Genomic DNA, 144,179 nt, shown 5'->3' on the forward strand with positions numbered 1-144,179 from the left:
AAAACATGAGAGTTAGCCTGTCTTTCATAGGCTTGTGTCCTAGGAGTGCCTTTTCCTCCTGAGTAATGTAGGTCTTGTTTGGCATTTTCTTCCAAAACAGGCCTGTTTCGTCACAATTGAACACTTGTTGGGGTTGGAATTTTTCAGCTTCGCCATGCCTTATCACACTGTGTATGTCACTACGATTCTTAAATCTCTCAAACCAACCTTTGCTGGCCTTCAATTCACCAATTTGAGCACTAGTTCCAGGCATTTTTTCCTGTTCATCTGGGTGTAAGTCGATTGGTGTGGGTTGCATCCTGGGGGACAAGATTAAGGACCCCAATGGAAATAAGTTAGACAGTCCTCGATGACGCACTGACTTTCTTGGGTTATCCTGGGTGGCTAACCCTCTAGGGTTAATTGTTTCTTGGTAATTATTTCTTGTTAAGCCACACCAACATCTCTCTCTCCACATCTTCGAGCAGTACAGATGACGGTGGTGCAGCAGCAGCAGCAACTGACGGTGGTACAGCAGCAGCTGACGGTGGTACAGCAGCAGCTGACGGTGGTGCAGCAACAGCTGACGGTGGTGCAGTAGCAGCTGACAGTGGTGCAGCAACAGCTGACAGTGGTGCAGCAGCAGCTGACCGTGGTACAGCAGCAGCTGACAGTGGTGCAGCAGCAGCTGACAGTGGTGCAGCAGCAGCTGATGGTGGTGCAGCAACAGCTGATGGTGGTGCAGCAGCAGCAGCAGCAGCTGATGCCAAGCCCATGATGACACTCTTCAGGTTGCTTGTTCTATCTAGGCTGGAATATTGCTGCACACTAACAGCACCTTTCAAGGCAGGTGAAATTGCTGACCTAAAAAATGTACAGAGAACCTTCACGGCGCACATAATGGAAATAAAACACCTCAATTACTGGGAGCGCTTGAAGTTCCTGAACCTGTACTCCCTGGAACGCAGGCAGGAGAGCTACATGATTATATACACCTAGAAAATCCTAGAGGGGCTAGTATTGAACTTGCACACGAAAATCACTCACAACGAAAGCAAAAGGCTCGGCAGACGATGCAACATCCCCCCAATGAAAAGCAGGGGTGTCACTAGCACGTTAAGGAACAACACAATAAGTGTCAGGAGCCCGAGACTGTTCAACTGCCTCCCAGCATACATAATGGGGATTACCAATAAACCCCTGGCTGTCTTCAAGCAGGCACTGGACAGGCACCTAAAGTCAGTACCTGACCAGCTGGGCTGTGGCTTGTATGTTGGATTGCGTGCAGCCAGCAGTAACAGCCTGGTTGATCAGGCTCTGATCCACCATAAGGCCTGGTCACAGACTGGGCCGCGGGGGCGTTGAGCCCCGGAACTCTCTCCAGGTCAAGGTCACAGCAGCAGGTGACGGTGGTACAATAGTACAGTGGACCCCCGGTTAACGATATTTTTTCACTCCAGAAGTATATTCAGGTGCCAGTACTGACCGAATTTGTTCCCATAAGGAATATTGTGAAGTAGATTAGTCCATTTCAGACCCCCAAACATACACGTACAAACGCACTTACATAAATACACTTACATAATTGGTCGCATTCGGAGGTAATCGTTATGCGGGGGTCCACTGTATTTTGATAGTATTTCTCACCCTTTTTACAAGGTTGGCACTAGAAGCTTTCTTTGGGCCCTTGGTGGCTTATGTAGCAGTTACAAGCACTAAAAACAATGGAATAATACAAAACGTATCGCATATATGCATGGAACCTTCCACCCTGGCTTGTAAACAATGGCACACTAGCTGAAGGCAGGGCAGCTGAGGTGCTCAGGCTGGACGGACAGGCCGACGCGTTCAGGACGAATGTTGTTACCTGAGTTTTTCACTGTTGGTCGAGCCAATATTTTTACGCAGAAACGCATCGTTAGGCGATTTTATCGTTAGACAATGCCAGCATTGGTCGAGGGTCCACTGTATATGTAGAGCAGTATACAAGAATTTTTCTTACCTTTTGTGGTTTATAGATGCTCTTAATTCAAGTTTTTAACAGCAAAGGTCTCATAGAGGAACATTGTAAATCCAAGAAAATTGGAGACGAAATAATGATGTTATGCGAGCATGCACATAGACACTAACAAACCGGTTGGGGCTGCCAGTTATTGTCAGGTCTTGCTGCCCAGGATGAAGTCCAAACCGGTCAAACTTGCAATTAAGTGGAGTTGGTCCATTTTATCAAGGGTATAACTGGACCAACAGCCGTATGATACAGCGGATTTGGTCCACTTCATAGCTATTTTAATCAAACACCCCATTAAATGGACATACTCTGTTTGTCTGGCCACTTTTTTCATTTGATAAAAGTCTGTTTGATGACAATAATTTTTTTAACACATAGGCTGCTTCCCACTGAGGCAGAGTGACCCAAAAAGAAAGAAAAATCTTTCATCATGATTCAACACTTTCACCATCACTCATACATATCACTGACTTTGCAGAGGCACTCAAATACGACAGCTTAGACGTCCCTCCAAACTGCCAATATCCCAAACCCCTCTTTCAAAGTGCGGCATTGTGCTTCCCATTTCCAGGACTCAAGTCCGGCTAACCGGTTTCCCTGAATCACTTCACAAAATATTACCCTGCTCACACTCCAACAGCTCATCAGGTCCCAAAAACCATTCATCTCCATTCACTTCTAACACGCTCATGCATGCTTGCTGGAAGTTCAAGCCCCTAATCCACAAAACCTCCTTTACCCCTTCCCTCCAACCTTTTCAGGGACGACCCCTACCCCGCCTTCCTTCCCCCTACTTTGTTCCATTCTTTCTAAATGACCAAACCACCTCAACAGCCCTCCGACTAATACTTTCAGTAACACCACAGCTCCTAATTTCCACACTACGAGTTCTCTGCATAACATTTACACCACACTTTGCCCTTAGACACGGCATTACTGTCTCCAACCACCTCCTCGCTGCAGCATTTACAACCCATGCTTCACACCCATACTCTCATACACACCTATACTTTCATACATTCCTTTCTTTACATCCATGAATAATGTTCTTTGTCTCCACAGATACTTCAATGTACCACTCACCTTTTTGCCTTCATCAATTCTATGGTTTACCTCATCCTTCATAAACCCATCCGCTGAAAAGTCAACTCCCAAATATCTGAAAACATTCACTTCTTCCTTATTCCCTCCCTCCAATGTGATATCCAATTTTTCTTTATCTAAATTGTTTGATACCCTCATCACCTTACTCTTATCTATGTTCATTTTCAACTTTCTACCTTTACACACCCTCTCAAACTCGTCCACTAACCTTTGCAACTTTTCTTTAGAATCCCCCAAGAGAATAGTATTATCAGCAAAAAGTAACTGTGTCAACTCCCATTTTGTATTTAATCCTACCCCTCTCCCCAGCACCCTAGCATTTACTTCTTTTACAACTCCATCTATAAATATGTTAAACAACCATGGTGACATTACACATCCCTGTCTAAGACCTACATTTACTGGAAAGTAATCTCTCTCTCTCTCTTACACATCCTAACTTGAGCCTCGTTATCCTCATAAAAACTCTTTACAGCATTCAGCAACTTACTACCTATTCCATACACTTGCAACATCTGCCACACTGCTTCCCTATCCACTCTATCATATGCCTTTTCTAAATCCATAAATGCAAACAAAACTTCCTTACCTTTATCTAAATACTGTTCACATATATGTTTCAATGTAAACACCTGATCTACACCTTCCCTACCCATCCCAAAGCCTTCTTGCTCATCTACAATCCTGCTCTGTCTTACCTAAAATTTTTTCGATAATAACCCTACCATACACTTTACCTGGTATACTCAGTAAGCTTCTTTCAACTAGTCAGCCGTATCCCACCAAGGCAGGGTGGCCCAAAAAGAAAAACAAAAGTTTCTTTTTAAATTTAGTAATATATACAGGAGAAGGTGTTACTAGCACCTTGCACCCGGCATTTTAGTAGCCTCTTATGACACGCACGGTTTACGGGGGAAGAATTCTGTTCCACTTCCCCATGAAGACTCAGTAAGCTTATTCCCCCATAATTTTTTACAATTATAGGGGAATAAGCTTACTCAGTAAGCTTATTTCTCTATAATTTTACAATCTCTTTTGTCCTCCTTTCCTTTATAGAAAGACATTATACACGCAGAGAGCGTGTATAATAAAATTTATCAAGGGTAATATTTCAGCATCATGTGAGCGAGGGGCTAGTAACCCCGTCTCCTATGTACATTACTAAAGTTACAAAGAGAAACCTTTGGTTTTTTTTTTTTTTTGGGGGGGGGGGGGCCCCCTGCTTCCGTGGGATATATCCAGTTTGTTGAAAGAAGAAGATTTCAGCATCATCTCCTTGAGGAAGTGGAAAAGAATTCTTCCTCTGTAAGCCATGCATATCATAAGAGGCAACTAAAATGTCAGGAGCAAGGGGCTAGTAACCTCTTCTGTATAAATTACTAAATTTAAAAAGAAAAGCTTTCGTTGTAAGTTACCCTGCCTCGGTGGGCGACAGCCGGTGCATTGAAAAACAAAAAATCAGCATCAGAGTGCTTTTCATATTTTTACATGGATTTGGAAAAATAGTTGATATCATTTAAATTAAATTATCATCTCATTTCTGGTAATGACACACAATTTTAACCCTGCAAGGGTGGTCCCTCGCAACTACTAACACACAGCAACATCCTAGGCATGCAAGAATGCTGTTTATGTATAATTAACACACAAATTTTTCTTTATTAACACACAAAAATTAATAATAAAGGTTCTCATGAAAATCCAGAAAATGTAGAAAAGTTTAATCAATCATATTTCCATTTAACATTTTAAAACAAACCCATGCAAGTTTAACTAGGAGGGCTGATATGAGCAATATAAAACTTAATATTATGTATCGTTCCTGCTTAGCTAGATCTTCCTTCATCTGATTTCTCTTGTTGGAATCTGAAATATCTTGAGTGCTTAAAAAGCCAGAAATTTCACCTTTGGGAAGATATTCAGTCATAGCTGGGGAAATGGGCTTGGAGGTTTCAATGGGTCGTCCACGCATGTAGTGCTTCCCAGTTTCGATGATTTCCACTTCAACCAACTTTCCCAAAAAATCTTCATTTTTTGGAACTAATACCTAAAACAAAGAAAAGTCATTTTAGTGAACCACACAATGTAACTCATATTAGAAAAGAAAATGTCACAATACACAAATAAAATCCACTTAAGAGGCAAACTTATGATGTTTTGGTCCAATTTGGACCATCAACAAGCCACACTGAAGTGAAACGGGAAGGCCACAGAATGTATAAGAGAGGGGCAGGGAAAGAGTGGTAGAATGGGAGGTAGTATTAGTAATTTTCCTTATTTTTAAGATCTGTGTACATACAATGTAGAGTTATGTACACCAAGAGGCATGGATCTGTGTATATACTTAATGTCTCTAAAAAAATACTACTTCACATTCTATCTGCTCAGAAATATTTTATATTGTATTCTTCATAGATTTCAGTATCTTGATTGATTCTGAATGTATGTAAAAAAATGGGGTGCTTTTAATGATACTACTATCCTAATAATTTCACAATAAAGAATTAAACAACTACAGTATTAACAAATCCTCAGACAGAGTATCATTATACTATATCACATGGCTTCTTCAGCTAGACTGAACAAACAAACAAAACATCTCCATGTTGTGGCTTAACCTAATGTTCCATTCAGACCCTTACAAGGATTTTGAAGAAATTTAAGTAAATATGGGTGTAAATTAAATTGACTTTCAGACAAGCTGAGGTTTGAAACTCGGTCAGTGAGGTTTGAATCAATATTCACTTCGACCTACAATCATCAATATTATTGGTTCCTGGGCTATTAGACCCCATCATAAATACTCTATACCTCTTCCTTCTTTGCCTCATTCAACTTATTTTTGTTTATCACATCTCTCTCTCCCACCAAGATAGGATGACCCAAAAAAATGAAACATCCAACATCATTTATTAAATAGCTGTCATATGCGTATTGAAATTTCTATCTGTTTCATCTATAAAGTATACCATCTGTTTTTCCAAACACTGCTCCCCATGGAGAATACACACTTTCATCAACATTGTTCTTGAGTTTAGGTTTTACTTCTAATATTTTGATGTTATATATCTTTCTTCTTTCAATAAACTGGCCATATCCCACTGAGGCAGGGTGACCTAAAAAGAAAGCTTTTCTTTCTAAATTTAGTAATTTATATAGGAAAAGGGGTTACTAGGCCCTTGCTCCTGGGATTTTAGTCGCCTTCTACAACACACATGGCTTAGAGGAAGAATTCTGTTCCACTTTACCATGGAGATAAGAGGAAAAAGAAGAACTATTAAGAATACAGAAGAAAACCCAGATGGGTAAGTATATATATATATATATATATGGGTGTGCATGCATGTGTAGTGTGACCTAAGTGTAAGTAGAAGTAGCAAGATATACCTAATATCCTATGTGTTTCTGAGACAGGAAAAAAAAGACACCAGCAATCCTACCATCATGTAAAACAATTACAGGTTTCCATTTCACACTCACTTGGCAGGATGGTAGTACCTCCCTGGGTGGTTGCTGTCTACCAATCCTACTACCTAGGACAGTTTATATATATGGCCTTCAATACAAGAGCAATACCTGTTCATAATATTTATTGTGGCCAACCCAATGCTCCTTATCATGAGCCTCTTCTGTTACAAGAACTGTTTGCTTTTCTCCCAGTTTATGGTCATATGGACGGTAGGACTGAAACACTTCTGTCAAACGTCTAGTGCGATTCTTCACCTGGAAAAGTAAAAAATGTCTGCATTAATTGTGGAAGTTTCACATATTATTGTACACAGAAAAGCTTTACAAGGAAAAACTGTGAAGAATACCAGTTTGTGTAATTTGTAGGCAATATTTACCCATGTTGAGTCCTTTGTCAGTAATCCATGTGTGTCATAAGAGGCGACTACAATGCCGGAAGCAAGGGGCTAGTAACCTCTTTTCCTGTATAAATTACAAAATTAAAAAAAAAAAAAAAAAAAAAAAAATTGTTTCTTCTTTTTCGGGCACCCTACCTCAGTAGGAGATGGCCAGTGTTAAAAAAAATTACCCATGTTTGCTGAAGAGCTGAAACAATGGACACTTACCTGGACTTAGCTCATTCAGAATTTCAGTTTACTGACCAACATCAACTAAAATATAATGATTCATATTTCACTCATTAATTAAAAATGTTGTTTAAAACTGAAGTACAGTGGACCCCCGCTTAACAATCACCTCCAAATGCGACCAATTATGTAAGTGTATTTATGTAAGTGCGTTTGTACGTGTATGTTTGGGGGTCTGAAATGGACTAATCTACTTCACAATATTCCTTATGGGAAAAAATTCGGTCAGTACTGGCACCTGAACATACTACTGGAATGAAAAAAGTTCGTTAACCGGGGGTCCACTGTATACACTTGCCAAAATAATTTTTTTTTTTTTTTCAACAAGTCGGCCTTCTCCCACCGATTGATTTTGTGTATCTCCTCATATTAGTACATGTATATGCCACAAGGCATATACATTTACAACTTATAAATACAGAAACAGCCATGGTTATCAAGCAAGTAGGTTGTGAAACAGAATTCAATGATCATTAAAACCGTGGATGTGGACCTTGCAGATCATGACGGAGTATATGTGAATTTGCTAAACTCAAAAAGACAGTCAGACACTCGCTCCTGCAACACACTGTTGAGTGAACCACCTGTGAAGTGCATCAACAAAATTTTGGTATTAGAGTGGTTTTAATGCTTTCACAGTATTGCATATTACAAATACTTCTTGACGTTCTGGTATCTTCAGTAGCCAAAAATATTATGTTATCTTTGTGCTTCTTTGTATTACAGTCTACACAGCACTCTTGCCAATACCATATCCATTACTTTTTCATATAGCATTCAGTTTTTCAACTGTATATGGGAAACCCATCCAAGGATATGGAAAATGAGAAGGTAACTCAAGCAGGGCACTGGAAAATGACAGGGAAACCCATCCAGGGTGATGGAAAATGACAAAAATCAGCCCAGGGCAACACAGTATGACAGGAGAAATCATCCAGAGCAATGGAGTTTAAGGTTCCTCTACCATACACCACCTACAGATTTATCTAGGCTGCTCCAAAATACATTTTTAATACAAAAGAAGATAGCAATCAAGTAAGAACAGTACTTTTGAATGAACATGACAGGGTAATAACACAATATAATATTACAGTGTAAATATGAGTAAAACAATGGGCCATTCCAGTAAGCATTGGATAATCAAACTTTTAACTTACCTCTTTCGTTGGAATTCTTTGCATTTTTGCTGCAGGAGTCCCCGGGCGAGGATAAAACTGGTTTATAAAGAGGGATGGGAACTTGTATTTGCTACAAAGTTTGACTGTTTCCTGAAAATCTTCTTCAGTTTCTGTTGGAAAGCCACAGATGATATCTGTTGCTATTGTAATACCAGGCACCCTGGAAAAAAGTAAACAAAAATAAATTTACCTTATTATACATAATGAAAAGAAAAACCAAAGAAAGAAGAGACTTCTTGTTAGACAAAATTCTGCTCAAGACAATTGTTACTGAGCCTATTAAAAGAAACAACATAAGTCTATGCTGTATATCTCACTGCAATGTGAATGAGCAGATGTATATGAATTCGGTGGGGCAAGGAAAATGTTGGTTTTGAGATAAGGGGAGTCAAGGGATGAATTGCATCTTGGTGCATCATGTTAATTAATTTGGCTACCCAATAGCAGTTTAGCAAGAGATGAAACAATGCAACATGGTTCAAGCCATTCCTTATCTATCTACATCAGTCCACATTAACTCTTCCACACCAAAACTACTATCTCCTCTCACATCATTCCAGGAGTGGTTGGACATATAAGCTCATCCTGAGCAAAAAATTTCACAACAAAGCCATGTTTTTGTACACTGTTTCTCATCACTTCAAAGAAAATAGAACTGAAAGTAAGCCATTTGTTTGACAAATATTATTAGGAAAAAAAATGCTGAAGTGAGGAGGAGGTTGTGTTGCTGTCAAATGAGTGGTGTGGATATTATGCAGAGAATTAGGAGCATGAAAATTAGAAGACAGTGTGGAGTTAAAAAAAAAAAATACAATTCAGAGGGCAGATTAAGGGGCAACTGAGGTGGTTTAGCCATTTAGAAAGGATGGAGCAAAATATTATTACAAAGGTGTATAAATCTGGGGTGGAAAGAAAGAGGGGATGGGGAAGAGTGGGAGGAAGAGGAAAGAAGTGAAGGAGGTTTTAGGTGAGGATACACCAGGCATGTGTGAGCATGTTTGATTGAAGTGCATGGAAACAAGTGGGTTTTTGGCATAATAATGGAATGTGAGCAAGGTAATATTTATGAAGGGATTCAGGGAAACTGATTAACAAGACTTGAGCTCTGGAGGTGGAAAATACAGTGCCTGCACCCCAAAGGAGGGGTGTGAATGTCACAGTTTGGAGGGTCATCTAAAATATGATCTCCATAAACTTCTGGCAAGACAGCTTTTAAATGAATGAGAGTGAATATTTCCTTTTTTTTTTGTGTCATCAAGATAAGTGGAAGATGGCTGATATGTTAAGATATACTACTGAATCACTAAAAACCACACTCAGTATATTGTAGTTAATATCATTATAACTACATGTACCTGCATAATTTTAGCATAACTGCATGGATTTCTTACTATACATGTTTTAGAGGATTTTATTGTTATATGCTGTACAATGTAATCATCAGTACTTTTATTAACCTCATTTGCTTACAAGTGCCAATACAGTATCCACCCACACACACACATACTTCCATATTTCAGTATATTTGCATCTTATAATGTATTTCTATATAAAAAGCACTGCATTTCTAAATGATTTAAAAAGCACTAAAACTCTTTGCTTATTCATAGCCTTGTACAAAAGATATTTCTGAAACCATTATCACTTTGGTGGTAGCATTAACAGCTTGCTGTTATATCGTAACCAATTTGCTGTAGATTATTTTGTGCTAGCAACATACAATCCAGTGTAAGCGCTACAGCCCAGATGATCACTAATGAGGACTCCTTCTTTCTTTCAACGCACCAGCCATATCCCACTGAGGTGGGGTGGCCCAAAAGGAAAAACGAACGTTTCTGTTTTTAACTTTAGTAATATTTACAGGAGAAAGGGCTACTAGCTTCTTGCTCCCGGAATTTTAGTCGCCTCTTATGACACGCATGGCTTACGGAGGGATAATTCTGTTCCATTTCCTCATGGAGATATGAGGAAATAAACAACAACAAGAACTAGAAAGAAAATAGAAGAAAACCCAGAGGGGTATGTATATATATGCTTGTACATGTATGTGTAGTGTGACCCAAGTGTAAGTAGAAGTAGCAAGACGTACCTGAAATCTTGCATGTTTATGAGACAGAAAAGACAGAAGGAGGGGTGTTAATGTTGCAGTTTAAAAACTGTAGCGTAAAGCACCCTTCTGGCAAGACAGTGATGGAGTGAATGATGGTGAAAGTTTTTCTTTTTCGGGCCACCCTGCCATGGTGGGAATCGGCCAGTGTGATAATAAAAAAAAAAAAAAAAAAGGACACCAGCAATCCTACCATCATGTACAACAATTACAGGTTTCCGTTTTACACTCACTTGGCAGGACGGTAGTACCTCCCTGGGTAGTTGCTGTCTACCAACCTACTACCTAGAACTAATGAGGACTATAATAATAAAAAAATTATTAGTTTGTCTAAATGCACATTTAAAAAGTAACATTTAAGAAACGTATATAATGTTGAAGTTTTATGCTCTAGAGATTAAAAAATGCACCTTTGCACAAAAATGCCATACCTGCTCTTCAAAAAGTCGACCACTCTACAAAACTCATTAACTGTATACTCTCTTTTCATTTCCCCCAACACACCATCACTCCCAGATTGGACGGGTACATGCAGAAAGGCATAAACACGAGGGTGCTGCATAATCTTGGACATTTCCTGTAAAATGTAGAAATTTTGATATAGTACATCACAAAATCTATAGATGCCTTACTGATTTGAAAAATTTCACGTATTGAAAAACTATATAAGCTGAGTGTGAAATGTGTTGTGATACAATACTTTTTTTTTTCAGATGATGTTATTTGATTATTTTAGGCTGACAAAATTAGAGGAAGTAGAAGATAATAGAATGGGTTGAAGAAAATCTTGGCATTATTTATCTGTTACAGCTTTGGATGTTGATGTGGTTAGGTATTTCTGAGGAGTCTGAGGTCACCTCTCTCACATTTTCACTCTCCTATTCCCTCTCTCACACTATATCTAACACAATACTATGGGTCCACATTCCTTTATCCGAAACCCTTGGGGCCAGTAGTGTTTTGAATTTCAGAATGAAGGTGGTTTTCTAGGGCAGCACCCCATAATCAAACATTAACACTGCAGCAAAAATGTATGAATACTCACACTAAGTGGGATAAAAGACTACAAATACTACTACGGTTTATTTATAGAGTAATATATTGATAAATGAAATAACGGGATAATTATAGACCAGGAACATGACTCTCAAGACAACTGACAGACGGTGTTTTTAGACTCCTTCAAGTGTCAACTGTTTTATTAACATAGGTTTCTGTCTAAGTAATCTCTCTTTAACTGAGTAAATTGCTATAATCTTGCTCACTGATAAATGCACATTGTTCAAGGTCAGCAATTAACTGATCACACATTTTCACCATATCATCTATGGGAACTTTTTCACCTGTGTTCACAATACCATCATCATCACTACTATTCTCATGATTATTTGTATTTAACATCATTTCAGCAATTTTACCATCACTCAAGGAATGCACAACAGGTGCATCATTGTCAAGTTCAGCATTTCTTCGATGTCAGCTTTCTGCAACTCCATTACCACACAGACAAGATCTTCATTTTTTGCCCTATGCAGTGTTTTCCTATTTTTTATTAGTTATTGGCCATCACTCTCACTATAATACTTCAGTAACTTGTCTTTCTGTTTCTTGAAATCATAAACAGTGGTAGTTATAACACCATATTCTTCAGTAAGACGCTGCACTGACACACCACGGTCAGGCTTCTGCAGTAACTCTGCTTTCTGCGTTATTGATAACATCAGATGCTTCCTTTTCTTTTTCTCACTGTTACCCATAGGGGTATCTGCAGCTCTTTTTTGACATTTCACAGTGAAATTAAACACAATCACAAAATAAAAAGCAAAAACAAAATATCAGCGAATAGCAGATGCACCTGTGAACACTACAAGCGCTGAGACACAACTGGCAGTGTTGGAGTTATGTAGAGATGACTGACGCTCCACACTCCATGAAAAAACTTTGGTTTTTGGAACTTTTGAATTTCAGAATTTTGGATAAAGGAATGTGGATCCGTATTTACATATGCTCACCACTTCCTCACTGCTATTCACTTCCTCCTTCTCTTGCATTGTATCTAACTCCTAGCATATGCTCACTACTTCCTCACTGTTATGGTGAGGGTATTAGGTGTCTTAAGTATATATAGAGTGGGAACGTAGTGGAGAGGATAATTGTGTGCAAGGGTGCTGATGTGTCCGGTGTGTGGGCAGCAGGGGTAGCTACCACAGCCCAACACAACGTAATTATTGACTCTACAGTTCTTAACCAATCTCTACACAAAAAATATATATATATATATATAAATTCTCCACACATGAATTAAAAGAACATACACAAAATTCTAATGCAATGTACTTGGTTAAAAACTGAGTTTTTTCTATAATTCTGCTCAAATGAAATAATAAATATTAAATTTATAATTCTTGACCAATCACTACCAAAGAAATTTAGCTCTTCATGAATACATAAAATGAACATACACAAAATATGAATGCATTTGGGAAAACTGAGAAAAATTATTTAAAATAAGTGACTCAATATTTGCAATAATCATAAATGCAGATCAGCATTCATAAGTAATTAACCAATTACAAAGTACTAAAATAATAATTGCAGAACAACATAAGTTGTGGACCTACCATACAAAATTTGCATTATTTGCCCCCCCCCCAAAAAAAAAAAAAAATAAATAAATAAATAAATGCACAAAATTTTGGATATGAAGTACAGGCAAGCCCCACTTTACAGCACTTCACTTTACAGTTTCATTAATACAGCAGTTTTCAATTATACCCATTCTTCATTTATTCAGATTTCCTACAATATATATATTCACCACTCACTATAAGCTAAGTATGAAAATATTTGAAGGTAAGTAATGTGTGTGTACTGTATATGCATTTTTTAGAACTAGCTATATTGCTTACTTAATATATGATACTATAAGCTTGTTATCAGGCTTTTATATGCATTTGAAAATGAAAAAAAGGCTATGATTCACTTTACAACAGTAACCCATAGCTGTATAAACGAGGCCCTCCTGTAAATAGATTACATAGCTGTAACATCATCTGCCATATAAAAAATTGATATAGAAATACTGATAGTTAAGCACTAGAGCTGCGGACAACAACATATACAGATATAGACAGACATGCTTATGTAAATGAACAACAATTACAGTACCTCTAAATGATCCAAAATGTAAGGTGGGTTTGTCATTCCCAGTCTTAATCTACAACCTTCTGGTATGACCTCAACAAGCTGCCAGAGCAGCTCTGGCAAGGAAACACCAATGTCTCGTCCGTAAGCTCCAGTGTCCTCAGAAGTGAGCCACACTTCACAAACACCTTCACTGAATGACTGCTTTGCCCGAGCCACTATTTCTTCTGTCAATGGTAAAATGTCTGATTTTTTATAATTTACATATTTATTTTATTACCATATTGGAAGTGGTGAGTGGTGCGCTGAGGTATATGTGGAGACAAAAAAACATTATCTATGGAGGCAAAGAAGGGAATGTATGAAAGTATAGTGGTACCAACACTCTTATATAGGTGTGAAGCTTGGATTGTAAGTGCCGCAGCGAGGAGACGGTTGGAGGCAGTGGAGATGTCCTGTCTAAGGGCAATGTGTGGTGTAAATATTATGCAGAAAATTCGGAGTGTGGAAATTAGGAGAAGGTGTGGAGTTAATAAAAGTATTAGTCAAGAGGGCTGAAGAGGGGTTGTTGAGGTGGTTTGGTCATTTAGAGAGAATGGATCAAAGTAAATTGACATGGAGAGCGTATAAATCTGTAGGGGAAGGAAGGCGGGGTAGGGGTCATCCTCGAGAAGGTTGGAGGGAAGGGGTAAAGGAGGCTTTGTGGGCGAGGGGCTTGGGCTTCCAGCAAGCATGCATGAGTGTGTTAGATAGGAGTAAATGGAGATGAATGGTATTTGGGACCTGACGATCTGTTGGAGTGCGAGCAGGGTAATATTTAGTGAAGGGATTCAGGAAAACCGGTTATTTTTATATAGCCGGACTTTAGTCCTGGAAATGGGAAGTACAATGCCTGCACTTTAAAGGAGGGGTTTGGGATATTAGCAGTTTGGAGGGATATGTTGTGTATCTTTATACGTATATGCTTCTAAACTGTTGTATTCTGAGCACCTCTGCAAAAACAGTGATTATGTATGAGTGAGGTGAAAGTGTTGAATGATGATGAAAGTATTTTTTTGGGGGGGGAGGGATTTTCTTTCTTTTTGGGTCACCCTGCCTTGGTGGGAGACAGCCGACTTGTTACAAAAAAAAAAAGAAAAAATTGGTAGCTTCCCACCAAGGCAAGGAAGGAAAAAGACACTCACATTCATTCAATAGCTGTCTGCAAAAACATTATTTTATTGCAAATTTTGATGACTCCGAGTGGTTTGAAGGATTTTCTGACATTTTTCAATTTTTAGCTAAAATATGTTTAAAAATCTGTTGGAGAGTGAGCAGGGTAATATTTAGTGAAGGGATTCAGGGAAACCGGTTATTTTTATATAGCTGAACTTGAGTCCTGGAAATGGGAAGTACAATGCCTGCATTCTAAAGGAGGGGTTCGGGATATTGGCAGTTTGGAGGATGTGTTGTGTATCTTTATACGTATATGCTTCTAAACTGTTGTTCTGAGCACCTCTGCAAAAACAGTGATTATGTGTGAGTGAGGTGAAAGTGTTGAATGATGATGAAAGTATTTTCTTTTTGGGGATTTTCTTTCTTTTTGGGTCACCCTGCTTCGGTGGGAGACGGCTGACTTGTTGAAAAAAAAAAAGCTTAAAAATCATTGTAAGCTTTAAGGTTGGCAAACATATGCACCACAACAAATGATTCTCTGAACTGCAACATCCCCAACCATTTATCTGAGCACAGGCATTGTCCTTCCCACCTTCAGAACTAAAGTTCTGTTTATATCCATACCAGAAAAATATCATATGGTACTTCTTTTCATATACAGTAGATTTCAAACCTGAAATGCTATCTCAAATAGTCTGATAAAGGTGTTATCATTCTAAGTGTTTTATCATTAGTATAAAAACTGAAGTGCAAATTACTGACTTGTTTTTATTAACTCAATGGCTGTCTCCAGCAAAGGTAGGGTGACCCAAATAAGAAAAGCCATTTACAATCATTCATTATATTGCTATTTTTACAGAAGTGTACTGTCATCACACTGATTTCCTTTTGAATGCAACCTCCCCACCCCTTCAGAGTGCAGGCACTGCCCTTCCCACTCCAGAATTCAAATCCGGCTAACCAGATTCATGGAGTCCTTCCATGAAAGTTACCTTGCTGATGCAAAAGACAGCAGAATACTGGACTGTAATGCTAAAAGAAATAACGAAGACTGCTAAGCAGAGCCTTTTGTGTTGCCAATATTTTTATTTTCAATATGAAATTATATAAATACACAATATTTATTCTTCTTTTTATTAAGACATCTTAATAGAATGGCTACCAATGATTCAGAATTTTTTTAAATAAAATTGCTGAAAAAAAATATTTATACAAAAAAACTCTAGTTGATATGCTAAATAGTAACAGCACTGCTTGATCTAGAAAGTATATTATACAGTACTGTATTATTTTCTAGAGTCATAAGTTAAATATGCTATAATTAAAAAAAAATAGAGTAAATAAAGCAGTAAGAGAAATTTATGATAATGAAAAAAAAGGCAGGATGGCAGCAGTACAATGTTTAGTAGTATGATGCACACTATAGTGCTCCCTTGAATTTAAGAGAAAACAGTTCAATGGTCAAAAAAATTCAGATAATCACAGTAATTTGAGAGTATGAAAATTTACAAAATTAATATATGTACTCTTAGTTGCTTACTTTGTTTAGCAATTATATAATCCAAGACAACTTACCTATGGAGTACGATCCCAACTCTCCACGTGCATGTTTAGTTTTACAATATGAGCACTGATTTAAGCACCCGGTGTTGACGGATATAATTTCAATAAGAGGATTTCTTCTTACTTTGGGCAAGAGAAGTGAGGCTCCACCTTGTTTCTTGCCTGCCTGCTTCTTCTGACCCAGCATTCGCACGGAATTTCCTTCATTGCGAAAAAAAATAATTTGTATGGAAATGTCAGTACCCACTGATTCTTGAAGACAATGAGAATAAATTTGATAAAAAAAAAAAAAAAAAAGATATTACAATACTAAAACACTAAGCAAATATTACAATGTTCAGAAAAATCTCCATGTACTGTTACAAGAGAAATAAGAATGCAATATAGAAAGTGAAGATTTTTTATTATTATAAAAAATCTTCACTTTCTATATTGAGGAATTTATTGAACATACAATATCAATCATGCTAAAAAGATGAATGATCATAATGAATAATGAATAGGCATTCAAATAAGATGAAAAATCTACATTTACTGTTTTATTCAGGATCAGGTGAATAACTTTACTGTAGTAGTTTCTAATAAGGTATCACTCATCTACAAAATACATACGTATGTTATACACACACACACAAATCTGGCGAGAAAACACACATTTTTTATTATGATTAAACCCACACACTGTGCTCGTGAAATCATGTGGGAATCAACTTGCTGTTCATGTGTTGTATAATCATCGATGCAGCAGCAGTTTCTCTGCCTTACACCCTTGACATCTGCAGGCCAATGTTAATGCACTCATTTGGGCGTTAAATTTTTGTTTATACATTTGTATGGGCACGGAAAGCATTACATGACACTTACAAGGCAAGTTACCACGGCAAGTCAAAACTTAAAAGGCAAAACCACTGAATACTATTAATGATCATAATAAATAGAGAAAGCCTGCAAAAACCTTTAAAATCATTATTTTGTTTTTAAAACTTGTTTATTGTTAAATACTCTTATTATATACAGTGAATTATGAAGCTCATACTGATATTCAATTTTCAGGTATTACCATGTACAGTATTGAAGCAGGATGCTGAACATCCTTACAAAGTAGTCAACATACAAGTTTATTCTCATCAAAATATATAATACATACTATGGTATCTCAATGCAAATTATTATTATTATTATTAATTTTTTTTTTTTTTTTTTATTATCACACTGGCCGATTCCCACCAAGGCAGGGTGGCCCGAAAAAGAAAAACTTTCACCATCATTCACTCCATCACTGTCTTGCCAGAAGGGTGCTTTACACTACAGTTTTTAAACTGCAACATTAACACCCCTCCTTCAGAGTGCAGGCACTGTACTTCCCATCTCCAGGACTCAAGTCCAGCCTGCCGGTTTCCCTGAACCCCTTCATAAATGTTACCTTGCTCACACTCCAACAGCACGTCAATTATTATTATTAATAAATTCATGAAGAAACCATAGGGGTCATACAGTGTGTAGGAACCAGGAGTAATCATATCCAATCCAAGGAAGGAGCAGATAAGTATGATTTCTTAAATCAAGAGCCATTAACCAACATCATGACACCTCCTTCCCAGAGTCATAAAAATTACTGAATATAACCTAAATCAATAAAATATTAGCCTTGTACATTATTCAAAGGTACAAGGCTAGGATTACCCTAATATAAAAACTTCAACAAAAATCAGTTTTTGGGTAGAGAGAATACAATAAGAGCAGGACTCACCCTTCAGGGTCTCCTCCACCACTTCCACAACACGGTCAATTTGTTGCACTCCTATGATGCTCAAACCTTCAAGAAATTCTGAACGTGGAGCCGCTGACAAATATAAAAATGAAATAAGTACAATATACATTATTGTTTCAATTCATGAAGCTGACATTTTAGTCATAGACATGACTGTCTATGACTAATACATTTACCAGCTATCTCTTATCTATAAGATATATCACAATAGTTCCCTATTTAGCAACAGATCCCTTAACGTAAATTTCTTTAGCAAAAGGTCATTTCATTTTTCTCAGCAACAAATAATAAATCAGAGAACGATACTGCATTATGAGCAACATCACCAAAACAATACGAGTCCTTGCACGTACACCAAAGTACCTCATACACATAGAAATATGCAATTAATACAAACAACTTTGAAAATCTATAAGCTCTGTCTCGTGTAGCTCCCTCCTTCCCTTCACCACTATGCTCTATGATAACACCAAACACCAGTACACCTCTTCTCTTGCCAAAAGAGAAGACAAGCAGCACAACAGGCCAGTGTTCTTTTAACTTCACTATTTTGGGAGGATGACATATATAAACCATGCTCTTCATTTACTTGATACCTAGGTATCTAATATAGGAATATGTTGTTCTTTTACATGATGCTACACTGAACTCTGAGGATCAGTCTTCAGTCTAGTAACTAATTTTTTTCAAGAAAGCATGTCTACTTAATGTGGCACACATTACAATAAATGTTAAATGCATATGAAAGTGGAGGAACTAACTGTTCTCTTATGAAATACTAGAAAAAAAATTCTAATAACACACACACACACACACACACAAAACACTACACATAAATGAAAAAAAACAAGGGAGAGTAAACTGAACTGTTTTGTGTGGTAGGGACTTTAGTATAAAGCAGGTGTGTGTGTGTGTGTGTGTGTGTGTGTGTGTGTGTGTGTGTGTGTGTGTGTGTGTGTGTGTGTGTGTGTGTGTGTGTGTGTGTGTGTGTGTGTGTGTGTGTGTGTGTGTGTGTGTGTGTTTGTTTGTTTGTTTTACATGGGAATAGAGGCAGGTGGTTTTTGAAACTTGTGCTGCTGAAGAGAGAGCCAGGTAACATTTATATAAGGATTCACTGATAATGGTTCTTCTTCTTTCAACAAACCGGCTGTATCCCACTGAGTAATTTATACAGGAAAAGGGGTTACTAGCCCCTTGCTCCTGGCATTTTAGTTGTCTCTTATGGCATGCATGGCTTACAGAGGAAGAATTCTGTTCCCCTTCCCCATAGAGATAAGTGGAAATAAACAAGAAGAACTAGTAAGAAACAGAAGAAAACTCAGAGGGGTGTGTATATATATGCTTGTACATCTATGTGTAGTGTCACATAAATGTAAGTAGAAGTAGTAAGACGTACCTGAAATCTTGCATGTTTATGAGACAGAGAAAAGACGCCAGCAAGCCTACCATCATGTAAAACAATTACAGGCTTCAGTTTTACACTCACTTAGCAGGACGGTAGTACCTCCCTGGGTGGTTGCTGTCTACCAGCCTAGTAATTGACAATGGTTATCTAGACTTAAGTTCTGGAGTTGGAAAGTACAGTGCCAGCACTCTGAATAGTTGGTACAAATGTTGCTGTTTGGATGGTCACATTGTGATCTATGCACACTTTTGGCAAGACAGCTATTGAATGAGTGATGATAAAGGTATTTCTTAACTTAGGTTCCCTTATTTTGGTAGAAACAGTCAATGTGGTGAAAGAAAATATTTTACATATTGCACAGTTCTGATTCAAAAGGCAAAATCCTGTTTAATACATCAAATCTACTTAGTCATGAAAATTATACAAGAAATGGTTAAACAGATTTCATTTATTTGGATAACAAGAAAGCATTCCAAAAGCTTTGAAAGAGAAAAGGTCCTCCTGGAAAAATGTCACCCATGGAGTCCCACACAGCAAAGTAGTGTGGTTTCCATAATGTGTGGTGTGAATATAATGCAGAGAATTCGTAGTTTGGAAGTTAGGAGGAGGTGCGGGATTACCAAAACTGTTGTCCAGAGGGCTGAGGAAGGGTTGTTGAGGTGGTTCGGACATGTAGAGAGAATGGAGCGAAACAGAATGACTTCAAGAGTGTATCAGTCTGTAGTGGAAGGAAGGCGGGGTAGGGGTCGGCCTAGGAAAGGTTGGAGGGAGGGGGTAAAGGAGGTTTTGTGTGCGAGGGGCTTGGACTTCCAGCGGGCATGCGTGAGCATGTTTGATAGGAGTGAATGGAGACAAATGGTTTTTAATACTTGACGTGCTGTTGGAGTGTGAGCAAAGTAACATTTATGAAGGGATTCAGGGAAACCGGCAGGCCGGACTTGAGTCCTGGAGATGGGAAGTACAGTGCCTGCACTATGAAGGAGGAGTGTTAATGTTGCAGTTTAAAAACTGTAGTGTAAAGCACCCTTCTGGCAAGACAGTGATGGAGTGAATGATGGTGAAAGTTTTTCTTTTTCGGGCCACCCTGCCTTGATGGGAATCGGCCAGTGTGTTAATAAAAAAAAAAAAAAATATTTATCACAAGGAATAGAAAAAGCCTCAACATACGTATGGAAAAAACTGGAATTTGTAGTGTTAGTGGCGTTTTGACCAAACACTTTCTTATAAGTTATAATCAGTTCAGAGAGACAGTACAAAATAACGCCAAAGATGAAAAATACTGTGTAGCTGCATAATTTGTACTTACCTTGAGAGACACATCCAGCTACCACCACCTTCTTACCAGCTTCTCTCCCAGCTTTGATCTCATTTCGAAAATGGTCCTCGGCTGGATTCTTCACTGTACAGCTGTTCAGTACCCATACATCAGCATCAAACTTTTCATCTACAGAAAAAAATGAAATTTCATGCACTTTTTTTATAATTTATATACCCAATATTTACTACCATCATTAATGATTTCTTTTTTATTTTATTTTTGGATAAACTTAGGTCCACCCTTAGTGTACAGCTACCCTATTTTATATGATAGCTATTTTGTGGGAACAAAAGCTAGCTGTTTCCATCTTATATTCAGTCACAGGATGGATTATATACATAAGTAATAAAAATCTGTCAGTCTGAAATGATAAAGTCTCACCTTTCCTACTGATGTGTATTCATCTAAAGTAGAAGAGTCTATACAAATATGTACATATATAATGGCAGTGGACTAAAACTACTGCAATTCTATACAATCTACCTTCATGGAAGATGACCAATGTGGTAAAAAATATATCCCCAACCTTTAACATCATTTTTTTATGAATGAAGACAAGTTATGATTGCTATCATACACTAATAATAAAACAAAGCTGATGTTCTATTTGTTTCCAACGCTAATTATGTAAATCCTACAATAACAGGAATCCATGATTCAGGTAAATTAATGTCTGCTAACTAATTAATACACAAAATGATGAAAAATACAGTGTGCAAGTACTACTATACTGTATATGTCATTGAGAAATTACTTCCATAACATGACATTTGTATACAGTACTTGCATTACAGTCTGTTCCACAAAGCTACAGAAAACAAAAAACAATTTTTTTACATTTTACAGCTCACTTAAAATGGTAACCTCAATTCTGAGTTTTCAAACTACAATACAAGAAAAATTAAATAACAGAAAATAAGATAAATCAATAAATGACTAACCAACAATTTTGTATCCATATGCTGCCAGCTGGCCAGCCATGTATTCACTGTCGGAGCTGTTGTGTGCACATCCCCATGTTTTAAGGTATACCTTCTGGGTGCCTGGGATGATACTTGTACACTGACTCTCACACTCAGGCTCTTCTATAGCCTGATAATAATAAAAAGATGGCGATGGGAAGTACAGTTTCTGCACTCTGAAGGAAAGGTGTTAATGTTACAGTTTTATAACTGTAGTGTAAGCGCGCCTCTGGCAAGACAGTGATAGAGTGAATGATGATAAAAGTTTTTCTTTGTTGGGCCACCCTGCCGTGGTGGGAGACGACTGATGTGTTAATAATAAAAAAATATATACATACTATATACATATCTTCAGCAAATATAATGTGTTTTTACATGCATTATACAGTATTGTATATGCAGTATACAGTATATACCATGTACAGTATCTCAATATACAATGTATATCCCATTGAAAAACTGAAAACCAAGCATCTCAATAACCTTCCATAAACATACTTAAATATTATACTCTCCTTAAATTCACATAAATTATTTTAATGTAATCTACAGAACCAAATACAATGAAATAATTACTCAAAGAATTCACATACAGAATGTTAAGCAAGTCAAATATCCTACCAACCTCTTCAGAAGGGAGTACCTTTCTGCGCCTCACTCTTGGCATCACAGAGTTACGTGACCGTGGAGCTATCAAGTCTGCCCCTTCACGTACTAAATCTTCTATGTCTTCCATTTTTGCTTATATATTTCCTGAGAACAAATCAGTAAAGACAATCTTTAGGTAGACAAGATATAAAATACCTAAGTACAACAAAGGTTTAGTAATTTATTCTAAAAACTATGTATGTTTAAAAAAATCCAAAACTGAATAACTGAAATAAAATACATCTGTTCTTCCATTTAAGGACTCAAGTCCGGCTAACCTGTTTCCCTGAACCCCTTCACAAAATATTACCTTGCTCACATTCCAACAACTCCCATAGTACAGTCTTTGACCATGGCTCAGAAATTGGAAAGGAAATATTACAGGAATAAGAACTACTGTACTAAGACACACAAACAGGAAACTAAAGTGTACACTGAAAAAAAATCTGCAGGATTTACTTTATTTATTATTAACACATCAGCCGTCTCCCACCAAGATGGGGTGGCCCAAAAAAGAAAAACTTTCATCATCATTCACTCTATCACTCCAATACTGAAACTATGTACTGTGCCAAAACAAAAGCATTCACATTGCTAAACTCACAAACTAGTATTTAGTCACTTAGCCATAATACCAACTTACCTCATAATTTGTAATATTTTAAAATTAAGAATTAAACTAAGTATGCCCGAAATGTCTAGCCATGCTAGGTGTTCTAGTGGTACACTCTGTAATCATTATTTTACTACATGTAAACCACACAATAACCAAATTCTGTAAACTCAGTATTGTAATCCTTATAGAGAATAAACTTTGAATTGAATTGAATCACTGTCTTGCCAGAGGCACACTTACACTACAGTTATAAAACTGCAACATTAGCAGGATTTATCTGCCATCTTATATATTCATGAGAGAAAGAAATATCCAGCAATCCTGCTGGAGTACAAGAATAGCAGGCTTCCATTTCAAACTTACCAAATATGGTTCACTATACATGGGTTTCTAAACCATTATAGTTATACTATAGTTACAATCAAAACATAATAGATATATTTTTTTATATATTTAAATCAGGAGAAGCAATAAACCCATAGGGGTCATAGAGGAGAATGAGGGGCATTCAGGTTCAATCCAAGGAAGGAAAGCTGATAAGTTCAGTTCACTTAATCAAGAGCTACCTCACTGGCATCCTCCCTGATGGATATACAGTGTAATAGGTATGCTGTGGTAGAAAATTATGTTATGTGTACAGGTACACATGAATAGTTACATAAATTATCATATATAGCAGCATATGTGTAGATTACCTAGGATAACCCAAAAAAGTCAAAGTGACTTATTTTCATTGGGGTTCTCTAGGTTTAATCAGTGCACAAGTCAAAACGTTGAGCAAGTTTCCCAACACCTGCTGCCCCTGTTCACCTAGCAGTAAGTAGGTACCTGGATGATAGCCCGGTGTTGTGGGTCGCATTTTAAGGAAGAGGATCAAATGAGTTCTATGGAAATAAGCCAGACATAGTAGCTTTATCGGGTTATCCCGAGTTAAAATGAGTTAGTCATCCGAATTAAATCTACCTTTTTTAAGATGGGTAGAGGTGCATAAGAAGGTTATTTAAGAAATGATGCATGCCCGTAGGGGTCATAAAGTAATGTCATATAAATGTATTACTCACTCTAAAATCTATAAACTTGAATGTAAAAATAGTGATGTGAGGCAGGAAGGTTGTCCAGCTTCTTGTTGGGTTTGTAAGGACCACTGACAACTTGCCTCATATTGAATCCTGCTTCAGATAAACGGAGGCAGACACTTGAGTGACTTTTAACAACCCCAACAAAAAAAAAAAAAAGACTCTTTGGTTGCTCTTACTAACCTCAGTAACAAAAACAGCTCAGCTGGTTGTGTATTAAAGTATTTGTGGCTGCAGCACCAGCTTTCGTTGAGTGAAGATGTCTCACTTTTGCCTGAGCATTAGTAACAAATTATACCTGGGTTATCTACATATATGCTGCTATGTATGGTAATCTATGTAACTGTATTTGTGTATGCCTGAATGAGGACGCTTGTCCTCAACTATTCTGCCGGTACGTTATATGATGCCTTAGTGAGAGACCCGCCTGGCCTACTTGAGAACTTTGTTTCTATTTTTGTTTGTAAAGAGAACTCTTTATTCCTTGTCTCAAATCGCCCAGGCTTGAGCTATATCTTTCCTGCGTACATTGAAAAGTAAGGATCGATACACAAATAACCCGCACATAGAAGAGAGGAGCCTACGACGACGTTTCGGTCCGACTTGGACCATTTATAAAGTCACTGTAATTTTGTAAATGGTCCAAGTCGGCCCGAAACGTCATTGTAAGCTCCTCTCTTCTATGTGCGGGTTATTTGTGTATCGTTCCAGTCACGGTATTGTGCTTTTATTTCTTTTTTGTTATTTAATGATCGATACGGTGTTAGCTCTCAGTAGCCATTACAAATCCAACACGAGCCGGGTACTGAAATCAGGTGAAATGTGAGCGCCTCGCTCTGGTGGGGCTTGGCAAGTGGTCCACCTGATCTAATTGGGAACTTCTCGTTTCTGCTTCTGTTTACAAGGGAACTCCCGGTCCCTTTTCTTTCATCGCTCAGCTTTGGGCAATATCTCTTCCCGGTACACCGGGAGTAGAGCTCGATACCGTGTAAGCTGTCAGTGGCTCTTATAAACAACAACAACACGAGCCGGAGAAAGAAAGGGAATAAACAAAAAAAAGATAAGAGATAAGATTTCGCTCGGATTTTTAACCCCGCAGGGTTAGCCACCCAGGATAACCCAAGAAAGGCAGTGCGTCATCGAGGACTGTCTGTCTTATTTCCACTGGGGTCCTCAATCTTGTCCCCCCAGGATGCGACCCACACCAGTCCCCCCAGGATGCGACCCACACCAGTCGACTAACACCCAGGTACCTACTTGCTGCTAGGTGAACAGGACAACAGGTGTAAGGAAACGCGTTGAAATGTTTCTACCCCACTGGGAATCGAACCCGAGCCCTCCGTGTGTGAAGCAAGAGCTTTGCCAGCCAGGCCACGGGGTCACCTATATATTATAAATTCAGGGATGTCACTCAGAAATGTTAAAGTGGCATATTACCAACCATTCTGAAAAAAATACCCTGACTTGCCCACTGTAAATAATGCTTATCCACTCAAACCTTTCCTTTTACATGCATACCGTGCTAAAATATAAGGTAATATTTTTTTGTAATATTTTTGTGCCTAACTCATGTATGAAAATAATTTGTTACGTTACAGATGTAAATATGTAAATAGCTCATTACCACTGTAAGTTCTGCAGCATGTTTAATCATCAAAACTGTGGCCTAGTCCCAGGACTCATTATGTGCCTCTAATCTTCTGACTATGGTCCACAGGATTGGTATGGAGCTCATAATAAAGATATTAAACTGTCGTAAACCAGCTTGATGGTCTCTTAATAAAGGTTTCACCCCAAACAGTTTCCAATTATTAGATGTATCCAGGAAAGGAACTAAAACCCAACTAAAAGCAACAGACTAGATAACTAATTTACACATACATGTATGCTACTATATATAATAATTGTAATACCTAAGTTCGTGTAACTGTATGTATGTATACCTGTACCTAAATAAACTTGCTTAATACAGAGGTGTATTAGAATTAATAACTGGGTTCCCAGTTTGCAAATTGAGTTATTTCCCACACTTGCTCTCAGGCTTGTAAGCCCAGGCTTTAAATATTTCTGGTAGTAGTAGGATTTTTCAAGGTGCAGTGTGGACAGAGACAGGGCCATACATGGATTCACTATATCTTAGTGTCCAAACATCCAACCTTTCAGAGACACCTCCATGCAAACTTAGCAGGATATGGCAAAACATTTCATTGTTAATACTAAGATATTTGAAATCTTGAGATTGTATCCACAGTTTGCATCACCAAAATGAATGAACTGTTATTATAGAGATTGCGACCCAGCTATGACTAATTTTTTTCTTTTTTTCGGTGGTAATAAAATATCAATGTTTTTAGGATTGTATCTCATACTGTATTATTTACATCCACTGTATGATGTAATCGTAAAATATAAAATGATTAATATTTCTTTCTAGTGATGTAATAATGTTCAGTGGGGTCTGATATAGACCCATTGTGACCTCTGTAATCTTGTTTTTTGTGCTACCACTCATAGGATGGGCATGGAAGGCACAGTAAACTTGCCACTCAGGCAGTACAACAAAAAACTAACAACTTGGCAATATCTAAATACCATTAATAACACAGAACATTATTTTCATCTGGCAGAGACAGGAGCACTAGGACGCTGATTCCCACAAACAACTGCAGTGACAACAGACATCTCTGAACGAATACAACTAATCATTCCACATCACAACTCATGCAGTCATTGGGAGAAGAAACCTCTAAGCAAGCCATACATATACTGAAGAAGGAGAAGAGAAAATGAAAATTCAGTACTGATAATCAAAGCAGGTACTGTATGACATCTATGGGTTTAGCACTTCCCCATGATTATAATATTAATGATAATTTTGAGGTGATATTGAGTAACTATTCATAACAACTGTAAGGATTTACATTGTGAAGTCCCTCACACTTCTGACAAAATGTAAAATAAAATAGTTGGGTATTCTAGGTTCAATTTTAATAATTAATCACCACTGCATAGCTGAGAGTTATTTCTCTAGATTGTCACACCTAAGAGGACTTAAGATTGAATCTTCACTACAAGGCAGGACATATGGCCAAGTCTACCACCTACTGCCCCTGCTCACTTAACATTAAATAGGATATAGGAAAGTACTGGTTTGGTAATAGAGTTGTGGATAAGTGGAACAAACTCCCGAGTACCATCATAGAAGTTAAGAGGTTGTGTAGTTTTAAAAATAGGTTAGATAAATGAGTGGGTGTGAGTTAGACCTGGCTAGCTTGTGCTACTAGGTCAGGTGTCGTGCTCCTTCCTTAAGTGAATGTGACCTGACCTGACTAGGTTAAGGCATTGGCTTAAGCTGGTGGGAGAGTTGGACCTGACTTGCATGGGCCAGTAAGCCTGATGCAGTGTTCCTTCTTTCTTATGTTCTTGCTTATGTTCTTATGATACTGAAATTTACTTGACTGTTGTGGGTTGCATCCAGGGGGAGAACCTAAAAGGAACCAGTGCTTGGCTTTTTTGGGTTATCTTAGTTTATTAGCCTTCAGGGCTAATAGCCTGAATAACACCTTCTTCAGTATATATGTATAAGTAATTTCTATTAAGAACTGAAAAAAATTCAGTATTGTAAATGCTAAGTACACTATATAAATACAGTGGACCCCCGGTTAACGATATTTTTTCATTCCAGAAGTATGTTCAGGTGCCAGTACTGACCGAATTTGTTCCCATAAGGAATATTGTGAAGTAGATTAGTCCATTTCAGACCCCCAAACATACACGTACAAATGCACTTACATAAATACACTTACATAATTGGTCGCATTGGGAGGTGATCGTTAAGCGGGGGTCCACTGTACTACTGTATATACATACAAGGGTGACATTTTATATTGACTTAACCTTGGATATTCCTACAATTACTCTAAAGGATTTAAATCCATCAAGGTCTCTTATTTTATTTATACTTTTCATGAGTTTTCTAATATTGAGTTTTATTTGGCAGGAAGAGATGGGTGCCTTCCCACTTTAGTCTTCAACAAGATGTTTATCTCTGATTTTGATGTCACAAAAGAGAGATTCTACGTAGCCCATCAGAATAAAGACTTGACTTCCATCGTTATCGTCAAAAATCATGTTTCCTAAATCATGGATGCCTAAAGGGAATGAGTAATAATGTCAAGATACTTTGTTAAAAATATTTAAAAGGCTTCAATGATGATGACATTGACTAGGTTAGTCACCCTAGTAGCTGAAACCAGTAGATGTTCATTTGTTAAAATTATTAGATATAAAGACAATTGGAAATCAAGACTGGCTTGGTGTACTAGGAGTATTTATAATGAATCAAAAGCCAAAAAGAGCTTCTTCATTACAACCCCAATATTTTATGTGAATGCACAGCCGCACATTGGTCATCTTTACTCAGCACTTTTAGCTGATGCTGCATGCAGGTTTCAGCATCTGCAAGGAATTCCTGCACACTCAACAATCTTCTCTACAGGTACAGATGAACATGGTTTAAAAATTCAGCAGGCTGCTGCTCTAAGTGGATGCAACCCATTAAAATTTTGTACAAGTGTTTCTGATAAATTTAAAACTGTCTTTGACCTGGGGGATATCAAGTATACACATTACATTCGTACAGTAGAAGAGAGGCATAAATATGCAGTGGCACATTTTTTTAATACGTTAATGGAGAGGGGCCACATATATCGTGGTAACTACAGTGGATGGTATTGTGTTGCAGATGAGGCATTTCTCACAGAAGCACAAGTGCAAGAAGTAACTTTGTCATCTGGTGAGAAAAAGCTTGTGAGTGCTGAGAGTGGTCACTTGGTTGAGTGGAACAGTGAGGAGAATTACATGTTTAGGTTATCAAAGTTCCAGAGTGATTTAAATCACTGGCTGAAAGATGACAAGAGGGTGCAACCAAAGCGATTTCATGAACAGTTAAAGAGATGGCTAAATGAAGACCTTAAAGATCTCTCGATATCTCGACCAGGTGCCCGCGTTTCCTGGGGTATTCCAGTTCCGGGTGATAACCTGCAAACAATTTATGTTTGGGTGGATGCCTTGATCAACTACCTCACAGTATCAGGCTACCCTGAATTACGTTTATGGCCACCTGATATTCAGGTACTCGGCAAAGACATATTACGCTTCCATGGTGTCTACTGGCCTGCACTTTTACTTGGCATAGGATTGGAACCCCCTCGTTCTCTCATTTGTCATTCCCACTGGACAGTTGAAGGAGAAAAAATGAGCAAGTCACTTGGGAATGTAGTGTGTCCTCAGGACCTCATTAAGCGTTTTTCAGCTGATGGACTTCGGTATATGTTGCTGAGATTGGGAACACCACATTCTGACAACAATTGGAGTGAATCAAATGCAGTAAATCTTTTAAATATAGAACTAGCAGACACACTGGGAAATCTTCTGAATCGTTGCACAGCTCCATCTCTCAATCCAAATCAGCAAGTCCCCCCTCTAAACTTTCAGTATCTTAAAGAAATGCCTTTAGCAGGACAGAAACTGGTAGAACAGCTAGTTGATCTGCCTAGTGCTGTAGAAAAACACTACTATAATTTCAACTTCTATCATGGTTTAGAAATTGTAATGGCAGTGGTTCGTCAAGCTAATGTATTTATTCAAGAAGAAAAGCCATGGGAGTTGAAAGACCTTCCTGATCGCACTAAATTAGACTCAATATTGAGAGTTGCTCTGGAGACTGTGCGTATTGCTGGTGTGGCTTTACAGCCAATTGTGCCAACATTAGCATCTCAGGTTCTAGATACTTTAGGAGTTCCATTGAATAAGAGATCTTGGAACAGTGTACAAGAAGGATTTAATGATTCCCAGCATAGTCACTTGATGAGTTCTTTGAACTTGGGACCCCGAAAAAAACTATTCACTAAAATACAACAGTAAATAGTTGAATTATTCTGTTGCTTTTAATAAATCAAATACTATATAGTACAGTACAATATTTAATTTTTCCTTTATGGATATCTGTTAAACTACATTGTATAATGTATGTACTATATTTTTTTTACCTCTACTTGTTTATAATTGCAGGAATGGAGCTTATGCTCATGGTATAATATTTATAATAATTTTGTTGTGTATTTATTAAAGTTTCTAGTAGTTGCAACATTTGTCGTTTGATTCTATTCCTATTTCCTCTCTCCATCTGAAAAGAAATGTTTTTAAATGTCCCTTCTGCAGTTTTTAATAACTCATTGAGTATTTCCCACCAAGGTATGGTGAATCATATATGGAAACCCATTTATTATTGCTCTAAAGATTCCCTAATTGTTGTTCTAGAAGTTTCATGGCCCCCTAACTCAGTGGGGTCTGTAGTCTGTGCCTAGGGGTATGGGCCTCTTCTCTGGTAAGGGTGCCAATCTTCCCACAGGATGCTTGCCTGAATAAGAACCCAGCATCTCTTTTGGTGTAAATGGTGGAAATATTTCCCCTTTTGTTTAAATCTGACCACATTCCTGGCCAGTGACATGGAATGTCTTATGGACATGGATTGTGGAATGTAAAAAATAAATTTTGAATAGTTTTTCTTCCACTGTGATTATGATTTTTATGTAATGTGAGAGTGAACTGGTCACAACAGTAGTAGGTTAAGTGAAAATTTGTTATTTAATGTTAGAAACAGAATATGTTAAAAGCGCTGAATAACCAAAAGGGTCTAGTACTTTGTAAATACAAAAGAACAAAAAACCCTTGCTAGTATACTATCATTGGTTATTTTTTATTAAAGTAATAAAAAATTGGTTGGCGTGTCTCCATGCATGGCACAAGGATGCAGAGTTCTGTTAGTGCCTGGGCCATGCTGGTGTCCTGTGAAATAATGGGTGGATGCCAAGCCAAAGGCTGTGTAGCATGCTATGAGTATGTTACATTTTATTCGGAGTATGTCACACTCCAATATAGGCTGCCTCCCAACCAGTGAACCAGGTGCTAAGGATACTACAGGGATCATTGGGGCCCTGTCGTTATATCAGTACCTTGGTTCATCGGTCAATCACAGACAAACTCGCCAAAGTTGCAAAGCAATGTGGTTCACTTGTGAAGCAAGCACTGGCAGACTTGACTGGGCTGCTGGTCGAACACAATGCATTCTCTGGCTCTTGCATTTTTGCCTCCTTTGTTCACTGTTTTGTACACTTACTCTTATATTACTGCATATAGTGTACATACTGTAAACACCAGCTTGTCTATTTGGTGAAGGAAATACAAGTCATATACTGTTGTTGAGTTTTGAGTGCTCCACTTTGATCCCATTACAACCAGGTGCACAAGCCATACTACACCTGTGTTTGTAATAGGCTGTAAGAACAAACCCACTCTACAGTAGACCTTTGCCTTACAGTGACTTTATGAGCTATATCGACAGATATGTCCTTGAAAAGTGGTAGGCCCGGTGGGTCCTACAGACTGGAGTTTACCTGGAGAGAGTTCCGGGGGTCAACGGTCTGTGACCAGGCCTCCTGGTGGATCAGAGCCTGATCAACCAGGCTGTTGCTGCTGGCTGCACGCAAACCAACGAACGAGCCACAGCCCAGCTGGTCAGGAACCGACTTCAGGTGCTTGTCCAGTGCCAGCTTGAAGACTGCCAGGGGTCTGTTGGTAATCCCCCTTATGTATGCTGGGAGGCAGTTGAACAGCCTCGGGCCCCTGACACTTATTGTATGGTCTCTTAACGTGCTAGTGACACCCCTGCTTTTCATTGGGGGGATGTTGCATCGTCTGCCAAGTCTTTTGCTTTCGTAGTGAGTGATTTTCGTGTGCAAGTTCGGTACTAGTCCCTCTAGGATTTTCCAGGTGTATATAATCGTGTATCTCTCCCGCCTGCGTTCCAGGGAATACAGTTTTAGGAACCTCAAGCGCTCCCAGTAATTGAGGTGTTTTATCTCCGTTATGCGCGCCGTGAAGGTTCTCTGTACATTTTCTAGGTCAGCAATTTCACCTGCCTTGAAAGGTGCTGCTAGTGTGCAGCAATATTCCAGCCTAGATAGAACAAGTTCTATGAGGTTTGGCAGGATGTGGGTGTTTGGCCCTCCTTCAAGAGGAATTGTTATTTTGAGGTGAATCTCTGTCAACTGAGGATCCTTGCTAAATTTCACAACCTAGTTTTTTCAGGGAAATCTCAGCTCTATGAGCAGTCATGTGACGACTTTCCTGCAGCAGCTGACCTCTCTAACCAGAGATATGGGGTAATGATCGTCAAAAACTAATTACTATATCAGAAGCATTTGGGACTGAGGGAAGCTCATCAAATTTCATTTTCAATAATGAATTTGTTTTCAAATCAATAAGTTCCATTTGTATGTTACTAGGCATTTTCAGGATTTTTTTGTTCACCGAGTGAAAATGGTTTTATAAATGCGAGTATGCAGTCTTCTTTTAGCAAAATCACTAAAACAACTTTCAAATGACTCTTGCAATAATCTGATTTATTAATATAGTATTCTATAAAATTTCCATTATCTTCAGCACATACACTGTTTTTTTTTTTCAAATGTAGAAACTGGCTCAAATCCTCATTTTTCTAATTGAGAGGTAAACAGTTTTATCTTCATTTGTTCTTGCCCTGCAGTTTCAAATTTAGATCATTGAGATGGCTAATAACATCAACTAAAAATGTTAAATCAAATAGCTATAATGCTATTTGTTATCACATAAAAGGTCTCTTTCCTCAGGCAGCTCATTCTTCTCTTCCAGAAAATTATGAACACTCAGTTTCCAGAATCTACTGAGAACCTGTCCTTTAGAAAGCCAGTGCACCTCACAATGAAGGATGAGATCACCATATTCAAAATCTAACAATTCATAAAATCTGCTTTTTTTTATTTTTTTTTATTCGCGGGTATTCTCCCGGCCCGGGTCTTTTCCAAGTAGTGGTGACCCGGCCTTGGCTCCCTATCTGGGGAGTGTCTCGAGACCTAAGTCTCCCATGGGAGGAGATACAAGTACCCCCTCATCTTTGGGACCAACTGTCCCCAGGCCTAGCCACAGTCCCCGCCCTCACGGGGCTCGTAGGGAGAAGCTAGGCCTCTGGTCTGCCATCTGCCCCGCCCCAAAGGGGCTCGTGGGGATGGCAGTCTTATATATAAAATCTGCTGATATATGTGATGCAGCCCAGTTAATAAAAATTTTATGTTGCAAACTTGCAATTGTTAATAAAACACACCAAAACAATTTTTTAAATTTAATATACAAACAGACAATATAAAAAACATAAATGGAACTTGTATCAAAACATTTTTTAATTGTTACAAAAATATAAAAAGGAAGCAAATATCAACAATGCCAAATTGCAAAGTGATGCAAGTTTCAATCCCTATATTCCTGAGATTCATTTGGAAGACCAATGATTCTATATTGCTAAATGGAAAGATGGAAGTCTGAGAAACAATTTCTATCAGTCTTTATGCACAGATTTACTTTGCATACACTACACACGAATGACGATGTTACCGTTTTCTTCGTGTTGCTGCAATACTTGCAAGTAAACGGCCTTTGCCCTGCCATTGGGAAGTGCATTAGACTAAGGTCTTTCCTAACACTGTCATCAGGCATTTCTGTACGTTTTCCCCTCCCAGGTTTCACTATGCCAACACCATTGGAAGTACATGGTGAATTAGTTGGTGAAGGTCTTGGAGTTGTTCTTAGGATGCTGCCTCTAAGGTTTTGTCCTTTAGACCTTGCAATTTCAGAGATACAATTCCTGAAATACTTCAGTTGCATACACTTTTGCTTTATTGCTCGAGAATCACGGCAATAAAGCAGCCATGCATTCACAACAGCAAGATCAAGAATATAGGCAAATAGCCGCATGTACCAACGTTTTGATTTCATTGGTGTTTTGTAGAGATGCACCAACATGTTGCTTTTGTCAATACCTCCCATGTTTGCATTATAGTTCTTGATGACTGCAGGGCACAATATTTGGTCTTTCCTCTTTGTAACCCTGTTATATCTGTCAACAAGACTCAGAGGCTCGACCCCAATATCAGTTGTCACTAAAGTCACAACTTTGGTGTCCTTCCATCTTACAACAAGGACACCATCATTGTTGTTGAAGCAAAAATTGCCCCTGACCACAGTGTTCCTTTCCATTTGTTTGATAGGCGCCAGATCTGGCTTACCACATCTATTGTCACGTACTGTTCCAGTGTATCTGCAGTTATACTTATCTCTTAGTAGCTTGACCAAAGGTATACTTGAAAAGAAATTGTCAGCATAGATTGCTGATGTGTTGGTCTTGTTCATAGTTTGTGCAAGTACCAGAACAATCTTTGTACTTATTGGAAGTTTAGATTCTTCCTGTGGAAGCTGTATGGGATGTGTGTCAAAAGTTGTTGTGCCTTGATACATGAGTATATCATGTATGAGTCCATCTTGACTTGCACGACAAAAAAGTTTGAAACCCCACTTATCTGGTTTTGTTTTGATGTACTGCCTTAGGTTTCCAGCAGTTTCACCCTTGAAACCAACCATGACTTCATCAATAGATTGCTTGGGTGTAGCTGGAATTTTCAAGCAAGCATTAGTTAGTTCAGTGTAAAGAGGCCTTACTTTGTAGAATCTGTCATTATCCTTTTTTGTGTTGTCATTGAAATGAATATGACTTCTAAGGTACCTAAACCTCTTAGACGCCATGCTATCTACAACCTGTGGGATCCTAAAAGCAGCTTTCCAATAGTCTTCGAGGGATGGTAGTGAAGCAATACCCATGAACAACAAAATACCTATGAACCTCAAGATCTCTTCAGAATCTGTTGAAAAAGTACTATTTACGTCTTTTTGCCTTGCATACAAATTTGTTTGATATGCTATGTTATCTATCATGGCTGGAGTAACGAACATACGAAAATACTCATATGGAGACCTAATTGCAAGAGGCTTTTCATGTTCATATGCCGGCAAAGGATCATTTTGAATGTCATCTACGGTCCACTGAGATGAAACTTGAAGAGCAATATTCTCATGGATCTCTTCCTCATCCGGGTATTCCTCAATCCTAAAAGTTTTCTTTTTCCTCATTACTTTCTGCTTTTTGGCTGGCCTTTCTTCCCTTTCTTCCTCCTCATCATCACTTGACATCTCTGCATCCTGTGCATCCGGTGGCAAGTATTCATCACCACTATCCAGCAATTCTGGTTCGTCTACCTCTGGTTCCGAGTCACTGTCTTCAGAAACGCAGACATACCTCGACCTGCTGGTCGACTGCTCCCCATAAAACAGCCTCTCATGGAACTGGAAGGACAATAGAAACCTCCTGTATAAATCCAGACCACTACAGAGTTCATATATGAAATTGAAAATTTTTTATAAATATTTATTTGACTAAAATTGGACATTCCCGGAAACTCGTGCAAGACCGAAATAATTCGGACTAAAATGCTTGCACTTTTTTCAACTGCATGCTACACTCATATTATGCTTCACACGGACTTTAGGTATATATCAAAATATGCCTAAACTATTCATGTAAGCACTAAACACAACAATCAGTACTTACCGACATTGTAGAATGTATAATCCAAGAGTAGATTAGTAAGGGTGGAGGGAAAAATGCGTGTGGGCGAAGCCAAGCCACCAGTGTTTATATTTTGATCTCTCAACCAATGGGAAGGCGGCAGAAGCGAACTGTACTTAGCTGAAGAGACTCAGGGAAGGCTTGTGATTGGTTGGAACTAAAGAACGGGAAGCTGGCCGCGCGGGGCGCGGAGTATGATACGCGCCAAAAACACGTAATTAAGACCGAATTTTTTCTGCCTCGCTCGACAAAGGGGCATTTTTATGAGGAATCGATGATAATTTTAACATCTTTGAAGTACTTATCAGTCTTGAGTCACTTCATGAAAAACAAAGAGGAGCATAACATGGTGCAAATTGAAAGCTTTTCCAGTGACTCTTGGTGTATAATGCAGCTATAGTACTAGAAGACGACCTAAAATGATTTCCATCAAATTTGCAGTACCAAATGCTTTACCTATCATTGACGGTGCTCTGTCAGTACAAACACCGATGAGTTTACTAGAATCTAGTTGCAAATTTCCTAGGCATGACTACTGTCAAATATGACTGATCCTCTTGTTTTTTCATGAAGTGACTCAAGACTGATAAGTACTTCAATGATATTAAAATTATCATCGATTCCTCTTATAAAAATGCTTAATTAGGCTGCATCACATATGTCAGCAGATTCACCCAAAGCTAAAGAAAAGAAAGTACGTACAAGAATGGTCAAGATCTTTCAGTTGCTCAGATACATCATGGGTGTGGAAAATTTTGGATTTTCCTAAATTTAGCATGTGTAAATTTGAATAATCAAATAACTGTACAATAAAATGTGATGCTGATTTGACCCTTTCGAGAAATTTCGAGTGAGGGGGGTGTAGAACAGCTGCTAAGTGATGCCATTTGCAATGTGTGAACACTGGTTGTGGCAGGAAATTCTACTGATAATCCAGCATCTTCTGCGACAAATTGTTTTTTTTGGCATAAATTTATAATTAGGAACCCGTGTTAATGTCACCTGCTGAAGAATTGGGACAGGAAATTTACAGGACCTCAAGAATTGTGCGTTTACGCGGCCCGGTCTGTGACCAGGCCTCCTGGTGGATCAGAGCCTGATCAACCAGGCTGTTACTGCTGGTTGCACACAATCCAACGTACGAGCCACAGTCCAGCTGGTCAGGTACCGACTTTAGGTGCTTGTCCAGTGCTTGCTTGAAGACAGCCAGGGGTCTGTTGGTAATCCCCCTTATGTATGCTGGGAGGCAGTTGAACAATCTCGGGCCCCTGACACTTATTGTATTGTCTCAACGTGCTAGTGACACCTCTGCTTTTCATTGGGGGGATGTTGCATCGTCTGCCGAGTCTTTTGCTTTCGTAGTGAGTGATTTTCGTGTGCAAGTTCGGTACTAGTCCCTCTAGGATTTTCCAGGTGTATATAATCATGTATCTCTCCCGCCTGCTTTCCAGGGAGTACAGGTTCAGGAACTTCAAGCGCTCCCAGTAATTGAGGTGTGTGAAGGATGGAAAAATAAAGGACTTCAATGAATCCTTCACAACAACACCCCTTAGCCAAGTGCCGCTTACCTGTAATGTACAGTAGTTTTTGTGTTGACCATCGTAAATCCTATCTGCTAGCGTAGTTAGGATGTGTTCCATCAGCATTGTCTTCCGGTAATTAAATGGTAAGTGTTAATACCAATTATATTTTGTGTACCCAGCAAGCCTAATCCTATACAGTCCACATAACTTTAATTACCAGAGAAGCTGGTTTAATATTATAATTAATAATTTTATGTCAGGTCTAGCATTTTGTGAGTGGTGAGGAAGTGGGTGGTCGAGGGAGTTAGTTCAGTGACCTACTGTGACTAAGTCACACTTACCTCACCCAAATTACTTGCAGGTAATAATTCAGGTAATACCTTGTACGTCTCCTGCAGGTGATTTGCTCACATAATATTTTTATCACCAAGACATCTTGCAAATAGTATTTGGAGACAAGGTTTAATAATTTCTTCTCTATCAGAGAAAGGTTTCTGTTATTTAACCAGTGCAAAGTCAATTTCGTAGGATTCTTCCGTCATCCCCAAACTTAAAATATATTTTGTCTTCTTTTTATTTCATTCTTTTTCTTATTCACATACTCTTTCTGTAACTCAGACCCAAGCACTAACTTCAGTTTTTCTTCTATTTCTGCCTGATATTTTTTAACAGAGTTTATTAAGATCATGTCATCTTTTATCTGAGTATTTTCACAATGCACAATGGTTTTCCTGACGGACCTGCCATAAATAACTAATTTTCCCACTGTTTATCAAATTGATGCTCACTATCACTTTCTGCTTTTCTTTTGCACTGTGATGGGTAACTGTAAAAATAGTTTAAGTTTCACAAAGTACAAAACTTCATTTGTTCACGTAGAGCGAAGTACAACTCTATTACACGAATGTCAGTTGTAAACTGACTGGTTAGGTTAGGTAAAGTTCGTCAGGAAACAGGACAAGTTTCCTGACGCGGGTCTTAGTCAGATGGTTCAGCTTTTGGAGCTTTTGGTCATATGACCGAGGCCTCCCGCTGGCTTACCGGTCCACCCCTTTAAAAATTATGGTCATTTATATATTCTAACTGACTAGTAAAAATGTGCAATGTACAGCAGCCGTGCTGTAAGATTAAGAGATCTTAGAGTTTTGTTGATATCTTAGGCAAGCTGAAACTACATAGTATATAGTATCGACGTTACCCTAGTTAAGAGCATGGCAGCATCAGTACCAGAGGTTAGAGCCTCATACTCTTAGCCTCAGAGAATTAGGCCTCCTCAAGATCAAACAAGTATCAAACTTGTACACTTACATTATTATTATTATTATTATAATCAAGGGGAAGCGCTAAACCCGTAAGATTATACAGCGCCTGGGGGGGGGATGTGGAAGGCATTCAGGCTTAATTCGGGGAACTGGAGCACAGATCCAATTCCCTAAATCAAGAGCCCCTCACCAACATCAAGGAACCTTCCCTGAGGGGTTGTACACTTACAGAATGACTCCTGTACAAATGTCCCTCTTTGTGCAGTGTGGGTGTTCACTGTAATTCGTTCCAAGTCTTACTGAATATTTTTTAACTGAAAACAGATTAATGTGAAAGAAGATGACATTTGCTAGATGTGCACAAAATAATAAAAATCACTAAAAATTATTGCTAAGTTTTAGATTCATTCTCAGTCAAATTCATTTCTAGCTATGAGTTACTTGAATTTCTGTTATATTTTTTCTACAAATCAGTTATTGGTTAATACTTTCCCCTCACGGGAGGTTCCTTGACGCTGGTGAGAGGCTCTTGATCACTGGACAGGCACCTAAAGTCAGTATCTGACCAACCGGGTTGTGGTTCGAACGTCAGTTTGCGTGCGGCCAGCAGTAACAGCCTGGTTGATCAGATCCACTACAAGGCTTGGTCTCAGACCGAGCCGCGGGGGCGTTGATCCCCGAAACCCTTTCCAGGTAGGAAATTGGACCTGTGCTCCAGTTCCCCGTACTGAGCCTGAACATCTTCCCCTCCCCACAGACTCTGTATAATCCCTCCGGGTTTAGCGCTCCCCATGATTATAATAATAATACTGGTTAATATTTTTTGTATGAGTAGGCTTGCTTTTTTTATTATCATCACTGGGGTGCAATGCACCACTTCTAGTCATGCAATGCGCCACTATTGGCACAAGCGCCATAGGTTGGCCATCCGACATAGCTCTATCCAGTTTCAGGAGACGAGTTGAACAAATTGAATAGTATCACTAAAGTACTGTGAATACTTTGTGTAGCTTTAAAAATAGGTTAGATAGCTATATGAGTGAAACAGGTTGGATTAAGTAGGCAGTGAATAGCATGAACTAGTAGGACTTGCAGTTCTCCTTTTAGGTTCTTACTTGTTATTAAATTTTTTTCAGCATTTTGTATCCTATATTTTTAATAGTTACTGTACCGTACTTTAAAGTTTGCCCGAACACTTGAACCCTCAAATTTCCAAGCTTCGTAATTCCATTTCTTCACATACCCAGTCTTTGTACAGAACAGCATCACACCTAATCTCGTTTTTTTTTTCTGTACTTCCTTTTTCTTTTGGCTAGCTGCACATTCCCTCAATGGAAAATTAACCATAGGTTTGCTTTCAAAATGTGCTGGTAAGAAGTTATGCAGATAAGCAATTTTATATTATTTGTGAATTAAAAATTTTTGAGGCCTTTAGTACTCAAAATATGAACATAAATTTTAAAAAGTGAAGGGGACACTTACGTGAAACAACGCTTTAATGATGATGGAACACCCTAGTGATGAAACCTTGCCTGAATGATGAGGTACTTACACTACAGAACCATGCCTGCAAGATGAGAGGGAACCCACACTACAGAACCATGCCTGCAAGATGAGAGGGAACCCACACTACAGAACCATGCCTGCAAGATGAGAGGGAACCCACACTACAGAACCATGCCTGCAAGATGAGAGGGAACCCACACTACAGAACCATGCCTGCAAGATGAGAGGGAACCCACACTACAGAACCATGCCTGCAAGATGAGAGGGAACCCACACTACAGAACCATGCCTGCAAGATGAGAGGGAACCCACACTACAGAACCATGCCTGCAAGATGAGAGGGAACCCACACTACAGAACCATGCCTGCAAGATGAGAGGGAACCCACACTACAGAACCATGCCTGCAAGATGAGAGGGAACCCACACTACAGAACCATGCCTGCAAGATGAGAGGGAACCCACACTACAGAGCCATGCCTGCAAGATGAGGGAACCCACACCACAGTACCAGTATAATAACCTATGTGACATGTCAAGATATCTTATTAATGAAAATAAGATACCAGATATACTAAGCAAATTTCCTAAATTTGCTTGTAACAGATAAGTGAACTATAGATATGTAGATATAAATCCATATGTATTCCTGTTAACCCTTTGGGGCCTAGTTCCTAGGCCTTTTGTGTATCCATATGCTCTCGCGCTATCGTCCACAGGATGGATATGGGGTGCACAATAAACTAGCCACTTCGGTGGCAAAATCTAATCAGAACCATGCCTGCAAGATGAGGGAACCCACACCACAGAACCATGCCTGTAAGATGAGAGGGAACCCACACCACAGAACCATGCCTGCAAGATGAGGGAACCCACACCACAGAACCATGCCTGCAAGATGAGGGAACCCACGCCACAGAACCATGCCTGCAAGATGAGGGAACACACACCACAGAACCATGCCTGCAAGATGAGAGGGAACCCACGCCACAGAACCATGCCTGCAAGATGAGGGAACCCACACCACAGAACCATGCCTGCAAGATGAGAGGAAATCCACACCACAGAACCATGCCTGCAAGATGAGGGAACCCACACTACAGAACCATGCCTGCAAGATGAGAGGAAACCCACACCATAGGACCATGCCTGCAAGATGAGAGAGAACCCACACCACAGAACCATGTCTGCAAGATGAGGGAACCCACACCACAGAGCCATGCCTGCAAGATGAGGGAACCCACACCACAGAACCATGCCTGCAAGATGAGAGGGAACCCACATCACAGAACCATGCCTGCAAGATGAGAGGGAACCCACACCACAGAACCATGCCTGCAAGATGAGAGGGAACCCACACATTACTATGCTTGAACTATAATTTCTCACACTGAAAGATGAGACGGCACCCTAAGGGGTAATCTGATTGTGAGCTCAGCACATTTCTGGAAAGACGGCGACTAAATTAATGATGGGCTATGCTGGGTTACAAAGCCAAGGAAAGTCTTATAATGATCTCTCTTCTAAAGTCTGACGAACCATTTTAAAGACGAGGCTGAAACGGTCATAAATGTCGTACATGATGCAACATCTCTCAGGGTGCTAATGAGTCTGCTGCTGTGTTCATTTTCTTGTGTTCTTAAGCATTAGTATCTGACTTGTTTGCATATACAAGGATTTCTTTCCTATTGTTAAATTTTTCATCTATTATTGTTATTATTATTAAATATTCGCCGGTATTCTCCCGGCCCGGGCCTTTTCAAAGTGGTGGCCCAGCCTTGGCGCCCTCTTTAGGGAGTGTCTGAGACCTAAGTCTCCCATGGGAGGAGGCACAAGTACCACCTCATCTTTGGGACCAACTGTCCCCAGGCCTAGCCACATAGGCCTCTCTGGTCTGTCATCCCCGCCCCAAGGGAGCTAATGGGAATGACAGTCTTGTGAGCTGAAAGCTCCGGCTCAGGCACCTACCCTACCCTAGAAGGGTTAGGCATGGTGTCGATGTTTTCCATCTAAAGAGGATCTCCAGCTTGACTAAAAATATTTTCACTGTAATAAATATTTCTTGCATTTAATGTGAATTTAATTTATACATACAGTATATACAATACTGTGCGGTACCTGTATATGTAAAAGTGTTATATGTTTAATTCTGTGAAATAAAAGACAGAGCACCATACAGATATCTTTATTAAAGACAAAACTGCAGTGGTGAAATAAAAAATTAATACAGTATACTGTACTTCTACTTATGCTATGAAATCAAATGACAGTAATTATAAATAAAATGTAAATTATTTGGGAGACAAGAAACAATTACAGTACTGGCATGTAACGCTGACTAGAAGACGCCTAGTAAGGGCAAAAGAGACCGGTAATTATTTTAGTGCTTAAGAGGTAATATACTGTACTGTACCTAGACACTTAAAATTCAACTGGTAGAGCATAAAATTATATTTGGCTTATAAAAAACATGAGCCATAATCTGTGACCATTTTAGTGGCTTTACCCTTAAATTTTAAGCTGGAATTAATGCGGATATTTATAATTTATCTGAGGTCCCAGCATTCCTTTAGAAAACCGGAACAAATGTTAAACTATTTTTAAATGATTGCATACAGAGGTATCAAGCCTAATTGTCAATACCAAGAGATCACACTTAAAACTGACATGAACCACATGTTACAAATTGACACAAGTATAGAGCCCTTACTAGTAAAGTTCCTTACACTTTGCTTGACATTTCTTTGAGACTGGGTTGAGAACAAAGACTAAAGGGACACAGCCAAATGAAGATAGTGTCATAGTATAGAGGAGTACTTGAAATGGCTTTGTTCTTAACCAAGTTAGTCTGTGAGTGAAGCAAGTGAAAGACACCATTAGTCACTTGTCAATTGGCAGTGTATTAGCACGTTGTGTCATGGAATGATCTTCCACTTGGCTCCTCTCAAAGTATACATTAAATCAGATACATTACATTACTAATATTCACAGCTAATTTTATTAACTGTGAAACTTAAATGCCGTTGTCTGAAACACAATGATATAAACCATGAGAAAATTGTTTTGAAATAAAAGCAAGTAGTAGCAAGTAGTTATGTCTCCATGGATTAAGAGATCTTAGAGTTTTGTTGATATCTTAGGCAAGCTGAAACTACATATATAGTATCAACGTTATCCTAGTTAAGAGCATGGCAGCATCAGTACCAGCGGTTAGAGCCTCATACTGTTAGCCTCAGATAATTAGGCCTCCTCAGCATGTTCCTCTTCATCTTCATATTCCTCTTCAGCTGTAGCATCCTGGTACTGCTGGTACTCAGAAACAAGATCATTCATGTTAGATTCAGCCTCTGTGAACTCCATCTCATCCATGCCCTCACCAGTATACCAGTGGAGGAAAGCCTTTCGCCGGAACATAGCGGTGAACTGTTCAGAGATACGACGGAAGAGTTCCTGAATGGCAGTAGAGTTGCCGATGAAGGTCGAGGCCATCTTGATTCCTCTTGGAGGGATGTCACAAACAGCAGTCTTCACATTATTGGGAATCCATTCAACAAAGTATGAGGAATTCTTATTTTGAATATTAAGCATCTGTTCGTCCACTTCCTTCATTGACATACGACCACGGAACACGGCAGCAACAGTCAGGTAACGTCCATGGCGGGGATCACAGGCAGCCATCATGTTCTTGGCATCAAACATCTGCTGGGTCAGCTCAGGTACAGTAAGAGCACGATACATCTGGGAACCACGTGAGGTGAGTGGAGCAAATCCAGGCATGAAAAAGTGGAGTCGAGGGAATGGAACCATATTCACCGCTAACTTTCGGAGATCTGCATTCAGTTGGCCAGGGAATCGTAAGCAAGTGGTCACACCAGACATAGTGAGAGATACAAGATGGTTAAGGTCACCATATGTAGGAGTGGACAGTTTCAGTGTCCTAAAGCAAATGTCATAAAGGGCTTCATTGTCAATACAGTAGGTTTCATCTGTGTTTTCTACAAGTTGATGGACTGATAAAGTGGCATTGTAAGGCTCAACCACAGTGTCTGATACCTGAAGTGAAGAAAGGGTAATATTAAAAATACAGTACTGACAGTATATGTGATTGCACACAATTTGACTGGCAAACGAGTAAAGTGAAAATTTAGTTCAAAATAGACTACAGTTTCATAATGCAAAACGCCAACAACTTACTTTTGGACTAGGCACAACAGAGAATGTGTTCATGATACGATCAGGATATTCTTCACGAATCTTTGAGATAAGAAGAGTACCCATTCCTGAGCCAGTACCACCACCAAGAGAATGTGTGAGCTGGAAGCCCTGCAGACAGTCACAGCCTTCAGACTCTTTACGGACTACATCAAGAACAGAATCTACAAGTTCAGCGCCTTCTGTGTAGTGACCCTTAGCCCAGTTGTTTCCAGCACCACTCTGACCTGCAAACACAAAATATTTATTAATTTAAATAAAAACAATTTAAGCTCTTCATAAAGATAACTTTGCTCATAAATATTAATTATTCAGTCTTTATATATAATTGCCATTATTTTGGAAATTAAAAGAAAACCGACACAAGAAATAAATGTTAATGTGGAACATTACTGTGGTAAATGTTTAGTTGATGAATGATACAGTAGAGCTAAATAGGTGTATTCAAGTCATGGAAATTTCAGACATACAAAGCATATGGGAAACTGAAATATAGAGAATGTACAGATGTACCGTACATGATTATCTTACGGCATTCTCATCACATGCTTATGCCATGTTTAGTAGGCCCATCATATTATGGCCTTTTAAATAACAAATAACCCACACACACAGGAGAGAGAGAGAAAAAAAAGCTGATGACGACGTTTTGGTCCGATTTGGATCATTTACAAGTCGGACCATAAATCGTCATGAGCTTCTCTCTACTATTCGCGGGTGATTTGTGTGTGACATTTTAAAGACGAATTAGCTTATGGCATGTTTAATAGATCCATTAGCTTATGAGAGGTTTAATATGCCCATCAGCTTTAGTGAGATGAAGTAGGTGCTTGGAAACTCAGGAGTGACTTACCAAAAACGAAGTTGTCTGGCCGGAAGAGTTGACCAAAGGGTCCAGATCGGACAGAGTCCATTGTGCCTGGTTCCAAATCGACAAGAATAGCCCGAGGAACATATCTGGTGTGATGAAGACCAATTATTAGCTTTACTTCAATACTCTAAATACCAGATGCCTTACTGCGTTAGGGAAATAATGATACAATATTAATTACTCTTTACTGTGTTAGTGAAATTATGGTACAGAAAAAGAAACCGAACTTTTATAATTCAAAAACTTGTAAAATACAAAACTTGCATATTAAATTCAATGACTGTTGACAAATATATTGGCAGATTCTTATTGTTGGTGTTTATGTAGGAACGAGGATGTAGAAACCAGGGTTTGTTGTTTGCCAGTAAGTCATTTAAAAGCCAAATTTATGTAATTTCTAATGCAAATATATACACTTTACATCCAGTATGGTAATCAAATATTTTATTTTGTAACATTTCCAAATTCGTAGGGACATCATTTATCTATCCCACGTGACTACTGTGTTTGCAATCTACAAATGATGTTGTGGAAATATATTTTTAAAGCAGGGGCCACATTAAATTCTATTGGCATGTAACCGTATTAAGACTGAAGTCACTCAAGTATTTTTTTCCTGTTTACCGTCATGTATGATGTCAGCTATGGTCTGTATACCTTGTACATGTACTTATTATTACTGTATCTTCTAACAAGATTTAGCCTTGGGGATATTTTTTCCTTATCTTAGCTGAAAAGTTTATAGAGTAGAACAAGTGAAGTGACATCAGCTGCTGACTGCTAGTGTATACCAGTAACTCAGTAGCAAACATGACAGTGTAGGTAAGCGGTAAACAGGCATTAGTGAGATAAAGAAATCATTCCCCCCATCCAGGGAGTTTTGATACTGGTACGGGGCTCTTGATCAAAAGAATTGGACTAACTCCCCATCCTTGCATCGAACCTGATTATCTCCCATTTTCCAGATGCTGTATGACCTCTGCAGATTTAGCGCTCACCTCCCCCCAAATATAATAATAATGAAGGATTAATTCAGTGAAATTATCTCCTGCATTCAAAACGCAAGTTATACTTTTGTATCAATCAAATCACATATTACTCGGGTAGATAATTTCCAGTAGATCCTTCATGTGTTAGCCCAAATCACCGACCAGTACGTTTTAAATAAGTGACTCACTGATCAGATCAGACTGGTTCCGAACCCTTGACTGGTCGAACCCTCAACTGGTCCGAACCCTTGACCGGTTTCAAACGGATTCGTTGGACAATAAAGCAGTCTGTAAATGGATGGAGTTGTAAGCGCCCTTATCAAACACAAACAATAAATATAAAATCAGGAACATACACCGGTAAGCTGTCCTAATATACAAATAAGGTTAGAAATAGAATTACAAATAGCTAGAGCTTCACTTTAAGGAGGTTATTAATAGAGTATTCAAGAGGTTACTAGTAGAATTACAGTAAATCAACCATTCAAATCATTATGAAGCACTGTGTAGTCTGCAGTCAAACAAACAAACGGGCTTCCACATGGATAAATTGTCATTTTTGTGGAAATTGGTGTCACGCCCCTTGTGCAGATATCCAAGAACTAGCTACAAGCAGTATAAAATCAGGGAAGTGTTTCTGGGTATGCCCAAATGAGATAAATCTGTGGAATAAAATCACATTGGTATTAAAAGAGGATAACATCAAAGCTGTTTTCATAGAAAACCTGGAAGCATTCTACAACAGATGGGAACATAAAAAGTCTGGGCTGGATGGTACTGCCCTTGATGCTGGCCATGTAGTCAGAAACTGTAAGGCTGGAGGTGCTGTTCTGGTAGTCAGTAAATGTGGGGCTGATAGTGCTGTCCTGGGAGACAGTAATGGTGAAGCTGGAGGTGCTGTCCTGGGAGACAGTAATGAAGAAGCTGGAGATTTTGTCCAGGTAGTCGGGAAATATACGCAGGAGGGAATGCATATAAATGACCCCATGGGAGACAGGAGCTGTAGTGGGGAAACAAGTGTAGTCAAAGATAAGATAAAACTAATATTGCAAACTAGTAATACCACAGGAAATAGCAAACAAGAGGACTCCACTAGCAATAGTGAGGATATATTACCAAAAACAACTGGTGAGAGCTCCATTGTTGGTGCTAGTGAGGATAGGAATAAGACAGGTAAACATGCACCAACAGGGAATACAGTCACAGAAACCCAAGGCAAACGGAAACCAAGCCTGTGCACATACTATGCACTTGGTATCTGCAGGCATGGGAAATCTGGAAAAACAGATGGGACGTGCAACTATGACCACCCTAGAAAATGCCGTGCCCATATGACAACAGGAAAATGCAAACTCCCTTCCTGTAAGCTTTTTCACCCTGAAATGTGTACCTCTTCAGTACAGGAAAGACTGTGCTATAACTTAAATTTCCAGGCACGCCATCTAAAGGGGACAAAAAGATACAAAACATCCAGGCCATGGGAAAACCTGGGTAGCCACAGCCACTCAAGAGGGAGAGGTTTTTTAGTGCCAGGAAGGAAAAAAAAATGGCAGGAAATGGCAGAAATCGTACACCAAATCCAGTCATTCCTGGAGTGGAACCACAGTCGATGGCCTCCACTCCAAACCAACAGATACAGATACTAATGCCGGAAAAAAATCCCCCCCCCCAGTACCAACAATACCACCAGTCCGATGACATTCTTCTTTGCAAATATACAGGGTCTAAAGCCAGCAACAAACAACAAAATACCTTTCATCCATGGACTGCTTGCAGAGGCAAATGCAATGTTCGCGGCTTTCACTGAGACCCACATAAAGGATCACTTGGACAACGAAATATGGATCCCAGGTTACAACCTATACAGATGCGACAGAGTGAACAGGCAAAAGGGGAGAGGTTGGCCTGTACATCGCAGAGTCACTTGTTTGCACAGAACTGCTTAATGCCTCAAATGATGTAGTGGAAGTTTTAGCAGTAAAGATCGAGAACCAAAACCTAGTCATTGTGGTAGTCTACAAGCCTCCGGATGCAACATCCCAGCAATTCCAGGAACAGCTGTTAAAAATTGACCACTGTCTGGAAAATCTGCCAGCTCCTGCCCCCAACATCTTGCTCCTGGGGGATTTCAACTTAAGGCACCTAAAATGGAGGAATATAGCAAATAATGTTGTTGCAGTAATAACACCAGGAGGCAGCTCTGATGAGAACTCACACACACACGAGCTTCTAAATCTCTGCACAAAATTCAATTTAAGCCAGCAAATAATAGAGCCTACTAGACTGGAGAATACACTAGACATCATCTTCACTAACAATGATGATCTGATACGAAATGTCACCATATCAAAAACAATATACTCAGATCACAACATAATTGAGGTTCAGACATGTATGCGTGGAGCCCCAGACCGACATAATGAGATTAGTCACGAGGGAGCATTCACCAAATTCAACTTCAATAACAAAAACATAAAGTGGGACCAAGTAAACCAAGTCCTAACCGATATAAGCTGGGAAGATATACTAAGCAACACAGACCCCAACTTATGCCTAGAACAGATTAACTCGGTGGCACTCGATGTATGCACAAGGCTTATTCCTCTAAGAAAAAGGAGGAGTAGATGTAAAATAGAAAGAGATAGGCGCTCCCTTTACAGGCGACGGAAAAGAATAACAGAGCGGCTAAAAGAGGTCAATATATCTGAAATGCGTAGGGAGTCACTGGTCAGAGAAATAGCAAGCATCGAACTTAAGCTAAAGGAATCTTATAGGAGTCAGGAATCGCGGGAAGAACTAAAAGCCATAAATGAAATCGAAAGAAACCCAAAGTATTTCTTCTCCTATACCAAATCAAAGTCGAGAACAACGTCCAGTATTGGGCCCCTACTTAAACAAGATGGGTCCTACACAGATGACAGCAAGGAAATGAGTGAGCTACTCAAGTCCCAATATGACTCAGTTTTTTAGCAAGCCGCTAACCAGACTGAGAGTCGAAGATCAAAATGAATTTTTTATGAGAGCCACAGAATTTGGTTAACACAAGCCTATCTGATGTTATCCTGACGCCAAATGACTTCGAACAGGCGATAAATGACATGCCCATGCACTCTGCCCCAGGGCCAGACTCATGGAACTCCGTGTTCATCAAGAACTGCAAGAAGCCCCTATCGCGAGCTTTTACCATCCTATGGAGGGAGCATGGACACGGGGGTCGTCCCAGTTACTAAAAACAACAGACATAGCCCCACTCCACAAAGGGGGCAGTAAAGCAATAGCAAAGAACTACAGACCGATAGCACTAACATCCCATATCATAAAAATCTTTGAAAGGGTCCTAAGAAGCAAGATCACCACCCATCTAGAAACCCATCAATTACACAACCCAGGGCAACATGGGTTTAGAACAGGTCGCTCCTGTCTGTCTCAACTATTGGATCACTACGACAAGGTCCTAGATGCACTAGAAGACAAAAAGAATGCAGATGTAATATATACAGACTTTGCAAAAGCCTTCGACAAGTGTGACCATGGCGTAATAGCGCACAAAATGCGTGCTAAAGGAATAACAGGAAAAGTTGACCGATGGATCTATAATTTCCTCACTAACAGAACACAGAGAGTAGTAGTCAACAGAGTAAAGTCCGAGGCAGCTACGGTGAAAAGCTCTGTTCCACAAGGCACAGTACTCGCTCCCATCTTGTTCCTCATCCTCATATCTGACATAGACAAGGATGTCAGCCACAGCACCGTGTCTTCCTTTGCAGATGACACCCGAATCTGCATGACAGTGTCTTCCATTGCAGACACTGCAAGGCTCCAGGCGGACATCAACCAAATCTTTCAGTGGGCTGCAGAAAACAATATGAAGTTCAACGATGAGAAATTTCAATTACTCAGATATGGTAAACACGAGGAAATTAAATCTTCATCAGAGTACAAAATAAATTCTGGCCACAAAATAGAGCGAAACACCAACGTCAAAGACCTGGGAGTGATCATGTTGGAGGATCTCACCTTCAAGGACCATAACATTGTATCAATCGCATCTGCTAGAAAAATGACAGGGTGGATAATGAGAACCTTCAAAATTAGGGATGCCAAGCCCATGATGACACTCTTCAGGTCACTTGTTCTATCTAGGCTGGAATATTGCTGCACACTAACAGCACATTTCAAGGCAGGTGAAATTGCTGACCTAGAAAATGTACAGAGAACCTTTATGGCACGCATAACGGAGATAAAACACCTAAATTACTGGAAGCGCTTGAGGTTCCCGAACCTGTATTCCCTGGAACGCAGGGGGGAGAGATACACGATTATATACACCTGGAAAATCCTAGAGGGACTAGTACCGAACTTGCACACGAAAATCACTCACTACGAAAGCAAAAGACTTGGCAGACGATGCAACATCCCCCCAATGAAAAGCAGGGGTGTCACTAGCACGTTAAGAGACCATACAATAAGTGTCAGGGGCCCGAGACTGTTCAACTGCCTCCCAGCATACATAAGGGGGATCACCAACAGACCCCTGGCAGTCTTCAAGCTGGCACTGGACAAGCACTTAAAGTCGGTTCCTGACCAGCCGGGCTGTGGCTCGTACGTTGGTTTGCGTGCAGCCAGCAGTAACAGCCTGGTTGATCAGGCTCTGATCCACCAGGAGGCCTGGTCACGGACCGGGCCGCGGGGGCGTTGACCCCCGGAACTCTCTCCAGGTCTCCAGGTAAACTGTCCTATTTACGATGTACATCCCCTCAAGGACGGTTCCTTGATGCTGTTGAGGGGCTCTTGATCTAAGGAATTGGATCTGTGCTCCAGTTCCCTGAACTGACTCTGGATACCTTCCATCCCTTCCCCACAGGTGTTGTATAATCCCTACGGGTTTAGCGCTCCTGTGGTGGTTGTAGTAGTAGTATTAGTAGCAATGGCAGTAGTAGTAATGGTAGTAGAGTGGGTCTAGCGCTTAGTTATGATAATAATAATAACCCTTGGATTAAACATAATTACAGTACTGCATATCCCAGGTACTGCATGACCCTTACGAGGTTTGCGCTTGTCCTTGATATTTTAAAATGTTGCATAATGTACTTATAAATCTCTCATTTCCATATAAATCTTGAGAGAGACATAGTCATGCCTAATGTACCACAAGATTCTTCAAGGTGGGTGTCATTATGCTGATAAAAGGGCTTTCAATCTGAGGAATTGGAGCTACCCTACCCATGGATCAAATCTGATTGCCTGTCTTCAGTATAAGTGTCCTGAATGTGGTCATTCATGTACATATATTTTCCTCTGATTATCTCCCAGTTCCCAGCTCTATAACCCCTGTGGGTTTAGTGTTTCCCTATAATAATAATAATAATAATAATAATAATAATAATAATAATAATTTCTTTCTACAAGTACATGTACAAGGTATACAGGCCTAGCTGACATCAATGACATATTACTACAGAGAGAGCCGCTTAAGCAGAGCATTTCCTGCAAATTAGGTCAGTTTTGTCTCAGGATGCGACCCACATCAGTCGACTAACACCCAGGTATCCATTTTATTGATGGGGAACATGGACAACCGGTGTAAGGAAACGCCTAATGTTTCTACCCTCACCGGGAATCGAACCCGGACACTCGCTGTATGAAGCGAGAGCTTTAGCCACCAGGCCGCGGGGCCTATGCAATACTTCGACTCGCATATTTTAGCAGCTATTGAAAAATTAGTTATTAATTTGCAAGGGCCTCGGTGATGTTCCTTGGGTTTGTCCATCACTGCTGCAAAGTTGTGATGGTGCCTTTTTATAATTTAGAAAAGGATATTTCTAACTGCAAAGAATGTTCAGAAATTGATACTGGGAAGTAAGACAACCAGCGGCGTAAAATGATTTTGTCTTGGTAAAACCACCCTGGTAGACCTGTAGTACCAAACTTGCACACGAAAATCACTCCCTAAGATTTCGTTCGGATTTTTAACCCCGGAGGGTTAACCACCCAGGATAACCCAAGAAAGTCAATGCGTCATCGAGGACTGTAACTTATTTCCATTGGGGTCCTCAAACTTGTCCCCCAGGATGCGACCCACACCAGTCGACTAACACCCAGGTACCTATTTGCTGCTAAGTGAACAGGACAGGTGTAAGGAAATTTTTCCTTACACCTATCGGAATGTTTCCACCCGCCGGGAATCGAACCCGGGCCCTCCGTCTGTGAAGCGGGAGCTTTAGCCACCACTCCCTACGAAAGCAAAGACTCGGCAGACGATGCAACATCCCCCCAATGAAAAGCAGGGGTGCCACTAGCACGTTAAGAGAACACAATAAGTGTCAGGGGCCCAAGACTGTTCAACTGCCTCCCAGCATACATAAGGGGGATTACCAATAGGCCCCTGGCTGTCTTCAAGCAGGCACTAGACAAGCACCTAAAGTCGGTACCTGACCAGCCGGGCTGTGGTTCATACGTTGGATTGCGTGCAGCCAGCAGTAACAGCCTGGTTGATCAGGCCCTGATCCACCATGAGGCCTGGTCACAGACCGGGTCGCGGGGGCACTGACCCCCGGAACTCTCCAGGTAAACTCCAGGCCAGCTTAGTCAAGTCACAGATCCTCTACACACCTGGCTAGACAGCCACCTCAGAGGAGACAAAGTTTGTCACTATGACAAAAGGTTTAGGCTTTAACATCTACATATTGCTCAAGTACGATAAAGTATAAATAACAAAAAAAAAAGGCACAATACCGTGACTGGAACGATACACAAATAACCCGCACATAGAAGAAAGGAGCTCCTCTCTTTTATATGCGGGTTATTTGTGTAACGATAAAGTATCTGAACATAGATAATTTACCAATTTGTTTCTTGGCAAAACAGAAATGTTAGATACTGTAAACATATCTGGCGGTGCTGCACTCGGGCTATTCTCCCAGAATTTTGTAATTACTAAGAAGCACACAGCGTAATACTTACTTGCCACCAGTGGCTTCATTATAGTAGACATTGATGCGTTCCAGTTGTAGGTCATGGTCTCCTCGGTATGTGCCGGTCGGGTCGATGCCATGCTCATCGCTAATGATTTCCCAAAACTGTAAAGAAAACATTTAGTTTAGAATTTAATAGTACAATAGATTATATATGTGATCACCAGCGTGTGTATATACATGTGTATTGGCATGTGTCAAAGAATAAACAAGTTTATTTAGGTAAAGGTCCACAAATACAGTTACGCAAATTATCATAGCAACGTATGTGTAAATTACCTAGGATAACCCAGAAAAGGCAAAGTAACTTATTTCATATCATATTTAAACCTTAAAAGTTAAAATAGCTACTCTCCCCTTGTTTAGATCAAACTTAATTACCCACAACCCTTTCCATACTGAAGGTGCTGCATGACCCTTGCAAGTTTAGCAGCGCCACTTGACTGTAATAATGACAAAAGTGATGGAATTTAGATACACTATAAGCATTTAACACGTACGTGTAGCTGTAGGTAGGTTATCAGTCTTAGGATGCTTGAAATCAATATAGCGATCAGCAGTGTGACTGGAATTTGCAAAGTCTCAGAACAAATCCCAATGTTTTGCATAGTACAGTGAATTACAGTGAGTTTACTTTATGCGAATTATCTGTTATTATGTATGATGGTTGGTAGTACCAGCAATTGTGGTGGACAGAAGCTTTGCCTTGCTGTGATTGTAACAATAGACAACTATATAACCAATGGACTTTGTCCGATGTTTCCAAATCAACTGCCCCAGCAAATTAATTTATTTAGATACAGGTACAAATAATTATAATTATCATACATAATAATTATAATTATTTGTACCTGTATCTAAATAAATTTACTACCTATCACATAAAGCAGGGGAGACATGTACTGTATATCCAAGTCACACATACTGTACTACTTACATGTGTAAATAATGCCATGGTAAATAACAAACATTTTAAAAATTGTTTAGCCTGACTGTCATCTGTGGGTCTTGGCTGGTTGATCTCACTGCAACATACCAGCAGACTTCGGCAAGCATTACGGGACTAAATTTACCTTTGCAAATTGTATCTATTCGGTAGTGTTTGGGTCCGGGAAGCATAACGGGAAAGTAGATTTCGGTTGAAATGCCTCAGAAATTCTTCACGTTCATGCAAAATAGAACAAAATCAAAGATACCAGTTTTTATAAAGAATATCATTAATAATTTCGATAATTTTTACATATGCAGGAACTGGCTAGTCTTATTTTAATCCAAGTTCATCCATCAGTATTTCAATAAAATATATTTTATTTCTCACAGAGAGGCTAGAAGCAGGGCTGTTTATTTTTCCCTTTGTTTCCCAGTGAACGCCAAGGATGATATACTATGTCAGTAAATACTGGACCTGCTTGCATGGGCCAGTAGGCCTGCTACAGTGTTCTTTCTTTCTTATGCTCTTATGAATGCTATCTGTATCCTCTACCAGTGCTTATACTGGCGTGCGAGATTGCGGCCATTTAGGTTTGATCCTACACTGTACGAAGAAAGGTTAAGGGAAATCGGCCTGACGACACTGGAGGACAGGAGAGCTAGGGGAGACATGATAACGACATACAAAATACTGCGTGGAATAGATAAGGTGGACAGAGACAGGACGTTCCAGAGAGGGGACACAGAAACAAGGGGTCACAATTGGAAGCTGAAGACTCGGATGAGTCAAAGGGATGTTAGGAAGTAGTATTTCTTCAGAGTTGTCAGGAAGTGGAATAGCCTAGCAAGTGATGTAGTGGAGGCAGGAACTATACATTGCTTTAAGACGAGGTATGATAAAGCTCATGGAACAGGGAGAGAGAGGACCTAGTAGTGATCAGTGAAGAGGCGGGGCCAGGAGCGAAGTCTCGACCCCTGCAACCACAATTAGGTGAGTACAGCTGGCAAGACCTATGATGATCCTCCACTGTACCGTACATAAAGCTGACAAGTTTTGCTAGCTACTTTCTCCTGTGTTGGCCGTTGTTTATTTAATACAAATTACTGGTAATTGTATGTCTAATCCCCCCCCCCTCCACACAAAGATTCAGTGCCAAACGCCTAGGTTTTCATTGCTGCACCAATGGAGGTGAGTGTATGCCCCTATAAATACAAATTCATTAACCTTAACCTCAGTTTGGAGAATTTTCCTAACAGGTATTTGAATGCTGGATGATGCAGATAAATGGTATAAATACCGACGATGGAAAAGTAGACACAAATGCAGTGTAATGCGATTCTTTATTGACTAGGTATGTGCTATGAAACATAGTCAACGATAATCCTAGGATCGCTTATATTGCATTTGAGTCTGTTTTCATGCTTGATGATCCTTGTTCATTGCCTTAATTGATTGTTCGGCGAGTCCAAGCCTAATGAGCAATTGTGGCAACAAAATTCTGTCAATTGAAACCAATAGAGCATTAGCTACTTTGAATGTACCTGGAATGAGTCGGGTGGTGGACGCACGTTATGGCTCCCCATGGTCGAATTAGTTAAATTTTATACTGTGATTAAATTTTATACTGCGATTTCGAAGGATGAGAACTAATGTTTAGCACGACCAAAACAATCCATTCTGAAATCTTGCATATTTTGGTCTCAAAATATTGACAGACGTGATACACGTCTGTCTGAGGTAAGTAAATTTATTTAAGTTCAGGTACATGTATATACAGTTACACAAATTATCATACACAGTAACATACGTGTAAACTACCTAAGATAACCCAAAAGAAAAGGTCAAAGTCACTCATTTCCATTTTGGTCCTTGGTATATATTGTATATTCTAAGGCATTGTCTTTTAACTATTTATGTGAACTCTATTGTTCTCCTTTCCCCATCTCCCAGCTTTATAAGTTTGTTGTTGCTCTGGTTTATTTCATTTCCACGGGACTCCGTTTCCAACAACCTACTTCACCACCCCAATGGAAATAAGTCACTTGGACTTTTTTGGGTTATCCAAGGTTCTCTAAACATATGCTGCTATGTATAATAATGTATGTAATTGTATTTGTATATACCTGAATAAACTTACTTGCCTAATCAAGGCTTCATTCATCTCGCTTAGTCTTGCATCAGATTCAACTTCTTTTCTTTCACAGACGACCTCGATAAACAAAAAATATTGCCTGACAACGGAACTATTCCTCGGTATATTTTGAAAGGTTACTTTTCAGCTAATGCAGAGAAAGAAAAGAACTATTATGCACGTATAATTAATGAGATTCTTGCTGATAAAAGAAATTATTTATTCTTATAATTTGTTCTACCACATATTTAAGATTTTTATTTAGTTAATGCATCATTTTATGCCGTTCAGCCGAAGCCGTTTTGGTCATCGTATATCCCCATACGAGCCATGTACTGAAGTTTTGGAGGTCCTGTGGCTTGGCTGGCAACGCTCTCGTCTCACACACAGAGAAGCTTAGGACGACGTTGCGGTCCGTCTTGGACCATTCATAAGTTACACTGAAAGAGAGTGAGTGAGCCAGTATGACCAAGACTAAGCATGGTGTTATCACCAGTAAGACCAAGCATGGTGTTATCACCAGTAAGACTAAGCATGGTGTTATCACCAGTAAGACCATGCATGGTGTTATCACCAGTAAGACCAAGCATGGTGTTATCACCAGTAAGACTAAGCATGGTGTTATCACCAGTAAGACTAAGCATGGTGTTATCACCAGTAAGACTAAGCATGGTGTTATCACCAGTAAGACCAAGCATGGTGTTATCACCAGTAAGACTTAGCATGGTGTTATCACCAGTAAGACTAAGCATGGTGTTATCACCAGTAAGACCATGCATGGTGTTATCACCAGTAAGACCAAGCATGGTGTTATCACCAGTAAGACTAAGCATGGTGTTATCACCAGTAAGACCAAGCATGGTGTTATCACCAGTAAGACCAAGCATGGTGTTATCACCAGTAAGACCAAGCATGGTGTTATCACCAGTAAGACCAAGCATGGTGTTATCACCAGTAAGACCAAACACGGGGTTTTCGGAGCATAATAACAATAAGAATCACCCTAGGAGAGAGTATTTGTGAAAATGTCATTAGGATGACATGGGGGCACAAGACATCTTACCTAACCTAATCTCCCTACATTAGGTTAGGTAAGATTTATCAGGAAATAAGACAAGTGTTTCCTGATGCGGGTCTTAGTCATATGACGACCCGCAGTTGGAGCTTTTGGTCATCTGACCGAGGCCTTCGATTGGCTTACCCCTCCACCCCTTTAAAAATTATGGTTATGATAACCATTTTATCTTAGACTTTCTCTGCCTATTCTCGTTAGGGTCTTAAGGGCCACCAACAGCTTGCGCCGTATTGAGCCCTGCTTCCTGATATACGGGGAAGAACCATTACCATGAAGGAAAAGTGAACGTGTGCCCGAAATGCCTCGGCATGAGAGTGACTTTATTTGCACCAATCAAATTATGAAATGTAAACCACACATTGTAACCCTTACAAGGAAAAACTTTTTTGTTTGTTCCTTTTGCAAACATTATTATTATTATTATTTAATCAAGGAGGAAGCGCTAAACCCGAAGGATTATACAGCGCCTGGGGGGGGGATGTGGAAGGCATTCAGGCTGAATTCGGGGAACTGGAGCACAGATCCAATTCCCTCAAGGAAGGTTCCTCAAGGAACCTTCCTTGAGGGGCTTTTGCAAACAGAAACAGGAACAAAAGGTTCCATAATTTCCCCGCTTACCTCCACCTCCTATTATTATTATTATAATAAAAAAGAAGCGCTAATCCACCTATTGTTATGGTTGGTTTAAGGGTCACATCTGCTTAATGAGCCGGTGTGTTCAGATACCCTGATATCGATTGAACCCCCGATGCCATGCCAATGAGGCACAAGCTGTTACTTTCTTTAAGTGCTCACATTGGTTTATAATTAAGGCACCATGCTACATTATATTGAAAACATCACCCGTATCTGCCCCCCAACCCCCATGCCTGCCTGACCATGACACCACCTTGGACCTATCATGTGATCTCGTGTGCTTTATACGACCGTTTCTTATATACGTACTTGATCAAGTCCAACTACTGTAGCAAAAATAAAGATGCCTGTGCATTATAGTGTCTATTTATCCTCAGTTCCAGTAACTATTTACCCAGCTATTCAAGTCTTCTTTCACCCCTCAGGGGAGGTTCCTTTGTGTTGTTCAAGGGGTTAATAAACCAAGGAATTGGGCTTATTTTCCCCTTCCTTGGATCGAAGCTAACTACCTCCATTCCCGGGGTGCTGTATGAACCCTACAGATTTAATGTTTCCTCATCTATTAATAACTACAACCTTCTTTCATCTTATTAACTACGTAATCATATTATCTTGATATCTTCTTCAAATAAGAAATTTAGACATTAACTAGCGTAACCAAGTCAATTATATACACCAAAACTAGCACTGATCTCCTCTAACTGAGCTCTCCTAGCCTGAGGTTTCATTCCTAACGTTTTCTATTTTTAAAATATTCCCATATCCCAGCTTGCTTCTTTAATTTCCCAACTAGCTATTATGTGGCACCGTATCAAAAGCCTTCTTACAGTCCAATTATGCGGCTTTTTCCTCATGATAGAAGGATGGTGGATAACTTGTCTTCTGTCAACCTTGCTAAGCAGTCTCCTATTTACGAAATTCAGTTGAAGCTCTCTGTAATATTGCTTGCAGACTATCATTGGACAGCTCAGTCACCATCATATTCATAATTGAAGGAATTCGCTCTTGCCAAGTTTTCAGGTCTAACTTGCCGTAGACGGCTGGCGTGTGAAGAAACTCACTAAACATTGATACTTCTTCATAATTTTACCATACTAGTGCATAGCTTTTTGGTCCTCATAGGACGTGCCTTAATGCCAGTGAGGGAATTGCTCCGAGGAACTTGACTTATCCTACTTTTCCTTGGATCGAACCTGATTGCCTCTAATTCATCAGGAATTACATGACTTCTACAGGTTCAGTGCTCACCCATGATCAAAATGGAAAAAAAAAAAATAAAGGATGGGCATGGAGAAACTACCTCGCTTAGAACAGATATATCTCCGGTACATAAACTATTAAACTGACATAATAGCATTTGTGTCAAGCCAAGTTCAGCTGCTACATGATATAATAAGACCTGATAACATGTCACATGATGGGTGCATAACATATGAAGGAAAGGAGACCCCTACCTTCCGTAAGATAAAGGAAGAGGGGATGAGGAAGGGGATCATGGGAAAGGTAAGAGAGTTGGGGAAGTAAGAAGAGCAACTAAGGGAAAGGAAACGAAGTAGATTGGGTAAGGGAGAAACAAACTAGGGGAGAGAGAGAGAGAGAGAGAGAGAGAGAGAGAGAGAGAGAGAGAGAGAGAGAGAGAGAGAGAGAGAGAGAGAGAGAGAGAGAGAGAGAGAGAGAGAAATAAAGATAGCAGCAAGGATCAATATGGTTTCCTGGCCATCAGTAGCTTCCTGCCTTCTCTGCAACCCATCTCTCCACCTCACCTCACCTCCTCCCTTCTCGCATGATTTAATAACTTTGCAACATAATATTTTACTTGCGATAAAGATAAAAGTAAAGTGCTCGACTTAAAGATGGGGGAGGATGCAGCAGCAGCAGGCACGGACTGAGACGTCTGCTGAATGGATCAATAGGTACCGTCGCCCAGCTGAGCTGCCACGCCCACGACGCCCACGTGACTCATCCTGGCCAAGGTGTGTTCAACACACCCTTAGCCAAGGTGTGTCTGACACACACTGGCCAAGGTGGCGTGTTTGACACACCCTTAGCTAAGGTGGCGTGTTTGACACACTCTGACCAAGGTGGTGTGTCTGACACACTGAACAAGGTGGTGTGTCTAACACACTCTGAGCAAGGTGGTGTCTGACACACTCTGACCAAGGTGGTGTGCCTGACACACTGAAGAAGATGGTGTGTCTGACACTCTGAGCAAAGTGGTGTCTGACACTGAGCAAGGTGGTGTGTCTGACACACTGAGCAAGGTGGTGTCTGACACACTCTGGCCAAGGTGATGTCTGACACACACTGACCAAGGTGGTGTGTCTGACACTCTGACCAAGGTGGTGTGTCTGACACTGACCAAGGTGGCGTGTCTGACACTCTGACCAAGGTGGTGTGTCTGACACTGACCAAGGTGGTGTGTCTGACACTCTGACCAAGGTGGTGTGTCTGACACTGACCAAGGTGGCGTGTCTGACACTGACCAAGGTGGCGTGTCTGACACTCTGACCAAGGTGGTGTGTCTGACACTCTGACCAAGGTGGTGTGTCTGACACTCTGACCAAGGTGGTGTGTCTGACACTCTGACCAAGGTGGTGTGTCTGACACTCTGACCAAGGTGGTGTGTCTGACACTCTGACCAAGGTGGTGTGTCTGACACTCTGACCAAGGTGGTGTGTCTGACACTCTGACCAAGGTGGTGTGTCTGACACTCTGACCAAGGTGGTGTGTCTGACACTGGTGTGTCTGACACACTGACCAAGGTGGTGTGTCTGACACTCTGACCAAGGTGACACAAGGTGGTGTGTCTGACACTCTGACCAAGGTGACCAAGGTGGTGTGTCTGACACTCTGGCCAAGGTGGTGTGTCTGACACTGACCAAGGTGGTGTGTCTGACACACTGACCAAGGTGGTGTGTCTGACACTCTGACCAAGGTGGTGTGTCTGACACTGACCAAGGTGGTGTGTCTGACACACTGACCAAGGTGGTGTGTCTGACACTCTGACCAAGGTGGTGTGTCTGACACTCTGGCCAAGGTGGTGTGTCTGACACTGACCAAGGTGGTGTGTCTGACACACTGACCAAGGTGGTGTGTCTGACACACTGACCAAGGTGGTGTGTCTGACACTCTGACCAAGGTGGTGTGTCTGACACTGACCAAGGTGGTGTGTCTGACACACTGACCAAGGTGGTGTGTCTGACACTGACCAAGGTGGTGTGTCTGACACTGACCAAGGTGGTGTGTCTGACACACTGACCAAGGTGGTGTGTCTGACACACTGACCAAGGTGGTGTGTTCGACTCCTCGGGAAAGATGGATTACCAACAGAATAACTGGTTAGAGGATGGAACTTGCATATTATTATTATTATAATCAAAAAGAAGCGCTAAACCTAGGAGGTCCGAGGTTACACAATTCCTAGCGCGGGGTGATTCCCAAAGATTTTTTTTATGAAAAATTTACAAATTTCAGGGGAGACGGTCTCCCGACACTGATGGTAGTAAAGTAATGGTCTCCTGATGCTGGTGATAGTACAGTAATTTTCTCTCGGCACTCCAGACCTGACGTGACCAAGGTCCCAGAACCACGACTTAGACGACACGTTACAGTAAACAAGACAAAAATATATACTGAGATAATAATTAGTGAATGGACCACGGGAAAGGAAGGAAAGGAGATATGCTAGCTACATGGATGATGACGCAAGCCGACAGGTAGTGAGGAGGACACTACTTTTACAGTGAAACCTTCATTGGGACGTTTCGCCCAAGACGAAAGTCCAGTCATTGTCGAAATGTCGGCATAAAGGTTTCACTGCATAGTGACTTTCTCACCAAGACATGCTCAAAGCTTTACAAGGTTAGAACAGTAAGCAATTCTTGCTCTTTTTTATATACAACTTATGCGACCAAAAAAAAAAATCGACTTGCTTAGGCCATTTATTTAATGTCTTAAAAAAAAAAAAAAAGCCATATCCCACCAAGGCAGGGTGACTTAAAAAGAAAAACTAAAGTTTCTCTTTTTAAATTTAGTAATGTATACAGGAGAAGGGGTTACTAGCCCCTTGCTCTCGGCATTTTAGTCGCCTCTTACGTCACGCACGGCTTACGAAGAAAGAATTCTGTTCCACTTCCCCATATATTCCCATAATCCTTATCTCCGCTCAGTCCTACCACACCAAGTCCTGCCTTCCCTGCCAGGCTTGGAAGCCCTGTGACCCTGATAAAACCAGACAATTGGAAATCAATCTTGGAGTAGCTGTGATTAAAACTGAATGTAATTATTATTTAGTAATTGTAACTGAATTTTTATATAAAGAACTAACTAATTATAACTGAATATTATCAAGATTATAGCTGCTTAAGTTAGATCATAAAATTGGGGCACTATGATGGGCTATATGCATAATGAAAGTACATGTCAAATGGTATGTAACTGTACATTCTGATGTGATTCTCGTTTGGGTCACAATCAGTACTGGTATTACTGAAAGTCACGTTTGTGTGGTGGCTTGAGTGTCTGTCTGGACACCTCCCTCAGTTGGAGTCCACCTGTATTGATAATGGACGCATTGTTTCGTGATGGAAACCTAAGTTACATTTGTTTTGTGTCGAAAGTTTTATTTTTACGAATGTAATGAATAACATTTTGAAAGTGATGTGAGACATCAGGGGCGAAGTTTATTTTTGAAAACAGGAAGCCACTGGCTGAATTCTCGACTGGATGAGCGTTCATGGGTTAAATGAACGATGCTGACTCAACCTCTTTGGTAGAATTATAACACGAATGAAGAGAAACCATTTCCTCTCATATTTCATAATTTTGGTAATAGGGATTTTCCATTAGGGAGTTTTACAACTTAGTTGGCCCTTAAGTTATTTTTGTAATATTTAATGGTTTCATGAGAGCAAAGAACATGGGACGAGAATGAGGCAAAGAAAATAATGGAAATTAGGCTATAATATCGCCAGTTATCATTTCCTCTTTATTTTTAAATTATGGTCTACGCCACTGTTATATGCTGAACACAGCCTGAATATTAATTACGTACGGGTGATAGGGACGATGTTTAATACAATAACATAGTACGGCTAACTAAGATCTGTCAGGAAACAGGATAAGTGTTTCCTGACGCGGATGTTAGTCATATAATGACCCGCAGCTGGAGCTTTAGGTCATCTGATCGAGGCCTTCCACTGGCACACCCCTCCACCCTCTTAATAAATATGGTTATGAGTATAACCATTAGATCTTAATAGTATACTACACCAATGTCACACAATACTCGGTGTTAGTTCAGTCAACTGATTTAGCTAACAAATTTAATGCATGTTATGGATGGTTCTTACTCACACTGACATGATATTCTTGTGCATTGTTCTAGTGCTTAAATTTAAATACAAAATATGAAGTAAAATGTTTTCTTATTTCGAACATTGAACAATAATTTCAGAGGAAAATCTGAATTGCAGAAATTTTAAAATAAAATATTTAATCTATAAAATATTAGGTAATCATAATTTATTTTTTTCTGATAAGTTAACTATAAATGAAAATCAAGAGAAATTTAAATTGTAACTGACTCTGAATTATGTAAATACTCCAAGCCTAGTGGAAATATATACATTGGTAACAGAGATTTCTTTCAGTACAACATGTATCCGAAGTACATTTTATAAAGCTCAGCCCACGGGCGAAACGTTGATTTAAAAGGATTCTCTGCTACCACTGTCTTTATTACCACCCCCATGTATCCTTCCCATTAGTAATAATGGGTACCTGGGTGTCAGTCGACTGGTGTGGGTCGCATCCTGGGACAAAACTGACCAATTTGCCCAAAATGCTCTGTATAACAAAGGGCTTTCTGGAGTTTACCTGTTGAGAGTTCCGGGGGTCAACGCCCCCGCGGCCCGGTCTGTGACCAGGCCTGGTGGATCAGAGCCTGATCAACCAGGCTGTTACTGCTGGCTGCACGCAATCCAGCGTACGACCCACAGCCCGGCTGGTCAAGTACCGACTTTAGGTGTTTCTCCAGTGCCTGCTTGAAGACAGCCAGGGGTCTATTGGTAATCCCTTATGTATGCTGGGAGGCAGTTGAACAGTCTCGGGCCCCTGACACTTATTGTATAGTCTCTTAACGTGCTAGTGACACCCCTGCCTTTCATTGGGGGGATGTTGCATCGTCTGCCGAGTCTTTTGTTTTCGTTGTGAGTGATTTTCGTATGCAAGTTCGGTACTAGTCCCTCTAGGATTTTCCAGGTGTATATAATCATGTATCTCTCCCGCCTGCGTTCCAGGGAGTACAGGTTTAGGAACCTCAAGCCCTCCCAGTAATTGGTGTTTTATCTCCGTTATGCGCGCCGTGAAGGTTCTCTGTACATTTTCTAGGTCAGCAATTTCACCTGCCCTGAAAGGTGCTGTTAGTGTGCAGCAATATTCCAGCCTAGATAGAACAAGTGACCTGAAGAGTGTCATCATGGGCTTGGCCTCCCTAGTTTTGTAGTAATATGTCACTGATGTCAGCTAGGCCTGTATACCTTGTACATGTACTTGTAGAAATAACGATATTATTATTAGTAGTTGGAAAGCCTTTACTAAGCACAGCATACCTATGGGCATTAAAAAGGGGATAAGAAAAGCTAAAAGGGACTATGAAATTAAAGTTGCTAGGAATTCTAAAACTAACCCAAAAAGTTTTTTCCAGGTCTATAGAACAAAAGTTAGAGATAAGATAGGTCCCCTTAAAAATAACTATGGGCACCTTACTGACAAAGAGAATGAAATGTGCTCGATTTTAAATAATTATTTTCTCTCAGTTTTTACACAGGAAGACACTAACAATATTCCAGTAATTAATTTTTATAGTGGGCTAGAAGAAGATAAATTATGTAACATCACAGTCACTAGTGAAATGGTTGTGAAGCAGATAGACAGACTGAAGCAAAATAAGTCGCCGGGTCCTGATGAGGTTTTTTCAAGGGTTCTTAAGGAATGCAAAATGGAACTCTGTGAACCATTAACTAATATTTTTAATTTATCTCTTCAAACAGGTGTAGTGTCTGATATGTGGAAGATGGCTAATGTAATTCCTATTTTTAAAACAGGGGACAAGTCGTTACCGTCAAATTACCGCCCAATAAGCCTGACCTCAATTGTAGGCAAATTACTAGTCAATTATAGCTGAGATTATAAGAAGCCATCTCGATAAGCAAAGCTTGATTAATGATACTCAGCATGGATTCACAAGAGGCCGGTCTTGTCTAACAAATTTATTAACTTTCTTCAGTAAAGCTTTTGAGGCTGTTGACCACGATAAAGAATTTGATATTATTTACTTAGATTTTAGTAAGGCTTTTGATAGAGTTCCGCACCATAGACTGTTAAAGAAAGTGGCAGCTCATGGCATTGGGGGAAAAGTGCTCTCGTGGATGAGTCGTGACTCACTGACAGGAAGCAGAGAGTGTCCATAAATGGGGTTAAATCCGAGTGGGGATCTGTAACAAGTGGCGTTCCACAGGGATCAGTCTTGGGCCCGTTGTTGTTTATAATATATATCAATGATCTTGATGAGGGAATTACTAGTGATATGAGCAAATTCGCCGATGACACAAAGATAGGTAGGATAATTGATTCAAACGTAGATGTTATGGAACTTCAGGAGGATTTAAACAAACTCTATTCTTGGTCAGAAAAGTGGCAGATGCAGTTCAATGTAGATAAATGCAAGGTTCTGAAGCTTGGGAGTGCCCATAACCCTTGTACTTATAAGTTAAATGATGTAGAACTTAGCCATACAGATTGCGAAAAGGACTTGGGGGTTATGGTGAGCAGCAACCTTAAACCAAGACAGCAATGCCTAAGCGTACGTAATAAGGCAAATAGATTACTGGGATTTATATCAAGAAGTGTAAGCAACAGAAGTCCAGAGGTCATACTGCAGCTTTATACATCATTAGTAAGGCCTCACCTAGATTATGCAGCTCAGTTCTGGTCTCCATATTACAGAATGGACATAAATTCGTTAGAAAACATTCAGCGTAGGATGACTAAATTAATACATAGCATTAGAAATCTTCCTTATGAAGAAAGATTGAAGATTCTTAAGTTACATTCACTTGTTAGACGTAGAATGAGGGGAGACCTGATCGAAGTGTATAAGTGGAAGATAGGTATTAATAAAGGGGATATTAATAAGGTCTTGAGGATGTCTCTCCAAGAGAGAACCCGCAGTAATGGATTTAAATTAGATAAGTTTAGATTTAGAAAGGACATAGGAAAGTATTGGTTTGGAAATAGGGTAGTTGATGAGTGGAACAGTCTACCTAGTTGGGTTAGTGAGGCTGGGACTTTGGGTAGTTTCAAATTTAGGTTGGATAAGTACATGAGTGGGAGGAGTTGGATTTGAGTGGGACTTTCACATCAGAGCTTATTTCTTGGGTGGCATTGAAAATTGGGTTGGGCAAATGTTTTGTTAGTGGGATGAATTGTAAAGGACCTGCCTAGTATGGGCCAACAGGCCTCCTGCAGTGTTCCTCCTTTCTTATGTTCTTATGTTCCATTTTCTTCCAGACTTGCCCGATTTTTGTGCATAATACAGGGTTTGGTTGGCTGTTTGGTGACTTTTAAAGATCATAAACCATGCAAGTTATTTAAGCTATCACGAGCCTTTTCCATCCTATGGAGAGGGAGCATGGACACGGGGGTCGTCCCACAGCTACTAAAAACAACAGACATAGCCCCACTCCACAAAGGGGGCAGTAAAGCAACAGCAAAGAATTTACAGACCGATAGCACTAACATCCCATATCATAAAAAAAATCTTTGAAAGGGTCCTAAGAAGCAAGATCACCACCCATCTAGAAACCCATCAGTTACACAACCCAGGGCAACATGGGTTTAGAACAGGTCGCTCCTGTCTGTCTCAACTATTGGATCACTACGACAAGGTCCTAAATGCACTAGAAGACAAAAAGAATGCAGATGTAATGTATACAGACTTTGCAAAAGCCTTCGACAAGTGTGACCATGGCGTAATAGCGCACAAAATGCGTGCTAAAGGAATAACAGGAAAAGTCGGTCGATGGATCTATAATTTCCTCACTAACAGAACACAGAGAGCAGTCGTCAACAGAGTAAAGTCCGAGGCAGCTACGGTGAAAAGCTCTGTTCCACAAGGCACAGTACTCGCTCCCATCTTGTTCCTCATCCTCATATCCGACATAGACAAGGATGTCAGCCACAGCACCGTGTCTTCCTTTGCAGATGACACCCGAATCTGCATGACAGTGTCTTCCATTGCAGACACTGCAAGGCTCCAGGCGGACATCAACCAAATCTTTCAGTGGGCTGCAGAAAACAATATGAAGTTCAACGATGAGAAATTTCAATTACTCAGATATGGTAAACATGAGGAAATTAAATCTTCATCAGAGTACAAAACAAATTCTGGCCACAAAATAGAGCGAAACACCAACGTCAAAGACCTGGGAGTGATCATGTCAGAGGATCTCACCTTCAAGGACCATAACATTGTATCAATCGCATCTGCTAGAAAAATGACAGGATGGATAATGAGAACCTTCAAAACTAGGGAGGCCAAGCCCATGATGACACTCTTCAGGTCACTTGTTCTATCTAGGCTGGAATATTGCTGCACACTAACAGCACCTTTCAAGGCAGGTGAAATTGCCGACCTAGAAAATGTACAGAGAACTTTCACGGCGCGCATAACGGAGATAAAACACCTCAATTACTGGGAGTGCTTGAGGTTCCTAAACCTGTATTCCCTGGAATGCAGGAGGGAGAGATACATGATTATATACACCTGGAAAATCCTAGAGGGACTAGTACCGAACTTGCACACGAAAATCACTCACTACGAAAGCAAAAGACTTGGCAGACGATGCACCATCCCCCCAATGAAAAGCAGGGGTGTCACTAGCACGTTAAGAGATCATACAATAAGTGTCAGGGGCCCGAGACTGTTCAACTGCCTCCCAGCACACATAAGGGGGATTACCAACAGACCCCTGGCAGTCTTGAAGCTGGCACTGGACAAGCACCTAAAGTCAGTTCCTGATCAGCCGGGCTGTGGCTCGTACGTTGGTTTGCGTGCAGCCAGCAGCAACAGCCTGGTTGATCAGGCTCTGATCCACCAGGCCTGGTCACAGACCGGGCCGCGGGGGCGTTGACCCCCGGAACTCTCTCCAGGTAAACTCCAGGTACACCCCCTTCCCCTCTTCGAGGAGGGAGTGTAGCCGGTAAGGGGCTCATGATCAGGGAAATTGGATCTATTTTTTCCTTCCTTGGATCGAACTTTTCCTTCCATTCCTTACGATCTGTATGATTTCCACGAATTTAGTGTTCCCCCCGATTATAAATATAATATATATCACCTATATAGTGCCATTCAAAAATAATCACTAATGTAAAATAAACACTGTGTATAAACTGAAATCCGGAACGAAGATAAATTATTTACATTTTGTCTTAGACCTGGGGAGGATTCGAACCTATATACCTCACCCTACAAGAGTAGGGAGTAAAGTACACCCTTGACTCCCTCAGCCACACCCAACAAAAGTATGTGGTTAGCCATAACTAAAAGAAAAAAAAAACACCACGGGCGGGGTTAGAATCCGCGATCAGTCTCAAGCTAACTGTTGAATCCCGAACCCGGGAGACTAGGCATATGTATGAATGGAAACCAGCTATTTCATCTCTTCTTGCATGCATTTTATCTCAGACCCTGCTCGAAGATAAACGTAAATAATTTACGCTTGTCGGTATGTTCCACTCAAAAGACAAAATATTCCACATCAAATTTCAGAATCTGGGGTTTCAGTAGGGGCGTCCCAACCATCTCAAACTTCCCTCATAAAGCGAGAATTTCCATTTTATCACTAGGGGAAGTGAAGTATATGAAACGAATTGATGTATATCTTCTAAAATAATAATAATATATGGGAATTTCCGGTTTTTAGGGAAGGGGTGAAAATTTCGTGTTGTTGGGTCACCTCTAGATGAAGTCCAGTCACTAAACGTTAGTTTTTTTTTTTTACCCAAAAAACGGAATTCAACGAATGGGTTAGACGAGAAAATAACAAATAAATTTTCTAACCCCTTATACTATAGTTTTGGAATGTTAGCACAGCTACAGACTGCAATAATGCGATGAATTTTGAGAGACTCGTCTAACTCTAGGCAGTGATGGAATATAATTCTGTGTGTTTCAGTTATTAGTGAATCTGAAATAACTAATACAATGCAAGAGATTAGACAGACATACGAGTGAAAAAAAATAGGATTTGATTTGGATTTCCACACGAAGGGACAGTAGGGTTATTACGGCTAGATTCTTGGGAAGCCTTTAAGACTAGGTTAGAAGATTATTTCAACTAGAGAGTGACTGGATTTGAGATTTTTCTGGTATAGGCCAGCAGGCCTGCTTCACTGCTCCTGCGCTCTTACATTCTTATATTCATCAAATCACAGAATGGGTAGGGATCGAACCCACAGCAGGCGAGTTCTAAAATATACAGACCATGGGTTGCATCTCCAACCGGACTGTGATGTCCATAATAGTGTTATTACAATTTCGTGAATCAGTCTCAGCAGTAGGCCTGCTGCAGTAGTGCTCCATTTTTATGTTCTTAAGTCAAAACAGCTGTACCATCAGGATCCTCAATAATGAGAATAACACACCCACCAACTGTGACTCAGTTTTGACATCTCATCTCTCCCCATTTGAACAAGTCATTCATTACAAGATTACGAATTTCTCGTATCGTTCTTATATTCACAAGAAGGTGGTATGCTCTAATGGATTATACATCAGTCATGTATTTCGGAGAAAAGGGTCACGACAGTATATAACGTAATGATCGACGTATGGACGCCTGTGATACCAGGGTTCCTACATGCGTTAAATTGATTAATTTACCTTCTTTTTTTAACTACGAAGCAGAGATTCTAAATCATATTACTGATAAAATTACCGAGTACATATGATATAACCGCAAATGAAATATTAATTCAGAGTATATACTAGGGTACATACTGGGAACAAGTGGGAGTGAGGCTGAGTCAGGCTGGGAGGGAGATTAACACTTAATTCACTTCAATAAAAACCTTCCACCAACGTTGCCACAGCCTAAGACATAAAAGCGACACAACACTTACTTTGGCCCCAATCTGGTTGCCGCACTGCCCGGCTTGAATGTGCACAATTTCTCTCATGGTGGAAAAATACTAGACTATCACTGTAAGGTTCTCGGGTTAGAATGAGTGTTGGCGACGCTGGTGACGGGTTATAACCGACCGCCCTCACGCGCATGCGCACCCACCACCCAGGACAACCAACTGCAACATCTAATTATATCTTAATTACTGGAATTGTTGTAAATTACAGCTAGAGAGCGGACAGCAAGGCCATGATTTGGTTTATTTACATCATTTTTTCTTATATTTTAATAATATTATCATGAGAAAAAATGTAATATTTGATATTCCTCTACATTATGCAGTTGTCAGCTATGTTGTATCGATTTTGGCGCAATCAATGAGAACACACCCTTATTGCATGCCACAAACGTATATAAAGCAAAATTGCTGAGTTATTCCATAATAAACATAGTTTTAAGAAAAAGTAATTTAGATATGCTGCCATAGGCCTGAGGAGTAAGCCCAGGAGCCATAACAAACAGGAACTTCTCCATTAGTCTAGACACCCCGCGCCTCGCCGTCCACTGACCTCCAACAATCAACTTTAAGATTCACTTTTTTTTCGATTTTCCTTTGAATTACATCATTTTAAATGAATCTTGTTCAGAAATCTTAACGTGTTTTTGGTGTCAGCATTGCAGGTTATGTGTAAATAAAAATGTTGTTGCAACATGCTCACAGAAGACTGCCAATATATCTCTATGGAGAAATCTGGCTAAATATTGATGTATCAAAGACGTCTGTCATATATACACCAGGAATATATATCAAGGACCTAATGTTTCATTGCACTGGACTAACACAAATATACCGTATGCATTTTTTTTTTGTGAATCACACTAAATAGGCCTACCTAATGTGGGCCAGCAGGCCTACTGAAGAACTTCTCAATGCTTATCGTCGTGTGTACGAATTAAGAGGTATATAAATTATTTAGCTTACTGTATTGATATATACATACATTGAGATGTAGATAAGTTTAAGCTTTTTCTATATACGTATTTGGTTATCCTGGTTTAAATGTACATAATACATATTTTACGGGCCCACCAAAGACCCCCAATGGAAGTAAGTCACTTTGACTTTCTGGGTTATCCTAGGTAACTCTACACGTGTCTTATTATATAATATCTTTATTTACTACAAGTACATGTACAACAATGACATACTACTATGTATATAGAAAGTCCCTTGTTATGCTCCGCATTTCGGTACATTTCGGGCAAATTAGGTCAGTGTCCCAGGATGCGACCCACACCAGTCGACTAACACCCAGGTACCCATTTTACTGATGGGGAACATAGACAACAGGTGGAAAGAAACACGTCCAATGTTTCTACTCTGGCTGGGAATCGAACCCAAACCCTCGCCGTGTGATGCGAGAGCGTTAGCCACCAGGCCACCAGAGCCTAAGTAAATTTAGTACTAGGGTGGAGGTGTGAGCCAGGGAAAGGCCTTGGTCAGATGACCAAAAGCTCTAGCTGTGGGCCATCATATGACTAAGACCCGCGCCAGGAAACACTTGTCCTGTATCCTGACAAACCTTACCTAACCTAAACTTGGTGTTCATGTTTTATTTAGTTACCCCTATTAATTCTAGCAACCAGGTTTGCCATTTTCTATACGTCAGATAATTTTAATTTTTGCAAGGAAATCCTAAATATGATTCTGAGATTATCGGATTTCCCAGCAATGTATTTTAGAATCCAACTTGATGGCTGTGTGATTGATTAATTGATATGTTTGTTTAGGTTTAAATTAGTTTATATATATTTTGAAGAGAATTGCATGAATAATGTTTACATAAAATTCAACCATCTAAAATAATTCCAATAAAAACATTTAATAAGAATTTCAACAGAACGAATCATACTAAATATTTAAATACACTAGAATTACATATCAAATTAGGAACAATTTAATAACAATTATTTCTAATATATTTTTGTCATTTATATTTTAAAAAAAGGCTTATTATTAGAAAACTGTTTTATTAGTTTTACGTAAAAAATATATTCATGAACTTATCTCATTTTTTTGCATTATTTTTATATTGTACTCGGTTAATTAATATATTTTACATAAATACCACGTACAATTTATAAAGATATTATTAAATTTGAAGATGACCTTCCATCGGGCAGAAACTATTTATGCTCATATGTGTATGAGTCAACATTGAGTATTATTATATCTCCTGTGTGTATGGTTTCTCATATGTACTGAGTGAAGTGATACTCCTGTAATGTATGACATCTGAACACTATTATTTTTAATGCTCCTTCGGGAGTAATATATAATTTTGGTAATAGTTCTGTAGTGTGTACGCCTCTAGGCCTTCCGTATTGTAATCAACACATCATCAGGAGCTTGCAATCTTGCAGAAATAGAGCAGGAAATCCAGCAAGATCCGTTCATGTGAATGTTTTATTCATGAGGGAATACTGTACCAGCAGGGGGTCATACACCATCTACTGGCCCATGCTAGGCAGGTTCAACTCATACCCATTCAAGAGCCCTTTACAGGCAGCAAGGTTCTCCCTCATTGCGCTCAACCTTCAATCTTGAGTGAATAATGAAGTTAGCCAAGAAACCTTTATTCTGCACCTTTGATAAAAAAATTAAGATACTGATGCCCTCGGCATGGTAGGTAACACACTCACGTCACACATAGTGTTCGTGGTTCGATACCAGGCAAGTGTGGAAACAGTGGGCGTGTTTCTTTACACCTGTTGTCCCCGTTCGCCTAGCAAGCAAGTAGGTACACGGGTGTTAGTTGACTGGTGTGGGTCGCATCCTGGGGGACAAGATTGAAGAACCCCAATGGAATACACAAATAGCCCACACATAGGAGAGAGGAACTTACGACGACGTTTCGGTCCGACTTAGACCATTTACAAAGACACTAACAGAAAGGATGGTTAGGTTAGGTAAGGTTAGGTTAAGCTAGGTAAGGTAAGGGTTGTCAGGAAACAGGATAAGTGTTTCCTGACGCGGGTCTTAGTCATGTGATGACCCACAGCTGGAGCTTTTGGTTATCTGACGGAGGCCTTCCGCTGGCTTACCCCTCCACACCTTCAAAAATTGTGGTCATAATTATAATAATTTTAATTATATATATAGGCAACCTGGAGAGGTAAGGTAGGTAGTATAAGTAGTACCATAATGGAAATAAGAAAGTCCTTGATGACGCACTGATGTCATGATTGTGACCAGATCTACCTGGAGTTCATTACCTTTGTAACTTGCTCAGCTATCAAAACTTTGGGGCCCAGTCCCTGGACCCATTATGTACCTCTGTAATCTGTTGACTACCGCCCACAGGATGGGTATGGGGCGCATAATAAACATATTAAAGTAATTGACTTTCCTGGGTAATCCTGGATGGTTAACCATCCGGGGTTAAAAATCCGAACTAAATCTCATCTATCTCTCTCTCTTATCTTGAACATTGAATGCAATAGGCTGTAGCAAACAGCAAACTAAAGTTGGTTAAGTTCACATAAAAGAAATGCAATATTATTATGGATTTTTTTTTCTGAATTACCGCTAAAAGCCTCGCCAAATCATTAATCGATAAATACATTATGGTGGTCAGCGATGGAACAGATTGCTATTAGAGGCATCTGGCGCCTCGACGGTGTGTTAACAATGTTCTGTTAGACACCCTCCACTGACTGATAATCAAATTCACTTCCTCTATTCAAAAATATATTAGCCAGTGGTTGGCTTCAGATGGCGTACACTGCTCACAAGTTGCGTGATGTCTGGCGCACAATACAGGTGTCAGTTGTGTTTGGCGTACAACAAACTGGAGGACAGGGGAAACATGATAACAACATATAAAGTACTGAGAAGAATCGACAAGGTGGACAGGGACAGGATGTTTCACAGATGGAACAAACCAACAAGGGGTCACAATTGGAAGTTGAAGACTCAGATGAGTCACAGGGATGTTAGGAAGTATTTCTTCAGTCACAAAGTGGTCAGGAAACTGAAATATAGTTTGGAAAGGGAGGTGGTGGATGCAGGAACCAAATATAGCTTTAAGAAGAGGTATCATAAAGCTCACCGAGCAGGGAGTGACCTAGTAGTAGGGACCAGTGAAGAGGCGGGACCGGGAGCTATGACTCTACCCCTGCAACCACAATTAGGTGAGTACACAGACGCGAATTGTCTGGTGTGTATATATACATGTGAGCTTCCAAAAGCTTTCGTGATTTCTCACATTCTCTAGGACCTGTAAAATTAATAGAATAGCAAAGGCTTATAAGGCTGAGATATCACCTCAAGCAGGTCTATGGTTGAGAGAAATATAACTGAATCAAGTTTCATTAGCAATAGCATTGATTTTAATATGAATATTAGTTCAGGGTTATATAAATTAGATTCATTTATAATTAACAGAATCTGTGAGGAATTTAAGCTATGCATGACAGGTCCTTCATAACACTGGGTCGGGTGTGAGGTCGTGAGGTGATATGGCCAGTTTGTTGAAAGAAGAATATATATATATATATATATATATATATATATATTGTACTTGTTAAAAGCAGTGAGATTGTGAATATTAAAAAATCTAGTTACATAAAAAGCTACACGCAGGTTCTCTTCTCTCTACCTCACATAGACCAGATATTAATTTCTGTCACAATGCCCTAGTGTCTCAGTGTGAGCGCATGTACACGCCCCTACGCACGCATGCATGCACATACATACACGAACGCATGCACCAGACATGATCCCGATATACAAGCAAGAGCAAATAGACAGGAGGCACTGGATTATAGGGCAGCATCACTGACATGCATACTGTACAAAATACCAGAAAAGGTAATCAAGAAAATAGTAACTGAACAGCAAAGAAGGGGAAACCCTGGTACAACATCTGCGTATCTTTATTTATAGACGTTTCGCCATCCAGTGACTTTGTCAATATAAAGACATAATGTGTAGGATGTAGAACTACTTACAAAAGATTAGGTAACACAGTCCCTCAGTCTTGGAGTTGGTGATGAGCACCGTTGTCTTGAAGACTCTGAAGCTCGGGCTGGAAGACTGAAGCTCGGGCTGGAAGACTGAAGCTCGGGCTGGAAGACTGAAGCTCGGGCTGGAAGACTGAAGCTCGGGCTGGAAGACTGAAGATCGGGCTGGAAGACTGAAGCTCGGGCTGGAAGACTGAAGCTCGGGCTGGAAGACTGAAGCTCGGGCTGGAAGACTGAAGCTCGGGCTGGAAGACTGAAGCTCGGGCTGGAAGACTGAAGATCGGGCTGGAAGACTGAAGCTCGGGCTGGAAGACTGAAGATCAGGCTGGAAGACTGAAGCTCGGGCTGGAAGACTGAAGCTCGGGCTGGAAGACTGAAGCTCGGGCTGGAAGACTGAAGCTCGGGCTGGAAGACTGAAGCTCGGGCTGGAAGACTGAAGCTCGGGCTGGAAGACTGAAGCTCGGGCTGGAAGACTGAAGCTCGGGCTGGAAGACTGAAGCTCGGGCTGGAAGACTGAAGCTCGGGCTGGAAGACTGAAGCTCGGGCTGGAAGACTGAAGCTCGGGCTGGAAGACTGAAGCTCGGGCTGGAAGACTGAAGCTCGGGCTGGAAGACTGAAGCTCGGGCTGGAAGACTGAAGCTCGGGCTGGAAGACTGAAGCTCGGGCTGGAAGACTGAAGCTCGGGCTGGAAGGCTGAAGCTAGGGCTGGAAGACTGAAGCTCGGGCTGGAAGACTGAAGCTCGGGCTGGAAGACTGAAGCTCGGGCTGGAAGACTGAAGCTCGGGCTGGAAGACTGAAGCTCGGGCTGGAAGACTGAAGCTCGGGCTGGAAGACTGAAGCTCGGGCTGGAAGACTGAAGCTCGGGCTGGAAGACTGAAGCTCGGGCTGGAAGACTGAAGCTCGGGCTGGAAGACTGAAGCTCGGGCTGGAAGACTGAAGCTCGGGCTGGAAGACTGAAGCTCGGGCTGGAAGACTGAAGCTCGGGCTGGAAGACTGAAGCTCGGGCTGGAAGACTGAAGCTCGGGCTGGAAGACTGAAGCTCGGGCTGGAAGACTGAAGCTCGGGCTGGAAGACTGAAGCTCGGGCTGGAAGACTGAAGCTCGGGCTGGAAGACTGAAGCTCGGGCTGGAAGACTGAAGCTCGGGCTGGAAGACTGAAGCTCGGGCTGGAAGACTGAAGCTCGGGCTGGAAGACTGAAGCTCGGGCTGGAAGACTGAAGCTCGGGCTGGAAGACTGAAGCTCGGGCTGGAAGACTGAAGCTCGGGCTGGAAGACTGAAGCTCGGGCTGGAAGACTGAAGCTCGGGCTGGAAGACTGAAGCTCGGGCTGGAAGACTGAAGCTCGGGCTGGAAGACTGAAGCTCGGGCTGGAAGGAAGCTCGGGCTGGAAGGCTGAAGCTAGGGCTGGAAGACTGAAGCTCGGGCTGGAAGACTGAAGCTCGGGCTGGAAGACTGAAGCTCGGGCTGGAAGACTGAAGCTCGGGCTGGAAGACTGAAGCTCGGGTTGGAAGACTGAAGCTCGGGCTGGAAGACTGAAGCTCGGGCTGGAAGACTGAAGCTCGGGCTGGAAGACTGAAGCTCGGGCTGGAATAGTGAAGCTCGGGCTGGAAGACTGAAGCTCGGGCTGGAAGACTGAAGCTCGGGCTGAAAGACTGAAGCTCGGGCTGGAAGACTGAAGCTCGGGCTGGAAGACTGAAGCTCGGGCTGGAAGACTGAAGCTCGGGCTGGAAGACTGAAGCTCGGGCTGGAAGACTGAAGCTCGGGCTGGGAGACTGAAGCTCGGGCTGGAAGACTGAAGCTCGGGCTGGAAGACTGAAGCTCGGGCTGGAAGACTGAAGCTCGGGGTGGAAGACTGAAGCTCGGGGTGGAAGACTGAAGCTCGGGCTGGAAGACTGAAGCTCGGGCTGGAAGACTGAAGCTCGGGCTGGAAGACTGAAGCTCGGGCTGGAAGACTGAAGCTCGGGCTGGAAGACTGAAGCTCGGGCTGGAAGACTGAAGCTCGGGCTGGAAGACTGAAGCTCGGGCTGGAAGACTGAAGCTCGGGCTGGAAGACTGAAGCTCGGGCTGGAAGACTGAAGCTCGGGCTGGAAGACTGAAGCTCGGGCTGGAAGACTGGCGCTTCTATACTGGTGTCAGATGACGCCAGTATACTATATGAAGCATGTACGAAAATTAGAAAAAGTCCAAAGGCTTGCAATAAAACTAGTTGCAGAGCTGAAGGGACTGAGTTATGATGAGGAACTGAACCTGACATCTTTAAAGGAGAGAAAAATTGGTGGAGATATGATTACGATGTACAAAATACTCAAAGGTTTTGATGGAGCAGATAGGGAGAGACTTGAAACTGAGAGGCATAGGTGCAAGGGATCATACATGGAATGAACCACAGGGATGTTAGGAAATACTTTTTCAGTCACGGGGGGGAGGTAATAAATGGTATGAGCTTGATGATGAAGTGATACAGGCAAACTCAATACGCATTCTCAAGAGTAGGTACGATAGGGGCTCACGAGGCAAGGAACCAATAACGCCGGCGATTGTGGTTTAAGACGCGGGGCCAGGAGCTGAAACTCAACCCCAGCAAACACAACTCGGCGAGTACACACACACACACACACACACACACACACACGGGACCAGGAGCTAGGACTCGACCCTGCAACCACACATAGGTGAGTACACATTAAAGGAACATACATTGCGTAATATGAGACCACAGCTACGCCCATCCTCGCATCCATTAATATTTTATAAGGAAATACAAACCACGACGATCACCACCACAAAGTAATTAAAACCACGACGATCACCACCACAAAGTAATTAAAACCATGACGATCATCACCACAAAGTAATTAAAACCATGACGATCATCACCACAAAGTAATTAAAACCATGACGATCATCACCACAAAGTAATTAAAACCATGACGATCATCACCACAAAGTAATTAAAACCATGACGATCATCACCACAAAGTAATTAAAACCACGACGATCATCACCACAAAGTAATTAAAACCATGACGATCACCACCACAAAGTAATTAAAACCATGACGATCATCACCACAAAGTAATTAAAACCATGACGATCACCACCACAAAGTAATTAAAACCATGACGATCATCACCACAAAGTAATTAAAACCATGACGATCATCACCACAAAGTAATTAAAACCACGACGATCATCACCACAAAGTAATTAAAACCATGACGATCACCACCACAAAGTAATTAAAACCATGACGATCATCACCACAAAGTAATTAAAACCATGACGATCACCACCACAAAGTAATTAAAACCATGACGATCATCACCACAAAGTAATTAAAACCATGACGATCATCACCACAAAGTAATTAAAACCATGACGATCACCACCACAAAGTAATTAAAACCATGACGATCATCACCACAAAGTAATTAAAACCATGACGATCACCACCACAAAGTAATTAAAACCATGACGATCATCACCACCAATTAAAACCACCACAATCATCATCACAAAGTAATTAAAACGACCACCATCATAACTAGAAAATTAAAACCACTCCATTTATCCTTTCAAAGAAATTAAAATCACGATTAAAATCCACAATTATCATCATAGAACAAATAAAAACCACAACGATTATGCCCCCATAAAAATAATTCAAACCATGACAATTTCTGCCATAAAATAATCAAAACCGAGACGAGTATCGCTTGCAAAGTAATTAAAAACCAAGACGATTATCAGAATAAAGTAATTACTGTGATGGCAGGAAACGGTGAGGTAGATAGTCAGTAGACTGTGACGCCCCACAGTACTGCCATGCAATTATCAGCTTTATTACCCCCCTATAATCTGCATGACATCGTTAGGAAGGGGAGAAAGAATCACCTTAGTTGTGATGCGATGAAATGTGACAAGAGTCGCGTGAGTTGTGTTGTGTTACCCTGGTGAGTCAGTGCCCCGTGGGAAACACAAGGGAGATAGCGTACTTCTGGGGCCAGGAGCTGAGACCTGACCCGTGTAAACACAACTTGATGAGTACACACACACACAATGGGGGGACATGATAACAACGTATAAAATACTGAGAGAGGAACTGACAAGGCGAATAGCGACAGAATGCTTCAGAGATGTGACACAGCAACATGAGGATACAACTGGAAGCTGAAAATTCCGATGAGTCACAGGGATGTTAGGAAGTATTTCGTCAGTCTTAGAGTTGTCAGGAAGTGGAACAATCTGGAGAGTGATGTAGCGGAGGTAGTATCCATACATAGCTTTAAGAAGAGGTATGATAAAGCTCTTGGAGCCGGGAGAGAGTGGACCTAGTAGCGACCAGCGAAGAGGCAGGAGCCAGGAGCTGTGACTCGACCCCTGCAACCACAACTAAGTGAGTACACACACACACACAGAGCGTCATGGGTTGCTATGGTAACATGTACAACAACAGCTGAGGGGACCCACACACACCTCGTAACAGAGTTGTGATCGATCAACATATTTACCTTCCTCCATGTGATTACTCTCCCTCTCACAGCTTTCCAAGGAAAAAAATGAAAAAAAGGGTCCCGTTGGTAGTTATTGTGACTGAGTCATAGGGTGACTAGGCGTCCTGGTAACCATTAAATCCTCCTGAGAGAAATCTTGATTTTTAGGAGGTAGTAATGTTAGAGTAAAGATAACTTTCTTTGTATATATTATGGCACAAGATGTTGTAGCCTTTGATAACAAATATTGTTAACACGTCTTCCCTCGAGGAAAGTTGGTGACGGGCTCTTGATCTAAGGAATTGAAGCTGACTCTCCACTTGATTGATTAAGGTTGACTGAGATTGACTCATTCCCTAGGTGTTGACTTCATCAGTCCAATACAAAGAAGAATGGTGAAGATCGGAAGGAGTCACTCCATCAGCCAGACTATGCATTTTCAAGAAGAATCTTAACCAAGACAGAACATTCAAGAAGAATCTTAACCAAGACAGAACATTCAAGAAGAGTCTTAACCAAGCCAGAACATTCAAGAAGAGTCTTAACCAAGACAGAACATTCAAGAAGAGTCTTAACCAAGACAGAACATTCAAGAAGAATCTTAACCAAGACAGAACATTCAAGAAGAATCTTAACCAAGACAGAACATTCAAGAAGAGTCTTAACCAAGACAGAACATTCAAGAAGAGTCTTAACCAAGACAGAACATTCAAGAAGAGTCTTAACCAAGACAGAACATTCAAGAAGAGTCTTAACCAAGACAGAACATTCAAGAATAATATTAACACAGTCACACCAGCCGGGTTCCAGGAATATCAAGATGTTGCAACGCCATAATTGTTTTACCTCGGAATTGCAGGACTGCCGACAATTATGGCAAGGCGGTGACGTCACTAAGCGAAACGTAGCCAATAAATAAAAGTTTAATCTACACACTATCTTCTTACCGTAATTATTGTAATAATGTTGGTAGAATTACCGACAATATGTAAAGTAAAAGGACACAAGTGCAACTAATGTGACATTTTATTGTGGCAACGTTTCGCTCTCCAGGAGCTTTGTCAAGCCGTCAAGCTCATAGGGGACGAAACGTTGCCACAATAAAATGTCACATTAGTTGCACTTGTGTCCTTTTACTTTACATACCGTAATTATATAACTCAGGAGAAGCGGAAGTGTGTGAGGGAGAACACAGGTCCCTTCTAACGTGACCTCTCACTACCTATAACAAGAAATAGATAATAATAATAATAATAATAATAATAATAATAATAATAATAATAATAATAATAATAATAATATCTTTATTTCTACAGGTACATGTACAAGGTATACAGACCATAGCTGACATCAATGACATACTGCTATATAGAAAGCCGCTTGTTATGCAAAGCATTTCCCACAAATTACGTCAATTGTGTTCCCAGGATGCGACCCACACCAGTCGACTAACACCCAGGTACCTATTTTACTGCTAGGTGAACATGGACAGCATGTTCCCACCCATACCAGGGATCGAACCACGGTCCTCAGTGTGGGAGCTGAGTGCGCTACCAGTCGAGCTACGGGACTAGTCTTGGCACTCCCAACCCCTCAAGGAAGGTTCCTTGACGCTGGTGAGGGGCTCTTGATCTAGGGAATTGGATCTGTGCTCCAGTTCCCCGAATTAAGCCTGAATACCTTCCACATCCTTCCCCCCAGGCACTGTATAATCCTACGGGTTTAGTGCTTCCCTTTGATTATAATAATAATAATTGGCACTCCCAAGTCTCGTGAAAAAGTAACTTAAGATCTGGCAATCTCGAATCTAACAATAAAAAGAGACTTTAGACCTGGTGTTCTCGAGATTAACAAAAAACAACTCTAGGCCTAGCAGTCTCACATCCGGTAAACAAAAATTTTAAGTCGTACATAAGCGGTTTATAATACCGACTAGATGAAGAATTAGACACATGTACAACATCTGGGTATCTTTATCTGTAGACGTTTCGCCATCCACTGGCATCAGTACACTACAAGAACATAATGTGAAGAACTATATACAAAAGATGAGGTAATTAGTCCCTCAGTCTTGGAGATAGTCAAGAGCACCGTAGTCGCGAAGGAACTATGAATGTTAACCTCCCTATGGTGTATAATATACCTACTTGGAGGTATATTTTATTGTAGCCAGCTGGCCCAGTGGTTGACGCACTGGCCAGGAGTTTCACGACACACGCGCCATGGGTTCAAATCCCACCCATACCGTGGATAGTTTGAAATTTTGTTACACGATTTTCTTGAAAAACCTGCATGCGCCTAACTGTACACTAATTGTGAATATTTTTCGTAATGATATTGTAGCTTTATGCTTCCGAAAACTGACGTTGCAGCGGTGTGGGGAGGTTGTCTGGGGTGAGGGGAGGTTGTCAGGGGTATGGGGAGGTTGTCTGGGGTGATGGGAGGTTGTCAGGGGTGTGGGGAGGTTGTCTGGGGTGAGGGGAGGTTGTCAGGGGTGTGGGGAGGTTGTCTGGGGTGAGGGGAGGTTGTCAGGGGTGTGGGGAAGTTGTCTGGGGTGAGGGGAGGTTGTCAGGGGTATGGGGAGGTTGTCTGGGGTGAGGGGAGGTTGTCAGGGGTATGGGGAGGTTGTGTGGGGTGCGGGGAGGTGGTCTGGGGTGTGGGGAGGTTGTCTGGGGTGAGGGGAGGTTGTCAGGGGTGTGGGGAGGTTGTCTGGAGTGAGGGGAGGTTGTCAGGGGTGTGGGGAAGTTGTCTGGGGTGAGGGGAGGTTGTCAGGGGTGTAGGGAGGTTGTCTGGGGTGAGGGGAGGTTCTCAGGTGCATGGAGAGATTGTCAGGGGAGTGTAATTATGTTGTCAGGGGTGTGGGGAGGTTGTTAGGTGTGCGGGGAAGTTGTCAGGTGTGCGGGGAAGTTGTCAGGTGTGTGGGGAAGTTGTCAGGTGTGTGGGGAAGTTAAAGCCCTTAACAAATTTACGTTCCCTTTTTCCTTTCTGAATAAACAATATCTTAGACTCATTTTATAAATCATTATACAAAATAATTACATTAATGTTGAGTCAGAATAAATACATGGTTAATAAAAAACATACTTGTTTAAATTTTTGACTTATAATGTAAAGCCTAAGTGCAAAATAAAGCACTTTCTTAAAGCTTCTCTAGGCTACAATAGTTACATATATTTTGCTGGATGTGTTTACATAGTCCCTCTCCCGAGTTGTTTATCTATATCAAGTAAGGTTAGCGAGTACTGACACAGCATAGAAATGACTCACGGGTATAATAATATAACTCTCCGATAAAAGCCACGATTCTGTCAGCAGACCTGCTAGTATGATGTCAGTATGCTGTCAGCACCAGATCGTCAGTCGTCATTCCGCGGGAAGACTATTATAAGATACCATGACTCCACTGTACTATGACAAAGCACCATAGTCCAACTGTTTACTGTGATAAGATAACATGGCTCCATTGTACTATACCAAGCACAATAGTCCAATTGTTGACTATGATAAGATAACATGGCTCCACGGTCCTATAACAAAGCACCATAGTCCAACTGTTTACTGTGATAAGATAACATGGCTCCATTGTACTATAACAAAGCACCATAGTCCAACTGTTGACTGTGATAAGATAACATGGCTCCACTCTACTATAACAAGCACAATAGTCCAGTTGTTTACTGTGATAAGATAACATGGCTCCACTGTACTATAACAAGCACAATAGTCCAACTGTTTACTGTGATAAGATAGCATGGCTCCACTGTACTATAACAAAGCACCATAGTTCAGCTGTCTGCTATGATAAAAATACTAGGGCCTGACTGCTATGATGCTACGCTCTGTTTAACGTGTTACTGACGTCTCTTGCAAACACGAAGTGTTATTAACGCTAATTTCCCTCTGGCTCGGCTTCCAAAATGACTGGATGATCTTTAAACCTAATGACCACCTCTCAGTGCCGAGCTACTGTGCAATTATACAAGTAATTATTCGTTACTCTGGTCATGAATGTCGCCCCTGTACCTGTCATAAAGACTGGCTAATTAACAATGTAAAACAACGACGTCGGATGCCTAGTAAAAAAAATATAAAGGAGAGCCATTCACATGAACGGACCTTCCTGGATTTCCTACTCTATTTCTGCAACATTGCAAGCTGCTAATGATGTGTTGATTGCAACACGAAAGGCCTAGAGCTAACATTCAACTCCCCCCTGTGGTTGTTTTGTATCTTATATCGCTTGTATAAAGTATATAACCAACTCTCATTTTATTCCTTTATATTTTTTTTCACTAGGCATCCAGCCTAGTGAAAACTTACAAATAATAGCTTTTGTTAGCTGTTTAGCTAATAGCTTTATAATGCACCTCATACATATCCTATGGGCAGTAGATAAGAGATTACAGAAGCACAAGCACACACACACACACACACATATATACGTATATATATATATATATATATATATATATATATATATATATATATATATATATATATATATATATATATATATATATATATATATATATATATATATATATATTTATTATCACACTGGCCGATTCCCACCAAGGCAGGGTGGCCCGAAAAAGAAAAACTTTCACCATCATTCACTCCATCACTGTCTTGCCAGAAGGGTGCTTTACACTACAGTTTTTAAACTGCAACATTAACACCCCTCCTTCAGAGTGCAGGCACTGTACTTCCCATCTCCAGGACTCAAGTCCGGCCTGCCGGTTTCCCTGAACCCCTTCATAAATGTTACTTTGCTCACACTCCAACAGCACGTCAAGTATTAAAAACCATTCGTCTCCATTCACTCCTATCAAACACGCTCACGCACACAAAACCTCCTTTACCCCCTCCCTCCAACCTTTCCTAGGCCGACCCCTACCCCGCCTTCCTTCCACTACAGACTGATACACTCTTGAAGTCATTCTGTTTCGCTCCATTCTCTCTACATGTCCGAACCACCTCAACAACCCTTCATCAGCCCTCTGGACAACAGTTTTGGTAATCCCGCACCTCCTCCTAACTTCCAAACTACGAATTCTCTGCATTATATTCACACCACACATTGCCCTCAGACATGACATCTCCACTGCCTCCAGCCTTCTCCTCGCTGCAACATTCATCACCCATGCTTCACACCCATATAAAAGTGTTGGTAAAACTATACTCTCATACATTCCCCTCTTTGCCTCCAAGGACAAAGTTCTTTGTCTCCACAGACTCCTAAGTGCACCACTCACTCTTTTTCCCTCATCAATTCTATGATTCACCTCATCCTTCATAGACCCATCCGCTGACACGTCCACTCCCAAATATCTGAATACATTCACCTCCTCCATACTCTCTCCCTCCAATCTGATATCCAATCTTTCATCACCTAATATTTTTGTTATCCTCATAACCTTACTCTTTCCTGTATTCACTTTTAATTTTCTTCTTTTGCACACCCTACCAAATTCATCCACCAGTCTCTGCAACTTCTCTTCAGAATCTCCCAAGAGCACAGTGTCATCAGCAAAGAGCAACTGTGACAACTCCCACTTTATGTGTGATTCTTTATCTTTTAACTCCACGCCTCTTGCCAAGACCCTCGCATTTACTTCTCTTACAACCCCATCTATAAATATACTAAACAACCACGGTGACATCACACATCCCTGTCTAAGGCCTACTTTTACTGGGAAATAATTTCCCTCTTTCCTATGTACTCTAACTTGAGCCTCACTATCCTCGTAAAAACTCTTCACTGCTTTCAGTAACCTACCTCCTACACCATACACCTGCAACATCTGCCACATTGCCCCCCTATCCACCCTGTCATACGCCTTTTCCAAATCCATAAATGCCACAAAGACCTCTTTAGCCTTATCTAAATACTGTTCACTTATATGTTTCACTGTAAACACCTGGTCCACACACCCCCTACCTTTTCTAAAGCCTCCTTGTTCATCTGCTATCCTATTCTCAGTCTTACTTTTAATTCTTTCAATAATAACTCTACCATACACTTTACCAGGTATACTCAACAGACTTATCCCCCTATAATTTTTGCACTCTCTTTTGTCCCCTTTGCCTTTATACAAAGGAACTATGCATGCTCTCTGCCAGTCCCTAGGTACCTTACCCTCTTCCATACATTTATTAAATAATTGCACCAACCACTCCAAAACTATATCCCCACCTGCTTTTAACATTTCTATCTTTATCCCATCAATCCCGGCTGCCTTACCCCCTTTCATTTTACCTACTGCCTCACGAACTTCCCCCACACTCACAACTGGCTCTTCCTCACTCCTACAAGATGTTATTCCTCCTTGCCCTATACACGAAATCATAGCTTCCCTATCTTCATCAACATTTAACAATTCCTCAAAATATTCCTTCCATCTTCCCAATACCTCTAACTCTCCATTTAATAACTCTCCTCTCCTATTTTTAACTGACAAATCCATTTGTTCTCTAGGCTTCCTTAACTTGTTAATCTCACTCCAAAACTTTTTTCTTATTTTCAACAAAATTTGTTGATATCATCTCACCCACTCTCTCATTTGCTCTCTTTTTACATTGCTTCACCACTCTCTTATTTAGCCTGGTTCTGAGCGAATAGCAGTTAAAGAAGTGTATAGTTTGACGGTTATTGCGTGATTCGTCCATATTAATCGAGGGAGGTAAGAGAGGGAAGTGAAATTCTGGGTTGTGTTGACCGTGAGTTGAGATGACAGCCATGTTGGCGAGTGTCGCATTGCGTTACTTGTACGGTTGAGTAGCGTGTTTATACTACCCGCGTTGAAACATCCGAATGTTTAGTGACGATGTACACGACCACATCTCAAGTGGCTGACAAAAACGACCACAATTCAAGTGGCAGACACAAACGACTACGCGTCAATAAAGTGGCAGACATACACGACTACGCGTCAAGAAAGTGGCATACATACACGACTACGCGTCAAGAAAGTGGCAGACACACTACTACGCGTCAAGAAAGTGGCAGACACACACTACTACGCGTCAAGAAAGTGGCAGACACACACTACTACGCGTCAAGAAAGTGAGACACACACAACTACACGTCAAGAAAGTGGCAGACAACCACACGCCAAGACTGTGATATATAACCACTACGAGCATCAGGACACCTCCAGCAGTTGCAGGTAAATTTATGTACCGCTGCGCTAAAGCCTAGCCAGTTCCTCTTTAATATATTACATGATAAATGCACTTTGTAAATGATTTACCGCGAACTTCACTGGGAGGAAACGAAGCAACCATCTTTTTTTTTTTTTGACACAACTAAAACAGCATAAGTCTTTTGCCTAATTTTTTGTATCTATTTACTCTAACTTAAGCTAATCTAGCCTATCTTAATGTGCCTATCCTGACTTGAACTTAAACCTAGACAAATTCTACATAGCTTAGTCAAATTAAGTAGAAATATTGGCAGCTGAAGCGTATATTAACTGGAATGTAGGACAGGACTATATACGGAGAGATGTTTGTAACTCTATATACACTTTTTAATCCCTACTCAAAAAATTAACGACCCTTCGTGCAGTCGATGTGATTTTAGGCAAATAAGCTTAGCAGCTGCTTAGTCGAATAGATATTGCCATGTTGGGTAAGAACAGTGACGTGCAGCTGGATATAAGGAACCCAGTGGAAATCAAGGACCCCTCAATTGAAATCAAGGAATCCCCATGTAAAATTAAGGACCCCGGTGGAAAATCAAGGGACCCCAAATGGAAAATCACGGGTCTCAATGGAAATAAGTCAATGACTTTTTTTTTTTTTTTTTTGGGGGGGGGGGGTTATCCTAGGTAATCTACACATGTTACTACGTATGATAATTGTACTTATGTGTATCTGTACCAAAATAAACTTACATCCTAAGTTAAGCAGATAAACAGCGCATTACAGCAATGGCACACCATAAAGCAGCTGAAATTCATACGGGTGAGACCACGTCATAATGACCTACACTGGAGACCCACTAAGCACACTCTAAAATACAGTCAGCTAACCACTGTTAAAAGCTCACAAACAGTTACTCCACCTGACTGTCTTAGCAAGAGCGAAATACTGACTGCAAAAAAATTAACCCTCCCCTTGTTGTTTCAACTCATTAAACCCACTTTTTAAATTCGTAAAGTGGGGTCCCATCCATTCATTTTGCGACTGAATACATTGCTGGTATAAACACTTCATTAGTACAGTAATTATTTTAGCTAACAGAATGTTGGGGCCCAGCTACTGGACCCATTAGTACACCCACTCAAAAGACGAGGAAGCGGTGACTGCTAGCCAGTGTCTATGAGGTTCACAATGAAATCATAAAACTAACTTAACTAAACCAAAGTCTTCTAGTAGACAAGGTAACACAAGTTTGTTACAAACTTTGTACCGCCAAGCACGCTTAGTTTGTAGTAGTTACTGTTATTATATAAATACAACATTGACATCGTAGCAATAGCTTTGGTGGGAGTTAGTTAAATTACGATAACGTTTAGTGGATAGTTAAATAACGATACCTTGGGTAAGGGATAATTAAATAACAATAGCTTTGGGGGATATAGTTAGATAAAGACAGTTATGGAGGGGTGGCGGATGTAATTAAAACAAATTGTAAAGGAAATTTGGTTGCCGTTTGCACTGATATGAGTTAATATATAGTATATATATATATATATATATATATATATATATATATATATATATATATATATATATATATATATATATATATATATATATATATATATATATATATATATATATATATATATATATATATATATATATATATGTATATATATATTCGTTCCTACGTCATCCTGACGTAGGAACCATCTGTGGACCAGAGATTTCATTGGATCAACCGACTTTATTTCGTTGATATCATTATGCTGTACGAACATGTCCCAGACTCTCTCTCTCTCTCTCTCTCTCTCTCTCTCTCTCTCTCTCTCTCTCTCTCTCTCTCTCTCTCTCTCTCTCTCTCTCTCTCTCTCTCTCTCTCTCTCTCTCTCTCTCTCTCTCTCTCTCTCTCTCTCTCTCTCTCAGTCTGTAGATAGGAGAGGCACGAGAGAGTAGTATAGAAAAGAAGAATGGTGACTGTGGTGGGTGGGTGGGTTAGTGTGGTGGGTTGATTGGTGGGTTTTTAGTGTGGGCGGTGGGTTAGTGTGCCGGATAGGTGGGTTAGTGTGGTTGGTGGGTTGGTTAGTGGGGTATGTGGGTGGGAGGGATGGTGGTGCAAGGGTTAGTGCGTGGGTGTGTGGGTGGGATGGTGGAGAGAGCTTTTATCGCACCTGCAGTGCTATCACCAGCCCTACTAAAATCCTCCTTTCTCGACCACCATCCCCACCACTGTTTCCACGATCAGCCACCATCGTCACCCTATCCACCATCATCATCCTGTCCACCACCATCATCACCCTATCCACCACCATCATCACCCTATCCACCACCATCATCACCCTATCCACCACCATCATCACCCTATCCACCACCATCATCACCCTATCCACCACCATCATCACCCTATCCACCACCATCATCACCCTATCCACCACCATCACCTTATGCACCACCATCACCCTATCCACCATCATCACCCTGTCCACCACCATCATCGCCTTATCCACCACCATCACTCTATCCATCATCATCATCCTATCCACCACCAGCATCACCCTATCCACCACCATCATCACCTTATCCACCACCATCACCCTATCCACCATCATCACCCTATCCACCACCATTATCACCCTATCCACAACCATCATCACCCTATCCACCAACATCGTCAACCTATCCACCACCACCATCCCCCTATCCACTACCATCATCACCTTATCCACCACCATCACCCTATCCACCATCATCATCCTATCCACCACCATCATCACCCTATCCACCACCATTATCACCCTATCCATAACCATCATCACCCTATCCACCACCGTCATCACCCTATCCACCACCATCACCCTATCCACCACCATCACCAACATCACCCTATCCACCACCATCACCCTATCCACCACCATCACCCTATCCACCACCATCACCCTATCCACCACCATCATCACCCTGTCCACCACCATCATCACCCTATCCACCATCATCACCCTATCCACCACCATCACCACCATCATCAGCCTGTCCACCACCATCATCACCCTGTCCACCATCATCACCACCATCATCACCCTATCCACCACCATCACCACCATCATCACCCTGTCCACCACCATCACCACCATCATCACTCTATCCACCATCATCACCACCATCATCAGCCTGTCCACCACCATCATCACCCTATCCACCACCATTATCACCCTATCCACAACCATCATCACCCTATCCACCACCGTCATCACCCTATCCACCACCATCACAACCACCATCACCCTATCCACCACTATCAAAAACATCATCACCCTATCCACCACCATCACCCTATCCACCACCATCACCACCATCATCACCCTGTCCACCACCATCATCACCCTATCCACCACCATCACCACCATCATCACCCTATCCACCACCATCATCACCCTATCCACCACCATCATCACCCTATCCACCACCATCACCACCATCATCACCCTGTCCACCACCATCATCACCCTATCCGTGTGTGTGTGTGTGTGTGTGTGTGTGTGTGTGTGTGTGTGTGTGTGTTGTGTGTTGTGTGTTGTGTGTGTGTGTGTGTGTGTGTGTACTCACCTAATTGTGGTTTCATGGATCGAGTCATAGCTCCTGGCCCCACCTCTTCACTGGTCGCTACTAATTCACTATTCCTGCTCCATGAGCTTTATCATACCTCTTCTTAAAACTGTGTATGGATCCTGCCTCCACTACATCACTTCCCAGACTATTCCACTTCCTGACAACTCGGTGACTCAAGAAACACTTCCTAACATTCCTGTGATTCATCTGAGTCTTCAACTTCCAACTGTGACCCCTTGTTGCTGTGTCCCATCTCTGGAACATCCAGTCTCTGTCCACCTTGTCGACTCCTCTCAGTATTTTATATTTCTTTATCATATCCCCCCTATCTCTCCTGTCCTCCAGTGTCGTCAAGTCGATTTCCTTTAACCTCTTCTCGTAGGACATGCTCCTTAGTTCCGGGACTAGTCTTGTTGCAAACCTTTGCAATTTCTCTAGGTTTCCTTACGTGTTTGGCTAGGTGTGGGTTCCAAACTGGTGCTGCATACTCCAATATAGGCCTAACGTACACGGTGTACAGTGTCCTGAATGACTCTTTATTAAGATGTCGGAATGCTGTTCTTAGGTTTGCTAGGCGCCCGTACGCTGCAGCAGTTACATGGTTGATGTGCGCCTCAGGAGATGTGCCCGGTGTTATACTCACCCCAAGTTCCTTTTTCTTGTGTGTGGTTTGTAGTCTCTGCCCCTCTAGACTGTACTCCGTCTGCGGTCTTCTTTGCCTTTCCCGAATCTTCATGACTTTGCACTTGGTGGGGTTGAACTCCAGGAGCCAGTTTCTGGGCCAGGTCTGCAGTCAGTCCAGATCCCTTTGTAGTTTTGCCTGGTCCTCGTCCGATTGAATTCTTCTCATCAACTTCACATCTGCAAACAGGGACACCTCTGAATCTATTCCTTCCGTAATGTTCACAAATACCAGGAACAGTACCGGTCCTAGGACTGACCCCAGTGGAAACCCACTCATCACAAGAGCCAACTCTGACACCTCGCCACGTACCATGACTCGCTGTTATCTTCCTGACAGGTATTCCCTGATCCATTGCAGTGCCTTCCCTGTTATCCTTGTCTTGTCCTCCAGCTTTTGCACTAATCTCTTGTGTGGGACTGTGTCAAACGCCTTTTTACAGTCCAAGAAAATGCAATCTACCCACCCCTCTCTCTCTTGTCTTACTGCTGTCACCCTGTCATAGAACTCCAATAAGTTTGTGACACAGGATTTCCCGTCCCTGAAACCATGCTGGCTGTCGTTGATAAGCTCATTCCTTTTTAGGTGCTCCACCACTCTCCTCCTGATAATCTTTTCCATGAATTTGCATACTGTACGTGTCAGTGACACTGGTCTGTAGTTTAATGCTTCTTGTCTGTCTCCTCTTTTAAAAAATGGGACTACATTTGCTGTCTTCTATACCTAAGGTAGTAGCCCTGTTTCGATAGATGTGTTGAAGATTGTTGTTAGTGGCACACATAGCGCCTCTGACCCCTCTCTCAGGACCCATGGAGAGATGTTATCCGGCCCCATCGAATTTGAGGTATCTAGCTCGCTTAGCAGCCTCTTCACTTCCTCCTCGGTTGTGTTTATTTTGTTCAACACTTGGTTGTGCACCCCACCTCTCCGTCTTTGTGGAATCCCTTCTGTCTCCTCTGTGAACACTCACTTCTTTGGATTTCATGTGTGTGTGTGTACTCACCTAATTGTGATTGCAGGGGTCGAGACTCAGCTCCTGGCCCCGCCTCTTCACTGACCGCTAGTGGGTCCTTCCTCTCCCTGCTCCATGAGCTTTATCATACCTCGTCTTAAAACTATGTATGGTTCCTGCCTCCACTACATCACTTGCCAGACTGTTCCACTTCCTAATAACTCTGTGGCTGAAGAAATACATCCTAACATCACTTTGGCTCATCTGAGTCTTTAACTTCCAATTGTGACCCCTTGTTTCTGTGTCCCATTTCTGGAACATCCTGTCTCTGTCCAACTTATCTATTCCACACAGTATTTTGTATGCCATTATCATGTCACCCCTGACTGTCCTGTCCTCCAGTGTCGTCAGACCGATTTCTCTTAACCTTTCTTCGTAGGACATTCCCCTTAACTCTGGAACCAACCTTGTTGCAAACCTTTGCACCTTCTCTAATTTCTTGACGTGTTTGACCAGGTGTGGGTTCCAAACTGGTGCTGTGTTCTCCAGTATGGGCCTGACGTACACAGTGTATATAGTCTTGAACGATTCCTTACTGAGGTATCGGAACGCTATTCTCAGGTTTGCCAGGCGCCCATATGCCGCAGCAGTTATTTGGTTAATGTGGGCTTCCAGCGACGTGCTCGGTGTTATACTCACCCCCAGATCTTTCTCCTTGAGTGAGGTTTGCAGTCTTTGGCCGCCTATTTTATACTCTGTCTGCGGTCTTCTTTGCCCTTCCCCGATCTTCATGACTTTGCATTTGGCAGGGTTAAATTCTAGGAGCCAGTTGCTGGACCATGCTTCCAGCCTGTCCAGATCTCTTTGTAGACCTCTCTGGTCCTCATCTGATTTAATTCTACTCGTTAACTTCACATCATCTGCAAATAAGGACACTTCTGAGTCTATCCCTTCCGTCATGTCATTCACATATACCAAGAATAGCTCTGGTCCTAGGACTGACCCCTGTGGGACCCCGCTCGTCACAGGCGCCCACTGTGATACCTCATCACAGACCATCACTCGCTGTTGCCTCCCTGTCAGGTATTCTCTGATTCATTGCAGTGCCCTTCCTGTTCTACTACGTGCCTGATCATCTAGCTTCTGCACTAATCTCTTGTGAGAAACTGTGTTAAAGGCCTTCTTGCAGTCCAAGAAAATGCAGTCGACCCACCCCTCCCTCTCATGTCTTACTTCATAAAACCTACTGTCATAAAACTCCAGTAGGTTTGTGACACAGGATTTGCCTTCCATGAATCCGTGCTGGCTGTCATTTATAACCTTGTTCCATTTCAGGTTCTCCACCACTCTCCTCCTGATAATCTTCTCCATGACTTTGCAAACTATATACGCCAGTGGCACTGGTCTATAGTTTAGTGCTTCGTTTCTGTCCCCTTTCTTAAAGATGAGGATCACATATGCCATATTTCATACCTCGGGAACTTGCCCAGTTTCAAGGGATGTGTTGAAGAGTGTGGTTAGTGGCACACACAGTGTCTCTGCTCCCTCTCTAAGGGCCCATGGAGAGATGTTTTCCGGTCCCACCACCTTTGAGGCATCCAGGTAACTTAGAAGCTTCTTCACCTCCTCCTCAGTTGTGTGTATTTCATCCAACACTTGTTGGTATATCTCTTGTTGGTGTAACCCTCTGTTTTGTCTTTCCAGTGTCCCTTCTGCCTCCACTATAAATATTTCCTGAAATCTCTTGTTGAGCTCCTCACATACTTCTTGGTCGTTTCTTGTGAGCTCCCCACCTTCTTTCCTCAGCCTGATCACCTGGTCCTTGACTTTTGCCTTCCTCCTGATGTGGCTGTAAAGTAGTTTCGGGTCAGACGACTTTTGATGCTATGTCGTTTTCGTACTGCCGCTGGGCCTCCCTCCTTATCTATGCATACTCGTTTCTGGCTCGTCGTCTAATCTCTTTATTTTCCTGGGTCCTTTGCCTTCTGTACTTTTTTCCATTTTCTAGCACAGTTAGTTTTTGCCTCCCTACACCTTCGGGTAAACCAAGGGCTCATTCTGGTCTTCCCATCATTTCTGTTACCCTTAGGAACAAACCTTTCCTCTGCCTCCATGCATTTTGGCGTTACGTAGTCCATCATTTCGTGTATGTGTGTGTGTGTGTGTGTGTGTGTGTGTGTGTGTGTGTGTGTGTGTGTGTGTGTGTGTGTGTGTGTGTGTGTGTGTGTGTGTGTGTGTGTATGTACTCACCTAATTCACCTAATTGTAGTTGCAGGGGTCGAGACTCAGCTCCTGGCCCCGCTTCTTCACTGAACGCTACTTGGTCCTCTCTCTCCCTGCTCCATGAGGTTTATCATACCTCGTCTTAAAGCTATGTATGGTTCCTGTGTGTGTGTGTATGTGTGTGTGTGTGTGTGTGTGTGTGTGTGTGTGTGTGTGTGTGTGTGTGTGTGTGTGTGTGTGTGTGTGTGTGTGTGTGTGTGTGTGTGTGTGTGTAGCTTAATCGAAATTGATTGTTCTTATAAATTATATTTTAATGATAAGGTTTAAAATTATAATTAGAGTGACATTATAAACAATGGTTGTTATTACTGTGGGACACACGTGTGAGGGTGGGGGAGTTTTTGGGTGGGTGGGAGAGGGTGGGTTAGGGTGGGACTGGACGCGGCGTCTGCCTGGCGGCTGCTCGTATGACTGGTTCATGAGACGACAGCCACCCATACCCACATCCCTCACCCACACCCTCATCCACACCCCTCACTCACCCACACCCATCCATTTCCATATCCCTACCCTTCTACATCCACATCCACCAACTTCACATCCACATCCACCCACTACACATCCACATCCACAACAAAGAACTTAAGGAAATCCCGAAGGAACAGCAGGAATCAGCGTAGTGTTCAACATTCCAGTCGACACCATCAGAATTTGTAAGACCCAGATCAACTCTACAAAACAACGACGACAGTAACACAAGTCCTTAAGACCTCGAAAAAAGAAAGAAAGAGGCAGCATGTCATGCAGGCAGCACTAAGAGCTCATTCTTGGAATTAGATTTTTATGAAGGAATGCAGAGTGCTACTAGTACCAGTACTCTGGCGGTCTTTGATGTAGCTTAGATTCAGGTGAAATTAAAGAGGACTTAAATAATGTGCAGATGTAGTTTCTCTTCACGAATGAGGCAGCATAGCAATGGAAAGAAAAAAAAAACATTAATTTACGAGAATGGTTTAAAATACGTCAGTATTGTATGGGGGATTACCAATAGACTTCTGGCTGTCTTCAAGAAGGCGCTGGACACATACCTAAAGTCAGTTCCTGACCAGCTGGGCTGTGGTTCGTGTGCGGCCAGCAGTAACAGCCTGGTTGATCAGGCCCTGATTCACCACGGGGGCGTTGACCCCCTTAACACCCTCCAGGTAGAATACCTGGAGTTTACCTGGAGAGAGTTTCGGGGGTCAACGCCCCCGCGGCCCGGTCTGTGACCAGGCCTCCTGGTGGATCAGCGCCTGATCAACCAGGCTGTTGCTGCTGGCTGCACGCAAACCAACGTACGAGCCACAGCCCGGCTGATCAGGAACTGACTTTAGGTGCTTGTCCAGTGCCAGCTTGAAGACTGCCAGGGGTCTGTTGGTAATCCCCCTTATGTGTGCTGGGAGGCAGTTGAACAGTCTCGGTCCCCTGACACTTATTGTATGGTCTCTTAACGTGCTAGTGACACCCCTGCTTTTCATTGGGGGGATGGTGCATCGTCTGCCAAGTCTTTTGCTTTCGTAGTGAGTGATTTTCGTGTGCAAGTTCGGTACTAGTCCCTCTAGGATTTTCCAGGTGTATATAATCATGTATCTCTCCCTCCTGCGTTCCAGGGAATACAGGTTTAGAAACCTCAAGCGCTCCCAGTAATTGAGGTGTTTTATCTCCGTTATGCGCGCCGTGAAAGTTCTCTGTACATTTTCTAGGTCGGCAATTTCACCTGCCTTGAAAGGTGCTGTTAGAGTGCAGCAATATTCCAGCCTAGATAGAACAAGTGACCTGAAGAGTGTCATCATGGGCTTGGCCTCCCTAGTTTTGAAGGTTCTCATTATCCATCCTGTCATTTTTCTAGCAGATGCGATTGATACAATGTTATGGTCCTTGAAGGTGAGATCCTCCGACATAATCACTCCCAGGTCTTTGACGTTGGTGTTTCGCTCTATTTTGTGGCCAGAATTTGTTTTGTACTCTGATGAAGATTTAATTTCCTCATGTTTACCATATCTGAGTAATTGAAATTTCTCATCGTTGAACTTCATATTGTTTTCTGCAGCCCACTGAAAGATTTGGTTGATGTCCGCCTGGAGCCTTGCAGTGTCTGCAATGGAAGACACTGTCATGCAGATTCGGGTGTCATCTGCAAAGGAAGACACGGTGCTGTGGCTGACATCCTTGTCTATGTCGGATATGAGGATGAGGAACAAGATGGGAGCTAGTACTGTGCCTTGTGGAACAGAGCTTTTCACCGTAGCTGCCTCGGACTTTACTCTGTTGACGACTACTCTCTGTGTTCTGTTAGTGAGGAAATTATAGATCCATCGACCAACTTTTCCTGTTATTCCTTTAGCGCGCATTTTGTGCGCTATTACGCCATGGTCACACTTGTCGAAGGCTTTTGCAAAGTCTGTATATATTACATCTGCATTCTTTTTGTCTTCTAGTGCATTTAGGACCTTGTCGTAGTGATCCAGTAGTTGAGACAGACAGGAGCGACCTGTTCTAAACCCATGTTGCCCTGGGTTGTGTAACTGATGGGTTTCTAGATGGGTGGTGATCTTGCTTCTTAGGACCCTTTCAAAGATTTTTATGATATGGGATGTTAGTGCTATTGGTCTGTAGTTCTTTGCTGTTGCTTTACTGCCCCCTTTGTGGAGTGGGGCTATGTCTGTTGTTTTTAGTAACTGAGGGACGACCCCCGTGTCCATGCTCCCTCTCCATAGGATGGAAAAGGCTCGTGATAGGGGCTTCTTGCAGTTCTTGATGAACACAGAGTTCCATGAGTCTGGCCCTGGGGCAGAGTGCATGGGCATGTCATTTATCGCCTGTTCGAAGTCATTTGGCGTCAGGACCCCAATGGAAATAAGTCACCTTGTCTGACTTTTCTGGGTTATCCTAGGTTCTCTACACATATGCTGCTATGTATGATAACATATGTAACTGTATTTGTGTATACCTGAATAAACTTACTAAGATGAGGAATGAGACACGTGCAACCAATCCACGGTCCTGGCACCTTCACTGTCTCAGCCTTATAGAAGACACACACATAAAAAAAAAAATAGTCACAGCTTCGCATCATACTTTGCTGACGATACCAAAATATATTTGAAAACCACCTCAGTTGAAGATACATAAAAAAATACAATCGAATTTCAGAGAAGTCTTCCAGTAGATCAATGAAAATAACACGATGTTCAAAGGTGACAATTTTCAGTTGTTTAGATACGAGAAAAATAAAGAACTCAGAACATAGACTACATAACGCCAGCAGACCATCTACCAGAACGAAAGAAACAAGTAAAGAACTTGGAAATAATAATGCCAGATGATATGTAGTTTAGAGAAAATAAAGCAACTGAAACAAAAGACTAGGAAAAATGGGAAGGTAAATAATGAAAGCTTTTAAAACAAAAGAAATAACGCCAATGATAATAACATAGAAATCACTTGTTTCCTCTCGTCTTGAATACTGCTCTGTGTCCACAGCTCCGTCCATGGCAGGAGAGAGACTAGTTCTGGAAAATGTATGTTAATAGTTTACAACCAGAATAATCAAAGCATTGAAATTACTGGAGAAACAAAGTGTCTGGAATGGACTTTCTGAAATGAGAGATAATCCTGATAATATGCATCTGGAAGATATAACAACTTGCCAGAGTGATTTGGGAGGACAAAGCAAATCCAGTGAAAAGCAGGGGAGCCATGAGCACAATAAAATAACATTGTGTCAACATCCGTGGACCAAGACTCTTCAACCTGCTAGTAGCAGATATCGGAAATATTTCTGGAACAAGTACTCATCTATTTGTACTCAAATATTTGTGGTTGCAGGGGTCGACTCATAGCTCTCGGCTCCATTTTTTGCTGATCGATACTAGGTCCACTCCCTGCTCTAAGAGCTTTATCGTACCTCTTCTTAAAGCTATGTATGAATTCTGCACACATAACTGCGATAAAACACCTAAATTACTAGGAACGCTTGAAGTTCCTCAACCTGTACTCCCTAGAATGCAGGCAGGAGAGATACATGATTATATACACCTGGAAAATCCTAGAAGGTTAGTACCAAACTTGCACACGAAAATCACTCCCTATGAAAGCAAAAGACCGGCAGACGAAGCAACATCCCAGCAATGAAAAGCTGATAAGAGACAACACAGTAAGTATCAGGGGCCCAAGACTGTTCAACTGCCTTCCAGCATACATAAGGGGGATTACCCTGGCTGTCTTCAAGAAGGCGCTGAACAAGCACCTAAAGTCAGTACATGACCAGCCGGGCTGTGGTTCGTACGTCGGGTTGCGTGCAGCCAACAGCAACAGCTTAGTTGATCAGGTCCTGATCCACCATGAGGCCTAGTCACAGACCGGGCCGCGGGGGCATTGACCCCCGAAAACCTCTCCAAGCATACTCCAGGTATACTACATCAGTCTCGAGAAGACTTCAAGAGGAGACTGGACCACTACTTCCAGATCCTCCCACTCCTACATCCACCCACTCCTATATCCACCCACTCCTACATCCACCCACTCTACCCACTCCCAGACCCGTCCACTTTCACACTGACCCCTTCTTATTTCCTCCACATCTAGCCACCAACGCCCACTCTCTCCCCACCACCCACCCGTCCGCCCACCTACCCATCCATTTTCACATTCACACCACCACCCGGCATCCCACGCCCACGCCCGCCTCACCTCACTAGGGTGGGTCATCTAGATGCATGGGCCATTACCAAGGGGTCTCCGTCATGCTTAGCTGCACCAAGAGCTACATTAACATCACTTACCCACGATCACTCACACTCACCCACGATCACTCACACTCACCCACGATCACTCACACTCACCCACGATCACTCACACTCACCCACAATCACTCACACTCACCCACAATTACTCACACTCACCCACAATCACTCACACTCACCCACGGTCATTCACACTCACCCACGATCACTCACACTCACCCACGATCACTCACACTCACCCACGATCACTCACACTCACCCACAATCACTCACACACACCCACGGTCACTCACACTCACCCACGATCACTCACACTCACCACTCACACTCACACTCACCCACGATCACTCACACCCACGATCACTCACACTCACCCACGATCACTCACACTCACCCACGATCACTCACACTCGCCCACGATCACTCACACTCACCACACTCACCCACGGGCACTCACACACACCCACGATCACTCACACTCACCCACGATCACTCACACTCACCCACGATCACTCACACTCACCCACGATCACTCACACTCACCCACGATCACTCACACTCACCCACGATCACTCACACTCACCCACTCACTCACACTCACTCACGATCACTCACACTCACCCACGATCACTCACACTCACCCACAATCACTCACACTCACCCACGATCACTCACACTCACCCACAATCACTCACACTCACCCACAATCACTCACACTCACCCACAATCACTCACACTCACCCACAATCACTCACACTCACCCACGGTCACTCACACTCACCCACGATCACTCACACTCACCCACGATCACTCACACTCACCCACGATCACTCACACTCACCCACAATCACTCACACTCACCCACAATCACTCACACTCACCCACGATCACTCACACTCACCACTCACACTCACCCACTCACTCACACTCACCCACGATCACTCACACTCACCCACGATCACTCACACTCACCCACGATCACTCACACTCACCCACGATCACTCACACTCACCCACGATCACTCACACTCACCCACGAGCACTCACACTCACCCACGATCACTCACACTCACCCACAATCACTCACACTCACCCACAATCACTCACACTCACCCACGATCACTCACACTCACCACTCACACTCACACTCACCCACTCACTCACACTCACCCACGATCACTCACCCACAATCACTCACACTCACCCACGATCACTCACACTCACCCACGATCACTCACACTCACCCACGATCACTCACACTCACCCACAATCACTCACACTCACCCACGATCACTCACACTCACCTCTCACACTCACACTCACCCACTCACTCACACTCACCCACGATCACTCTCACTCACCCACGATCACTCACACTCACCCACAATCACTCACACTCACTCACTCACACGATCACTCACACGATCACTCACACGATCACTCACACTCACCCACGATCACTCACACTCACCCACAATCACTCACACTCACCCACAATCACTCGCACTCACCCACGATCACTCACACTCACCACTCACACACACCCACGCACTCACACTAACCCACCATCCCTCACACTCACCCACGAGCACTCACACTCACCCACGATCACTCACACTCACCCACGATCACTCACACTCACCCACGATCACTCACACTCACCCACGATCACTCACACTCACCCACGATCACTCACACTCACCCACGATCACTCACACTCACCCACGATCACTCACACTCACCCACGATCACTCACACTCACCCACGAGCACTCACACTCACCCACGAGCACTCACACTCACCCACGAGCACTCACACTCACCCACGATCACTCACACTCACCCACGATCACTCACACTCGCCCACGAGCACTCACGCTCACCCGCGAACACTCACACTCACCCACGAGCACTCACACTCACCCACGATCACTCACACTCACCCACGATCACTCACACTCACCTACGATCACTCACACTCACCCACTCACACTCACACTCACCCACGAGCACTCACACTCACCCACGAGCACTCACACTCACCCACGAGCACTCACACTCACCCACGATCACTCACACTCACCCACGATCACTCACACTCACCCACGATCACTCACACTCACCCACGAGCACTCACACTCACCCACGAGCACTCACACTCACCTACGATCACTCACACTCACCCACTCACACTCACACTCACCCACGAGCACTCACACTCACCCACGAGCACTCACACTCACCCACGAGCACTCACACTCACCCACGATCACTCACACTCACCCACGATCACTCACACTCACCCACGATCACTCACACTCACCCACGAGCACTCACACTCACCCACGAGCACTCACACTCACCCACGAGCACTCACACTCACCCACGATCACTCACACTCACCCACGATCACTCACACTCGCCCACGATCACTCACACTCACCCACGAGCACTCACGCTCACCCGCGAACACTCACACTCACCCACGAGCACTCACACTCACCCACGATCACTCACACTCACCCACGATCACTCACACTCACCCACGATCACTCACACTCACCCACGATCACTCACACTCACTCACGATCACTTACACTCACCCACGATCACTCACACTCACCCACGATCACTCACACTCACCCACGATCACTCACACTCACCCACGATCACTCACACTCGCCCACGATCACTTACACTCACCCACGAGCACTCACACTCACCCACGATCACTCACACTCACCCACGATCATTCACACTCACCCACGATCACTCACACTCACCCACGATCACTTACACTCACCCACGAGCACTCACACTCACCCACGATCACTCACACTCACCCACGATCACTCCCACTCACCCACGATCACTCACACTCACTTACACTCACCCACGAGCACTCCCACTCACCCACGATCACTCACACTCACCCACGATCACTCACACTCACTCGCGATCACTTACACTCACCCACAATCACTCACACTCGCTTATCACACTGTGTGATGGAGTATGACAGGAAAACCATCCTGAATGGTGGAATGTGACAGGAAAATCATCCTGTATGATGGATTGTCATTAGGTTTGTTCCGGTAGGAAGGTACCTCCGATTCCTTGGACCAAAAGCACTTAAATAGGAGCAACAGAATTACATGAGTAGCATTGGTGAGCCGTGACATAGCAATGATCTGAGGAGCAAGTTGCGCAGCCCTGCAGTCCTATTGATTAGTACTGCCATCCCCCCTCTACCTCCCCCCCCGTGTGTGTGTGTGTGTGTGTGTGTGTGTGTGTGTGTGTGTGTGTGTATACTCACCCAGTTATACTCACCTAGTTGTGGTTGCAGGGGACGAGTCACAGCTCCTGGCCCCGCCTCTTCGGTGGCCGCTGCTAGGTCACTCTTCCCGCTCCATGAGCTTAATCACACCTCTTCTTAAAGCTATATATGGATCCTGCCTCCACTACATCACTTCCCAGACTATTCCACTTCCTGACAACTCTGACTGAAGAAATACTTCCTAACATCCATGTGATTCATCTGAGTCTTCAACTTCCAAGTGTAACCCCTTGTTGTTGTGTCCCATCACCGAAAAATCCTGTCTCTGTCCACCTTGTCGATTCCTCTCAGTATTTTGTATGTCGTTATCATATCCCCCCTATCTCTCCTGTCCTCCAGTGTCGTCAGGCCGATTTCCCTTAACCTCTCCTCGTACGACATGCCCCTTAGCTCCGGGACCAGTCTAGTTGCAAACCTTTTCACTTTCTTTAGTTTCCTTACGTGCTTGGCTAGGTGAGGGTTTCAAATTGGTGCTGCATACTCCAATATGAGCCTAACGTACACTGTGTACAGGGTCCTGAACGATTTCTTATTAAGATGTCGGAATGTTGTTCTTAGGTTTGCTAGGCACCCATATGCTGCAGCAGTTAGTTGGTTGATGTGCGCCTCAGGAGATGTGCTCGGTGTTATACTCACCCCAAGGTCCTTTTTCCTGAGTGAGGTTTGTAGCCTGTGGCCCCCTAGACTGTACTCCGTTTGCCGTCTTCTTTGCCCTTCCCCAATCTTCATGACTGCACTTGGTGGGGTTGAACTTCAGGAGCCATTTGCTGGACCAGGCCTGCAGCTTTTGTGTGTGTACTCACCTAATTATGGTTGCAGGGGTCGAGTCGCTACTAGGTCCATTCTCCCTACTCCAAGAGCTTTATCATACCTCTCCTTAAAGCTATGTATGGGTCCTGCCTCCACTGAATCACTCTCTAGATTGTTTCACTTCCTGATAACTCTAAGGCTGAAGAAATACTTCTTAACATCTCACTGACTCATCTGAGTTTTCAGCTTCCAGTTGTGACCCCTTGTTGCTGTGTCCCATGTCTGAAACACTCTGGCCTTGTTCGCTTTGTAGTAAGATTTTACAAGGACCCCAATGGATTTGTATTATCCTGAGTAATTTACACACATTACTGTGTATGATAATTTGTATAACTATATGTGTACCTGTATCTAAATAAACTTGCTTCCCTTAACCTCTTCTCGTAGGACAAGCTCCAGGACTACACTTGTCGCAAACTTTTGATTTTTCTCTTAATTTCTTGACGTGCTTGACCAGGTGTGGGGTTCCATACTGGTACTGCATACTCCAATATGGGCCTGACGTGTGTGTGTGTGTCCTCACCTAGTTGAGGTTTACCTGGAGTTTACCTGGAGAGAGTTCCGGGGGTCAACGCCCCCACGGCCCGGTCTGTGACCAGGCCTCCTGGTGGATCAGAGCCTGATCAACCAGGCTGTTACTGCTGGCTGCACGCAATCCAACGTACGAGCCACAGCCCGGCTGGTCAGGTACCGACTTTAGGTGCTTGTCCAGTGCCTGCTTGAAGACTGCCAGGGGTCTGTTGGTAATCCCCCTTATGTATGCTGGGAGGCAGTTGAACAGTCTCGGGCCCCTGACACTTATTGTATTGTCTCTTAACGTGCTAGTGACACCCCTGCTTTTCATTGGGGGGATGTTGCATCATCTGCCAAGTCTTTTGCTTTCGTAGTGAGTGATTTTCGTGTGCAAGTTCGGTACTAGTCCCTCTAGGATTTTCCAGGTGTATATAATCATGTATCTCTCCCGCCTGTGTTCCAGGGAGTACAGGTTCAGGAACCTCAAGCGCTCCCAGTAATTGAGGTGTTTTATCTCCGTTATGCGCGCCGTGAAGGTTCTCTGTACATTTTCTAGGTCAGCAATTTCACCTGCCTTGAAAGGTGCTGTTAGTGTGCAGCAATATTCCAGCCTAGATAGAACAAGTGACCTGAAGTGTCATCATGGGCTTGGCCTCCCTAGTTTTGAAGGTTCTCATTATCCATCCTGTCATTTTTCTAGTAGCTGCGATTGATACAATGTTATGGTCTTTGAAGGTGAGATCCTCCGACATGATCACTCCCAGGTCTTTGATGTTGGTTTTTTGCTCTATTTTGAGGTTGCAGGGGTCGAGTTCTAGCTCCTGGCCCTGCCTCTTCACTGGTCGCTACTAGGTGTGTATGAACGTGTGTACTCATTTATTTGTGGTTGCATGGGTCAAATCACAGCTCCTGGCCCTGCCTCTTCGTAAATGTTTTGATGTGTCTGTGTGTGAGCGTGTGAGCACATGGGTGTGTGTGTTTGCTTTTTTTGTGTTCTCACCTATATATGGTTGCAGGGGTCGAGTTACAGCTCCTGTAGGTACTCACATATTTGTTGTTGCAGGGGTGGAGTCAGGTCAGCACACTGACCTGACACTCCATGCTCACCTGTGTGTTTGAGAGGCACAACCTTCCTATATATTCATGTTCTCCTTTCATTTGTCTATCTGCTGAAGAGGACCCCAGCAGGGGATCAAAATATACAGACCAACAAATCTTCTGAGTTCCTGCCTTCATGTGGGTTATATTGAACATAAGTACTGTATCTAGGTGTCAGTCAGGTGTATTAAGTTGCATCCCGAAGATGACTGAGGACTCAGATGAGCCTCACTGTTTAGCTTTCTTTGGATCAATGAGAAAATTTTCTTCTTCAGGAGACAGTGTGAGAAGCAGCTTCATGTAAGAACATAAGGAAGGAGCACTGCAGCAGGCCTGCTGGTCCATGCTAGGCAGGTCCAACTCACACCCACTCATGTACACATCTAACTTATTTTTATGCTACTCAGGAGTTTATTCCACTCAGCCACAACTCTATTATCAAACTAGCCCTTTCCTATATCTTTTCTAAATCTAAATAATTATAATAAAAACCAAGTGCTAGATAAGATAAGATTTCGTTCGGATTTTTAACCCCGGAGGGTTAGCCACCCAGGATAACCCAAGAAAGTCAGTACGTCATCAAGGACTAACTTATTTCCATTGGGGTCCTTAATCTTGTCCCCCAGGATGCGACCCACACCAGTCGACTAACACCCAGGTACCTATTTGCTGCTAGGTGAACAGGACAACAGGTGTAAGGAAACGTGTCGAATGTTTCCACCCGCCGGGAATCGAACCCGGGCCCTCCATGTGTGAAGCGGGAGCTTTAGCCACCAGGCCACCGGGCCACCAGGGTCATACAACGCTGTCTTAATATAAATTTTTCCAACTTGAACTCACTGCTGTGAGTCCTGTCGTGGTTAGATATTTCTAGCACTTTATATTCCATTTATCTTGCATGTGCACTCCAGCAATCTCTAATCAACTAGTATATTCCATCTATAATGTCGTCACATATATTCACTCATCTCATGAACTGTTGTTCACAGATCACTTCAGTGTGTTTTATATACAGTACTTTTGGCATCACTCCACTTTTATTCTAAAATACCTGCTCTCAACATCATTCACCCTTACATATGTATTGATGTTGGTGAAGGGCTCTTGATACAAGGTGTTGGAGCTACTCTTCCTCAGATCACACCTGATGCTGGTCACAGATTGGGCCAAGGGGGTGTTGACCCCCTTCCAGGTATACTCCAGGTATGACCTTTTTGGGAAGGTGGCAACAACAAGTAAGAGGGAGGTGAAAGTGTATAAACTAAGGGAGGAGGAAGTTCGGGCGAGATATAAGCGACTATTGGCAGAAAGGTGGGCTAGTGCAAAGATGAGTAGTGGGGGGGTTGAAGAGGGTTGGAATAGTTTTAAAAATGCAGTATTAGAATGTGGGGCAGAAGTTTGTGGTTATAGGAGGGTGGGGGCAGGAGGAAAGATGAGTGATTGGTGGAATGATGAAGTAAAGGGTGTGATGAAAGAGAAAAAGGTAGCTTATGAGAGGTTTTTACAAAGCAGAAGTGTTATAAGAAGAGCAGAGTATATGGAGAGTAAAAGAAAGGTAAAGAGAGTGGTGAGAGAGTGCAAAAGGAGAGCAGATGATAGAGTGGGAGAGGCACTGTCAAGAAATTTTAATGAAAATAAGAAAAAATTTTGGAGTCAGTTAAACAAGTTAAGAAAGCCTAGGGAAAGTATGGATTTGTCAGTTAAAAACAGAGTAGGGGAGTTAGTAGATGGGGAGATGGAGGTATTAGGTAGATGGCGAGAATATTTTGAGGAACTTTTAAATATTAAGGAAGAAACAGAGGCAGTAATTTCATGCACTGGTCAGGGAGGTACACCATCTTTTAGGAGTGAAGAAGAGCAGAATGTAAGTGTGGGGGAGGTACGTGAGGCATTACGTAAAATGAAAGGGAGTAAAGCAGCTGGAACTGATGGGATCATGACAGAAATGTTAAAAGCAGGGGGGGATATAGTGTTGGAGTGGTTGGTACTTTTGTTTAATAAATGTATGAAAGAGGGGAAGGTACCTAGGGATTGGCAGAGAGCATGTATAGTCCCTTTATATAAAGGGAAAGGGGACAAAAGAGACTGTAAAAATTATAGAGGAATAAGTTTACTGAGTATACCAGGAAAAGTGTACGGTAGGGTTATAATTGAAAGAATTAGAGGTAAGACAGAATGTAGGATTGCGGATGAGCAAGGAGGTTTCAGAGTGGGTAGGGGATGTGTAGATCAAGTGTTTACATTGAAGCATATATGTGAACAGTATTTAGATAAAGGTAGGGAAGTTTTTATTGCATTTATGGATTTAGAAAAGGCATATGATAGAGTGGATAGAGGAGCAATGTGGCAGATGTTGCAAGTATATGGAATAGGTGGTAAGTTATTAAATGCTGTAAAGAGTTTTTATGAGGATAGTGAGGCTCAGGTTAGGGTGTGTAGAAGAGAGGGAGACTACTTCCCGGTAAAAGTAGGTCTTAGACAGGGATGTGTAATGTCACCATGGTTGTTTAATATATTTATAGATGGGGTTGTAAAGGAAGTAAATGCTAGGGTGTTCGGGAGAGGGGTGGGATTAAATTTTGGGGAATCAAATTCAAAATGGGAATTGACACAGTTACTTTTTGCTGATGATACTGTGCTTATGGGAGTTTCTAAAGAAAAATTGCAGAGGTTAGTGGATGAGTTTGAGAATGTGTGTAAAGGTAGAAAGTTGAAAGTGAACATAGAAAAGAGTAAAGTGATGAGGGTGTCAAATGATTTAGACAAAGAAAAATTGGATATCAAATTGGGGAGGAGGAGTATGGAAGAAGTGAATGTTTTCAGATACTTGGGAGTTGACGTGTCGGCGGATGGATTTATGAAGGATGAGGTTAATCATAGAATTGATGAGAGAAAAAAGGCGAGTGGTGCGTTGAGGTATATGTGGAGTCAAAAAACGTTATCTATGGAGGCAAAGAAGGGAATGTATGAAAGTATAGTAGTACCAACACTCTTATATGGGTGTGAAGCTTGGGTGGTAAATGCAGCAGCGAGGAGACGGTTGGAGGCAGTGGAGATGTCCTGTTTAAGGGCAATGTGTGGTGTAAATATTATGCAGAAAATTCAGAGTGTGGAAATTAGGAAAAGGTGTGGAGTTAATAAAAGTATTAGTCAGAGGGCAGAAGAGGGGTTGTTGAGGTGGTTTGGTCATTTAGAGAGAATGGATCAAAGTAGAATGACATGGAAAGCATATAAATCTATAGGGGAAGGAAGGCAGGGTAGGGGTCGTCCTCGAAAGGGTTGGAGAGAGGGGGTAAAGGAGGTTTTGTGGGCAAGGGGCTTGGACTTCCAGCAAGCGTGCGTGAGCGTGTTAGATAGGAGTGAATGGAGACGAATGGTACTTGGGACCTGACGATCTGTTGGAGTGTGAGCAGGGTAATATTTAGTGAAGGGATTCAGGGAAACCGGTTATTTTCATATAGTCGGACTTGAGTCCTGGAAATGGGAAGTACAATGCCTGCACTTTAAAGGAGGGGTTTGGGATATTGGCAGTTTGGAGGGATATGTTGTGTATCTTTGTATGTGTATGCTTCTAAACTGTTGTATTCTGAGCACCTCTGCAAAAACAGTGATAATGTGCGAGTGTGGTGAAAGTGTTGAATGATGATGAAAGTATTTTCTTTTGGGGGATTTTCTTTCTTTTTTTTTGGGTCACCCTGCCTTGGTGGGAGACGGCCGACTTGTTTAAAAAAAAAAAAAAAAAAAAAAAAGATATTATTATAGTCAAAAAGATGTGCTAATAATAATAATCCCATTTACCCATGTACTCATGAGGCTCTCAGCAATATCCAACAATTTTCTTTGCAAAAAACAAAAAAAAATGTAAATACAGAGTGGTACTTAGGGATACGAACTTATTTCGTTCCAGAAGGCTGTTCTAGAGCTGATACCGAAAGAATTTGTTCCCATAAGGAATAATGTAAATTAGATTAATCTGTTTCATACCCCCAAAAATACACGTACAAAAGCACTTACATATATACACTTACATAATTGTTCGCATTTTGAGCTGTTCGTATCCTGAGGTACTACTGTACTGTAAATAAAATCACAATTCAAAACAAATATTTTTATTAATGCTATAAATACAAATAAACAAATTATATACAAGTACTGTACTAAAATCCTCTTTAAATATACATTTTGACAAATATAATTTATTTAAGCTAAAGCTTATATTTATCTTAAAATTAACTTATTTTACTTAGGCTACAGATGATGATGGCTTCTTGTAATATCTTACAACTATAAATGCACTGATATTCATTATTGTTTATTCTAAGATGGCAAACCAAAGTTCTCGAATAAAGGCAGTGTGTGGATGGGCAAGACAAAAAAAATGTCACCAGAATAATTTATATACAGTAATTCTCTGGAATTCATGTCTTAGGTAAGGTTTCTCAGGAAACAGGACAAGTGTTTCCTGATGCAGGTCTTAGTCATATGATGACCCCGCAGCTGGAGCTTTTGGTCATCTGACCGAGGCCTTCTGCTGGCTTACCGGTCCACCCCTTTAAGAATTAAAGTTATAATCATAGTCATTAAAATACACCTACCATCCGACTTACGACCTGCTCGACTTACAACCACTCGACTTACGGCCGTGTTTTTTATGCCAAATTTCTGGGAAATAAACAACTATTTGTGTTGTACACAGTGTTTATCCTAAACCTTACAGTATAAAATACAGTACTAACAACATAAAAAGTAAAGTAAAACATGAAATACCAAAATAAAACAATAAAATAAAGTCATTACAAAAATGTTTTGTTGATATTCAGTAGTAAAGTTCGATTTACGACCATTTCGACTTATGACCGGTTTCTCGGAACCGAACTCGGTTGTAAGTCGGATGGTAGGTGTATGTGTAATTCACGTCTTTGTAACTGGTAGATTTCTACTGTTTGTGGTATTTTCCCTATCAATGTTCCATGAATAAAAGCTAGCATTCTTTGGTCCAGTCCACAGCACAAGTCAAAATGTAGGAATATAAAGAAAAAAAATTCATTTTCAGCAATGTACAAATGATAATATTGTAAAGGTGTATCTCATATGAAATATGAAGTGCTAATTCAAAATCAGAGACAAAGGAGGTGTGCTGAAAGGGAAAAAAAAAATTTACTGAATAAGACAAGTCAGTATAGCTGTCTTTGCTGATTTTTTGGCATTCGGTGAGACCTATAGGAATGCATACCATGCAAGTACCGAGTGATTATTGTAATTTACACATGAACACAATGCAGTGGCGGCTCGTAACGCCAGTAATACCTATACTATTGTACCGCATCAAACTTCTATTTTTAATTATTTTTTATCTTGTTTCGACAAAAAAATAAAAAATTTGCTTATAAATACATTGAAAACAACATACAACAGATTTTTCCTGTCATATCTGTCAGTTGCAAATTATTTTAGCATAAGGTTGATGAAGTCATACATCTGGCAGTGAGCATCTGGGGGGACTGCAGCTCTGCAGCTCCTATGGACGAGCCGCCACTGACACAATATACTTAATAAACTAGTTTGTCTCAGACTCCAATGAAGTATAGTACTGTACTTCCATAAAAGCCAAAGGAATTATTGTTACTCCAACATTAGATTACATTTTGCTTTCCTCTCTTGCCATCTTTTTAAATATGGTACTGTACAGTTTTTACAAGCTTCTGTATTCTTTCATAGGAAAATATTAAAGAAAAACAATTCACAATTAACACAACTTGGAGAGGAAACTCTGGATGATGTTTCAGGTTGTACTGAATCATCACCATTATTATTAAGTCAGTTGTGACTTGATAATGATCCAGGATGGACTGAAATGTTGTTTAATGTTTATACTACTTTAAATTGTGCATTAATTATGGATGTTCCAGCCACATTATTGCAAATTTTTATTACTCTCTCTCTATCTCACTCTCTCTCTTTCACTCACACATACACATATAGAGTATTTTAAAGAAGAAAACTATGCATTTTCTTTGGGTGATCCTGCTTTGCAGGAGATGGCCATTGAGATAAAAAAGAAGTACAGTAGTATTTCAGTGCAAAAAAAAAAGTAAGAAACTCCAACAAAAATATTCAGAGTTCTGCAGAGAAAAAACTTCATTATCGTGTGAAGATAACCATCACTGCAAATTTAAACCTCTTATTTGGGAGTAGAGTAAAGTTGATATATATAAAAATAGATATCTGATGTACTACTTTTTTGTTTATATGCAGACAGGAGACATACAGAGAGATGACAGTCAAGATATATACTGTAGATAAAATAGAGAAAAAATACATGAGAAAAGAACAATTATTACAAAACTTTGAGTGAATTCATCAGCCTGCAAGCTATCAATACTCTGGTAACTGGCAAATTTGTTTTGAGACAGAGTCAGTAGACAGTGAGATTAACTCTTCATAAAGCTATACACAGAGCAAGACAACATCACAATAAAAGTTTGCTCTGCACCTTTGTCTTTTGTTCATAACTCTTGATCACTTGTGTGTTTATTTCACTTTGAAGGATCTGACTCATGATTGTTTCCACATTTTTAACCTAGCTGACACAAACATTTTCATCATCAGCTTGCTACCATACACAGAACAGCAAATAATAAAGAAATTATCAATTCATAGTTTCAGTGATAATATAACTAAGTATAGTATGCTATCTCATACAGATATTTATTATAACCTTCAAAGGCTCTTCATCCAAGAAACTGAAACTTCACTCCATTTCCCTGGATATAACCCAAATACCTCTGGTTATACAGGTGTTATATATGTTATAGGGGTTGTTGAGGTGGTTTGGTCATTTAGAGAATGGATCAAAGTAGAATGACATGGAGAGCATTTAAATCTGTAGGGGAAGGAAGGCGGGGTAGGGGTCGTCCTCGAAAAAGTTGGAAGGAGGGGGTAAGGGAGGTTTTGTGGGCGAGGGGTTTGGACGTCCAGCAGGCATGCGTGAGCGTGTTCGATAGGAGTGAATGGAGACGAATAGTATTTGGAACCTGACGATCTGTTGGAGTGTGAGCAGGGTAATATTTAGTGAAGGGATTCAGGGAAACGGTTATTTTTATATAGCCAGACTTGAGTCCTGGAAATGGGAAGTTCAATGCCTGTACTCTAAAGGAGGGGTTTGGGATATTGGCAGTTTGGAGGGATATGTTGTGTATCTTTATATGTATATGTTCTAAACTGTTGTGTTCTGAGCACCTCTGCAAAAACAGTGATTATGTGTGAGTGAAGTGAAAGTGTTGAATGATGATGAAAGTATTTTCTTTTTGGGGATTTTCTTTCTTTTTGGGGATTTTCTTTCTTTTTGGGTCACCCTGCCTTGGTGAGAGATGGCCGACTTGTTAAAAAAAAAAAAAAAAAAAAAATGATCATTCCTTCCTCTGTAAGTCATGTGTGTCATAAGAGGAGACTAAAATGCCAGGAACAAGGGGCTAGTAACCCCTTCTCTTGTATAAGTTAACAAATGTAAAGAGATGAACAACTTCATGAAAGCATTTTGGGGGGGGGGGGTACCCTGTCTTGGCGGGAGATGGTCAGTGTGTTAAAAAATGCTAATCTTGTTCTTATATTTCCTGTATCTATCAAAGTACCGTGAACAGCATACAATACCTTTAGAAAGTACAGTATGTATTTATATTAAGAAAGTCAATATCACTTGGGTATTCACATTAGATAAGCAACAATGCTAAGATTTCATAGATCTTGTTACTAATGCATAAATCCAGGTTGTAATATTATATTTGCTAACGGTTTCCTAAAGACAGTTACACCTCACTGTTGCAGTGTTATCTTTGATAACACATCACATTCTGTACTACTATTGATGTAATAAATGACTTTCATGTTCAAAGGAAAATTTATAATGCTAGAAATCTAATTAAGGTTTTCAGTTGCTGTTATTAAAAAACTACTTATAAAATTTTATATGTTAGATTTAGTTGTAGAGATAAGCACATTAGTTACTGAGACTAAAAATTAATTCTTAGATATATTAAATTATTATTACTGTTATTATATATAGGGAAAAAGAGCTAAACCTCTACGGGTCATACAGTACCTTGGGAAATGGGAGGCTATCAAGTTCAATCTCTTCCCTCAATAAAAAGGGAAGGAAAGTCCAATTCCTGGAATCAAGAGCCCCTCTCCAGCATCAAGGAACCTCCCTTGATGGGTAGTCATATCAAAGCTAGGTGAATAATCATAGTTAACTTTTAGTTTAATCCTTAAAGTATAGGTACAGCATTGATTATCTGGACCCTTTGGTTCCAAAGCCTTCCTGGATTACTGTACTGAGTTTTCTGCCTTTAGAGAGAGCAGTATTCCTTGGTCTTGGGGTTGAATAAGTGACATACAGTTGGGTGGTAAATACCTCGTGAGAATTTCAGGTTCCTGCTTGTAAATGTGCATGGATTATGAGAGTTTCCAGACCATCCATGTCAGGAAAATTTATATTGTACTTGTACTATGTATATGAACACCAAATGACAATACATGGCAAACTGTAAATATTGTCAGTTGACTAATCTTATTTTCTCACACATTTTCCCACTTTATGCCACAAAACAGACGTGAGGACAGCCGGATACAAGCAACTTGAAGTAACGTTTCAGAGACAATATCTGCTAGAAAGTATGGTAGAAAGACAGTGTGTGCCAAGCACAACATTATTTATAACTATTCTTTGCTTTAAACAGAGCTTCATCATATCAGTGACATGATGAAGCTCTGTTTAGAGCTTCGAGTCATAGTGCTCTTCTAACAAACTCAGAGGAGGGAAGTGGACATAGCAACCACAGAAAAAAAAAAAGTTACTCTACAACCACATCAGAAACAGACTGACAATAAAGGTTGAGGTAATAAAGCTGAAAATAATTGTTATATTCACAGGGCAGTATTAAACCTGTAAGGATCAGGAGAGCTTAACCAGCATTAAGCACCTCCACACCCTTCCCAAAGGGATAAGGCTTAGAAAAGATGGTAGACTTCTCACAGGCAACAATAATGAAGAATTACTTTATTTTATGCAAAGCACAGAACCCATATGGATCATTCAGCACAAGGAGTGGTATCAGAGGCTTGATCCTCAATCCACTAATCATGAAAAATGTTAATAAAGTACATGAGAAGCTCAACAAAAGATTCCAGTGTCTTCACAGCCAAGCAGGAAAAGAGAAACTATACACAACTGGCAGACATTGAAACACTTGAGAGAGGCAGTGATGAAGCACTTGAAGGAGCTCAAAACATGGGCAACAACAATAAAATATCACAATGGACATTAAGAGAAGCTCAAGTCGTGTAACATTTGCCCAAATTTTTCAAAAAATTATCAGAGGCAATGTAATTTTCAAGCACCTGAAAGATGGTGAGGGAAAAAAAGATGAGTGGTACACCGAGGTATCTGTGGACACAAAGAACGTTATCCATGGAGACAAAAAGATGAATGTATGAGAGTATAGTGGTACCAACACTTTTATATGGGCATGAATCATGGGTTGTGAATGTTGTAACAAGAAGGAGGCTGGAGACAGTGGAGATGTGTCTGAGGGCAACTCATGGTGTTAATATTATGCAGAGAATTCGTAGTTTAGAGAATAGAGATGTGTGGAGTTACCAAAACGTATCACCCAAGGGCTGAGGAAGTGTTCTTGAAATGGTTTGGGCATTTAGAGAGGATGGAGCGAAATAGAATGACTAGGAGTGTGTATAAATCTGGGGTGGAAGGAAAGAGTAGGAATCATCCTAGGAAAGTCCCATCAATTCTGTGATTTATCCTAGGAAAGGGTGAAGGGAGGGGGCAAAGGAGGTTTTGTGTGCAAGGGGCTTAGGCATGGAATACACTTGTGTCAGCATGTTAGATAGACAGTGGAGGCAAGTGGCTTTTACAATTTCACGTGCTGTCGGAGTGTAGACAAAGTAACATGAAGGGATTCAAGGAAACCAATTAGCATATACTGTTCTAGAAACAGCATTGGACTATACCTGGTCCAATGCTGTTTCTAGAACAGTATATGCTAATTACTTGCAAGAGAGGATAAACACCTATGTATATCCATGGTTACAAAAATGCCAAAATTATGAGGAAGACATAAATGGAAGAGGACAGAAAGAAACTGCAAAATATCTGGACACCTTGCAAGAGCCATCTCCCTTTACTAGAGTTGAAGCCTATCATGTGAAAAGTAAAGTAATGTTACTGGTAGGAGCAGCAGAAGACCAGAAGCAGTACAACAGAAGGGGAAACCAACTCACGTATTCAAGAAAATGACTTGGGAGGAAAGTCATCAAATAGGTAACAGGCTGGTAGACAAGAGTCACCCAGGGAAGTATTACCATCCCTTCAAGAGTGTGAAATGGAAGTCTGTTTAGTGTTTAGCACTCTGGCAGGATTGCTGGCCTGTTCTTGTTCTTTCATTAACATATAAAAGGTAAATCTAACAAATTTTCAATAAAATTCAATAAACACATATCTTTACTTTCTTAGGCTTTTTAATAAAACTTTTGCCTATAATATTTTCTTTTTAGTTAACGAGGCTTGATCCGAGTTTGAGCTACTGGGGTAATTAGCCTCAGAACCATTAGCAGATACACCAGATATACAATATAACATACTCAAGAAAAGTACCATTATGCAAAAGCAGTCTACTGAAGCACACTAAATTTACATAATACCAAGAGCAAACAGTGACTGAATGAATGATGTCAAATGAGTTTTCTTCTTTGGGTCACCCTGCCTTGGCAGGAGATGGCCATTGAGATAAAAAAAAAATCAAGTGTTGAACTAGCAAACATAATGATAGATACTTGCAAGTCATTTTTCATCATGTGTATGACCAGTCCTGAAGTGCACAGACCCAGCACTGAACCCTCACCTAGGCAAACACTAAGTGAAGCTTCATAAGGTTCAAACCATACCACAGGCAGGGATAGAACCCATGATCAGAGTCATAAAACCCCAGACCAACGCGCTAGCCACTGGGCCAGGTTCAGTGGTGTGCCATGACACTAGTGTCAGACCTGCAATGCATCGGCTATGAACAAAGATTATATAAGCTAGAGTTCATGGCCTAGGAAGAACTAAAAATAAAGGGGTATAAGGTCATGACACAGAGAGTACTCTAAGGTATATAAACTAACTCAGGAGAAAATTAGAAATAATGGGACAGATTGAAAAGGAATGCTCAAGTCATAGACACATAAAAAACATATCCTCAGTGTTAGTATAGCAAACAAGCACAATGAGTTGGACAATGATAGAGTAGAAGCTGACTCATATATATTCAAATGTGAATAGCAAATAGTTCATTCATAGCAGACAGTCAAAAGTTTAAAGACTGGACAATGAGTTGAGGTTACATGTAAACTTAAATAGGTAATTAAAATAGATAATTATATAAAAAGGGAGGTAGTAGGTTGGTAGATAGCAACTGCCCAAGGAGGTACTACTGTCCTGCCAAGTGAGTGTAAAATGGAAGCCTGTAATTGTTTTACATGATGGTAGGATTACTCGTGTCTTTTCTCTGTTTCATAAACATGCAAGATTTCAGGTACGTCTTGCTACTTCTACTTACACTTAGGTCACACTACACATACATGTACAAGTATATATATACATACCCCTCTGGGTTTTTTCTATTTTCTTTCTAGTTCTTGTCTATTTCCTCTTATCTCCATGGGGAAGTGGAACAGAATTCTTCCTCCGTAAGCCATGCGTGTTGTAAGAGGCGACTAAAATGCCGGGAGCAAGGGGCTAGTAACCCCTTCTCCTGTATGTATTACTAAATTTAAAAGGCAAAACTTTCATTTTTTCTTTTGGGCCACCCCACCTCAGTGGGATACAGCTGGTGCGTTGAAAGAATTATATAAAAAGGGAGGTAGTAGATAGGTAGATAGCAACCGCCCAAGGGGGTACGTACTACCATCCTGCCAAGTGAGTGTAAAATGGAAGCCTGTAATTGTTTTACATGACGGTAGGATTCTTCGTGTCTTTTCTTTGTCTCATAAACATGCAAGATTTCAGGTACGTCTTGCTACTTCTACATACATTTAGGTCACACTACACTTGCATATACAAGCATATGTATACACACCCATCTGGTTTTCTTCTATTTTTCTTACTAGTTCTTGCTCTTGTTTATTTCCACTTATCTCCATGGGGAAGTGGAACAGAAATCTTCCTCTGTAAACCATGCGTGTCATAAGAGGCAACTAAAATGCCAGGAGCAAGGGGCTAGTAACCCCTTCTTCTGTATACATTACCAAATGTAAAAGGAGAAACTTTCGTTTTTTCTTTGGGCCACTCCGCCTTGGTGGGATATGGCCGGTGCATTGAAAGGATGAAAGAATTACATAAAAAGGGAGGTAGTAGGTTAGTAGAAAGCAACTGCCCAGGGAGGTACTACCATCCTGCCAAGTAAGTGTAAAATGGAAGCCTGTAATTGTTTTATATGATGGTAGGATTGCTGGTGTCTTTTTTCTGTTTCATAAACATGCAAGATTTCAGGTACAGTACATCTTTCTATTTCTACTTACACTTTGGTCACACTACATATGCATGTACAAGCATATATATACTCACACCCCTTTGGGTTTTCTTCTATTTTCTTATTAGTTCTTGTTCTTGTTTATTTCCTCTTATCTCCATGGGGAAGTGAAATAGAATTCTTCCTCCATAAGCCATGTGTGCTTTTCTTTTTAGGTCACCCTGCCTTGGTAGGATACGGCCGGTACGTGAAAAAAGTTATATGAAAAGTAATCTAGTACAAATAAGCTAGCCATATACCAAATATTCAAGTCAATCACTTCAATTCTATTTCTTCTATTCACACTATGTGAAACTTAAGAGTGAAAGTTCATCCCTTTTAACCGCAAATTAAATAGGGAATTATAAAAACGGGATACATTACCTTACATACAATACACTCTTTTCAATGGATAGTAATGTCATATACTATGGACAGCTTCACTCTATCATAAAAGATCAATGGGAATATTTTATAATGTATTATTATTTTTTTTTTTATTATCACACTGGCCGATTCCCACCAAGGCAGGGTGGCCTGAAAAAGAAAAACTTTCACCATCATTCACTCCATCACTGTCTTGCCAGAAGGGTGCTTTACACTACAGTTTTTAAACTGCAACATTAACACCCCTCCTTCAGAGTGCAGGCACTGTACTTCCCATCTCCAGGACTCAAGTCCGGCCTGCCGGTTTCCCTGAACCCCTTCATAAATGTTACTTTGCTCACACCCCAACAGCACATCAAGTATTAAAAACCATTTGTCTCCATTCACTCCTATCAAACACGCTCACGCATGCCTGCTGGAAGTCCAAGCCCCTCGCACACAAAACCTCCTTTACCCCCTCTCTCCAACCTTTCCTAGGCCGACCCCTACCCCGCCTTCCTTCCACTACAGACTGATACACTCTTGAAGTCATTCTGTTTCGCTCCATTCTCTCTACATGTCCGAACCACCTCAACAACCCTTCCTCAGCCCTCTGGACAACAGTTTTGGTAATCCCGCACCTCCTCCTAACTTCCAAACTACGAATTCTCTGCATTATATTCACACCACACATTGCCCTCAGACATGACATCTCCACTGCCTCCAGCCTTCTCCTCGCTGCAACATTCATCACCCATGCTTCACACCCATAAAAGAGCATTGGTAAAACTATACTCTCATACATTCCCCTCTTTGCCTCCAAGGACAAAGTTCTTTGTCTCCACAGACTCCTAAGTGCACCACTCACTCTTTTCCCCTCATCAATTCTATGATTCACCTCATCTTTCATAGACCCATCCGCTGACACGTCCACTCCCAAATATCTGAATACATTTACCTCCTCAATACTCTCTCCCTCCAATCTGATATTCAATCTTTCATCACCTAATCTTTTTGTTATCCTCATAACCTTACTCTTTCCTGTATTCACCTTTAATTTTCTTCTTTTGCACACCCTACCAAATTCATCCACCAATCTCTGCAACTTCTCTTCAGAATCTCCCAAGAGCACAGTGTCATCAGCAAAGAGCAGCTGTGACAACTCCCACTTTGTGTGTGATTCTTTATCTTTTAACTCCACGCCTCTTGCCAAGACCCTCGCATTTACTTCTCTTACAACCCCATCTATAAATGTATTAATCAACCACGGTGACATCACACATCCTTGTCTAAGGCCTACTTTTACTGGGAAATAATTTCCCTCTTTCCTATGTACTCTAACTTGAGCCTCACTATCCTCGTAAAAACTCTTCACTGCTTTCAGTAACCTACCTCCTACACCATACACCTGCAACATCTGCCACATTGCCCCCCTATCCACCCTGTCATACACCTTTTCCAAATCCATAAATGCCACAAAGACCTCTTTAGCCTTATCTAAATACTGTTCACTTATATGTTTCACTGTAAACACCTGGTCCACACACCCCCTACCTTTCCTAAAGCCTCCTTGTTCATCTGCTATCCTATTCTCCGTCTTACTCTTAATTCTTTCAATAATAACTCTACCATACACTTTACCAGGTATACTCAGCAGACTTATCCCCCTATAATTTTTGCACTCTCTTTTATCCCCTTTGCCTTTATACAAAGGAACTATGCATGCTCTCTGCCAATCCCTAGGTACCTTACCCTCTTCCATACATTTATTAAATAATTGCACCAACCACTCCAAAACTATATCCCCACCTGCTTTTAACATTTCTATCTTTATCCCATCAATCCCGGCTGCCTTACCCCCTTTCATTTTACCTACTGCCTCACGAACTTCCCCCACACTCACAACTGGCTCTTCCTCACTCCTACAAGATGTTATTCCTCCTTGTCCTATACACGAAATCACAGCTTCCCTATCTTCATCAACATTTAACAATTCCTCAAAATATTCCCTCCATCTTCCCAATACTTCTAACTCTCCATTTAATAACTCTCCTCTCCTATTTTTAACTGGCAAATCCATTTGTTCTCTAGGCTTTCTTAACTTGTTAATCTCACTCCAAAACTTTTTCTTATTTTCAACAAAATTTGTTGATAACATCTCACCCACTCTCTCATTTGCTCTCTTTTTACATTGCTTCACCACTCTCTTAACCTCTCTCTTTTTCTCCATATACTCTTCCCTCCTTGCATCACTTCTACTTTGTAAAAACTTCTCATATGCTAACTTTTTCTCCCTTACTACTCTCTTTACATCATCATTCCACCAATTGCTCCTCTTCCCTCCTGCACCCACAAACTTCTGTTGAACACTCTAACACTACATTTTTAAACCTACCCCATACCTCTTCGACCCCATTGCCTATGCTCTCATTAGCCCATCTATCCTCCAATAGCTGTTTATATCTTACCCTAACTGCCTCCTCTTTTAGTTTATAAACCTTCACCTCTCTCTTCCCTGATGCTTCTATTCTCCTTGTATCCCATCTACCTTTTACTCTCAGTGTAGCTACAACTAGAAAGTGATCTGATATATCTGTGGCCCCTCTATAAACATGTACATCCTGAAGTCTACTCAACAGTCTTTTATCTACCAATACATAATCCAACAAACTACTGTCATTTCGCCCTACATCATATCTTGTATACTTATTTATCCTCTTTTTCTTAAAATATGTATTACCTATAACTAAACCCCTTTCTATACAAAGTTCAATCAAAGGGCTCCCATTATCATTTACACCTGGCACCCCAAACTTACCTACCACACCCTCTCTAAAAGTTTCTCCTACTTTAGCATTCATGTCCCCTACCACAATTACTCTCTCACTTGGTTCAAAGGCTCCTATACATTCACTTAACATCTCCCAAAATCTCTCTCTCTCCTCTGCATTCCTCTCTTCTCCAGGTGCATACACGCTTATTATAACCCACTTCTCGCATCCAACCTTTACTTTAATCTACATAATTCTTGAATTTACACATTCATATTCTCTTTTCTCCTTCCATAACTGATCATTCAACATTACTGCTACCCCTTCCTTTGCTCTAACTCTCTCAGATACTCCAGATTTAATCCCATTTATTTCCCCCCACTGAAACTCCCCTACCCCCTTCAGCTTTGTTTTGCTTAGGGCCAGGACATCCAACTTCTTTTCATTCATAACATCAGCAATCATCTGTTTCTTGTCATCCGCACTACATCCACGCACATTTAAGCATCCCAGTTTTATAAAGTTTTTCTTCTTCTCTTTTTTAGTAAATGTCTACAGGAGAAGGGGTTACTAGCCCATTGCTCCCGGCATTTTAGTCGCCTCATACGACACGCATGGCTTACGGAGGAAAGATTCTTTTCCACTTCCCCATGGACAATAGAAGAAATAAAGAAGAACAAGAGCTATTTAGAAAAAGGAGAAAAACCTAGATGTATGTATATATATATGCATGTGCGTGTCTGTGAAGTGTGACCAAAGTGTAAGTAGGAGTAGCAAGATATCCCTGTTATCTAGCGTGTTTATGAGACAGAAAAAGAAACCAGCAATCCTACCATCATGCAAAACAGTTACAGGTTTCTGTTTCACAGTCATCTGGCAGGACGGTAGTATTTCCCTGGGTGGTTGCTGTCTACCAACCTACTACTGTATATAAAATATAATAGCAATCCTAATTAAAGTATGCACTATTATTCATTAATAGTAAAAAAAAAAGTAGGTGCAGAAAACTGTCGTTCTTGAGAAATTAGACATATGCAACATCTGGGTATCTTTACTGAAGACATTTTGCCATTCCATCTGGGTATCTTTATTGATGGTGAAATGTCTACAATAAAGCTACCCAGATGTCGCACGTGTCTGATTCTTCATCGTGTTGGTATTGTATTACAGTACCATACATTTACAATTATCATTCTTGTTGGTGTAAACTTTGTAATGTTCAAAGAGCTGCTTTTGCCAAAGACACTGCCCAGCATAATGATCTGTGGCGACAGAAATATGTACAAATGCACAGAGAGAGTTGAGAGGAATTACAAGCTCTTTTAAATCTAAATATAGAATCTTGAGTATATATATACAACTAAAGACTTTATACATAATTTATATGATAAATACCAACTAAATTATATAATGCTTTCAAAATTCTGGTAGTATCCTAAAATACAAATTCTTAAATGTAACATATAAGAATGTTTGTACTCTCACGGGCATAGCTATGTATCCACGACTCACTGACTAGTAGGAATTGGGGTGTCATTTACAAAAAAAAAAAAAAAAAAAAAAAAAAAAAAAAAAAAAAAAAAAAAAAAAAAAAAAAAAAATGATCAGGTACTCAAAGCAATACATGCCTTTTGAACTTTGTGTATTATATGTGCTTTTCAATATCATTTATACTATTCCAGATTACTTAAAATACAAGAAATAAAAAATTATGGTTTGTGTGTGCAGTTACACTGTAGATCAACCTTCCTACAGTATTAAAACAATTTACTTTCTTTTTTAAATTTATACTATAATACTGACTTTTATAAGTAAAAGTAAGGAAGTGAGCTCATCATTTTTTTTTTTACAGGCAAAGTGACTTTGCTTCTATTTAACAAAAATTTCTTTGGGGTTACAAATCTCATTATTGTACAAAATACTTGAGAGAATTAAATTCTTTAACACTACATACACCCAAAGGCTATCAGATTCCATTAATTTACTATAAAAAAACTTATACCAATTTCTGAACATGAACCTAATCCTAAACTGAAGATACACATACAAATTTTTTACAATAAATAAATAAATGTTATCTATAAAATTACTAAAAATATTCTCATCTAGTGTGTCATCGGACGTTTCTAGTCAAAGTAACACTACCTATATATCACTGTCTCATAAAAAAATTATTTTTATGTATTTTAAAGCATTGGAATCCACTGGTATTTAAATGGTAATATACTACATGTTTCCCAACCCCTGGACACAGTACTCTACATGAGACACTGCCTATTGTGAGGCCAAACTCAACATGTTAACTACAGTAAACCCTCAATATAATGCACTTCTAAAATTATGGGAAAAATCCACTAAATTGTACTTTTAACCCCTTTATTCTTCAACGTTTATTGCAGTTTATCTGGAAGTTATGTGTACAGTACTATAATAACGATACAGTACAGTAGTTTAGTGCATTTGATTGCTATTTTGTATTATTCTTCTGAGTTAACGGACACTCCTCCCTATTTGTTCATTATATTGACAGTTTATTGTATGTTAAAAGAATGCTTTAAAACAATACGGTATGTATATAAGAAATAAAAAAATTATATAAATTGAAAATTTATTTTTGTATTTTTTGTTTTGTTTCTATAAATATTGTTTTAAGGCCTTCTTTACAACATTTCACATGTTGAACTGGATCTTACTGTCAGAAACGCCTCGTGTGCACTTCAAAAATTCGGCAATTATTTTTTTCTATCTATAAGAACATGTTAACGGTAATGATCAATAAATAAAGTGATAAAAACAAAACAATCTGCTACCTCTGACAAAACATTTTTCAACTAGAATATCCTCTCTGGACACGAGGACATGCTGGCTACACTGGAAGAGGTGGATGGTCGATGACCTGACCTCCTTGACCCTCCTTGTTGAGCTTGTCCCGATGACTGTGACACTTGTATTTGCTGAGAAGAATGGCCTGCCTGTGGCTGCTGCTGTGAAGGTTGTGGCTGCTGTGGTTGCTGCTGCTGTTTTCCCCGGCGGGGAGGGGCCAAAAATTCGAACATGCTGTGGGTATGGTGTGACAACATCTTGCCAAGATCACATGGTAGGGGGTCCATCCAAAAGAAGTCATGATTTAATGAAGAGTCTGCATCTGTGGGAAAAGACAATAATCACGTTGTAAACAGTACGACAACATAAATTTAACAACAGGATTATTATTATAATCCTGGGTAAGCACTAAACCTGTATGGGTAATGAAACATCTGGGGAAATGGGAGGCCATCAGGTTCAATCCAAGGGAGGACAGATCCAATTTACTGTATCAAGAGCCCCTCCACAGTATCAAGGAACCTCGTATGAGGGGGTTTAATGACAGATGATTAATCTTTCAGTACTGTAATAATAATAATAATCTTCATGAAAAAAAAAAAAAACTTGTCTCTTTAGCTAAGTTCTTCATGTAGTATACACTAAAAATAAGTTTAAGTTCATACCCATTCTTTTAGAAGGATCCAGCGTTAACATCTTGTCTATAAGGTCGCAAGCATGAGGGTCACGGACATAGGGCTTAAGTCTTTCCTTAACTTTTCTCTTATGATTCTTAGCAAGTTCCATAGTACAGAAGAGTGGGAGATTTTCAACCCCTGGCCACACTTCTGGGGTTATTGACCCACACAGCTGTGAAATAAGATTTAGCTGATGCTGCTCTGTGCTGCCCTGAAAAAAAAAATATTGTTTTAATCATAAAATACTTGAGGATTTTGACAATATTTCAAGTTCTTTTTCGCTACATGTACAGGTGGGTCCTGCTTTACGACATTTCACCAATGCAGCAGTTTTCAATTATGCCCATTTTTTATTTATTCAGACTTCCTATAATAAATATATTCACCACTAACTATAAGGACAGAAATATTTTAACCCGTAAACGGTCCAAACGTATATATACGTTTTTTCAACACTTGAAAGTATGTAAAAAAAGTAGATCTTCTTTTTGTTTTTCTACATTTGAAAATGTGTAAAAAAACTTTGATCTACTTTTTTTTGGGTTATATTTGAAAATATGTAAAAAACACTTAGATCTGCTTGGACCGTTTACGGGTTAAGGTAAGTAATATATGTACTGTATATGCATTTTTTTAGGCCTGGCTCTATTGATCACTTAGTATATGATAGTGTAAACATGTTATCAGGCTTTTATATGCATTTGAAAGTGAAAAAAAAGCTATATTTCACTTTACAGCTATTTTAGCTTTACAGCAGTAGCCCAGAATCTAACCTGCTGTATAGGTGAAGCCCTCCTGTACTAATGTGAAAATTACATATACATAAAGTATAAATGTATGTAATGTAATAATTATTAGCATAAAGAACGCAAATGCTACACTGAGCATTTGCACTTAAAAAGTAATACCATCACCAAACCTACCATAATTCAGAATGCCAGTATATTATATTTGGAATAATAAAGTATAGTCAACTACTTACCAGAGTTGAAGTTTGGTTCTAGTCACTTACTTCCTGACCTGATGCTCTGCACTCACCAACTTCCTGACCTGATGCTCCACATTCACCTACTTCCTGACCTGATGCTCCACACACACCTACTTCCTGACCTAATGCTCTGCACTCACCTGCTTCCTGACCTGATGCTCCACATTCACCTACTTCCTAACCTGATGCTCCACACTCACTTACTTCCTAACCTGATGTTCCACTTAATTCCCTATACTCGGTTGCACACCTGAGGGGTGTACCATCCCTATATAAACATGTTCCCATCTCACATTTTGTATCTGCTAAAGAGGACTCCAGCTGGGGGTCAAAATATAAAGACCACTTTGTTTTCTGTGTGTCTGTCTCCATGTGGGTTATTATGTACTTAGATTCAATGAAAAACTATATTTTCAAATATCTCGCCTGACTTTTCCCTCCCTGCAAAAACTATTACAATACTTCAGTTTTCCTAAATACCGCTGACTACATTCTTGAAGAAAAAACATAATTCATTAATGTTTCTGTAAGGAATAAATCACAATCAACCCACAATCTGCAGAGAAAAATTTAGACATGTTTTGGTTTGTCCATCACAAGTTGGTAATGGTCTGGGTTTCCTTTGCAAGTTGTGGATTTGTTGTGAATATTTCGTATATTGTGTGTAAATTACAACAATAATATTGTATACACAATTTTTTTTTTAACACACTGTCCATCTCCCATTGGGGCAGGGCAGCCCCAAAAAAAAAAAAACGAAAGTTTTCCTTCTCTTTACATTTAGTAATTTACATGGAAGGGGTTACTAGTCTCTTGCTCCCAGCTTTTCAATCGTCTCCTATGACAAACATGGCTTGTGGAGGAAGGATTCTTTTCCACTTCGCCATGGAGTATACACAGGATTTATCACTTCCATAATATTTCTCACCACTTTTAACTGTCATAAGCCAACTCACTTACAATTATAACAGAGAATAACATTATTCCAGCATATTATGACAAGCCAAGAAAATATTCCTTCACTCAAACATTCACATTAAAAAGTACAGTCACTTATATTTATGAAAAGATGACTTATTGTAACAGTGTCTCTAAAGTACTGTACTCTTTGGAAATCCCTGCTTCCTGAGGGCCTGGTTTCATATAAAAAATTTCTAAAATTTTTCAACATATTTAAATATTTCCCACATGAAAGGAATTTTTTTTATAATTGTACAGTAAGCTATTTATTATAAGTTATTGTCATCTTTAGCCCTTAACCCTTTGACTGTCGCGGCCGTATATATACGTTTATGAGGTACCGTGTTTGACGTATATATACTTATAAATTCTAGCGGCTTCAAATCAGGCAGGAGAAAGCTGGTAGGCCCACATGTGAGAGAATGGGTCTGTGTGGTCAGTGTGCACCATATAAAAAAAATCCTGGAGCACGCAGTGCATAATGAGAAAAAAAAAACTCCGACCGTTTTTTTTAATTAAAATGCCGACTTTGTGGTCTATATTCGTATAGTATTTGTGGTTGCATTCTCGTTTTCTTGGTCTCATTTGATAGAATGGAAACTATATTATAGAAATAGAGGTGATTTTGATTAATTTTACTATAAAAAGAACCTGGAAATGGAGCACAAAGTACAAGAAATGTTTGATTTTTGCCGATGTTCAAAAGTAAACAAATGATGTCATTGTCCAATAAATGTCCAAATAGCCATTCTAATATGCAGTCATGAATGGGTTGATGTAATTTTTACAATTATTACAGTATTGCAGTAGTCTGCATAACAGTAAATCTTCTATTTTTTGTTTGAATAAAATTTCAAAATAAAAAGCAAGAGTAATATCAGAGGGGCCTGGAGACATGACTGATGAACAAAGAAAATGTTATTTTAGAGCCAGGAATGTCTGCATTGTTCATTCTGGTCCTTATTTTGAAATTGTCATATTTTTTAATTTTTTGTGAAATTGGCCAAATTGCAAATTTCTGACCATGTTATTGGGTAGTTGAAATCGGTAAATGGGCAGTTTCTTGTACTCAATCGATGGGAAAAATGGAGTTCTGAAGAAATAGCTATGAGTTTGGTTGACTGGAAAAATGGAATTAGCCGAAAATAGGGCTCAAAGTGGGCGAAATAGCCGATTTGTAAATATCGCCGAGGTCGCTAACTTCGCGAGAGCGTAATTCCATCAGTTTTCCATCAAATTTCGTTTTTTTGGTGTCTTTACAATGGGGAAAAGATTCTCTATCATTTCATAAGAAAAAAATAATTTTTTTTTTTAAATTTTGCGACACCAGGAGACACCTCAGGATTGGGGGTTGCGACAGTCAAAGGGTTAATTAATATAAAGTAATAGATACTGCAACACAATATATTTATCTGTTTTAAACAGTTAAAAAGTATAATACATGGCAAATCTTTCTGTTAATCGTGGTAATTGTACCTGCATAATAGGTGTTCTTGTCCACATTTCAGCCATTATGCAACCTGCACCCCAGAGATCAATAGGTGGTCCATAGTTCCTCTCACCAAGTAGCAACTCTGGTGGGCGATACCAGAGAGTAACAACACGATTTGTGTACCTGCCAAAGTGCACATTAATGAAAATATCATTCAATGCTAAAAGGAGCTACATCCCAGTTTGTCAATTTAAAAATAGTACAACAAATGAATCGTAAGGTCAATGAAGTTACAAGCATAGTCAATGAAAAAGAAATTTATGCAAAAGGCTATCTATAAGTTTTGCACATCGCTGAGTATTTAATAATCCATCAATAGAACCAAATAATAATAATATACATGCAAGTACCACAATACACATCTAGGTACCTATTTGGCTGCCCATTTCTTTGAGAAAATGCACGTGCAAGTCCAAAGTCGGCTAATTTTAGTGTTCCAGATTTTGTAATAAGTACATTGGCAGCCTTCATATCACGATGTAGTATCTGAAAATAGAAGTGATAAGTATTATGTTTTCGAAAAAGACATATATTCAATGACTTTCTGCTCAGTCTTGAGCACCTTGTAATTCCCAAATTTACTGTTTATGACCTGTAATCATAATCCAACTTTAGAGACCATATAATATACGTATAAGTAAACAATTAGTTATTGCCCTTGTTAGTCTTAAGTTATGCTTAAGTTTGCCTGAAATGCTCTACATAAAAATGGTCTTCCTGCATGAACACCTATATGTAACCTAACTCTGTACAGTGTATCATGCTGACCTGGAGTTTACCTGGAAAGAGTTCCGGGGGTCAACGCCCCCGCGGCCCGGTCTGTGACCAGACCTCCTGGTGGATCAGAGCCTGATCAACCAGGCTGTTACTGTTGGCTGCACGCAAACAAACGTATGAGCCACAGCCCGGCTGGTCAGGAACCGACTTTAGGTGCTTGTCCAGTGCCAGCTTGAAGACAGCCAGGGGTCTGTTGGGAATCCCCCTTATGTATGCTAGGAGGCAGTTGAACAGTCTCGGGCCCCTGACACTTATTGTATGGTCTCTCAACGTGCTAGTGACACCCCTGCTTTTCATTGGGGGGATGTTGCATCGTCTGCCAAGTCTTTTGCTTTCGTAGTGAGTGATTTTCGTGTGCAAGTTCGGTACTAGTCCCTCTAGGATTTTCCAGGTGTATATAATCATGTATCTCTCCCGCCTGCGTTCCAGGGAATACAGGTTCAGGAACCTCAAGCGCTCCCAGTAATTGAGGTGTTTTATCTCCGTTATGCGTGCCGTGAAGGTTCTCTGTACATTTTTTAGGTCAGCAATTTCACCTGCCTTGAAAGGTGCTGTTAGTGTGCAGCAATATTCCAGCCTAGATAGAACAAGTGACCTGAAGAGTGTCATCATGGGCTTGGCATCCCTAGTTTTGAAGGTTCTCCTTATCCATCCTGTCATTTTTCTAGCAGATGCGATTGATACAATGTTATGGTCCTTGAAGGTGAGATCCTCCGACATGATCACTCCCAGGTCTTTGACGTTGGTGTTTCGCTCTATTTTGTGGCCAGAATTTGTTTTGTACTCTGATGAAGATTTAATTTCCTCGTGTTTGCCATATCTGAGTAATTGAAATTTCTCATCATTAAACTTCATATTGTTTTCTGCAGCCCACTGAAAGATTTGGTTGATGTCCGCCTGGAGCCTTGCAGTGTCTGCAATGGAAGACACTGTCATGCAGATTCGGGTGTCATCTGCAAAGCAAGACACGGTGCTGTGGCTGACATCCTTGTCTATGTCAGATATGAGGATGAGGAACAAGATGGGAGCAAGTACTGTGCCTTGTGGAACAGAGCTTTTCACCGTAGCTGCCTCGGACTTTACTCTGTTGACTACTACTCTCTGTGTTCTGTTAGTGAGGAAATTATAGATCCATCGACCGACTTTTCCCGTTATTCCTTCAGCACGCATTTTGTGTGCTATTACGCCATGGTTACACTTGTCAAAGGCTTTTGCAAAGTCTGTATATATTACATCTGCATTCTTTTTGTCTTCTAGTGCATCTAGGACCTTGTCGTAGTGATCCAATAGTTGAGACAGACAGGAGTGATCTGTTCTAAACCCATGTTGCCCTGGGTTGTGTAACTGATGGGTTTCTAGATTATTATTATTATGTATTACAGGTCAGCCATCACTAATCCGGCATCATTGGGACCTGTAGTGTGCCGGATTACAGAGTGGTTAGGTTATAATACACTTAATTAATCTATCAATAGAGACTCTTTCTGCTACATCTTCCTCATTTTCATCACTGCTTTCTCCTCCACTGGCTTGCTGCTGTGGATTTACAGCCATCTGCACAATTTCTGAATCAGTATAATGATGAAATTTGAGTCAGTATATTGATTTGAGTCAGTATAATGATGAAATTTTAAATTATGCTAGCCAAAATTAGTGCCAGATTACTGATGGAACCAGATAACTGATTGCCTGATTAGTGATGGCTGACCTGTATTATAATTATCATCAATTCTTTACTAATCAATCTTAGTCAAACATGGCTTTATGCTACCCTTTCTTACTGGTTTGATGCCCAGTTACCAGAATTTATATGAACTATGGAAAAGATATAGCAACACTTCAGTTATCCTCATTGAAAACCACCTTCCAGGTACTGAACAGCAAACCCAGTTTACATTTACAGTCAGCTAGACTGAGAAGCATGCACTCAAAAGAGCCAGCTTCTAAGTAACAGAACACTGAGATAAGTAACAGAAAGTCTAGATAAGTAGCAGAATCCTTAAATGATCAACAAAGGTCCAGATAAGTAACAGAAAATTTAGATAAGCAGCTGAATCCTTAAATGAGCAACAAAGGTCTGGTTAAGTAACCGAAAGTTTATGGAAGTAACAAAGTTGACATAAGTAGCAAAGCTTCTACAATTAACAAAGTTTGGATAATTAACAAAACCTTTAACTCATACCTTACTACTGTGGATATAGAAGAGTCCTTCCAGCAACTGTTGCATTACTTTCTTAATTTCGCCCAGACTAAACTTGACATTATAATTGGATAATAAGCCTGCCAAGTCGTGCTCGCAGAAGTCAAACACCAAATAGAAGGTTGAGCGCCACCGGTTGTAGGCAGATGCTGTGCACAACAACACTTAAGTAATGCACCATGAATATATAACTCTTCAGGTATCATATAATATTTAAAAAAAATCTAAACCAATTCACTCACTAACTTCCATTCATTGCTTTAGCAGTTGATATGTCAATATACAGTAATTAGTTGTATTATTATTATTATTATTTTACTATTATATTATTATTATTATTATAATAATCACAACTAAGTGCTAAACTCATAAGCATCAAGTCAGTTTTACTACATTTTTATATTTTGCATATTAGGGGTTTGCATTACATTAGTAATGTGATCATCAAATCACACTTCTTCAGAAAAAATCCTCCCCAGGGCAAATCAGATTTTTAGTAAATAATTTTACATTTGTTCTTGGAAGTACTGTAAATTGCTTATTTCATGCTGTTTAGTGTTGTCAAGTGAAGTCTCTGTTCTTTCTGTACCTAAGCAAGTATCATTAAGCAATTGTTTTCACCTGCATATGCTTGCTGAGGGCATTCTTCGTTCTTTTCACAGATTCACATTTCTCAATATACAAGCCAAACTCTGAGGGTGTTCCTCAGAGTCTTATACTGTAAGATGTTTAATATATCCTGGGAAGACAATATAAGTACATGACTGCCTCATCAGGGTTGGGTAATTCCAAGCGAGAAACAAGAACAAGATTAATTCCATATTTTGTAGGAGTGAAAATTAATAATTTCCTGCAAACAAATTTAATGAATTTGCAGTCTCAGAATAGGACCTTGATAAAACTTAAATTTTAACCAATACTCAAAAGGTTCTGCAAGAGTCTCAGATTCCTTATGAAAACCATGTAAATCCTCCGAGGTGTTGTTTCTATTAGCAAGAGTCAAATTAGACGTGACTATGGCATCATCTATACCCTTGATTGATTTTGAGTTTTCTTATACTCGCAGCCCAGCCTGAGGCCAGCCTTTTCTGATGACTGACTGTTTAACCAGGCTGGTGCTCTTGGCAGCACCATCCTGGAAACTTGCTTCTTAGATGGGTACAAGGAAAGTGCCTGTCTGAAAAACCTGTCCATATTAAGTAGGGGAAGGAAGGCGGGGTAGAGGTCGTCCTTGTAAAGGTTGGAGGGAGGGGGTAAAGGAGATTTTGTGGGCAAGGGGCTTGGACTTCCAGCAAGCATGCGTGAGCGTGTTAGGAGTGAATGGAGATGAATGGTATTTGGGACCTGATGAGCTGTTGGAGTATGAGCAGGGTAATATTTAGTGAAGGGATTCAGGGAAACCGGTTATTTTTGTATAGCCGAACTTGAGTCCTGGAAATGGGAAGTGCAATCCCTGCACTTTAAAGGAGGTGTTTGGGATACTGGCAGTTTGGAGGGATATGTTGTATATCTTTATACGTACGTATATGCTTTTAAGCTGTTGTATTCTGAGCACCTCTGCAAAAACAGTGATTATGTGTGAGTGAGGTGAAAGTGTTGAATGATGATGAAAGTATTTTCTTTTTTGGGGATTTTCTTTCTTTTTGGGTCACCATGCCTCGGTGAGAGACGGCCGACTTGTTAAAAAAAAAAAAAAAAAATTAAGTACCAGGTTAGTTGGTGGCCCATATTCAATATTACTGCAAATTCCATTGCTAAAGGTGGTGAACTGAGAGTATGATAACACCTTCCTTTATCATGGTCTGTGGGTTACTGAGAGAGTGAGTACTGTACTGTGATATGTTTATCAGAGTTAGGGTGATACCAGACGTATGACTATTCCTAATTCATTTTCTTTACATGGCTCAAAATGTGAAAACATTGTTACTCAATCAGTAGCAAACTCTTTACTCACATTTCATGGTAAAGATTTTTTTTGCAGAGACTGTATAATAAGAAGAAATAAAATGTATTCTTTGCTGTACAATTTTTGTTAAATTAAACAAATACAGTACCACAGAAAAACACAAACACATGTGCCCATTACAGTAGTCCCCACATATCCATGAGGGATACGTTTGAAGACCTACTGTGGATATCCGAAACCATGGATAGTAGCGAACCCTGTGTATAAGTCGTTTTTTGTTTACATACAGACCTTTGATAAAGTTTAATCGATAAATTATGCATAAAAAGTCAAGAATTAGCATTTTTTCACTGATGGGAAGCACTTCATGACTTCTCTGAGGGTTAGAAGAACTGTTCTGTCACTACTTTTAAAGGTTATTTTCTGGGCCATGATAAACCGCAGATAACTGAAACCGCAGAGACTGAATCTGCAGATACAGGGGTCCTACTGTACTTAAATAATTACAATAATTAAATACTGTAAACATTAAATAAAAAATCAAGATTTGTTTTTTGAAAAGTCAAAATGTAATACAGTACAGTATACAATAGTATAGTAATTATTTGTTAACAGTTCTGGAGATCATCAACCCTGATGGCCAGGTCTTAGACATAAATTGGATACAAAATATCACAGGAAAAAGAACTTTTGAGAAACCACACAAGAAGGTACAGTACTGAATATAATTACTATAGAAGTTTGTAAGATTTACGTGAGACAGAAGGGAAAGAGCAGCAATCCTGGCAAAGTGCATAATATTTAACATGCTTTCATGTCACACTTGTATGACAGGACAGTAGTATACCACCCTACTACCTCTTTATGTACGTCTTTTACATCTGAAGCTTTTCCACACAAATTATTCCAATGCACTATGCTTCTAAACTGAATGCCATAAAAATTAATAATTACAGTACAATACATTGATTATTTAGCTCAAAGAAAAAATAACTGAAAAGCAAAAAGACACTTACGCTTTGTACGACATATCTCGTTCAACTTGACAACATTATCGTGCTTCAGTTGCTGTAGAATCTTGATTTCTCGGAGGGCAGTGATAGGGAACTGAAATAAAAGTTTCCTACATGGTACACACTATTACTGCTTACATTAAATAAGTTTAATTTGCCCATTCATCACAGCAAGTGAAATAACAAATACATATTTGAATGCCCTTTTTTTTATGAATGCAATATACTGTTAACAATAAGGAAAGTACAAATATTTTCAAAATCCTGAAGTGCAAAAAATTTAAATTATTTTCTAATTACAATAAAGAAAATATGAATTTATAGCCTATCTTAAAATACACACTTGTCTTCCACAATTTGAATAAATACACAGTGGACCCCCAGTTTTCGGCTGGTGCAGAAATTGTACAATTCGGATTTCGAGCACTTTTTTCGGCGAAATTTCCCCCTGAGTTTCGTACATTGGCTTGGAAATCGACGGTACCAGACGCATCCACTTGGGCCGCTCATACGCTCATGACTCACTCTTGGGCACATTAAATGTCTTATTTTACGTGACTATAGACATTGTCATTAATCCATCTATGACATTTTCTTCAAAATTATGTAAGAAACACATTACATAGCACATAAACATGCAATGTTTATATGCAATGTATGTTTAATAATAATCACTCTTGGGCACATTAAATATCTTATTTTAGGTTAATATAGATATTTTAATTAATCCATCTATGATATTTTCTTCAAAATTATACTATAAGAAACACATTATATAGCATATAAACATGCAATGTTTATATGCTATGGGGTCGGCTGGAGGGTAAACAATACGTTTTCTCTGGTCCAGCTTCAGGGAAAACGTGCATGAATCTGCGTTGGCCTAGTAACCACCCTTAATAGTACATAAGGCTTTTGTTTACAATTCTCAGCATGAATTATTCATTATTTCTCCCTTTGTTTATGATGGCATCTAAACGATTAAACTCAGTGAACATGGTACGTCGATGGTAATAATATGGCTGTAGGCAGCAGTGTGTGTAGCCGGTAGGTATACGCCTGAGATGTAGTCCCTCTGGGACTACAAATAAATACTACTTGCCAACAACAGTCTTCAATAAAAGTATGTAATGTTCATTTATCATTAAAATTAGTCATTTATATTTATTTTTCATTGTTTTCTGTATGTAAAACTGTAGTTGTTCTCTATAAAATGTATTTTTTGTTAATATTTTTGGGTGTCCGAAATGGATTAATTGGATTTATATTTTTTATAGAAAATATTATGTACAGTACAGTGGACCCCCGCTTAACGATTACCTCCTAATGTGACCAATTATGTAAGTGTATTTATATAAGTGCGTTTGTACGTGTATGTTTGGGGGTCTGAAATGGACTAATCTACTTCACAATATTCCTTATGGGAACAAATTCGGTCAGTACTGGCACCTGAACATACTTCTGGAATGAAAAAATATCGTTAATCGGGGGTCCACTGTACTTCGCTTTTCGGCCATTTCTGATTTAGGCCAACCTTTTGGAACAGACTAATTACAAAAACTGGGGATCTACTGTATGTAAAACATTCTTATGTGTCCCTTGCAGAAGAAATAAGAATTATGAAGAAAGAGTAAAGGTACTGGAAATGCCCTAATTATAAGATAAGAGAAGGAAAGAAGATACAATAACTACAATAAATTAAAAAAAATGTGTGATAAGAGACAAGGAAAATGTTTTAGTCCCAGAAGTAAGAAATATTTCCCAGTAATGTAGATGTGGAGCCAGAAAATATGGTAGATCATCTACTTTTATCTGGTTTTCTGTTATTCAGCTTTAAACATTATTTGATCCAGCACCTAAGAAATAATGTGAAAAAGAAATGTACGTAAAACAATGAGGCTAGTGTTGTTGAAACTCCAGTGAACCCTCTTCCCCAAAGGAATCAGACAAGTGATGATCCACTGTATTTCTTTGCAAATAGAGGTAGAAAGTTGGAATGTACTCAAAAGATACTAGCATGTGCCAAAATTCATGAGAATTTTATTAATAGCTTACAGCATAATCTTACAAAAGAATACAGGACACAATAATAATAAAATCTATTCCTGAAAATTACAAACACTGTCAGTAATTATAAATTAGTATGTAATTACATATGTAGTTGTGTTTTCACAAATATTTCTATAAATATCTTTTCAATATATTGTATACTTACACCTTCTTTTTCATTTTCCATCAAGACTTTCTTCAGCGCCACGACCTTCTTTGTTTTCTTATGACGAGCCTTAAACACTTCACTGAAAAAAGAATAAGTGTCTATAATTATTTTTTGAAACATCAAAAATACAATTATTCCAACACTCCTGCTAACCACCTCAGCTACCACAACTACCCAGTTATACAGCAGGCTAGGTTCCAGGCTGCTGCTCCAATGTAAAAATCACTGTAAAGTGAAACTGTCTCATTTCACTTTCAACTGCATATAAAAGCCTGAGAACATGTGTATGCTATCATATACAGTGGACCCCCGGATAACGAGCAGCTCCCAACTCGACCAATTATGTAAGTTTATTTTTGTAAGTGCTTTTGTAGGTGTATTTTTAGGGGTCTGAAATGGACTAATCTAATTCACAATATTTCTTATGGGAACAAATTCGGTCTATAACGGCACCCAAACAGACTTCTGGATTGAAATAATATCGTTATGCGGGGGGTCCACTGTACAGTGGATCCCCGGTTTACGATGTTATTTCATTCAAGAAGTATGTTCAGGTGCCATTACTGAACGAATTTGTTCCCATAAGGAATATTGTGAATTAGATTAGTCCATTTCAGACCCCCAAACATACACGTACAAATGCACTTACATAAATACACTTACATAATTGGTTGCATTGGGAGCTGATCGTAAAGCGGGGGTCCACTGTATAGAGATAGGCCTAAAAAAATGTGCATACAGTACACACATTTCTTACCTTAAAATATTTTTGTCTATAGTGTATAGTGAGTGGTGAATACATTTATTGTAGGAAGTCTGAATAAGTGAAGAATGGGTATAATTGAAAACCACTGCATTAATGAAACACTGTAAAGCAAAGCTAGGCCCGCCTGCAATTATTTTAATTAGATCTAAGCTTTATTGACTACCCATGCTATTAAAGTCTCATCCTGCATCAAGTAAGGTGTAAGCTAATCCTTGAAATATCAAATAAAGCAAACTCTCAGTATATACGTATATGCACCTTTTAGTGTACACACTCTCAGTGTACAATATACAGAAATTCTGATAGAGGGTGTATATAAATTATATTGTAGGATATGAATGGGTTCAGTACAATACTACTCAGGTTTACATGAAAAAACCTATACAGATGAATACAGACGTTTGAAGGAAAATGTTTTACAAAACTCACAAATGTAAAGCTCACATTATTACAGATAATTTTATTTTACTCCATGGGGAAGTGGAGAATAATGCTTCCTCTGTAAGCCATGAGTGTTGTAAGAGGAGACTAAAATGCTGGGAACAAGGGGCTAGTATTACTTAAATTTAACCCGTAAACGGTCCATGCAGATCTACGTTCACATGTGTAGTGCTACAAAAGTAGATCTAAGTTTTTTTTACATATTTTCAAATATAACGAAAAAAAAGTAGATCAAAGTTTTTTTTACACATTTTCAAATGTAGAAAAACAAAAAGAAGATCTACTTTTTTTACATACTTTCAAATGTTGAAAAAACGTATATATACGTTTGGACCGTTTACGGGTTAAAAAAGATTTTTTCTATTAAGGTCACCCTGCCTCAGTGGAATATGGCCAGTGTGTTGAAAAAAGAATTATTTTATGAATAATAGCTAGAATTTGTTACAAAAGCAGCAGTAAAATCTGAGGGAGGCAATGGTAGCCAGGCTGCAGGGTTGTAAACTGAGGTTCTGACAATCACCAGCTCCATCACATAGCATACCTGGAGAGGGTTTTGGGGGATCAACACCCCTCGGCCCAGTCTGTGACCAGGCCTTGCTGACAATTCTCATTTAATGACATATTTACACGGCCAAACCTCTGGAATGACACAGCATCTCCTCACTTAATGACGGAGTTCCATTGCTAAGACCACATCGTTAAATGAATTCGTCACTAAGTGAGGAGCATACTATAATGGTAGTAAATTTGTGTCAACCATCTTTGATATTATTTTAATGTCACCTTTGCACCATTTATAACATTTCTTGTATATTTTGAAATGTTTACACAGTAGTATACTGTACATTGAAATAAACAGAATAGAGGAAATCAGCTCTAATATACATTATTTAAGTATGAATACTGGTCAGAGAGCCCGTCGTAAGTCTGAGGCATCGGTAAACGAGTATGTCGCTAAGTGAGGAGAGGCTGCATTCATCTCTTTATCATAATAAAGATTTGCACATGAAAATCACTCCCTATGAAAGCAAAAGACTCGGCAGATGATGCAACATCCCTCCAGTGAAAAGCAGGGATGCCACTAGCACGATAAGAAATAACACAATAAGTGTGAGGGGCCCCAAGACTGTTTAACTGCTTCCCAGCATACTTAAGGGGGGTTACCAATAGACCCCTGGCTGTCTTCAAGAAGGTTTTGGACAGGCACCTAAAGTTAGTACCTGATCAGCCAGGCTGTCATTTGTACATCGGTTTATGTGCAGCCAACAGCAACAGCCTGGTTGATCAGGCCCTGATCCACCATGAGACCTGGTCACAGATCGGACCATGGGGGCGATGACCCCTGAAACCCTCTCCAGGTATACTCCAGGTAAGGTTCTGGCTATTCATATCAGGGGTGATATTAAAATGAGTAATTAATATGCAACCACCCAGGGAAGTACTACCGTCCTGCCAGATGACTGTGAAACAAAAACCTGTAACTGTTTTGCATGATGGTAGGATTGCTGGTTTCTTTTTCTGTCTCATAAACACGCTAAGATAACAGGGATATCTTGCTACTCCTACTTACACTTTGGTCACACTTCACAGACATGCACATGCATATATATATATACATACATCTAGGTTTTTCTCCTTTTTCTAAATAGCTCTTGTTCTTTTTTATTTCTTCTATTGTCCATGGGGAAGTGGAAAAGAATCTTTCCTCCGTAAGCCATGCGTGTCGTATGAGGCGACTAAAATGCCGGGAGCAATGGGCTAGTAACCCCTTCTCCTGTATACAATTACTAAAAAAGAGAAGAAGAAAAACTTTATAAAACTGGGTTGCTTAAATGTGCGTGGATGTAGTGCGGATGACAAGAAACAGATGATTGCTGATGTTATGAATGAAAAGAAGTTGGATGTCCTGGCCCTAAGCGAAACAAAGCTGAAGGGGGTAGGAGAGTTTCAGTGGGGGGAAATAAATGGGATTAAATCTGGAGTATCTGAGAGAGTTAGAGCAAAGGAAGGGGTAGCAGTAATGTTAAATGATCAGTTATGGAAGGAGAAAAGAGAATATGAATGTGTAAATTCAAGAATTATGTGGATTAAAGTAAAGGTTGGATGCGAGAAGTGGGTCATAATAAGCGTGTATGCACCTGGAGAAGAGAGGAATGCAGAGGAGAGAGAGAGATTTTGGGAGATGTTAAGTGAATGTATAGGAGCCTTTGAACCAAGTGAGAGAGTAATTGTGGTAGGGGACTTGAATGCTAAAGTAGGAGAAACTTTTAGAGAGGGTGTGGTAGGTAAGTTTGGGGTGCCAGGTGTAAATGATAATGGGAGCCCTTTGATTGAACTTTGTATAGAAAGGGGTTTAGTTATAGGTAATACATATTTTAAGAAAAAGAGGATAAATAAGTATACACGATATGATGTAGGGCGAAATGACAGTAGTTTGTTGGATTATGTATTGGTAGATAAAAGACTGTTGAGTAGACTTCAGGATGTACATGTTTATAGAGGGGCCACAGATATATCAGATCACTTTCTAGTTGTAGCTACACTGAGAGTAAAAGGTAGATGGGATACAAGGAGAATAGAAGCATCAGGGAAGAGAGAGGTGAAGGTTTATAAACTAAAAGAGGAGGCAGTTAGGGTAAGATATAAACAGCTATTGGAGGATAGATGGGCTAATGAGAGCATAGGCAATGGGGTCGAAGAGGTATGGGGTAGGTTTAAAAATGTAGTGTTAGAGTGTTCAGCAGAAGTTTGTGGTTACAGGAAAGTGGGTGCAGGAGGGAAGAGGAGCGATTGGTGGAATGATGATGTAAAGAGAGTAGTAAGGGAGAAAAAGTTAGCATATGAGAAGTTTTTACAAAGTAGAAGTGATGCAAGGAGGGAAGAGTATATGGAGAAAAAGAGAGAAGTTAAGAGAGTGGTGAAGCAATGTAAAAAGAGAGCAAATGAGAGAGTGGGTGAGATGTTATCAACAAATTTTGTTGAAAATAAGAAAAAGTTTTGGAGTGAGATTAACAAGTTAAGAAAGCCTAGAGAACAAATGGATTTGTCAGTTAAAAATAGGAGAGGAGAGTTATTAAATGGAGAGTTAGAGGTATTGGGAAGATGGAAGGAATATTTTGAGGAATTGTTAAATGTTGATGAAGATAGGGAAGCTGTGATTTCGTGTATAGGGCAAGGAGGAATAACATCTTGTAGGTGTGAGGAAGAGCCAGTTGTGAGTGTGGGGGAAGTTCGTGAGGCAGTAGGTAAAATGAAAGGGGGTAAGGCAGCCAGGATTGATGGGATAAAGATAGAAATGTTAAAAGCAGGTGGGGATATAGTTTTGGAGTGGTTGGTGCAATTATTTAATAAATGTATGGAAGAGGGTAAGGTACCTAGGGATTGGCAGAGAGCATGCATAGTTCCTTTGTATAAAGGCAAAGGGGATAAAAGAGAGTGCAAAAATTATAGGGGGATAAGTCTGTTGAGTGTACCTGGTAAAGTGTATGGTAGAGTTATAATTGAAAGAATTAAGAGTAAGACGGAGAATAGGATAGCAGATGAACAAGGAGGCTTTAGGAAAGGTAGGGGGTGTGTGGACCAGGTGTTTACAGTGAAACATATAAGTGAACAGTATTTAGATAAGGCTAAAGAGGTCTTTGTGGCATTTATGGATTTGGAAAAGGCGTATGACAGGGTGGATAGGGGGGCAATGTGGCAGATGTTGCAAGTGTATGGTGTAGGAGGTAGGTTACTGAAAGCAGTGAAGAGTTTTTACGAGGATAGTGAGGCTCAAGTTAGAGTATGTAGGAAAGAGGGAAATTTTTTCCCAGTAAAAGTAGGCCTTAGACAAGGATGTGTGATGTCACCGTGGTTGTTTAATATATTTATAGATGGGGTTGTAAGAGAAGTAAATGCGAGGGTCTTGGCAAGAGGCGTGGAGTTAAAAGATAAAGAATCACACACAAAGTGGGAGTTGTCACAGCTGCTCTTTGCTGATGACACTGTGCTCTTGGGAGATTCTGAAGAGAAGTTGCAGAGATTGGTGGATGAATTTGGTAGGGTGTGCAAAAGAAGAAAATTAAAGGTGAATACAGGAAAGAGTAAGGTTATGAGGATAACAAAAAGATTAGGTGATGAAAGATTGAATATCAGATTGGAGGGAGAGAGTATGGAGGAGGTGAACGTATTCAGATATTTGGGAGTGGACGTGTCAGCGGATGGGTCTATGAAAGATGAGGTGAATCATAGAATTGATGAGGGAAAAAGAGTGAGTGGTGCACTTAGGAGTCTGTGGAGACAAAGAACTTTGTCCTTGGAGGCAAAGAGGGGAATGTATGAGAGTATAGTTTTACCAACGCTCTTATATGGGTGTGAAGCGTGGGTGATGAATGTTGCAGCGAGGAGAAGGCTGGAGGCAGTGGAGATGTCATGTCTGAGGGCAATGTGTGGTGTGAATATAATGCAGAGAATTCGTAGTTTGGAAGTTAGGAGGAGGTGCGGGATTACCAAAACTGTTGTCCAGAGGGCTGAGGAAGGGTTGTTGAGGTGGTTCGGACATGTAGAGAGAATGGAGCGAAACAGAATGACTTCAAGAGTGTATCAGTCTGTAGTGGAAGGAAGGCGGGGTAGGGGTCGGCCTAGGAAGGGTTGGAGGGAGGGGGTAAAGGAGGTTTTGTGTGCGAGGGGCTTGGACTTCCAGCAGGCATGCGTGAGCGTGTTTGATAGGAGTGAATGGAGACAAATGGTTTTTAATACTTGACGTGCTGTTGGAGTGTGAGCAAAGTAACATTTATGAAGGGATTCAGGGAAACCGGCAGGCCGGACTTGAGTCCTGGAGATGGGAAGTACAGTGCCTGCACTCTGAAGGAGGGGTGTTAATGTTGCAGTTTAAAAACTGTAGTGTAAAGCACCCTTCTGGCAAGACAGTGATGGAGTGAATGATGGTGAAAGTTTTTCTTTTTCGGGCCACCCTGCCTTGGTGGGAATCGGCCGGTGTGATAATAATAAAAAATATATATATATATATATATATATATATATATATATATATATATATATATATATATATATATATATATATATATATATATATATATATATATACAGTGGACCCCCGGTTAACGATTTTAATCCGTGCAAGAGGGCTCATCGTTATGCGAAATAATCGTTATGCGAATGAATTTTCCCCATAAGAAATAATGGAAATAAAATTAATCCGTGCAAGACGCCCAAAAGTATGAAAAAAAATTTTTTTTACCACATGAAATGTTAATTTTAATACACACAAACTGAAAAAGGCATGCACAATTAAATGACACTTACTTTTATTGAAGATCTGGTGATGATTGATGGGATGGGAGGAGGGGAGAGCATTATCTTCTTACTGTTTAGAAGGGGAATCCCCTTCCATTAGGACTTGAGGTAGTAAGTCCTTTTCTGGGGTTACTTCCCTTCTTTTTTTAATGCCACTAGGGCCAGCTTCAGAGTCACTGGACTTCTTTCGCACAAGATATCTGTCCATAGTGGCCTGTACCTCTCGTTCCTTTATGACTTGCCTAAAGTGTTTCACAACATTGTCAGTGTAATAATCACCAGCACGGCTTGCAATAGCTGTGTGAGGGTGATTTTCATCCATGAAGGTTTGCACTTCAAGCCACTTAGCACAGATTTCCTTTATCTTTGTAGTAGGCAACTTCTTCAATTTCTCTGTCCCCTCCTCTGAACCAGTTTCCCCAGGTCTGGCCTCTTGCTCTTGAAGTTGATCTATCAGCTCATCAGTGGTTAGTTCTTCATTGTCCTCCTCCACCAACTCTTCCACATCCTCCCCACTAACCTCCAACCCCAAGGACTTTCCCAATGCCACAATGGATTCCTCAACTGGCACAGGATTCTCAGGGTTAGCCTCAAACCCTTCAAAATCCCTTTTGTCTACACATTCTGGCCACAGTTTCTTCCAAGCAGAGTTCAAGGTCCTCTTAGTCACTTCCTCCCAAGCCTTACCTATAAGGTTTACACAATTGAGGATATTAAAGTGATCTCTCCAAAACTCTCTTAGAGTCAGTTGAGTTTCTGAGGTCATTACAAAGCACCTTTCAAACAGAGCTTTTGTGTACAGTTTCTTGAAGTTGGAAATAACCTGCTGGTCCATGGGCTGCAGGAGAGGAGTGGTATTAGGAGGCAAAAACTTCACCTTAATGAAGCTCATGTCCCCATAAAGTCGCTCTGCCACGTCTGTAGGATGACCAGGGGCATTGTCTAACACCAGGAGGCACTTAAGTTCTAATTTCTTTTCAGTTAGGTAATCTTTCACATTGGGGGCAAATGCATGGTGTAACCAGTTATAGAAAAATTCCCTAGTGACCCATGCCTTACTGTTTGCCCTCCACAGCACACACAAATTATCCTTGAGGACATTCTTTTGCCTGAACGCTCTGGGAGTTTCAGAGTGATACACTAATAAAGGCTTCACTTTGCAATCACCAGTAGCATTGGCACACATCAACAAAGTAAGCCTGTCTTTCATAGGCTTATGTCCTGGGAGTGCCTTTTCCTCCTGAGTAATGTAGGTCCTGCTTGGCATTTTCTTCCAGAACAGGCCTGTTTCATCACAATTAAACACTTGTTCAGGTTTCAGTCCTTCAGTTTCTATGTACTCCTTGAATTCCTGCACATATTTTTCAGCCGCTTTGTGGTCCGAACTGGCAGCCTCACCATGCCTTATCACACTATGGATGCCACTACGCTTCTTAAATCTCTCAAACCAACCTTTGCTGGCCTTAAATTCACTCACATCATCACTAGTTGCAGGCATTTTTTTAATTAAATCCTCATGCAACTTCCTAGCCTTTTCACATATGATCGCTTGAGAGACGCTATCTCCTGCTATCTGTTTTTCATTTATCCACACCAATAAGAGTCTCTCAACATCTTCCATCACTTGCGATCTTTGTTTCGAAAACACAGTTGAACCTTTGGCAAGAACAGCTTCCTTGATTGTCTTTCTGGTGCCCACAATAGTAGCGATGGTTGATTGGGGTTTCTTGTACAGCTTGACTAGGTCGGCTATACGCACTCCACTTTCATACTTATCAATTATCTCTTTCTTCATTTCTATAGTAATTCTTACCCTTTGAGGTGTAGGGTTGGCACTAGAAGCTTTCTTGGGGCCCATGGTCACTTATTTTCCAGAAACAGCACCGAAAATACTGTAATAATACGAAATATTCCGAGTGTATGCTTGGATGTTACCGCGGAGGCTGGCTGGTAAACAATGGGACGGCTGGCACATGTGAGGCTGGCTGAGGGCACATTGGACGCGTCTCGGACGAAAATCGGTAAGCGGGTTTTTAATCGGTATGCGCGGCAAAAATTTTGCGATAAAAGTAATCGGTATGCGGAAAAATCGCTATGTGATGCCATCGTTATGCGGGGGTCCACTGTATATATATATATATATATATATATATATATATATATATATATATATATATTATATATATATTATATATTTATATAAATATAGGGAAGTACCACCTCTATGACTGGACTGGGGACCCTCATCCTCAGAGAAGACAATAAACGTACCTCAG

At 40.7% G+C, this 144,179-nt stretch overlaps 5 protein-coding genes across 13 annotated transcripts in view; 1 reads left to right on the plus strand and 4 right to left on the minus strand.

The window, feature by feature from the left end:
- Positions 1 to 4,800: 4,800 nt before the first annotated feature.
- Positions 4,801 to 24,623, minus strand: LOC128692969 (threonylcarbamoyladenosine tRNA methylthiotransferase). Of its 7 annotated transcripts, none has more exons than XM_053782368.2 (11): positions 24,315 to 24,623; positions 22,417 to 22,544; positions 21,771 to 21,921; positions 20,818 to 20,955; positions 18,086 to 18,178; positions 16,348 to 16,536; positions 13,642 to 13,862; positions 10,905 to 11,050; positions 8,346 to 8,526; positions 6,671 to 6,817; positions 4,801 to 5,141 (listed from the first exon to the last, which is right to left on the minus strand). In XM_053782368.2, the coding sequence occupies exons 2-11, from the start codon at positions 22,525 to 22,527 to the stop codon at positions 4,815 to 4,817; spliced, it is 1,704 nt and encodes a 567-aa protein (XP_053638343.1). In that variant the 5' UTR covers positions 22,528 to 22,544; positions 24,315 to 24,623; the 3' UTR covers positions 4,801 to 4,814. The 7 variants fall into 7 exon arrangements, with proteins under 7 accessions (XP_053638343.1, XP_053638344.1, XP_053638342.1 ...); XM_053782369.2 differs by lacking the exon at positions 24,315 to 24,623 and adding an exon at positions 24,117 to 24,273 and having other exon boundaries at positions 13,642 to 13,844; XM_053782367.2 differs by lacking the exon at positions 24,315 to 24,623 and adding an exon at positions 24,117 to 24,273.
- MetRS-m (Methionyl-tRNA synthetase, mitochondrial) lies at positions 14,952 to 30,275 on the plus strand. 3 transcript variants are annotated; one of them, XM_053782366.2, is made up of 3 exons: positions 14,952 to 15,570; positions 26,759 to 26,947; positions 28,132 to 30,275. In XM_053782366.2, exon 3 carries the CDS (start codon positions 28,341 to 28,343, stop codon positions 30,054 to 30,056), a length of 1,716 nt encoding a protein of 571 aa, XP_053638341.1. In that variant the 5' UTR covers positions 14,952 to 15,570; positions 26,759 to 26,947; positions 28,132 to 28,340; the 3' UTR covers positions 30,057 to 30,275. The 3 variants fall into 3 exon arrangements, with proteins under 3 accessions (XP_053638341.1, XP_053638339.1, XP_053638340.1); XM_053782364.2 differs by lacking the exon at positions 14,952 to 15,570 and adding an exon at positions 24,915 to 25,665; XM_053782365.2 differs by lacking the exon at positions 14,952 to 15,570 and adding an exon at positions 24,915 to 25,380.
- A 3,061-nt stretch (positions 30,276 to 33,336) lies between these two features.
- On the minus strand, positions 33,337 to 35,760 carry LOC138853724 (piggyBac transposable element-derived protein 3-like). Its single transcript, XM_070092024.1, has 2 exons — positions 35,668 to 35,760; positions 33,337 to 35,402 (listed from the first exon to the last, which is right to left on the minus strand). The coding sequence occupies exons 1-2, from the start codon at positions 35,671 to 35,673 to the stop codon at positions 33,528 to 33,530; spliced, it is 1,881 nt and encodes a 626-aa protein (XP_069948125.1). The 5' UTR covers positions 35,674 to 35,760; the 3' UTR covers positions 33,337 to 33,527.
- Positions 35,761 to 42,144: 6,384 nt separating this feature from the next.
- LOC128692967 (tubulin beta-4B chain) lies at positions 42,145 to 70,116 on the minus strand. Its single transcript, XM_053782363.1, has 5 exons — positions 69,978 to 70,116; positions 53,011 to 53,126; positions 45,041 to 45,144; positions 44,170 to 44,414; positions 42,145 to 44,028 (listed from the first exon to the last, which is right to left on the minus strand). Exons 1-5 carry the CDS (start codon positions 70,032 to 70,034, stop codon positions 43,216 to 43,218), a joined length of 1,335 nt encoding a protein of 444 aa, XP_053638338.1. The 5' UTR covers positions 70,035 to 70,116; the 3' UTR covers positions 42,145 to 43,215.
- A 51,842-nt stretch (positions 70,117 to 121,958) lies between these two features.
- The window catches only part of LOC128692965 (cyclin-dependent kinase 9-like), a 37,848-nt gene continuing 15,627 nt past the window's right edge, over positions 121,959 to 144,179 (minus strand). Inside the window, exons 3-9 of the mRNA XM_070092025.1 lie at positions 135,399 to 135,480; positions 133,187 to 133,277; positions 130,247 to 130,413; positions 127,658 to 127,773; positions 127,272 to 127,410; positions 123,836 to 124,058; positions 121,959 to 123,492 (exon numbers count right to left, since the gene is read on the minus strand). Coding sequence (XP_069948126.1) covers positions 123,179 to 123,492; positions 123,836 to 124,058; positions 127,272 to 127,410; positions 127,658 to 127,773; positions 130,247 to 130,413; positions 133,187 to 133,277; positions 135,399 to 135,480 — 1,132 coding nt within the window. The 3' untranslated portion in view covers positions 121,959 to 123,178. The remainder of the gene's footprint in view (positions 123,493 to 123,835; positions 124,059 to 127,271; positions 127,411 to 127,657; positions 127,774 to 130,246; positions 130,414 to 133,186; positions 133,278 to 135,398; positions 135,481 to 144,179) is intronic.

The sequence above is a fragment of the Cherax quadricarinatus genome, chromosome 38 (genome assembly GCF_038502225.1).
Source record: "Cherax quadricarinatus isolate ZL_2023a chromosome 38, ASM3850222v1, whole genome shotgun sequence".
Classification (NCBI taxonomy): domain Eukaryota; kingdom Metazoa; phylum Arthropoda; class Malacostraca; order Decapoda; family Parastacidae; genus Cherax; species Cherax quadricarinatus.

Excerpts from the sequence above, each read along its gene's own strand:
- LOC128692969 (XM_053782368.2), bottom strand. The coding sequence starts at position 22,527 with ATGGAAGACATAGAAGATTTAGTACGTGAAGGGGCAGACTTGATAGCT. Across the intron at positions 11,051-13,641 it reads ACATTTTGGATCATTTAGAG|GAAATGTCCAAGATTATGCA; the intron begins GTACTGTAATTG and ends TACATTTTACAG. Across the intron at positions 8,527-10,904 it reads GTCGACTTTTTGAAGAGCAG|GGTGCCTGGTATTACAATAG; the intron begins GTATGGCATTTT and ends ACTTTTTTCCAG.
- MetRS-m (XM_053782366.2), top strand. The coding sequence starts at position 28,341 with ATGATGATGACATTGACTAGGTTAGTCACCCTAGTAGCTGAAACCAGT.
- LOC128692967 (XM_053782363.1), bottom strand. The coding sequence starts at position 70,034 with ATGAGAGAAATTGTGCACATTCAAGCCGGGCAGTGCGGCAACCAGATT. Across the intron at positions 53,127-69,977 it reads GCAACCAGATTGGGGCCAAA|TTTTGGGAAATCATTAGCGA; the intron begins GTAAGTGTTGTG and ends TTTTCTTTACAG. Across the intron at positions 45,145-53,010 it reads AATGAAGCCACTGGTGGCAA|ATATGTTCCTCGGGCTATTC; the intron begins GTAAGTATTACG and ends TCATCACACCAG.